At 48.0% G+C, this 144,179-nt stretch overlaps 1 long non-coding RNA gene across 1 annotated transcript; it reads right to left on the bottom strand.

Moving 5' to 3' along the window:
• Nucleotides 1–24,541: 24,541 nt before the first annotated feature.
• Nucleotides 24,542–140,854, bottom strand: LOC140430050 (uncharacterized). Its single transcript, XR_011949299.1, has 3 exons — nt 140,613–140,854; nt 90,142–90,262; nt 24,542–24,654 (listed from the first exon to the last, which is right to left on the bottom strand). It is a non-coding gene; the product is annotated as an uncharacterized lncRNA (long non-coding RNA).
• Nucleotides 140,855–144,179: the final 3,325 nt, after the last annotated feature.

Genomic DNA, 144,179 nt, shown 5'->3' with positions numbered 1-144,179 from the left:
GAACACGTCCACTTGTCTGCAAGCATGACCCAGACCTTCTTGTCGCTTGCCATTTCAATTCACCTTCTTGCCCTCTTGCCCACACTTTTGACCTTGGCCTATTGCAATGTGCCAGTGAAGCCCAACGCAAACTGAAGGAACAGCACCTCATCTTCCGATTAGGCACTTTATAACCTTCTGGACTTAACAGCTAGTTCAACAACTTCAGACCATGAACTTTTGCTTCCATTTTGATCTTTTTTTAAATACCACTTTTCCCCAACCCACCCCCTCCCACAGGGCTATCTGTAACTTGTTGTTATGTTTTGCTTTTGCAAAGCGTTAACCCTTGTTCTGCTATCTTACCTTTATGCCACTATTAACACCTACTTCAGTCTTTAACATTATCATTAGCACTTTCTCTGTCTTGCATCCATGACATAATTGTCAAATGTTTCCTGACCTTCTATTTTGCTCCACCTGTTCCACCCCCTCTTCAACAGTATAAATCCACAGGGGCAGCATGGTGGCGCAGTGGTTAGCACTGCTGCATCACAGCGCCGAGGACCCAGTTTCGATCCGGTTCACTGTCCATGTGGGTTTTGCACATTAGACATAGACATAGAATTTACAGTGCAGAAGGATGCCATTCGGCTCATCGAGTCTTCACCGACCCTTGGAAAGAGCACCCTACTTAAGCCCACACTTGCACCCTATCCCCATAACCTAGTAACCCCACCCAACCTTTTTGACACTAAGGCAATTTAGCTTGGCCAATCCACCTAACCTGCACATCTTTGGACTGTGGGAGGAAACCGGAGGAAACCCATGCAGACACGGGGAGAACATGCAGACTCCGCACAGACCGTGACCCAAGCCGGGAATCGAACCTGGGACCCTGGAGCTGTGAAGCAACGGTGCTAACCACTGTGCTACCGTGCTAACCTTAATTCTCCCCGTGTCTGCATGGGTCTCACCCCCACAACGCAAAAATAATGTGCAGGGTAGGTGGATTGGCCATGCTAAATTCCCCTGAATTGGAAAAAAAGAATTGGGTAGTCTAAATATATTTTAAAAAACAGTATTAATCCATTACATTTCTACCTCTTTTCAGTTCTGAAGAAGTCATATGGATGTGAAACATTAACTCTGTTTCTCCCTCCACAGATGCTGTTAAGCCTGCTGCGTTCTCCCAGCATTTTCCCTTTTTATTTTATCTCTGTTTTCAGCACAGGGATTTAAATTTTTAATTGAGCCGAAACTTTTCACAGTAACTTCATTGAAGCCTACTTGGGACAATAAGTGGTTATTATTATTATTATTAAAATGGATTAATAATGATTAATCTTTCTATAAATCCCTCTAGAATGTTTTCTTGTTCATGAACAAAGGGGTGGATTCTCCGCACCACGAGAAATCGCGTGTGGCAACAGGGCGGAGAATCCGTTTCCGTGTATGAAATCAGGGGCGAAATTCTCCGGAAACAGTGCGATGTCCGCCGACTGGCGCCCAAAACGGTGCAAATCAGTCGGGCATCGCGCCGCCCCAAAGGTGCGGAATGCTCCGCATCTTTGGGGGCCGAGCCCCAACCTTGAGGGGCTAGGCCGGCGCCGGACGAATTTCCGCCCCGCCAGCTGGCGGAAAAGGCCTTTGGTGCCCTGCCAGCTGGCGCGGAAATGACATCTCCGGGCCGCGCATGCGCGGGAGCGTCAGCGGCCGCTGACGGCATTCCCGCGCATGCGCAGTGGAGGGAGTCTCTTCCGCCTCCGCCATGGTGGACACCGTGGCGAAGGCGGAAGGGAAAGAGTGCCCCCACGGCACAGGCCCGCCCGCAGATCGGTGGGCCCCGATCGCGGGCCAGGCCACCGTGGGGGCACCCCCCAGGGCCAGATCACCCCGCGCCCCCCCCAGGACCCCGGAGCCCGCCCGCGCTGCCTTGTCCCGCCGGTAAGGTAGGTGGTTTAATCTACGCCGGCGGGACAGGCATTTTAGCGGCGGGACTTCGGCGCATCCGGGCCGGAGAATCGCGGGGGGGGGGGCCCGCCAACCGGCGCGGCGCGATTCCCGCCCCCGCCGAATATCCGGTGGTGGAGAATTCGGCAACCGGCGGAGGCGGGATTCACGCCCGCCCCCGGCGATTCTCCGACCCGGCGGGTGGTCGGAGAATCTCGCCCCAGGTCTGGTGCCGGTTTCGCTATTCTCCGCCCCTGAAAATGGGCATACTCGTGGAGTACGCTGCGCCGATTATCCACCGCCTCAGGCCATTGCCTGAGGCCCACCCCACTATTCCCTGTCTCCGACCGGCCGAATTCCCAACGCTGTGGATCTAACATGGTCCTGCTGTTCAGGAACCTCACATGGTGGCTGCGGACTCAGTCCGGGGCCGCCACAGTTTGGGGAGGGCCGATCAGAGGCAGGGGCGCTTCATTCGGGACTGGGGGCTATGCAGGTGGTCTGTGTCGGGCGAGCGGCTGATGCGGGGCACTATTTCGGCAGTCCAGGTCCGCGGGCTGAGTCCGCCATGGAGCACGGCGCGGCCGCTGGAGGCTGCCGCCGTGTGCATGCGCAGCCTCTGACCCGGACGTGCGGAGGGCCGGATCGGCAGCTACAGCTGCAAGCTCTATGACAGCTGCCTGCTAGCCCCCTGTAAGATGATGAATCTGTGGCCTTTTGACGCCAGTTCTCCTGGCATAAAAGACCACAGTTTTCACAACGGCATGGTCCCCAAAACGGAGAATCCAACCCAAGGGCTTTGGCATATACAGCCTGCTGGTGGAGATTGTATCGATATCCTAGCTTTGATAGAAGTTTGGTCCCTGGGCAACAAGTGTTTTCTCTTTACAGATGCCTTCTTACCTGGCTACACTTTCCATCAACGACATTGCCCAAAGTAACATGGCAGCAATATGGTCCCCATTGTCAAGCAACTTCTTGATCTTTCCTTCTACTCCTTTGACACCTTTTCCTGTTTGAAGTACCACATTATCTTACATCCTCACAACTCTTAAAATCTTTGCCATTTACATCCCAATTTAATTTCACTTAGTAACTCCCCATCCTCATTGGTGTCAACATTCACCTCGACTCTCTTAGCTTCTTTTTTTCCGGCTTCATCGCTTTTTCCGACTTCATCGCTTTCCTGTCTTCCCTGAGCCTTGTTATCTACATTATGTTTTCCATAAGCTTTCATGTCTATATTCTTGGCCATCCTCTGAATTTTGTCATCTCTCATGGTCTTTCTTCATCCAAAGTATCAATCACTGAGAAGGCAGTTTCCGATCACTCCGTTATCTCTGTTATCACGCTCACTCTCCTATCCTCCTCAAATCTCACTTTTCTCAATATTTCACATGAAACAATTCTCTGTAGACATCTCAGACACTCTTAGCTTTCCATCCCTGACAAATCCCCTCCTGCCAATGACCCCTTGAACCACTCTCTCACTTACCCTTCAACATCTTTGTTCTCATCATGTCAAGCAATTGTCTCTCATGCCTACAGCAGCATCTTTAATACCTGACATCAGACAATCCCAAACACAAGCGCAATTGATGTTCAATTATTTTAGTCATCAAAGGCCAGATCTGGCTTGACAAGATCAAACTTTATTGTTCTTCTTTCTCTTCAGCCAAAACACCCTTTTATTTCTTCAAGGATCAAAAATGTTTCCCCCACTATCAACTGTCTCCTTTAATGCTTACCTCAAACAGCATGTGCAAAGTGATCATGGATTTCTTTGCCTCCAAAATGGAGGCCATTCATGCAGCTGCATTTGCCATTTCTGCCCTGTCCTCCCATCATTAGCCCTCTGCCTCTTACAAATCTAACATCAAGCTTAACATAGGAGCAACATCCTTTTTGACTTCTTGCCCATCCCTCCCTTACCCTCGCCAAGCTCATCTTATTCAAGACACACACCTCCTTCTCCTTTGATCCTCTCCCAATTCAACTCCTAACTGCACAACTCTCCTTCTGGTCAACATGTTAGCTAATATTATCAATGGTTCTGTTTCCTCGGGTATCATTTACCCCTCTCCTGAAAAGTACCATTATCATGCCCTTGTCAATAAACCTACTCTGAACCCGTTCATTCTTTTCAACTACCGCCTAATTTCTCACATTCCTTTCCTCTCTAAGGCCCCATGTCTCCCAAAACTTTCTGTTCCCATCTTCTCACCCACCTAAAAGCACCAAAAATCCTTAACCAAAGTCATGAACAGCATTTTCTGTGACCGTGTTGCATAATCCCTCCTTGCATGGGGAATTGAATATAAAATGGAGAGATTATGCTTCATTTATGTGGGGCATTGGTGAGACCATGGGCTGGATTCTCCAATTTGAAGACAAAGAGCTGACTCCAGCGTGGGAATAGTGGCGTTTTACGTACAAAAAAGCTGCACCGATCCTCTGTCAGGTGGGGGGCTAGCAGGCACGCAGCATAAAGCCCCCCCGGCTTTACCTACGGATGCGGCTGGAGAATTTCCGGGTCCCTGGCCACGCATGCGCACAGCGGCTGCCTGCAGCGAAGAGTGCGCTGTACGCGGTCGGGAACTCGGCCCATTGGGAGCGGAGGATCAGGTGATGTCCTGAGGCCGTCCCGATGCCGTGCGGCATACTCGAGTATGCCGTATTCGAGGGGGTGGGACATCGCAAAAGCGGCGCCGCCCCCGATTTTGGCGCAAATGGGCATTCTCTGGCCAATCGTTGGACGCGATTTCAGCAATCGGAGAATCATGCCTCATATATGGAGTACTGTGTACAGTATTGGTCTCCTTATTTGAGGAAAGATGTAAATACATTGTAAGCAGTTCAGCGAGGGTTTACGAGACTGATACCTGGATTGGGTGGGGTTTTTTATGACAAAAGGCTCGACAGGCCAGCTTGTATCCGCTGGAGTGTCTGACGAGTAGGATACAACTTGATTGAAAAATATAGGGTGGGATTCTCTGCGAACCGGCGGGGTGGGCCTCTCTGGTGCCGAGGAGTGGCATGAACCACTCCGGCGTCGGGCTGCCCCGAAGGTGCGGAATCCTCCACACCTTCAGGGGCTAGGCTGGCGCCGGAATGTTTGGCGGTGCGCTAGCCGGCACGGAAGGGCTTGGCGCCACGCCAACCGGCGCAGAAGGGCCTCCTTCTTTTTTGCCTCAGATAGTGAAACATAGAGAGGAAACATATGAACAAGGAGCAGGTGTTAGTCCATTCAGCCCCTTGAACTTGTTCTGCCATTTAATAAGGTCATGGCCAATTTGATGCTAGTAAAAGCTGATATTCTACTCTCACACGCCTTTTCACGCCAACTGACGTATGGCGTGGGCAGTGTAATATTCTGGTCAATTGGCTTATTAACAAGCTCAATTGCCTCTCAAACTTTTTTTAAGCGCCTTGCAGGTTGTCGATTCCGTCTCCTGCCCACCTATTGTATTATGGAAAAGTGGCGTGTTGATGCCTGGTTCATGACCTGATGCCATCATGATAGATATCACGTGGAGCCATCCCGATTTGCAAATGTAACATCACAGCCATTGTTGCATTTCTACCTATCTGAAGTGAGAAATGCATTTTCAACCCTGGCATCTATAGTTTCAACTTCATCATCACATCTGGGTTCCATCAAGCATTATACTTAGCTCTTTTTTCTTCCTTATCGACTTGCTATAGTTCACTCCACAGGCATGGTACACAGCTTCCACATGTGCATCAATAGTACCCATTGCTACCTCTACCACTTTCTTCAATCTCTGGACTGCTTCATTGTCATCAAATTGATGGTCTGTCATCCTGGATGAGTCACAACTTCCTCCAGTTCAATGTCAGATTGACCAACATCACCATTGCTGGACCTTTCCATAAATTGGCATGTCAAAGCAGCATCAAACATTTGTTGGGATTCAAGGGGGCAGGATTCTCCCAGCCCTGGGCCGGGCCGGAGAATCCCTGTGACTGGGCCACGCCGGCCCGACACCAGCACGTGATTCTCCGCAGAGCAGAGAATCGGCGCCATTGGCGCCAGCGTGGTTGGCGCGGCGCCGGTCGTGGGCCGCTCTACGCAGCCGGCTCGCCTATTCTCCGGCCCGGATGGGCCGAGCGGTCGTAAGAAAAAAGCCGAGACCTGCCGGCGCTGTTCTAACCTGCTCTGAGCCGGCCGGACCTCGGCATTGAAGGGTCGGGTGGCAGCCTGTGGGGGGGGGGGGGGGGGGGGGCGGGGGGGGGGGGGGGGGGGGGGCGGGGGGGGTCCGACCACGGGGGGCCTCTAATGTGGCCTGGCCCATGATTGGGGCCCATAGATCGGCGGGCCGGCCTCTCTGGCTCCTAAGCGTCGGCCTCTGTAGTCCTGCGCCACGTTGCGTCGGGGCCGGCGCGTTGAAGGAGGCCACTGCGCATGTACGCGTTGGCGCCGGTGCCATTACGAATGTGCACGTTGGCGCTGGCGCCACTGGGCATGCGCGGATCCCGCGGTGCACATGTTCGCGGTGCGAACCGCTCCAGCGTCGTGCTGGCCTCCTATAGGGGCGAGAATTAGTCCTGGCAGCGGCCCGTTCAAGTCGTCGTAAAACGCGACGGCATGTACGATGGCATGGACACTCTGCCGCGGGATGTCTGAACCTTCACATTTAGAGAATTCCAAATAGTTTAAATTGCCAATTTGAAGAGAAAATGGCAGCAAAATAAAATGTTATACTTCCCTGATTTGGCTGCAATTTGGTGCTGTATTCTAATAATGTATAAGGTCCTGCATTTAAACAATTGCCAGATCATTTGACCATGGAGGCCAAGACAGCTCAACGTGACCATAAATTCCTCTATTGATTAGTCTGAAATGGATTTGCAAACTAATTTACAAAATAGATAAAATTAAAGCTCGTAAATTTTTTAAGTGGTCTTCAGGTGCCAAAAGGGCGTTCAAATCATGAATGATTTTTCTAGTTCTAACCAAGGGTCCTGCAACCAATTTTAATATCTCAAATATAGCACTGATTAAGATCTGTATTTAGTACCATTTTTGGATGCACTAAATTTACTTAGTTGATACAGTTCTCCTCTCTACATTAGAACATCGCAGGGTTAATTCCCACAACCTGACTTTAATAATATAATAATAATCACTTATTGTCTCAAGTAGGCTTCAACGAAGTTACTGTGAAAAGCCCCTAGCCGCCACATTCCGGCACCTGTTCGGGGAGGCTGGTACAGGAATTGAACCCACGCTGCTGGCCTTGTTCTGCATTACAAGCCAGCTGTTTAGCCCACTGCGCTAAACCAGCCCCTAATGAGTAACCTAGGTTGACGTTCCAGTGCAATGCTAAGTCAGTACTTCATAGAATCATAGAATTTACAGTTAAGAAGGAAGCCATTCGGCCCATTGAGTCTGCACTGGCCCTTAGAAAGAGCACCGCACTTATTACAGTAGGTATAAACCTTTGCATGAGCTGTTTAATTGAAACCTATCTGCCCATGGTACTATTTGATGAAAAACAGGGCGTTGTACGAGGGAAAAATATACTAACATTTGCTTACGTAACAATACTCACTGCGTTTCAAAAGTATTTCATTGTGTGAAGTACTTGAAGATGTTTAATAAGACAGGACATACACATGCTTCTGTCCTTTGTTGACTTTGCCATGACGGAATTTTTAGTGCATTTCAAACTGACATTGAAACTGCCATTGGTTTACGTGTCAGTTTGAAATGCTCCTGAAGAGTGTCGTGAGAGACGTTACGGAAGGACTGTATCAAAAGCAATATTTTAGCTTTGTCTATACACAGTAGGGTGAGGTTTGGGTAAACAGAGAGCAGAAAACTGTGGTGGATAGAGAGGGGAATGCTAAACACACCCTGAAGGTCAGACATAGCTCGCAACAAAGAAGATAGCCATGATTTTAAGTAACACTAATATTTTTCACCCAGAAAAATATATAAATATTTGCTGCATTTTTGAAAGAAAAGCTAATTATTATATAAATACAATAAGCTAGTATGTGCGATATTATATTTCTAATGCTACTATACATTATGTAAATTGCAAAAGATTTTGAAGATTTACATAGGCTGTTTGCCAGGTTCATTCTATTGTTATATTATTATTATATAATGCTAATTATTATGTGTATCGTCGACTTCCTTCACCTGTGTTTATTTTTACTGTGGGAAGAAAAAGTGTGTTCTATTGTTTATGAAATGTATACCAGAAGCAATGTTTTATAATATGTCACTCTCATTCTTCCCAGTTTTTGATCTAATTACACTCCATGGTAAATCTATTTCTGATGCCGAACACCTCGGGTAGTGGACAAGCACATCTTGGTTTAGTCATAATTTGGAATGAAAACTGTTACGTGCCCATTTTTCAGCAGTACCAACATGTCAAATGCTACAACTAGCAATGGAATTACTATCCTGATTGCAATTTTTAATGTTGGAAGGTGTATCAATACCTCATCACCTTTATTTTTCTTATTATTTACTTGTCACAGCATTTGCATTGAACTAAAATAGTCTAGTTCCCAATCATTTCAAACCATACAATTAGTATTGATAGATTGTGTATTTTATTAGAGGTGCATAACACATAATAATAGGAATTCATCTGGCAAACAACCTATATACATCTTCAAAATCTTCAAAATATTTTGCAAGTTGCGTTATATATAGTAGCATTTACCAATAGTAGAACTATTACATAGCACATACTAGTTTATTGTGTTTACATAGTAGCATATATTCCAGAAAATTCTCCTGGAATTTTGCTAACTGCAATATGTAATAATTCCTAAAATGTACCCATGGTGGATATTTTTCACTAACAAGTATGCTTTGTCACTGTGCAGCCATTACAGCCGTCCCTGGCTCTCGCTGCCATGAGAGATTCGAAAGCTAAGTTTTTATTTCTTTGGATTTAGTATACAAAATAAAGAAAATGATTGGTGACTTAGGTGTTCTTAATTTAAATACATGTTTTGCTACTGAGGTTTATAATTTCACCAGAATTTTCAAATTAAATTGCAGCATTATGTTCCTCATTTGTGACCCATTTCATTTCATTTCCCTGAGCAGATTTGTTCCAGGCTGATATATTTCCGAATATTGGGATCTATTTTCTGCTTTCATCCTCGGCTGTACCAACATTGATTTTACCTTTTGAAGTCTGCAATAGTATTTCTGTTGCACAATTACAAATAATACATTTATTTCAAGAATATAGTTTGTAAATGCTGTAATTTATATATTATCATATTTCCTACATTTAGAACAGTGACTGCACATCTAAAGTACTTCACTGGCTGCAAAACACTTTAGGAAATCCTGAGTCCTGTAGTCATGAAAGGGCTACAAAATGCACATCTCTCTTTATCATTTACAACATTACAATATTATAGCTATTCACATTGTCATTTTATATAATGAATGATTTCTAATGGTCCAAAAGATTTAGCAATTTACATCTGAATAAAAAGTAGAAAATACTGAAAATCCAGTCATTCCAAAAGGCTGTTTAATATCCTGATATCAGACCAGAGATCTGTAGGTCCATATTTCTGGTGTCATTGCTGAGTTGTGCTCAACAGCAACCTCCGCTCCTGTGTCCAGTGAGGTATGCAGGATTGGGGGAGGGGTATCTTAGGCTAGGATTTCTTAATTGAATCATGTCTTTGGGTGTCCTTTTCAATTGCGCTGTATCTTACATACAATTACAGAACAGGAAGACTGTAGGGGTATAGAAGGTACAGGGGTGAAGTAAAAATGGAAATTAGGAAAGCAAAGAGAGGATACAAAAAAATATTGGCAGCTAAAATCAAAGAAAATCCTAAAATGTTTTACCAATATCAAGAGCAAGAGAATAACTGAGGAAAAGGTAGAGCCAATCAGAGATCTACATGGTAATTTGTGGGTTGATTCAGAAGACATGTGCACAGTTCTCAATTAGTACTTTGTCTCCGTCTTCACTAAGGAGAGAGATGATGCAGACATCCTAATTAAAGAAAACGAGTGTGAAATATGAGATTATCATAGATTATCATAGATTTTACAGTGTAGAAGGAGGCCATTCGGCCCATCGAGTCTGCACCGGCTCTTGGAAAGAGCACCCTACCCAAGGTCAACACCTCCACCCTATCCCCATAACTCAGTAACCCCACCCAACACTAAGGGCAATTTTGGACACTATGGACAATTTATCATGGCCAATCCACCTAACCTGCACATTTTTGGACTGTGGGAGGAAACCGGAGCACACGGAGGAAACCCACGTACACACGGGGAGGACGTGCAGACTCCGCACAGACAGTGACCCAAGCCGGAATCGAACCTAGGACCCTGGAGCTGTGAAGCAATTGTGCTATCCACAATGGTACCGTGCTGCCCATAAGCATGCAATATCATAATGAGAGAAAAAGGACTGGAGGGACTGGTATTCTTGAAGATGAATACATACATGTGGCCAGCACAGTAGCACAGTGGTTAGCACAGTTGCTTTACAGCTCCAGGGTCCCAGGTTCGATTCTCGCTTGGGTCACTGTCTGTGTGGAGTCTGCATGTTCTCCCCGTGTGTGCATGGGTTTCCTCAGGGTGCTCCGGTTTCCTCCCACAGTCCAAAGGTTTGCAAGTTAGGTGGATTGGCCATGATAAATTGCCCTTAGTGTCCAAAAAGGTTAGGTGGGGTTACTGGGTTGCGGGGATAGTGTGGAGGCGGTGGCTTGAGTAGGGTGCTCTTTCCAAGGGCCAGTGCAGACTCGATGGGCCGAATGGCCTCCTTCTGCACTGTAAATTCTATGATTTTATGACCACCAAGGCCAGATGGATTGTATCTCAGGCTGTTGAACAATGCCAGGGAGGAAATAACAGATGCTCTGAGAATCATTTTGCAATTCTCACGAGATACAGGTGAGGTCCTAGAGAATTGAAGGTCTGTGAACATTGTAAAAATGGGAAAAGATTACTCCCGACTAGTGGATTAAGGTGGATCGCACAGGTCGAGAAGAAACATCGACTTCAGACCCAAGAAGGTTGAAGATTTTAGACTGAAGCTTGCCAGTTTTTAAACTTTGAGAAGTGGAAAGATGGGGCAGGAAGGACCAAGAGGGAGGGGATGTATGGAATGATGATGAGAGGGGGTATGAATGGGAAAGGGGCAAGGAAGGGGGAGCAGAAAGATATAAGTATCCTGTGATTCCCACCTGAGGAATTTGCATGTGCTGTATATGGGGCCTTTGGATTTCCATGTATTGAGACTTGCATCTCTGTATAATGACCATACATTAGGGGCTGGCTTAGCACAGGGTTAAAGAGATGGCTTTTAAAGCATACCAAGGCAGGCCAGCAGCACGGTTCAAATCCCATACCAGCCTCCCCGAACAGACGCCGGAATGTGGCGACTAGGGGCTTTTCACTGTCATTTCTTCATTTGAAACCTACTTGTGACAATAAGCGATTTTCATTTCATTTCATTTCATTTTTTTTCCATTTCATTCCAGTTACTGGTTTTGACCTATGTACCTCACCCCAAACTCCAAAAGGTCGATGTCTGTGGCTTAAATGGGAAAGATAGATATTAACAAAAAATTTGTTGATTTCAATGTAACCTTTGCTCATTATATTCCAATAAAATATGTTACTCAGTCAGAATTGACCTTATATTTAACAATGTTTTCACACAACTGTGTGCAAAGAATACCTGGGATACTAATGCACACAATTAAACCACAGAGCATCTGCTGCCATGAAGTAGACTACCAATTTAATTTTGCATACAAATGGCCATTTCAGAAATGCAACCTATTTATTAAATACAAACATTTTGATGGTTAATGTACTGGAGTCTCAAAGGATAATGATGCATTTGTTTTACAGTCCTTGGTTCCTGGTCCATATACGTGGCTCATTCTTACCTGCAAACATTGTTTCTGTTTTGCTTAACTTCGCTCAATATAAATTGATGGCTTCAATCTTTTTCAATGTGGTGTAAATAAAAAAAAGTCTGTACTAGACTAGAAGAGTAACAATAGGAACATATGACAATGCCACCCGTGTTGAGATAAAGCTACCTTGAACCACCTTCAAAGGAAATTTGCCCTCAAGGCAAATGAGTCCTTGAAAAATCCGACAGGAAAGGTTGTCAAGTCACCAACCAACTGGTATTTTCCTTTGAATAATCCACAGTTTTTAATGGCAATAAAAGTTCTTTGCAACACACCCAGAGAATCAAACCTGACAGCTTGCTTTCTGCTAAGGTTGAAAAATAGGTGAGAAAAAAAACCAGGGTTGAATTTCCTGAGCATTTCTCCCACTCCACTGCCCGAACTTCAGTGGAGGTTTGGCAGAATCTCCATTACAGTGGAGGAGAAAGAGAGGTCCCAAGGAAAATCCAACATTTTTATTTTTCTCTCTCTCCTAAATCAACAGGGCAGAGTATTGATTTGGGCATAATCAATGGCCTGGGCACAAAATGTGTCCAAATAGCTCTGAGTTTGAGAAGTGTTACCCTTTTCTCAGGTTTCTGCTCTTTGCATATCACTAACCATAAAATCAGCTGTGAACCAATTGGACAATGGTTCAAAACATCATTTGAAAACAAAGGGCAAAATCTGGACAAGGGCCAAAACGTGCGTTGGAATGGTACTGGAATGGCAATGTGTGATTAACCAACATCCGTTCCTTATGGTGCAGACAGAGCTCGGATGTGGTGTTGATTGATACACTTTCCATTCTTTTGTCAGACAAGATGGTGCATCATCCTCTTTATCCAGAGATTGGTTGGATTATCAAATTCACTGCTACTTGGAGTAATTGAGGTGACCACAATAGACACATATAAGGGACGAAAGATAAACACATGAGCGGGACAGTAATGGAAGTGTGTATTGGTAGAGTCACTTGAAGAGGGATGGGAGAAAGCTCATGTGGAGCAGAAAGACCACAAGGATCCTGTTGGGCCGAATGGACTGGTTCTGTAAATTGTATGTAACTATTTATATATTTTTCAATAATTACAGGCAACAGCACCTAACTGGCATGACTGCATGTCAACATTCTAATGGAAGAAACGGTGCTCTTGGAACAGGCACATCTGGGTCTGTGGCCAGTGATGGGCCTGAAACCATTGGAAGATATGCAGCTGGATTCTCCTTTCCTGAGGCTAATGTTGACACTTGGGCAGGATTCGTGGACTTCCACCACAGCAAAACTGGCGACATATCTGGACCGATTCAGCGACTGTTAAGGGGTTAGCACCGGAGCCCCATAGAGCACAATCGATTCCAATGACAAAAGGTATGGGATTTGCCGGATTTGCGATTGACACTCAGGAGGCTGACAAGCTGCAGCCACATATACACACACTCTCCACACACACCATCCCAGCCAACAAGATGGCAGCAAGACGCATGGCCTTACGTTTTGTGGACGCCGAGCTCGAGACACGACTGGACGCCATGGAGGAGAGGCGGGCCACCCTGTAACCCGGCCCCAGGAAAGAGGCATTCAGCAGCCGCCATTTTCTGTGCCTGGGTGAAGGTGGCACAGGCGGTAAACGGCGTGATCAAGACCGTCTGGACTGGCCAGCAGTGCAGGAAGAAATTGCATGACCTCCTCGGAGAAGCCAGGGTGAATACGCAGCACTGTGCCCCTGGCACCAACCCCTGTCCCACACAGCCATAAACCACCCCCCCCCCGACCCACTTGGAGGGCAGCGAAACCCTATCGTACACCGCATGCTGGCAGCCATATCAGCTGCCATGGCCGGGGCCCTGGCCACTGAACACTGCATGAATCGGATCATCTAACACTGCATTTTCTGTTCCCCCTCGAGGAGAAGACCATCCATAACTACTGGGAGTGGCAGAAAACTATGGGGGGCCGCCGGACCTGTGGCCGCTGGAAGTGGTTGGAGGGCCTGAGAAAAGGGAAAGCACCGGGGTGAAGATCGGCTGTGGGCGAGCAAGTGAGACCCAGCTTAGTTGCGGTTCCCTGTGCCACGTGTGTCAACCGCCCCCCCCTCCCCACCCTCACCCCCCCCATCACCCTCCCCCCGGCCCATGGTCTAATCATGCATCTTGTCTTGTGTCTTGCAGGAGCTGCTGGTAATGGGGCGGGTCCATCTGGTGTCCCCCGCCCCCAGCTACAGCCAGTGCCACAGCCAGAACCCCCTCGTGTGCCATGCAGCGATGACTCCTGAGGGGGCGGATGGTCGGAGGCGGGCTGACCCCAGGGACTGGCTGCTGTCCAAATGGGTTTGGGGCTTCTGGAATGCACAGTCCCATCGACAGTGGAGATGCAGTCACAGAGCAGGGTCTACATGGGGAGTTGTCGGCGAGCATCCAGCACCTGCAGCTGGAGGGGTCCAACCGCGAATTCTGCACCTGCATCAATACTTAGTCTGAGAACTGGGGAATCCAGCCCAATATGTTTTTTAGCTTTGGGAGATAATTTCATTGCTGGGTGGAGCTAAATGGTTCAGGGAGAGATTTTGAGAAAGCTTTTGAAGAGGACTGATCTGGTTACTGCAGAGTCCACAAGTAAATGCAGTTTTCGTTCCCATTAGGATTGTTTAAAAAGAGTAATAATATTTAAAAGCAGAGACGTCTTGTCTGAAGACAAGGAAGAGGCTGAAACAACGCAGGTAAAGCAACTATTTGAAGATATTCAGCCAGAGTCTGCAGTGGTTCTAACCGAAGCCCAAATCTGTTCTGCAAAGCAAGTGTTACTCTATCTCCTGCTGATTTTAAGCTGGATTGAGAGCTGTAGGTTTCTTTTCCTGTTGTTAATGGGACATTGAGTAGGGGTAAGTTGTTCTATTCAGGTGCAAAGTTAAAGGGCTGGATTCTCCGCAGCCCCGCACCGAAATCGCGTTCGGCGCAGGGGCGGAGAATGGCCGTTTACGAGGAAATCGTGACCTGCGTCACTGAGCTTGGTAATCGCTCAATGGCGATATACGCAGCACAGCTGGGGGGGCATTGACAGAGCCCCCCCCCCCCCGATTCTCTGCGCAAAACTGGGCGAATTCCCGACGGTGTGTTTCTAACCATGTATCGGCCATCGGGAACCTCAGGTGGCGGCTGTGGACTCTGGTGGGGGGATCGATCACCGGGGCGGGGGGGGGCATCATGGACGACCAGGGGAGCGATCGGACGGCACGATCTCGGGGGGCCTACATTTTGGATGATGGTCCGCGGTCCATGACCGCCATGCAGCGGCCACCGCCGCTCGCATGCGCGGACTCCCGACCGGAGGTGTGGGGCCCCATATCCGTGGCCAGAGCTGCGAGGAGCACTCCAGGGCCTTGCCAACCCCCTGCAGGTAGGAGAATCGCTCAGGATTTTCTTAAGGAAAGTCAAGAGTGAAACGCCAGAAGTTTTACGCTGGCGTGGGGGTCATAGCCCCATTTGTGGAAAATCCAGTCCACATATTGTATTCATGAAAAAGTTTTGTTTTAAAATACCAAAGCCCAATTTTGTCATGCAATCACCCCTGGAGCAAATCATTCTTGCCCCAGTCTTACAAATAAACCAAAATATTGGGGTTTTGGTTCAGCATCCTAGCCACTGTTGTGGTCTGGTCCAGGATTGTAATACTATCTCCAACTGCCATCAAATTAGCTAAACTAAAACTTAAAAGCTTCCCTACCTTACAAGGCTCCAGTTGTTCAGCAATCACTGCTGGTTTATTTACTGTTCACACCATAGCCCTCTTTAAACACAATAGAATCACAGTTGGAATTGAAACCAACCCCTTACATATAAATATCTTTGTCCAGCATGAACCTACCTGCAGATTTTATGCTTTCAGGCACAGAAATATTAAATTAAACCCACTTACAACTATGCCTTATTTCTAAAGTTTACCAATACAAATATAAATCCCTTAAAATTACCTATATATTCCAAACAGGAGTTGCAATTCATCAGGCTAATAACTGACTACATTGAAATTTCTGACACTCACCATTCCAATTTGAGCCTAAATGCTTTATCACCCCCTCGTGCTAAGCCTATATCAGAATGCCAGAATGCGTATAAATATTACTCGAGACTTTACTGCGAGTAACCAGTTTTCACAGAAAGCAGTTGGTGCAAGTTGAGGAAAACCAATCTCCGGTGATTTTAGCATATTTCAGGAGCAAATTGGGAGCATATTTTCAAGCTGCATTTGCCTCATCCATTGCCATTTTTCCCTTAGTTATGAAACAAATGTGCTTAGATTCATCAAGTCTTACTCAACCGCTTAAAATGTAAAAGCATAAACTACAATTAATTTCAATGTGCTCCATCTTGTGGCTTAGCAGCAAAAATATAAAGGTTGCTTGAATACCTATGTCAAGGCATATAATGATAGGAATATCAGCATATTGTATTAAATTTGTCTTTTTTTTTATGTGGCTGAGATGCACCATATACACATTGGATGATGGGCACATTCCAGCAGTATAGTGATAACTGATCCTCTCCCTAAAATAGGGCCTTGGTGGATAACTTGGGCACTATTCTCTGGAATATTTTACCCATTGTATTAAGTCTGTCTCTGCCCTAACCCTGCTGCTGAAATCCTCATCTTTGGTTTTATTACTTTCAGCCCTGGCTACTTCATTGCTTTCCTGGCCAGTCTCCCATTCATCTGTGCACAAGACCTAGGGAGCAATTGACCTCAACATTTACTTGGTTAAACAGCATTTATTATTGTTCACAAAATAAAACATAACAAATATCTTGCGATCATAGATTTATATAATTCTATGCCATTAGACTGCTGTGCCTAGTCTATCAAAGGTGCCATATCTGAAAATTTTATCTTAGAGGTGTTGCTTTAAAGGCATCTCAATGTGCCACATGTCTGTGGGGAGCAATTAAAAAATAATTCTGTCATGGGCTGTTGGCATCATTGGCAAGGCTAGCATTTGTGACCATCCTGAATTTCCCTTGAACTGTGTGGCTTGCTAGACCATTTCAGAGAGCAGTTAAGAGTCAACCACATTACTGTGGGACTGGAATCACATTTAGACCAGACCAGGTAAGGACAGCAAGTTTCCTACCCTAAAGGCCATTCGTGAACCAGATGGGTTTTTAAAGCAATCGATGATAGTTGATGTGTTTAGCAGTAAAAGTGGAGTAATAAGCTTTGTCTCCCAGAAATCACCGACATTTCACTGTCTTCTCTGAATAGAGCTAAGAAACTGAAGTTCCTGTCGACTGCCGCAATGTGGCAAATCTCTGCCAATCTGGCAGAGGTGTAAGATACTATGTCGCTAGTTACAGAAATGTTTAACATTGAGAGAATGAAATGACATCTTATTCAGAAAGCTCAGTGACTCCACAGGAGAAGCAGAGAGTGAAATGTGGATGGCATCTATCATCCCCTCAATTCTGGGGAGTCCCACAATGATAGAGTGGATCGTTCCTGCTGTTGTTATGGAGCCATCCAAAAATCTCTAAAAGTTGTATTTGCGACCTAACACAAGTAGGCTGATGTTACATAAGTCCCTGGTTGCAGCTGAGACGGGTCCTGTGACATAAAAGTTGATAATTTATATTAACTTTTACAGCTATGGACAATCGTTCTTTAACTTGGTTTGCGTTGCTTAACATTATGCAAAAGGTGCATGGCTCTCCAATACTCCCTCTGTGAAGACAGCATTCTTTACCTCATGAGATTGGCAGGGTCAATAAGGGGCTTTTCACAGAAACTTCATTGCAGTGTTAATGTAAGCCTATTTGTGACAATAAAGATTATTGATTTTATTTTTTATTTTACATTAATTTTTGTTGATAATAGTGAGTTGACATCATCCTTCTTTGATGGTGACTCACACGTCTTGTTCACTTCTGTTCACCTTTTCTATCAAGATAGCGAAAAATGGGAAACTCCATCCAGAAACATGCATTGCATAATGCTGTGCAGTGGGCTCAATTCTCTAGTTGTCGGGATTAACTTTTCCCGCTGGCAGCACATCCCTGCCAGCGTGTTTCACGGTAGCGTGGGGTGATTTCAATGGGAAATCCCATTGGCGAGCGGCGGAAGGATAGAATTCCGGCCCCAGCAAACGGCGCGCCGCCGGAAACATGTGGCTGGGGGACCGGAGGATCACCACCAGTACGTTGGTCAAAAATATGCTAGTTACTGGTAACTTCAAATCTCAGCTCAGGCACTCCATTGAGCTTAAACATTTCTCAAAACGTGCAAGCAGATTTGAGAAATGGGCAAAAAGTCTCCTGACAGTAAGCAAATACATATGGTTCACTTGTGCTGAAAGGGTCTGTTCTTGAGAAGGCTATGCTTCATTTATCTGTGTGTAAGTTATACCAATAGAAATGATACCTAATGGGTGTGAAAATGACAAGGAAATCAGACACCTCTCTTATGCGTAGATTTAGATGTGTGCGCCTGTAAATGGTGGATGTAGTTGATGGCCCCCCATTCCAGAAAGGAAATGAGGTCAGAAAGATAAAAGGGCAAAATCTGGGTACAATAAGTCCCACTAAAAATCCCACCTTCAAGAAAATATCTTGCTGCCGCTTGTTTTTCCCACCCCACTGTCCCTCCCATACCCCTGAAATGCTTTATATATCTCTTGCAGATGCTAGTTGACCTGATGTATTTTTCCAGCATCATCTATTTTTATTTTAGCTTGATGATAGAATTTCATAAACAGTCATGGTATTAATGCGAGCTTAGTTCTGATAGCTTATAGCATTGCTGGCATTAAATCCTAATGAAAAAGTTTGGATTCCGATTACATTGGTCAGAGTGCCTGGCTTCAGTGCAGGTTTTCCACGCCTATGTAATGCATAGTCTAGGAGATTTCTGCAGTGGTCACCACAGAAAGCAGAACATATTAGATTCCCAAGCATCAAAAAAATCCTTACCAACAAATGCGCCAGAGAAATAATAATCCACATCTGTTTGAGAAGGTCTGTATGTACAGTTATTCTCAAAGTAAATATGTCACGGATATTAATTTGCAGGCTGTGCGAATGTTCCATTCAAAATTATGATAGTTGCAAATATTGGGCAAGGACAGAAACAAGGCTGCTGGTGATGGAATATGTTTGTCAAATTCACTGGCATTCTTAATGTGTCATGGGCATTTAAACTTCCTTCATTTATTTCCTTAACAATATTTGCATATTGTTGAAGACCTGCTACTGTGGGCATTCCTAAAACACATGGACTACAGCAGTTCACAAAGGCAACACACCACCAGCTCCTCAAGGGAAATTAGGGATGGGCAACAGATTCTGGCCTGGCCAATAATGCCCACATCGCACAAACAACTTAAAAAACCCTAGAATGTCACCCAAAGTAAGTTTAAAATTCTCAGTTTGATGATTCATCAACAACTGTTGCCAGCATCTCCTCCGGCTAATAGCCATGCGTACTTAACACCAAGGTTGCTCCATTTCGCCTGAACCAGAATGGATGGAAATAGCATGTGAAATATATACTTTAGAACTAATGAGTGTCATTAAATGTAATATTAATGATTCAATAAACAATACTGGATTATTGATGGTCGAGTCAGATCCCAGTCTTTGCCCCATTTCCCAGATTTTGCTTTCATCCAGTGGGCTCTCGACTACTTTGAAAGAGAATCCACTCCATCTGCTTCCACATCATCTTTACCATTCTGCCATCTCCCCCTGCTTATTAGCGGTTCTGTTCCTTTATTCACTACTCTGAGCCAGCTATCCATTCCCTAGCACCTTCCTGTTAAATGCAGGCCCCATCAATGTCTGAGAATCCAAACACTACTTTCAGTTGAAATGATGACAGAAGTTTACATTCGGAGGTCAACCTGACTGAATGTAAAATAATGTCAAATGATGTGCTTCCCGATGTCATTGCGCACACGTGCAATTTTGAGGTGGATGGGCGCAGACAATAAAAGGGGGCAATTAAGGCCGTTATCAAGGCAATGGTAAGTGATTTTAGGCTGCCTGTGCAATTTTCAGCTTGTTGCATGAGCAAAATGGACGGTGGAAAACATATTTTTTATCAATTCCTCATCCAAGGGTGGGATAAAAGGCTCCCAGACAATCAGCACTTTCACTGTCGTTGCGAATTTGTCACACTGTGACTACAGAGTTTCCCCACAGTTTCTTTTGATTTCAGTAGGATTTCAAACATTTCAGGACCTCCACTTCCTTGGAAGGTTTCCCCAACGATTGCAGCACAGTGCTTCCTGATTTTCAAACTACTGGTCATCTACACTTCACCTAATGGGGATAGTATACTCAGCTTGTGGGCCCTCCTCTTAAGAGGAAGGGAGGTGCAGGACGGACATGAGGTCAGGTGACCACGGGCAGTGCCCAAGGGAGAGACCATGCCCCAGGGAGAGACCGTTGAGAGGAGAGGCACAGGCTCAGTTGGTGCAGGGCCAGCAGGGAGGTCAAGGAGGGACGGTCCATCACAGATGTTATTCCCCAGTAGCTAGAGTCTACATTCACTTCTCCAACTACCGCCAGATAGCCGAGATCCAGTGCTGCAGAAGGGACACAGTGACAGCAATATGCCATATGTTTGGACTGGAAATCGACTCCAACTGCGTAGGCAGTCGTCCCATGGCAATGGATTTGAAGGTCACAGTGGCCCTCAACTTCAAATCCACCAGTTCTTTCCAGGACTCTGGGGGATCTGTGCGGTGTGTCGGATTTCAGCTGCATGTCACTGACGCTATTTTCAAACAAATCCGCACATTTATTTACTAGGCCAACCTGGCTGAGAGAGTCAGAGACTTTGCAGCAATTTCTGGGTTTTCCCCATATCCAGGATGCCATAAATTGTACTCATGTGGCCATCAAGGCACCAGCAGGTGAGCCAGGGGGCGCGATTCTCCGAAATGGAGACAAAGTACTGACGCCGGAGTGAACACCGGAGTGTTTCACTCCGGCGTCGGACCCCGCTCCCAGCCCCCTATTCTCCTGCCCCCGGGGGGCTAGGAGCGGCGTCGCGTATTTTACGTGCACTGGGCCTTGGCGCCGCATTAAAAGTGTCAATGACGCGGCCGGCGTCACGTAAATGACGTCACCCGCGCATGTGTCGTTGCCGTCCTCCCCAAGGCGGCGGAGGAAAAGAGGTCCTCCTTTAGAGACCGGCCCGCCGATCGGTGAGCACCAATCGCGGGCCAGACTCCATCGGAGGCCCCCCCCCGGTGCAGGACCCCCCCCTCCCCTCCCCCCACAGGCCGCCCCCCCAGTGTCCCCGCGCAGCTCCCACCGGCAGCGACCAGGTGTGGACGGCGCCAGCGGGAACCTGTCGTGTTTGGGCAGCCACTAGGCCCATCCGGGCCGGAGAATCGCTGCTCGCTTTTTGCAAACGGCGAGCGGCGATTCTCCGAGCAGCCAGGCGTGATTCTCACGGCGCTGGTTTGGGGGGATGGGAGAATCGCGTGCGGGTGTTGGGACGGCGTGGTGGGACATGTGCGGCGCCCCGGCGATTCTCCCACCCGGCGTGGGGGTGGGTTGGGGGGGGGGGGGGGGGGGGGGGGGAGAATTCCGCCCAGGAGCTTTTGTAAACCAAAAGAGCTTACGCTTAATGACTGTGCAGATCATCTGTTACCACAGGACTCAGATTCTCCATGTTTGTGCCCGTTAACCTGGCAGCTCACGTGTGTTTATATCTTGTGATAGTCACAGGTACCAAGTCTATTCGTGGCTCCAACAAGATTGGATGGATGGCTTCTGGCTGACAACAGCCATCCCTTGAAAAGGTGGCTCATGACTCCACTCCAGCATCCAAGAACAAAGTAGAGGAGAGATATAACCGGAGTCATGCCTCCACAAAGGCGATGTTGGAGAGGGTTGTTCAAGATCCAATTTAGATGCCTGGACCAATCAAGGAGAACATTGCAGTATCCTCCAGAGCACTTCTCACTTATAGTCATTGCATGTTATGCTCTGTGATGCAACCATCAATTCACATGAGACGATCAGTAGAAGTGAACAGTAGTTTTAATAAGCTCGATGTGTGCCTGCCTGTGACTGCTCTGTACCTACAGGCCGCAGATCTATATACCACCCCAGAGGGGGCGGAGCCACAGGCAGCGCCCACAAGGGCATCAACATAATACAATACAATACAGTGGTGAATTGTGAATTGGCTCTGGGAAAGGGGGTTGCCCAGTGGAGGCTGAGGAAAGTGAAGCAGCTCCACAGGCCAGTATACGTTTAGGTTGTTGTAAATGAATAAACAAAGAACATACAAATTTGCCAAACAGAACACACATTTCAAAATAATGAACGCAAATAATGTCAGCTGTGACAAGCTCCTGGTGTGCTCAAGGTGCCTTCACATTATGTGTGGGTGCTGGGGCAGCATGGTGGCGCAGTGGTTAGCAATGCTGCCTCACAGCGCCGGGGTCCCAGGTCGATTCTGGCTCTGGGTCACTGTCTGTGTGGCATTTGCACACTCTCCACGTGTTTGCGTGCGTTTTGCCCCCATAACCCAAAGATGTGCAGAGTAGGTGGATTGGCCACGCTAAATTGCCCCTGAATTGGAAAAAATTAATTGGGTACTCTAAATTTATTTTTAAAAACTTATGTGTGGATGCTGCGTCTCAGTGCGCCCCTTTCAATCCCTTCTCTCTGGCAGCACATTGGAGGCAGCTTGCTGACGTTTTTATCCTGGTGGCCATGATGGCCTTGTGCTGGTCCTCTGACCCACGGAGCCTGAGCGGGCTCTGGCTGGGAGGGAGCATCCATCCCCATGGCGGGGTCACCCCTTAGTTGACATGGCCTCTGGGAGGACAGAGAAGCTGGTACCCCTCATCCAGAGCATTGTGAGAGCAGCCCACAGAGATGGCAGGCTCCTCGTCCACCAGTGTCAGGTACATTTGGACCTCCCTACTCATCACTGGTGGACAGATACCGAGCAGAGAAATTAGGTGGCACACCAGTGCCAGCTTGTGCTGGGGCAGTGCCCTGCTCTCTCCGGCGGCTATACTTACCGTTGCGCCCCCGGGGGATCCCCTCGACTGGTTCACATCTTTAAATAGCAGTTGTATGAATATTCAGTGAGAGGGGATCATGTGGCAGACGGGCTTGCCAATTATATGTAAATATATTAAAATATAATACAATGAGTTTCTTACACTTTGTGGATGGGATCTTCGTTAAATCATTAGCAAGGGGCGTGTAAAATCGGGAAATATGATCTCGCCAGTGAGAGTCGCATTTCCCGACTATCGCGATATTTTGTGCCCACACTGCTGTTCTCGCTGCTGGCTAATGCGGGCACAAAATCGCCCCCGATATGTTTCAATCAAGTCGCATCTTAATCTTACCAAGAAACAATGTGGCGCTGATACAGGTACAATGTCTTCATCAGAGCTAAATGGGGGGTCCTCAGGGTCGCCGGTGTCTCCTGTGGAAGATGCATCTCCAGGAGGAAGGCAATGGAATTTTCCATCTGGGAGACTTGTTCTCCCGCAGGAGATGAATCGCAACTTATTTGTGCTCGCGCCATTTTGAGCAGACGACCCAATAGTGACGTCCGGCAGCTGTGCCCCCCCCCCCCCCCGCGCTATGCAATTCAGCTCCCCTAACCCCTGGGATTTTTTGGATCACATCCCCTCCCCCGCAGTATGAGGGTGACCTAGCCCTCCCACCCCCCTCCCCACCAGAGACCCCCATGAGAGAGACCCCCACCAACGACCCCCGAATTATAAAACGACAGCAGAGACTCCCAATTACAGAGACCCCACCAGAGACCCCCCACCAATTACAGACACCCGCACCTGGAAGCCCCCATAAGAGAGGTACCTGTCTGGAAGCCCCCCCCCCCCATAAGAGCGACCCCTGCCTGGAAGCTAGGGTGCAGTCCAGACAGAGACAGTGAAAACGTTCATTGCTTTAAAACTCACCTGGACAATACACGTTCTGGCTCAAGCAGAGAAAGCAGCACCTGTAAATTCCTGGAAAGAGAAAAACAGTCAGTTGGGTTTATACTCCCGCATATCTTTGATCTGCAAGCCTTTCATTCATATGTATGTGAAATTGCTTTCATTAAGCTGTGATTGACAGCTTAGACACACACACACACACACACACACAGCTGGTCTGAATTGTTTAATTCATCTCCCTTCATGCTTGAGTGACTTTCAAGCAGTCAGTTATGAAACTAATCGCAATGTTTAAAGAAATCTAGCTATGATTGACAGCTCCTAGACCTCATCAAAGACAGTTAAGTTCTCTCACTTCTTCTTTTTCTCTGCAGAAAATACTTATGTTTGGTGAGGATTGGAAATGTTGCCACCTATTCTTTGGTGCTTCGCAGCATGATGGCTTCGCTGGGGATATTCGGCCAGCTGCAATTCGTGGGCCACATTGCTCGCATGCCCGACACAAGACTCCCAAAATAAGTGCTCTACTCCGAGCTCCGTAATGGCGAGCGATCACTAGGGGTCTCTAAATAAATGCAACATCCCCATTGACACATGGGAATCACTTGCTTTAGAATGCACAAACTGGAGAAAAAGCACCTGCGAAGGCACCAATCACCTCGAGCGTTGTAGGGTGGAGCATGCGGAGACCAAGCATTAAACAGTGGAAGGAGGGAACAGAGCTTCCCACTCACCTCATCAAATACCACCTGTGAAACTTGTGGCAGTGTCTGCGGATCCAGGATTCGACTTCTCAGCCACTGCAGAACCCACCTCCCCAGAGTGGTAGCAAGTCATCCTTGACGCTGTGGGTCTGTCCAAGAAGAAAAAGGAGGAACCTGACCAACTTTTCTTTTTTATTATTTCCCCAACGTCACATTGTCACGGTGTCTCTTAAACAAGTCTAATTTCTGTTACTACACTTCGTCCTAACACCTCATACTTTAGGCTGGATTCTCCCCCCCGTGTTTCTCTGCAGCAGGAAGGACGGTGTTCGCTGGTGGTGGGATTCTCTGTTCCCGCTCTTGTCAATGGGATTTTCCATTGAAGTCACCCCACGCCGCTGACAAACCCACAGGCCAGCGGGAACAGAGAATCCCAACGAGCAGAGAATTCCGGCCTATTCACCATTTAACAGTCTCTTGTTATCCTTTGAGTAATTTAAAGGTCATTCTCCTCTTTGTAATGTTTTCCAGTTCTGATGAGGGGACCATACCCAAAATATTAACTCGTTTACTTTCTCCAATGATGCTTTTCTGAGCATTTCCAGCATTTTCTGCTTATGTTTCTGGGTAGTTAGTGCTTATAGTCTTTACCCTGCAGTTAGCTTTTGCAGCAAAGGTTGCAGTGGAAGATAACTCAATGGCTAAATATTGGAACTTGTTGCTCTCATTTTATCCATGTACAGAACCAACATTCTGCACTCCAAGGACACCGAAAAGCATCCTACCCAACTCTGGTCAGGTAGCCAGATTTTCCCATCCTGAATCAAGACAGAATGGAGGCATGATGGCAACAAAATGGCGCCGATGACCTTCTGCCTCGACCTGCAGCTCTCATAATTTCCCCAAGGATGGAGAGGATGGAGGGAGAACAGGAGCGGGCAGGAAAGTGAACTTTCCCACCTCGTTAATTAGGCTGATTGAGATCATTAGATACCTCACCTTCTGACTTCCTGAGATTTTGAATGGGGTGAAGGTGGGGGTGGGGGGGTTGGCAACCGTGCACAGCTCTCTGAAGCTAACTGGCTCAATCCTGGTGGGAAAAGGGGCAGCAGCACACAGTTTTATTTGATGGCAAAGAAGTGGGATTTTGGACAATGAGCAGCAATGAAATTTTAATAACTGACTTTTTGCTACCCCATCTCAGGTTCTAGTGCTCCATTTGCCCTGACCATTTTGATCATGAAGATCCTCTCATTTTTTAAAAGACCATACACAGACTACGAATACAACGATGGCTGCTAATTCACATCAGTATGTGCCCCAATTCCCTGGTATCCTACCTCCATTTTCCAGACTACCATTCCTGCACCGACCCCCCCACCCAGCCCCAGCACTAGCTAGGCAGCAGTCCTGCTATCCGTCAGGCTGGCAATAGTAGCGGGAACACAAGGTGGGATTGGCCCTCCAACTGATTCCTGCCTCGAATGGGAAATCCAGTCCTAGGCCACCTACATGTGGCCTAATCCTTATTTCAAGGCCTAATGCTAATTTGGCAGCAATGGGTAGGGTAGGTTTCCTTGCACAGAAAGTTTCAGAACACACTGAGAATTTTCTCCTGCCTCCTGGAACGTATCTGAGGACCACTATCTGAAATGAGCTTCTTCAGCATTAAGGATGCAGCAAGTTATGATCTGGAAGGGAGATGGAAGCAAATTCACTGTTAACTTCCTAGGGAATTAGATAATTACTTGAAAAGGGAAATAGCTAAAGAGCTGTGGATGGGATTAATTCAGTTCATTGAAAGAGCTGGCATAGAGATAATCGGCCGAATGGCTTTATTCTGTACCACATGTTCCTATGAGTTTATTGTCAACATCCAGAAATACTTACCAGACACATCCATGATGATGATAACAATAGCAATCCAGTCAAACATTTTTATTATTAATGATAAAATTCACAGTGAAATTCAAACTTGATGCACAATTATGGAGCTCCTGTCAGTCTTCTAATACTCAGTGCTCACACTACCTGGGGAGACCATTATTGTGGAGACATGTGGGATATGTCACTGAACCTGATCACTTCTGTATGAATGTTGAGAGGCTCTGGAGTCCATTTTAAATGCAAAAATGTTGATTTTCGCAATGTTTTCCAAGAGAAAATGTAAGAAATGCAATGTTTTCAAAATGATGCAAACTAACCATTTTGAAACACTTCACTTAAGTTTTAAACAGCCTTGCACATGATCAGATGGGAAAAGAATAGCACCCCAAGAAGAAGTCTGATCCCCGATGTGCCAATGTGAGCCCTCACCTTTCAACCGACTCCTAGCACACCCTTCTTTCACATTCTTCCCCTTGTCTTCATCAGGTCACTCCCCCCACCCCTCACCTAGAACTTCAGCCCCAGTTGAACTTCGGTCCTTTGTTGTGGTGGCTGCAGGAGTCCCGCAGCACAGTGCAATCCAGATAGGCACTGGTGTGTGGCACCAAGTGGGAGAAGGAGGCCCCTGTGTCCCCAACCCCAGGCACTGTATGGATCCGACTAGGTGATACAGGAGAGTCCATGGGTCCAGCAGCACAGTGTTGTCCATGAAGACAAGTTAGGCATGGAGATGGAGGTCAGGAGCTGGGTTGCCCTGGCAGAGTGGGGGACAGCACATCAAGACCAGCGCAGCACCATGCAAAAGGTTTTGTTGCACTCGCCTCAAAAGTCTCTTGTGAACTCAGGCCCTTAAATATGAGAATAAGCATTTTAGCAAAATGAAGTTATGGGGGAGTTACGTGATTTGAGCATGGGAACAGCTCTGTATTCGCAAGCTCTGGCTTTGTTTATCTTTTAATCCGTCTTTTCACCCTTATGCACATTTCTTTTTTGTCTATTTTTGGTTTACATAGGTTGCACTATGTCCCCAGAATTGCTGATTGGTGTTTCTGCATGATAGAGCTGAGTTAGATGTTTAAATCCTCACCTGTTCATGGCAGCTAGAAAGAGTTAGGATGGGGCCCTGCCTTTAATGGCACAGTTTGCTTTGAGCGGCTCCCGCCCTAACATCAACGGATGATGGCTGCCTACGAAGATGCTATTCTGGCTGGAGATTTCGGCTTTGAGGTACAGGTTGTCAAGATCTGATTTAATTTAATAAAGAGTTATGAGGCATTTCTACGGAGGCAATGGTGGAGCATGACAAGGCCCTTGCAATAGAGAGAGAGCACTCCCCCTGGTGGGAGCCTGCCTCTGCAGAGTCGAGTTCCTGCTGCATGGCCTGTTGTCCATCCTGAAGGAGTCGGAGTGAAAGAGGGGGAACAGGAGAGGAGTGCTGCTGAACCCGGTCCCCGAGGTGAGGCTGTGGAGAAGTTCCCAGCTGAGATCGAGAATGAGGTGCCATGTTTCGGGAATCTCGATCTGAAAGCTGGGCAAATTAAATTAGGTAGAGCATGTCTAATCCTGTCTTCAAGGCCTGGGGTAGGCATGGCCTTCCAACCATTGGTCCTGTGATGTCTGGCTTCCGATGTTGGTTGTGAGGGGTTAGAGGTAGCAGAGCAGATCGAATCATCCCCCTCGGCCGGAGCCTAGGTTGTTGACCGCTTGGGTTCCAGTCAGACGGCACGGTGGAAGTAACGATGCTTTGTTCGTCAAAATCCTTGAGAGATCCTGATGATCCTGCTTCATCCTGATTTCAGCTTTCTTTGTGCGTCATTGAAGAAGTTCTGAGAACTGTCTCTCATTTCTGTATCTCGGTTGTTATCATGGACTTTGCTGCCTGTTGATCCTGTTGTTGTCTACTTTATATGTTGTCAATTTTTTCCATTCACAGGCAAGTGAACAATGTGGGTGTGATGGCCGGGACCATTGATTATCCTGATTTAACAAGTTCACATCATGTTAAGATGATTACTGGATACAGGATTTGTGCACAGCCTTTATTCTTTATCCTCAATATACTTGGGCCTTAAATGGCCTGACAATCCTTGTGGTGGGAGGAGGGGGTTGCTTTTTGTGTTTGCCTCCCCCGGCCTTGCTTAGAAGGAAGATGAACAGAGCTGGAGTGGGGTGAGAGGTGCTGGGTGGAAGTTGGTACGGTCAGGTTGTCCTCGCTGTGATCGAAGAAGGTTCCCCCAGTTAGAGCTAACCAGTTTTGTTTTTTTCCTTTTAATTCTGATTCAGGGCATCTGTGCTTTAGGGTGCGATTCAATGGACTTGAAACTAAGTCTGGTTTTGGGCATGTTTGGCGGGGTGATTCACATTGGTGAGATTGCGGCCTGAATTCACCCGCACCTAGTCCCAGAAATGACCCCACACGTGAATCCTGACATACCTGGCTCCCTTGCCATCTGATTTGCTCAACTGGTGCCTCAGCTGCTCGCTGCTCATAAGGGGGAGCTACTTTTCAACGCTCCCTCACCACTCATTCCCAGTCAACAACAGCACGCAGACCTGCTCCTCACTTTTGCGATGCCGTCCTGGTCAGGCTTCTTGTCGCCACCGATGAGTGGCAGGACGCCCTGTTCCCCCGAGGGGGTTGGAGAACCAGCAGCAGGGTCAGCAATGCTGCCTAGGTGGCAGTGGAAGCAGCAGTGAGTGCGGGCAGCATGACCAGGAGGACCGCAGTCCAATGTAGGAAGAAGATGAACGACCTCCACCGAGCTGCAAGAGCAAATTACCACCTCTCTCCTGGCATCAGTTCCACGTGCCACTGCTCAATTTCCCAACCCCCCCCCCCCCAATCGACACTCCCAATCCACTGGCTGACTCCTCGCACCCTCCCCACATCCGATCTTCAAGCTTGTTCCTCAGAACCCCCTGGCACCCACCAGCCCAACCACTTCATGTCTAGGTGTAGTGCCCACACGTGCCATTTCATTTGCTTAGACCCCTTTGACCCATCAAACTTGCCACTCACACTGCCCTCTCTATGTCCCTTCAGGATAAGATAACCCATAATAAGAGGGAAAAGGCGAAGAAGGGTGGAGTAGTCCCAGAGATCTGAGTCCTCACGTCCTATGAGGAACAGGCCCCGGAGATCATGAGGTTGCCCAAGGAGAGGGCAGTGACCCTCAGAGAGGTTGGCCTTCTGAAGAGAGATGAGGATACAGTTGACCTGTCTGAAGTGAAGTTAATGTCTGACAAAAGTATCTTTCTGTCTCACTGATCACATGTCCATTGTCTTGCAGGATCAGCATCTGCTGAGGCTGGGCCATCCGGAGTCGTCCCTCCCTTCTGCCACCCAAGAGAACACCTCGGAGCAGAGCTCTGAGGAGCACACTGGCGAAGTCCTGCAGTTATCACTCGCACCCTCCACCATGGCAGAGACTCACACCTCAGTGGGTGACATTGGCGGACAGACTTCGGGGCACTGTCTAGTGAGCATCACACGGCAGCTGATGCACATCAGGTGGAGGCAGGAACATGCATGGGAGAGGTAGAAGGTCTGCGGAATTCCAGGTTCAGCTGGGTCCCAGCCAGATGTCGAGCCTCTGGACAAGGTTCGCTCAGAGCTGATGCAGATGATAGGCCAGAGCGTGAAATCCAGGAGGGGGTGTCAGCAATTGCAAGGCCAATTGAGGAGTCCCAAAGCCTTCAGGTGCATGAGTTGATGCCGGTGATCCTTAGCACCCAGGCAAACACTGTTAGGATGGCGACCGCAGTGGAAAACCTGGAGCCCTGCCTTGAGTGGCATGGTTCAGTCTGTGATGACTATGGCTGAGGGTCTCGCCATCATGTCCCAGTCAATGAGGGACTCATCCCAGACACAGCTGGACATTGCCGAGGCACTGATGATCATCGCTGAGGGCGTTGGCACCATGCTGCAGATAATTGGGAGCCTCCAGGACTGGCAGAACCAGATGACACAGATGCTTCTGGAGCTCACTCCAGCTGCCCTCCATCCCATGGAATCACCCAGGGCCCTACAGGCACCGTCAGGGAGGAGGAAGCGCTGGAGCTCAATGCTGGGCCTGCCACCAAGGAGACTACAGGTGGTCTCCAATTCTTCTGATTTCAACCCCCCCCCCCCCCCCCCCCCCCGCCCCTACTCCTGACACCAATGCATCTCAAGGGCAGCGGGCAGAACAGGGTGACATCAGTAAGTCTCCGGGGCCCTCCAGCTCCATGCCCTCCAGAGGATGATTGCGCCTTTGAGGGGACATGGAGAGGGGTGTGTTCTGGGAAAGAGGGTGGGGGTTGTTGACCTGGCAGGAATAGCCTTGTCCTAGGAGAATCTGGAGATGACGAGGGCCTTCCTGGTCCCCCTGGCATATTGGACACTCGCCGCAGACTGTCCTCCATTCTGCGGCTCCTCCTCTGGGTCGTCCTCCAGCCACTCGTGGTCTGCCTCCTCCTTCTCCTCCTCCTCAGATGAGGGCTCATGTCCCTCCGCTTCCTCCTCCAGCATGTCATTGATGTGCCAGATTGTGGAGGTACAGCAGGAGGCCCTGTGGGGGGTGCACTGCAGGGCACTGGCAGAGTGGCCAAGCATCGAAACCGAATCACTGCTCAACGGCAGCATGGGTAGCAACATGGGGTGCAATATAACGGTCTGCACCTCAGTTTCAGGCCTACGCACCAGCATCATCAGCCATGTCCTCAGCGTCTGCCACGAGCCAACCTGTCATCCTGGGGTGGTCCTCGAAGACACCCGGATCTCTGAATCTCCCAGGATGTAGCTCTCATGCACGCTCCTTGTGAAACAGATACACATATGCATGATCCTCAGGTGGTGGTCGCACATGATCTGAACTCCTTCCTATTAATATAGGGCACTCACTGATGCCCCGATGCTCGCCGGGCGACATGAGTGCCACTGATTGCCAGCTGGACCTGGTGTATCCTGGCGATGACGGGGAATCCGGCAGTCTGGGCATTTTAGTGGGCCTGGTCAAGGTTGAAGGTGATATAGTCTGGTGCCTGAGCATACAGAGCATCTGTCACCTCTCGATGGCATATGTGTCCCACTGACCCCTTGTTGAGATACAATTTTCTGCAGCATATGCTATCCATCAGCTCATGGAAGGACCAACGACACCTGTGCACCTTGGGCGTTGCTGGCGTCCCCTTCTGGCCCCCCCCTTAGCCTGATGGAAATTTGGTCCTCAGAGTGTGTGGCAACCCCCTGCACATGAGGTACTGCCTCCAGCCAGAGTTGGAGTTGCGGTCTTCGGCGGAGTTTGTCTGCGAAGGCAGCCTCTGAGAGATCCAAACCAGCAAATATTGTTTTGTCTCTGGAAGGAATTGGAAAAGGAGAGAGACCGACCATCAGTCAGCGCTTCCATCTCGGGACCCTCAAATTCCCCAAGCTGCCCCCATCCTCACCATGGTTGTCATGCTTTTCTCAGAGTGTCATCCAGAGAGCCAGTTATGCTGACAAACCTGGCTCTGCGCACTCTCACCCAACTACATCAGGAACCCCAGGACCCCAGACCTCTGCCGGAACATTCGGGAGGTTGTGCTCAGCTGCCCTCTGCTCATTCAGACATTTACTCTTTGTCCGCGAGAGGATCTTCAGTAGTGAAGAACTGCGCTTTTGTGTTTGATTGTTGGCAGCTGCCTCTATGGTGCTGACGCTCCTAAAGTTCAGGCAAAGTGTTCAGGCATCAAAGGTTGCTGGACATCCAGTTCACTAATCTTCCTCTCAGACATGGCACCTGTGTCTTCGAGGAAGCACTTGAGAATTCGGGAGTGTGAAGTGCTCTCACAACTAACAAGGTTAAATCCTCATATGAAAAAGCCTTCAGCTGTGAAGCTAAAGGCTGCTCACAGTCAAGGGGATGAAATTGACTTTCATAAGAGAAGCTGCAGCAGGGCTCTGTCCTGGGAGTGTTTGGTGGGACAGACAGGCTGCAGATGTGATTGTCCCTGTTATGGATCTCCACAATATTTAAAGATGGCTTGATGGCCTCACAGATGCAAAACCCCTCACCCATGTGACCCAGAGGTGACCCCGACCTGGACCCCTCCAGGCCCTGAACCACCCCAACACCGTGGGCACTGTTAGCTAGCACCCTGTCAGTTCCCCGGCACCCTGGCAGTGCCACCTGGGTGCCTAGGTGACACTGCAAGGATACTTGGGTGCCAGGGGAGTGTTCTAGACCACCCAGGGGCTCTTATGGCCTCAGAGTACCCCCAAGGTACTATCACGCCTGGTTGTTGCTTGTGGCAACCAGTCCTATTCGGCGCCCGGTTGAGGCCTCGCAGGCACGGCTGTAACTCCAGCGAGGGTGTGATACAGATCGAGCCGGGCGTAGTGATTCGGGTGACTCACGACCGGCCCAGCACGAAGCCTGATTTGAAGCTCTCCCAGGATTCACCCGTCCTGGGCAATGAGGTGGCTGAATCATTGACCCGATCTTGCATGCTCCCAATGGGGTTTGGGTGTCTGTTCCTTTTCATTCCACTTGGTGGAATATAAAGTTGCATACTGTGGCAGTCTGGCCGTCTTAATGGGATTACAGTTAACTAAAATCTAGCCAGAAACAGGCAACCTTCTCTTTATAAAAGAAGTACATCCTTTTTACAATAGGATTTTAATTGACACATCAGCTTCAAAATAAATAAGTGAGTTGGTATATTTTGTGTGGAGAATAAGGAGGCAAAACCCATTGGTAAACAAATGTCTAAGTAGAGTAGAGGAATAGAGGTACCTGGGGGTAAAAATGCACAGATCACTAAATGTAGGAGGTTAATAACGTCATAAAAAAGCAATTCAAGCACCAGCGCTCATTTCTAGAGTCATAGAATTCAAACAGCTGAGAAGTTATGCTAGATTGTATAGAAAGTTGGTTGGACCATCCTTGGTGCACAATGAATAATTCTGGTTTTGAACATATGAATAAGGAGTAGGCTATTCAACCCCTCGGACCTGCTCTACCATTTAAACAGATCATGGAGAGTAACCTCAAATCTGCACTCCACCTATTCCCGATAACCCATCATCCTCTTGCTCACCAAGAATCTACCCACCTCTGCCTTAAAAATATTCAAAGACACTGCTTCCACTTCCTTTTCAGGAAGAGAGTTCCAAAGACTCACGGACTTCTGAGTGCAAATATTTTGCCTCATCTCCGTTTTAAATGGGCAATCCCTTATTATTAAATAGTGACCTCTAGGTCCAGATTCTTCCGCAAGAGGAAACCTCCTGTCCACATCGGCCCTGTCAAGAACCCTCAGGATGTTGTCTGTTTCAATCAAGCCACCTCTTTGCTTTTGTAAACTCTTGCAGATACAAGCCTAGAACTTTTAGCCTGTTTTCATAAGACAACCCATATTATATGAGGGATATAAAGACATTGGTGAAGACATCAAACAGTTTCATTAGAATCACACCAGGAGCCGGATCTTCATCTTTCAATGGAGGTGTGAATCAGGTGGCAAAACGCTGATCTTAGTTTTTCTTGCTGGAGAAACAATTTTCCTCTGCCCTTCCTGATCCCACCCCATTTTCATAAAACCTTTCCACAGGTCAGGAAAGTCTTGGGTTCAAAACGGCCAAATATCTCTTCCGAGATCAGGGTCCAATTATGGGGACCTCAGGAGATAGCATGACGAGAGTGTGCTGGGAGCTGAGAAGGAGCATAAGGCAGGAACATCCAATACTCCTCAATGTTCTCAGTGACACCAGGTACCAGGGACCACCTTGCAGCCAACCCCGTGGCATTGAGATCCTTCTCCTCCATACGGTTCAGGAGATACAGTTGTCTATCCCCTGTATGGGTTCTGCTTTGCTCATTTTTATTGTGTGTCACCTTGTCTTGGAAGAAAGAGGGAAGAATGGCAGTGCCTATGCTGAATTCTCTGGTTGCCCAGCCGCATGTTTCTTGGCGGCGCGCCATTGACTGGCGTCGTGATTTTGTTTTCTCCCCCTTGTCAATGGAATCTCCCATTGAAGCCACCCGACACAGCCGGAAAACATGTGGGCAGTGGTGCACTGCTGACAGGAAAAGTGAATCGCAATGGATGGAGAATACCAGCCACTGTGTTTGTGTGATGTGCCTGGCATAGTTGAATAGTTAGAGGTATGCGGGGGGAGTGAGAGCTGGTAACACTGGTATGTGTGTGAGGGTGAAGTGGCATTTCTGAATATTAGACATGAGTCTTGAATGCCTGTAAAGAGATTGGTTTGACCATCAACATCAGGAAGGCCAATATCATGGTCTAGGATGTTGCCATACTGTCATCTATCTGCATTGACAATGTGAAACTCTGGGCCGTTGATAGCTTCACATATCGAAGCTCCACAACCATCAGCAATCTGTCACTTGATACTGAAATCAACACATACTTCACAAGAGCTGCAGCTGTTCAGCGAGATTCTCCGACCCCTTGCTAGGTCAGAGAATCCCCGGGGGCGGCGGCGTGAATCCCGCCCCCCGCTCTGACACCGGCTGCCAAATTCTCAGAGGAGATTTTCAGGCTGGGGTGGGGATCACGCCGCGCCGGTCGGGGCCCGTTGGCTGCGCCCCCCCCCCCAGCAATTCTCCGGGCCTCGATGGGCTAAGTGGCCACCCGTTTTTGGCTGGTCCCGCAACTTTTGGGCGGCCCGATGCCGGAGTGGTTCGCGCCGCTCTTGACGCCGGTACGGGCCGTCCACCAATTGCAGGAGAATCCCGCTCAATTTATGTCCAAGTTGAGTAAGAGAGGGTGGGATTCACCGCAAATGGCGCGATGTCCGCCGACCGGCGCCAAAAACGGCGCGAACCAGTCTGGCATCGTGCCGCCCCAAAGGTGCGGAATTCTCCGCATCTTGAGGGGCCTAGCCCTAACCTTGAGGGGCTAGGCCCGCGCCAGACTGATTTCCGCCCTGCCAGCTGGTGGGAAAGACCTTTGGTGCCCCGCCAGGTGGCGCAAAGCTGACTTTGCCGGGAGGCATATGCGCGGGAGCATCAGCGGCGGATCACGGCATCCCCGCGCATGCGCAGTGGAGGGGGTCTCTTCCGCCTCCACCATAGTGGAGACCATGGCGAAGGCGGAAGGGAAAGAGTGCCCCCGCACCATAGGCCCGCCCGCGGATCGGTGGGCCCCAATCGCGGGCCAGGCCAACGTGTGGGCCCCCCCCCGGGGCCAGATCGGCCCGCCCCCCCCCCGGACCCCGGAGCCTGTCCACGCCGCCAAGAGAGATGGTTTGATTCTCGCCGGCGGGACAGGCATTCCAGCAGTGGGACTTCGGCCCATCCGGGCCGGAGAATCGCCGGGGGGGGGGGGGGCCCATTAACCGGCACGGCGTGATTCCCGCCCCCGCCGAATATCCGGTGCCGGAGAATTCGGCAACCGGCGGGGGCGGGATTCATGCCAGCCCCCGGCGATTCTCCGACCCGGCGGGGGGTCGGGGAATCACACCCAGAGTGTAGCACAACAGCTGCCTGACTGAGAATAGCAAACTGAGTCTACCAAGCCTGTGTCCTCAGCATATGTCCTTTACAGGCCTGGGCAACATATGCTATGCCGGAGAAAAGGTTGGGCATGTTTTAATTATTACCCTTGTTCAACAATACAGATGTCAGAAAATTAAATTCCAGAGGAACAAAAATTCAAAAGGCAATTTAATACAAATCTGGGGGCCAATGATCATGTTGTATTAAGCTTGCATGGGGATTTTCCATTATAAATTTGGACACAGGAATTTAAAATCGAAAAGTTTTTTTTAAATTTAGAGTTCCCAATTCATTTTTTCCAATGAAGGGGCAATTTAGCGTGGCCAAACCATCTAACCTGCACATCTTTGGGTTGTGGGGTGAAACCCACGCAAACAAGGGGAGAATGTGCAGAATAAAAATGTTGACAGAAAAGCTCTGACAAAACATGAAAATTGAAAGGAAGTGTTCCTGGATTCAAGAGACTTTTGGACATATTTTACACAGAAATGGGGCATAAAATATTAGAGACTCGCTTTTCATTTTGTGGATTTAGTTCCAAATAAATCCATATTACTTTACTACAAGAATAGGTTACAAGAAAGCTGAGGATCGTAATAAGGCTCATATAACAAACTTCCTCTTTACTTGTGTAATGATTTTCTAAATGACACTGGCAGACATTTTTAAAAACTGGCACATACATGCTGGTATCTGCTTAGTGACATAGCCACAGGGCCTTAGAGCTACTGGAAGCATTGCTCCAGGCCTACTTATGGAACTGTAGGAGACCCTCGCACTGTGCAGCTCCCGATTCTCAGTACAAAATTTAAACATGACAATACAGGTCTCACCACCCAGTTGGAGAACCCGCAGGACACATACGCTGCCTTTGTTGGGGAAGGCCTGACAGGATTATGTTCCCTTCAAGGAATCTAACTAGCCAATGCCGGACCTCCAGTGTGTAGCCACCTGGGTTGGCCACTTCCCGACTTAAAATGGAGATCCGCAAAGGCTGCAGGGAAATTCAGCCAACACAGGCAAAAAATGAGCAAGTGCAGAAATCCTGTGTATTGGAACTTGCAAAAACCCAGACAGCACTGAAACCAGCAGCCATCTGCATATTAATGAGCGATCCCCGGGCACAATTGAAACACTTAAGGTGAATAAGGCCAAGCCAGACTCCTCGGCGCCAGCAGGAGCCAAGACAAAGGAAGGCCAACGGACACTCAGGAACCGCCCAGCGATCAGGGAACCGCTCCAGTATTGGAGAAATCGATCCAAGTGACCGGAACGCAGTCCAATCACTTGGAACTAGGTACGGGATCCGCCCCGAATGGCGGGAAGCCCCTGGGGACTATAAAGTAGAGTCCCCAAGTTCAAATTGTCCTCCTTGGCAGGGTCACTCAACAACGTGAATCAACCCCTGAGAGTGAACTGCCCAAGCTGCCGCACCAACCAAGTAAGTCTCCAGTCAACGCTCGCTACGAGATAGACGCTCCTAGCTACAAGTCCATACCAGCTTTTGAATCCTGTGGACTCAGGACCTGAACGAAAGGCCATTTGTTCCACTGACCTGGTGGGCCAATTCCGAAGCTAAGTATAGGCCTTTTAGTGATAGAAATAGTCCAGAAAGTAGAGTTATATGCATAAGTAGTGACTTACTGTATATAATTAATGTGTTTTGATTTGAATCTTACTAATTGGTGTGTTGAGTTATTGATCAGTACTTGAACTTGAACCTCGTGGCGGTATCATAAAGATACCTGGCGACTCTAGAGCAAAGGTTAAACAATCAGAGCAAATTACAAATTAAGAGCCAACCAAAAGTTAGCAACATGTGTCCCCCAACAGACATCTGAAGCTGGTAAATCGGAAAGAAAATGTTCGTCCACTGCATGGGAGGGTGAAGATATCCCTGGGCAGGCACTGTCGCTGTACGAGCTGGAGCTGCTAGAGGAGGAGGAGGAAGCTGCAGCAGCAGAGCGTGCCCCAGAGAAACAGGAGGCAGCCGCTGAGGATGGGGAGCCAGCCGCCCAACAGGCAGAGGAGGAGGTGCAAAGGAGGTGCTGCATGAGGCCTCTCGTGTACTGTCATTTAAGGACCTGACGGACCGGGCATGCCGCCGAAGACACCGGTTGAACAGGGGGACAGTGCGAAATATCTGCCAGATCATGGCGAACTTGGCACCGTGGGGGAATGGGGGAGGGCACTGGCTCCCGGTGGCTGAAAAGGTGACGGTTGCCCTGAACTTCTACACCACGGGGGCCTTCCAGGCGCCGAGTGAGGGCCTGTCCATAACCTCACAGAGCTAGGTGCACAGGTTCATCTGCGCCATCACTGAGACCCTAAATCGGCACAATACATCCATTTCAATGTGGACCGAGCCTACCAGGATGCCCAAGTAGCGGGGTTGGCCGCCATCGCTGATCTGCCCTGGGTCCAGGTGTGCTAGACAGAATGCATGTCACCCTACGGGTACCTGCAGATGACAGGCCAATCTACATAAAATGAAAGGGGTTCCATTCGATTAACATGCAGCTGGTGTGTAACCATCAGATGCGCATCATGCACGTCTGTGCCCGATACGGGGACACTGTACATGATGCCTTCATCCTGGCACACTCAACAATTCCCGACCTCTTGAAGGTGCACCCCCGGCTGGGGGGCTGGCTCCTGGGTGATAGGGGTTACCTGCTGCAGTCCTGGCTGCTGACACCTATCCAGAGGGCAGAGGCTGGCGTGGAGACCCACTACAACAACGCCCATACCTCGACCAGGGGCGTGATTGAGCAGAGCTTCGGCATCCTGAAGATGCGGTCCAAGTGCCTGGACCGCTCTGGAGGGGCCCTCCAATATGGCGCTGGGAGGGTCACCCGGATCGTGGCGGCTTACTACAACCTGGACAACATCGCCAGGCCTCGCCTGATGAGGAGGATGCAGTGGAGGGTGAGGATGGGCAGGACATGGGACCCAGGCAGGCACGGGAGACCGCACAATGTGTGCGGCAGGGCCAACGCGCCCTGATTGCCTCCAGGTTCATCGACTGGGGGGGCACCAGGTGCACGGACACCACATCCCACACCCTCACCCTACCCACCCCGCCCCTTTCCTGGACTGTCCTCTCTGGCATCCGCCACCCCCCCCCCCCCCCCCCCCCCCCCACCCCCACACCTCCCGCTCTACCTCCCCCGGCTTGGAACTCCCTCCGTGATTCCTATCTGCCTCATTATGGGGTGCAAGCCCTGGGTTGGCAGTAACAGCGGGTCTGGTTCATGGGATGAAGGTTTTGCGGGGGTTTTGTGTGGTGAGGGCGGTGTGGTGTGGGGGTGTGAGGGTAGTGTTGGGGTTGGTTGACTCTCCTGTCACGGGGAGCCACAACTCTGCAGGTTCTCATTTCCTTGCCCGACACCAATCTACAACCTGGCAACTTTCCTCGGCCCCGCTGACCATGTCCAGCTCCCTCTGCTCTGCGTCAGTGAGGGGCCGCAGGTCCGACGGCCCCCCTTCAGTGCTTTTCCGCTCCCGCTGGTTATGGGCCGTCTTCTCCTGAAGGGGCTATGGGAAACAGAAAATGCACAGCATTAGACATCCAATGCAAGCAGCCCAGGGGATGGGTAGCTGGTGTCTTCCATGGCCAAGGCACCCGGCCGTAGCAGGCAGTATGGGTGCCGGCATGTGTTGCAGGGTGGGGGTTTGGTCACCCTCAATGTGGGCGGGGGAGGGTAGCGGATGTCTTGGACGGGGGATGGTGCCAAGGGCACAGTGCTGTCTACTCACCCTGGTCGCACTGAGGAGATCGTGCAGTTTCCTCCGTCATTGCTGACCGGTCCGGATGGTGTTGCTCGAGGCGCTCGCAGCCTCTGCCACCTGCGCCCAGGCACGGCAAACGGCCTCCTTCCCGGGCTTGGGTACAGGCACGCCTGCCTCTCCTCCACGGCATCCAGCAGGGTCTCCGGCTCGGTGTCCGTGAACCTTGGTGTAGCTCGCCTCGCTGCCATCTTGTGTGGGGAGTGAAGTGTGTCTATGTGGCTGCTGCTTGTCAGCCTTCGGAGTGTCAATCGTGGATCTGGCACTGTTTCTCATTGGAATCAATTGTGTTCCGCGTGGAGCTGTGTCAGCTCCTCAACGGTCACTGAATCAGTCCAGTGCGACGCCGGTTTTGCTATCGTAGAAGTCTGTGAATCCTGCCCCAGCGTCCGCACTATGGCCCGATTCTCCGGCCTCGTTATGCTCTCGCTTGAGCGAAATGAGGCCGGTGAATAGCGGGAGAAGTCAAAAACGAGAATCACGTCAGGTGCCAAACAGTTTGCGATGCAACCGGCCCTCTCCCATCAGCGAAATCGCGATCTCGCTGTAACGCGACGAGAAACCAATTATCAGCACTTCAAACCTACTTTCATACAATTAATGGGAGCGATCCCATATCCAATGGCCTCCCGTCATTCATCAGCCTTCCCAGCAAGTGGTCATGCTGCCGCCGATTAGTACTCCTTTTGAAAAACGTTAACCTGGCAAAGGGCTTCTGTGGGGAGTTGGGGTGGTGAGTAGCCATCTTTGTTCACAGGCGAAGAGCCAGGGGGCGCTGGGCTTGCCAACCCAGTGCTTGGCGGGGTGTGGGGGACCCTCGCTGGAGTGGGGGTGCCACCCTCTGGAGGTATGGGCTGTCGTGGGAAGGTGGATGGGGAGGGAGAGGCATTGAGGGGGCAACTGCGCCCAGCATCAACATGCCAAAAAAGCAGGATGAATTGAAAGGGGTTGAAGGGACGGTTGGGGGTTGCACGGGTAGTTGGGGTGAGGTGGATGCATGCGTGATGGCAGAAAGGCCTTGGTGGGCGGGGGGTGGGTGGGGGGGGGGGGGTGGGCGGGCGTGGGAGGGCATTGGTGTCAACTCACCTGTGCTGTCAGGTGTAGGTCGTTGACCTTCTTAGTACTGGAGGCCAGTTCTCCTGGTCATGCTCCCAGAGCTTACAGCTGCCACCACCTTGTCCCAGGCAGCACTGGCTACCGTGTGGCCCTCTCTCTGGGATATCCCTCCTGGCCTCAACCGCATCTCGGAACCTCGCCAGGTCCGCACAGCTGAATGTTGGGGCCAGTCTTCTTGGCGCCGTGGTTGACTGGCTGTGGCTGTGCAAGTGTTGTTTAAGTGCTGCTCAGCATTGTTAGCGGGGGCTGGTGAGTGTGGTCCCAGTGAATCGGCTGGCGAGCCTTCATTTGCGGCAAGAAGCCGTGGGGCCTCGTTAAGTGGACCAATTGACGTTGAATGGCGTTGCCGGCCTCGACGAATAAAGTAATGGCATGATGGGAAAACTGATCAATGGTAAGACTAGCCAAAATATTTGATACAATGTAAGAAATGCTGCCCTAACCATTCCAGACCCCTGTAAGAATAATAAGGCCGACTCTGCATAACTTGAAGTATGAATAAGATCAGAGAAGGTCAAGCCATTCCAAAATACCGGACCTCGGCAACTCCTGATAAGACTAACTCGTCATAACCCAGGGCCGTAGGAATAAGACAAGATAAGGTCAGGAAGAAATAAGTCTCCTCCGACCTCTCAATGTTCCCTCCAAGGACAAGATAATGGTATGAGTGATGCGACAAAGAGCCCAATAAGGTCAGCAGATATTGCTTCCGTTTCTACTTCCGATCGAATTCCTGACTAAGCTGTAGTCACGCAATCGTGATGATGTATAAATACTGAGCCGATTCTCTGTGAAAGCGCGGAGTTGAGAAGGAATCAGCAAGTTTCACTAACTGCTCTCTGACCTCAAGTTTCAGCCATTACTGCATGCAGTCATTTTGTAAATAAGCCTTGTTATTTTGTCTCAACGAGCGTTATTGAATCTTTCTACTACAGAAGCAGGAAAATATTGACGACAACAGCGGCAGTTCCCGCTCGCCACCACACTGAGAAACCTTTTCGGAGAATCGCGCAATGAGTTTCAGGAACGGAGAATCCCGCCAAAGAACGTTTCAGTTTATAAAGAAAATTCTGCAAGTTCCTGATTTAAAATACACTACAGCTGCAATTCCCCCCCAGACCCCTCTCTGGAATCGTTGAATGATATAAAGTTTCAACTTTTCTGAAAATGTTTCTTCCAAGATTTGTTTTCCATCCCTTTGTGCAAAGTTGCCTTCACTGGTAGCAGCTGCCAGTTTTTTTTTAAATAGAGGATTTAGACACAGTCACATATGAAGATAGTCATTGATTGAAAAAATATCCTGCTGGCTCAAATGCTTCACCGGTGCAAGTATATACATATCTTCTTCCAGCTAGGATCTTACAGGAGCACAACTCTTACCTCCATCTAAGCCAAGAGCTGAATGATTATTGTCTTTGCTTCATAAAGGAGGTGCTCACAGAACTCTGCCACCTCTTGGAACTAGATCCATACCTTAGAACTGTGGAAGGGTGGCACCGCCAGTGGGTGTGAATTTGAACGTATCCCTGAATTTCTGTGCATTAGCATCTCAGGAGTCTGGCACAGCAAATTTATTAAAAGGGATTCTCTTTTGAAATAACACTTTCAAATTACTTGAACAGTGCTGCAAAAGGTTATGAAATATTAAATCATACTGAATGCTTCTTAATGGTAATTGGCATGGTTACCATTCGACTTTTAATTCCAGATTTTTATTGAATTCAAATTTCGGCAAAACCCATGGTGGGTTTCGAACCCGGGTCCCCAGAGCCTCGCCCTGGGTCTCTGCATTAGTAGTCCAGTGACAATACCACTACTCCACTGCCTTCCCTCTGCAAACTCTGAAGGCTTGTTGGGTGGATGTGAAGGCTGGGTATTTGTCGACCAGCTGGGGAACTGTTGACAGTCCCTCTTTTACAGACCGCGCTTTTTGTGAGGGCCACGAAGAATCCAGCACGAGTTGAAGGATATAAAGAAATAACATTTATTTACAATAACATATATATACAACAGCAGCAGCAACCCCCTTGCTGCTCACTCCTCTATAGATGGTTCCAAACTGGCCAGCTTTATTTATGCACGGAATCTGCTAATGATTTCTCTGCCCCACCTCATTGGGAAAGCTCATACTCCCAAAGGATTGTGGGACTGCCATTAGTCCCCAGCCAGTGGTAGGCAGGCAGATTATAACATCCCTCCCCCCCCAAAGTCCAAGGAATCCACCGAAGACCCTGGGGAAGGAGGGTGTCAGACTCATTTTGCCGCAGGCCGGACAGCATTTGCATGAGGCGCTGGATCGGGCGGCGTGTAGTGAGATGGAGAACGGCGCTTCCGTGATGAATGGCGTAACGGTTGAATATCCACGGCCAGTGGGCCTGAGGACTTCCCCTCTGAGGTGTCCTGTGTCTCCATCTCAGAGTCGGAGTCCGCTGCCTCCGTCATCTCGGCGTCTCTATCTCCACGTGGTTCTGCAACGACCTGCACAGGCTTTGAGTGCGGCACCAGAGGAAGATTGTGAGGAATACTTTCCACTATGTCTGGTCTCTGTGGTTGTAGAAATGAGCTCCGGGGGCGGGGAATCTTTGGAAGGGATAGTCTTCTGGACCGAACGTGGTCTACATGTTTGCGCTAGAGATGACCCTGGGCTTGCACCTGGTAAGAGACAGGGCCCGTTCGGCGAATGATAACGCCAGGCACTCACTGGGCACCACCAGCAAAATTTGAACGAACACTGGGTCACCGGGCGCAAACTGCCGAATCGGCCGATGCCGAGAAAAGCCATATCCCTGGCGTTTTTGAGTGCGGCATACTTTTGCACCAATGTCGGGGAAAACCATGCTAAGGCGGGTGCGAAGTCTCCGGCCCATTAGGAGTTCTGGAGGAGCTACCCCAGTCACCGCATGGGGGGTGGTCCTATATGAAAACAAAAAATGAGCCAGTCTCGTGTCCATAGATCCGGAAGACTGCTTCTTTAGGCCTCGTTTGAATGTCTGCACTGCGCGCTCCGCCAACCCATTGGAAGCTGGGTGGTATGGAGCGGTGTAGATATGGTGTATGCCGTTCATCTTCATGAACCTCGCAAACTCCTCACTTGTGAATGGAGTGCCGTTGTCCGTGACCAGCACCTCGGGGAGGCCATGCGTACTGAAAGACAAACGCATCTTCTCGATTGTGCGCAGGACGTTGTGCCTCCCATCTTATGCACCTCTAACCATTTAGACTGGGTATCGATTCACAGAATGAACATGGATCCTTGAAAAGGGGCGGCGAAATCCGCATGCAAGCGCACCCAAGGCCGCCTTGGCCATTCCCAGTGATGTAGGGGCACAGCCGGCAGAAACTTTTGATGCTCCTGGCAAATGGAGCAGCTTTGGGCCACCTTCTCAATGTCGGTGTCGAGGCCTGGTCACCAGACATAACTCCGGGTCAACATTTTCATTGTGGTCACACCCGGATGCCCATTGTGCAAGTCCCTTAGTATCAGCTCCTGTCCTTTTTCCGGGACAATCACATGTGTCCCCCACAAGAGGATGCCGTCTTCCACGCTGAATTCTGACAGCTTGGAGGAAAATGCCCACAACCCGCCTGGGAGATGTCTATGCTGCCCACCATACAGGACTATGTGCAAAACCTTTGACAGGACTGGCTCCGTCTGGGTCCACTCACGGATCTGTGATGCCATGTCAGGCAAGGAGTCCATAAAATTTAGGGTTGCAATCACCTCACCAGTCGTGGGGGTCGACATGGGGCTGGTCGATAAAGGCAATCGGCTCAGTGCGTCGGCATTTGCTATCTGGGTTCCTGGTTTGTGCTCCAGAGAACACTCTCAGGCAGCGAGCAGCAAAGCCCAGCGCTGGATCCGTGTGGAAGCATTGGGCGGTATTGTTTATCCTCTTGGAAAAGTCCCAGCAGAGGCTTATGATCAGTCATAGTGAAGTGGCGGCCATACACATACTGGTGGAACATTTCACCGCAAAGACCACCGCCAGGCCCTCCTTCTCGAACTGCGTGTACTTCTTTTCCGCTGTAGTCAATGTGCGGGAGGCGAAAGCTATCGGCCGCTCGGCCCCGTTTTCCATCTTGTGGGACAGGACGGCCCCAATACCATACAGGGATGCATCACACGTGATGAGCAAAGGCTTTCCAGGATCATAGTGGGTTAGTAACCCAGACGACGACAATTGTTGTTTTACCCGCTGGAAAGCGGTTTCTTACGGCTGACCCTAAACCCAGGTGTGATTCTTCTTCAGCAGAAGGTACAACGGGGCCAGCGTAGTTGCCAGATTGGGGAGGAACTTCCCGTAATAGTTTACGAGGCCAAGAAAAGAACAAAGATGCGAAGCGTCAGTCGGGGCGGGGGACTGTTGAATCGCGCGCACCTTCTCTGCGACGGGGTGCAAACCTTCATGGTCCACCCGATAACCCAGGTAGATTACTTCCTTCGCCTGAAAGACACACTTTGTGCGACGTAAACGGACTCCAGCCTCTGAAAAGCGTCTAAGGACAGCCTCCAAATTTTCCAAATGTTCCTGCTCCGACGTCCCTGTAATCAAAACGTCATCTAAGTAGAAAGCGACACGCGGTAAACCTCTCAAGATACCCTCCATGACGTGCTGAAAAATAGCGCAGGCAGAGGATACCCCAAAGGGCAACCGTGTATATTCATACAGGCACCAGTGCGTATTGATAGTTACATATGGCCGGGAGGCAGGGTCCAGCTCCAACTGTAGGTAGGCATGACTCATATCTAATTTTGTGAACGAGTGTCTGCCTGCAAGCTTCGCGTAGAGATCCTCTATGCGAGGCATTGGATATCGGTCGAGCCGGGAAGCCGTATTCACTGTAAGTCTATAGTCGCCGCACAAGCGAACTGTGGCATCTGGCTTCATTACATGTACAATTGGTGCTGCCCAGTCAGCGAAACAGACGGGCCTGATAATACCCAAGGTCTCCAAATGAGTGAGCTCCCCTTCTACCTTCTCAAACAAGGCGTAAGGCACCGCGCCCGTAATTAGCGCGGCGTGGGTCCTGGTTCGACTTGGATACGGGCTACGGCCCCTTTTATTTTCCCCAAACCAGGCTGGAATACATCTGGGTACCATCTTAGCACTTCAGTCAACCCTCCAGAACCTGTTTGGAGGATGTGCTGCCACTGCAGCCGCAAATGGCGCAACCAGTCCCGATCCAACAGACTGGGCCCGAGGCTGCGCACCACGATAAGTGAGAAAAGCCCCTCCCGGCGTCCATAAACAACAGGGATCATCGTGGTTCCTGCAATATCCAATGGTTCCCCCGTGTAGGTGTCCAACTTGGCCTGTGGGTCAGTTAATGTAAAGGTCTGTATACCCTGCTTGATGTGGTCGAATGTCCTCTGGGCGATCATGGAGACCGCAGCAGCAGTGTCCAACTCCATCTCAAGCGGGTGAGCACTGACCCATACTGTCACCTTAATGGGAGCCACACGGGGAGCTGCCACACAATGCAGCTGCAGGCAGTCATCCTCCGTCTCCACATTCACGGGAGTAGTCGCCGCAGGTTCATCCAAATAGAAGGTATGGCCCCTGGGCTGGCCCCAGTTTCGGTCGGAACATCAACACCTCTGGCGCCCCCAGGGGCAGCGTCCGCAACGGAGTCGGCGCCCACAAGTCCGACACGGACATGGCTCCTCAGCCATTGTTTCTGGAGAAGGCTCCCTTTGGGGAGGAATGTCCAACAGCCACTGGCGTCGATCCAGACGATGCCTCGCCCAAGGTACCACAAGGGTGCAGGGATACGCTTTTGAACGAAAGGGGTTGCGCCCCAAGGCGTGCACCTCCATTCCCTGTAGCTCCTGCACTCCCCGTTCTGTGCTCTCTCGGGACAATACTATTTGAATGGCCTGTTGAAAAGTCAATGTTGGCTCAGCTAACAACTTTCTCTGGGTGGCCGCATTGTTAATATCACAAAACAAACGGTCGCGTAACATTTCTGACCAGGTCTCACCATAGTCACAGTACTCCGCAATCCTGCGTAGCCTGGATAGAAACTCTGCAAAGGATTCTCCTGGGGTCCTCTCAACGGTATTAAACCGGTAGCGCTGGACTATCGTGGACGGGGTTGGGTTAAAGTGTTGCCCCACTATATTCACAAGTTCATCAAACGCTTTGGTGTCCGGCGCAGCTGGGTATGTAAGGCTCCTAATCACCACAAACGTATGCGGGCCGCAGGCGGTGAGCAAAATGACCACCTGCCGCTCATTTTTGGTGATGTTGTTTGCCCGGAAATAGTAATGCATCCATTGTGCGTACTGATTCCAACTTTCCAGGGCAGCATCAAAAACATCCAAACGTCCATACAGAGGCATCGTGGAACAGAAAAGCAACTTCCAACCTGTATCCAACAAAAATCCAGGGAGGTGGCTTCAGCAGAGTAGACAGCTATCCACTTTAACCCTCGTCGCCAGTTTTGTGAGGGCCACGAAGAATCCAGCACGAGTTGAAGGATAGAAAGAAATAACATTTATTTAGAATAACATATATATACAACAGCAGCAGCAACTCCCTAGCTGCTCACTCCTCTCTGGCTGGTTCCAAACTGGCCAGCTTTATTTATGCAGGGAATCTGCTGATGATTTCTCTGCCCAACTCATTGGGGAAGCTCATACTCCCAAAGGATTGTGGGATTGCCATTAGTTCCCAGCCAGTGGTAAGCAGGCAGGTTATAACAGCGCTCTTTCAGTGAAGGCTTTAACTGGGCAACGGCAGGCTTTCCTCAGCATCAAAGACCCTCGGGCCAACATTCCTGTCTGCTGAGAGCTGCAGGCTAATCAGAGGCTGGCAGCTCTAATGAGAGGGTGGGGATTGAGAGGGAGGGGTGTTGGCAGCAAGGCCAGGCACCCTGCTTCCTGATGCTGGGTCCCTTGCTCTGAGTGCCTTCTCCTGCTGCTGGGGTCAATCAAACTCAAAGTAAAGTTCTGAAGAATCATAGAATTTACAGTACAGGAGGCTATTCGGCCCATCGAGTCTGCACCGGCCCTTGGAAAGAGCACCCCACTTAAGCCCACACCTCCAACCCATCCCCGTAACCCAGTAACCCTACTTAACCTTTTTGGATACTATGGGCAATTTATGATGGCCAATCCATCTAACCTGCACATCTTTGGACTGTGGGAGGAAACCAGAGCACCCGGAGGAAACCCACACACATACGGGGAGAACGTGCAGACTCCGCACAGACAGTGGCCCAAGCCGGGAATCGAACCTGGGACCGTGGAGCTGTGAAGCAATTGTGCTACCCACTGTGCTACCGTGCCGTCCTAGAAGAGCCAAACAGACTCAAAACATTAACTCTGTTCTCTCCCTACAGATGCTGCCCAGCCCTGCTGAGGTTTTTCCGAATTTCTGTTTACGATCCCAGCATCCACAATATTTTGCTTATTTCAAGAAAGTAAGCATCACTAGAGTTGATGAATTGTCTCACAAATTATAAAGAGAATAGCTGTGTAAAAGGTGGTTACTGTTGTACTTTAGCATTGGTCTCCACTTTCCACTCAGAACTACCTTCAGCACGTGAAGTCCCTTTGATACGCAAGTTTTTTTACGTCTTTTATAATGGGGCCAATTTCACTTCCTGGCTCAGAATCCCAACATTATGATGACCTCCAGATCCCGACTGCAAGCTGATGTGGAACTGTGGACAATTTTGTTCAGCAAAGTGTTTAATTGTCCAGGAGTCGCATTCGCTGCCAGTTAATGGCAGTGGACGAGGGAAGGTGGTGGGACCAAGTCAGATGCAGACCTGATTCAAAGGAGAAGCTGCAGCCACTGGGAAGATGGTCGTTCACCTACAAACTGGAGGCACAACTCGAGCAGAGGGCAGTGAGCAGGGAGGACCACATACCACCAATAGACAGTAGGTTCATAAACCTCCTCAAAGGGAATGGATGGATTAACATCTCAGGTGCAGATCTCATCAGTTGTACCAGTAACAAAAATCTTCCAATTTTATAACGCCTTTAATGTAGAGAAAACTCCCAGGCAGAGGCATGAGGAAAATAAAACACTAAGACAAAAGAGAGGATGACCATAAAAGGTTCTGCTGAACTTTAAATGCTGGACAGTCTTTTCTTTTTATCAGTTGCTCAGAGACTTGCAAATGTGGTACCAGTATTTTCTGTATTTCTTCCTGTCTGTATTGAATCTTATGGTTCCAGTACCTTGGGAAGTTGCTGTTGCTCAGAATACTGTTGTCAACACTGTGAGGGGCATTTTCCATTCTTGTCTCATCAACGATGTTTTCACCTCTGCCACATTGTTACAGATGAGTCCCCCTCTGTCACCATCTCCTCCTCCATGTCATGGTCCTGACCGTGTGTCGCATCTGACCCATTAAAATAAAATTCAAATCCCTGAACGAACCGATCGCAAGTCAATTAATGGTTGTAAGTGGCCGTTTAAGAAATTTGGGCAAGTTTCCTCTTGCAGCTCTCATCATGTGGATTCTGAAATCTGAGCACGTTAGTTTTGCTTCAGGAAATTGACACACTGACCCAGGGGGGAGGTGATCTTCAGCAACTGCCCCCCTTTCCTGAACCGACCCTCACCAACAATCCAAAACACCTAAGGACTGAGACAGAATTAAAGAAGTCCAAATAATGACTGTTGAACTACCAGCACTCATGAAATATTTCAGCATTATTACTGGGTCTGAAATGGGGGCGAAAAAAGTGAAGTAAGTTGGAACCAATAATTTGCCAAAATGTTGCGAAGTTATGGCTCTATTGGGCAAAAAGTAAAGCTGCGGCATCTATCCAATCCAACTTTCTTGGATCAGAAGTAATAATGTTCACGCCATAATGAGACTATTGCAAATGAGAATTAGTATGAGTAGACATCAAAAATTACCACTAAAAGAAATTAACTGGCAGAATTGTGAAAATCTCAATCACATCCTTTAATAAATTGCCTTGTATCAATACCAATTTATTCCAAAAATTTAACGATTTCTCACTGAACTGTAATATGAAGATTGAAGATATTAATCTCAGTAGTCCATCGTACTGAAGGAAATCATCCATGACATTGCTAAGTCAACCCATTTACACCGATATTGTTTGAAACTATGATATAACTCCTAGGAATGTAAAGAACCATTTGTTTAACTAACGACATACATGCTCATGTTTTGAACTGTTTCTGGAGAAATATTTAAACATTTACTCCCCACTCCCTTGCTGTGATAATTGATTTATATTTGTTTTTGAACAGAAGACTTAATATGCTTAGCCAAGTATGTTCTCTGTGGTTTTCTCGATTAATCATAAACCAGTCAAACATATTTCTGTCAAAATACTCCAAAGGTATCGTAACCTAGCCTGCAGCTAGAAGTCATGAACTCATCAAACTGTCATTAAATATTCGCCTCCACGCAGTTGATTGGAAACTGACTAAGAAATATAAATTAATGTAATGTAAATTAACTATTTATACACATATCAAAATACCAGTCTAACTTGCATTATATTATATTTAACAGTTTGATAGCATTCAAAAAGAAAGCAGCTTGAGTGAGCATTGAATGATCATTAAATGAAAGAAATGGAGATGTATTAGTTACATTTGAACCATAGAGGTTATGGTGAAATGCCACTTAGATGTTCCTAGTATGACAAGGCAACATGATTTTACTGAATGTGCAGCCAAAAATTTGAAAGGCTTCATTGCAGGCAAAGCACTGTCATTTCCCTACAATTTCACAATGCAATGCAAATTTCACAGAAGTCTTTTGTTACCCACATGTTAAGAAATCGTGTAGTTACTTGTTGTGTTATGCTGCTTCATGTAGCATAAGCTGCTTCCTTGATGTATGCTTTGGCAAAGGAAGCTCCAGACTATGAAATTAGTTCAACGTTTTTATTGAACGATTAGCACAGTTCTTAAATGAGTTTGATTCGCTGCTAATCTAACTGTAGTAACTCAGTCTATCTTTACCAGCTTGCTCTAAGCCACGTGCTGGGTGTGATGCTGTTGATCAACCCTGATGTACTCTCTAGATGTCCGTCTGTGGAAAGAGGCAGAGCATGTGTGCCCTGTCCTTTTATATGGGTTGTGAAGTGCCCCCTTGTGGTAATGCCACCTCTGGTGTCCTGATTACTCATTGGTTGTGTCCTGTTATAATGACCCATTGGCTGTATGTCTGCATGTCATGACATCTCTGGTGCTCCCTCTAGTGGTTACTTAGTTGTAGTGTATTTACATTAACCCCTTGTGTATATACAGTGATGCATATCACCACAGTTACTGACACCCCTTCGGGCAAGGATTGTGATTGTAATCCTGCACCATTCAGTTTTAATTTTTTTAACAAAGTAAAACAACAACAATGCAGAGTAAGGCACAGCTCAGGGTTCCAGTAAGAACTCAAAATCTGTCTACTGTCTCCAGGGAGTCTGCAGTAAAACTGAAAATTCAATGGTAATGGATGCCAGTGTGAAAAAGTTTGGAAGTTTAACATGGTATTGGACCTGTTGTGGCATCCACCGGTGACACATAATTGGAGAATTTAAAACTATAAAGTGTAACAATTTTAAGTATACTTGTTGTGTTATGTAATTTGGAATAACACAAACTACCACTTGATGCAGTTTTGAGTAAAAGATGCTCCAGACTTTGAAGTGAGTTCAATGTGTTTTATTGAACTATTAGCACAGTTCTCAATGAGTTTGACTCTCTGCTAATCTAAATGTAGTAACTCAGTCTAACTGAACCAGCCTTGCTCTAAGCCACGTGCTGGGGTGTGATGCTGAGGATACACCCTGTTTCTGCTTGAATGTCCGCCAGTTGGCACTGAGATTGCCGGAGGTCCTGAGCTGGTGAGGAGCCTGAATCTTTTCCATTGTGCCGGTATACATTCGCTAGTCGTCACGGATCTTGCTGAGTTGAACTAACTAGATTGAACAGACTCCAGGGGCGAAATTCTCCTACCCGCCCCGCCACATTTCTGCCCCGACCGGCCGGCGGGAGTCTCCGTAACACCGGCCGGTCAATGGGGTTTCCTATTGTGGGGCAGCCCCACGCCGTCGGGAAACCCCCGGGCGCCGGCAAAACGGAGACTCCCGCTGGCGGAGAATGACGCCCCTGGTATCATGTTGTGTTATGTAATTTGGTATAACACAAGCTGCCACTTGATGCAGTTTTGAGTAAAAGATGCTCCAGACTTTGAAGTGAGTTCAATGTGTTTTATTGAACTATTAGCACAGTTCTCAATGAGTTTGACTCTCTGCCAATCTAAATGTAGTAACTCAGTCTAACTGAACCAGCTAAGCCACGTGCTGGGGTGTGATGTTGAGGATACACCCTGTCTCACTCAGTAGATGTTGGTCTGTGGAAAGAGGCGGGGTGTGAGTGCCTCATCCTTTTTATAGTGAGATACCACCCCTGAGTGTCCTGACTTACTCATTGGTCGTGTCCTAATCTATGTATTCATTAGCTGCCTGTTTGCATATCATGACAATACTTTGTAACTTATTTGTAGAAAAGTCTGTATTATACCCCTGGCAATGCTGAAAGTTTGACTTTCTGTACTTCTGAACGAGTCCAATGGTCGTTTGACTGACTGGCTGTTCCTTCTTCACATTCCCTATGATACAAAATACAGAGGAGTTTGTATAGCTGTGCATTATGACAATTGCCCTTGGACAAATAGCAAGTGAAATACTTTGAGAAATCCCTGGAAGCTGATCATACTGAGGCTTCCCCAGTCCGTACAAACGTCCTGCTGATACTTCATCTCCTCCCTCATTATCGCCCGGGCCGAACTTGTTCCTCAGCCCTGCTGGCTCCTTGTTTTCAGTCTTGGTTCCTAGCTCCCAGCTGCAGTTCAGTAGTTGTATGTCATTTTCGTCTTGTGGGAAAAGAGGGCTTGGTTAAAGGAAAGTGAGTCAAAGTTACGATCAAAAAGCTGGCTTAAAGAAATACTCTGAATGCTGCAAGAAATGGGGCCAGCTGACTGTGTTTGGGAAGGAGAGTTGCAGAGAAGAAGTTTATTGAAGACTTTGCCATCAATGATAAATTGGAAAGAGCGGGCGCACAAAGCAGGCCAAAGTTGAAAGACCACGAGATTAGGCCCAGAAAAGGTTGCTGATGTAGGATGGAATGAAGCTGTGGAGAGATATTTTTATAAGGACGACAAACTTGAAATCATTGCACTAAGAAATGAGCAATATGTCAGGGCAAGATGAGCGAAACTGTCTATGCTTAGAATGGAGGCAGAGCAATTTGGTATGATTTCAAATTAATGTAGATTGGACATTGGGAAACAAATGAGAACAAAGTACGGTTTTGGTGGCAATGAAGACGATTTAGGCCAGAAGGCAGGGAGGCTACGCAGTTTGAAGCTCAGTTCAATGTCACACAGGAAACTGGGGTTGTGTCCTGTTGAGGTGGACCTAGATAATCACCCAGAAATGGGGTGCGATATAAGGCTAAGCACAGAGTTTCCTCCAGGACACAAACAGAAAGGTCTCGAGTCTTCCCATTGTTGATCAGGAGAATGTTGCAGCTGACTCATGACCTGACGTAGCGGTGGCTGTAAATCAGCAACAATGCCAATCATGGAGTCAATAATGTTGCTGAGAGGCTAAACTGCATTACATCAGCATGTGTATAAAGGCTGATTCTGTGGCCTAAATGTTATTTCCTGGGTTGGCAGTATAGTGTTGGGAGATTTCCTGGCCTAGCAATTCCGATCTGGGAGAAATTGCTCCAAAAGTTCCAGGTGGTGGAGTTCCCTCAGAGTCAGACTGAGTAACTCTGAAATGATGGTGGAGGCTGCGGGTGCAGAGGTGGGCTGACCAGAAGGCCTGCCTTAATGGTCCCACACAAAAAACCTTCTAGCCCTCACTTCCCTCAACCTCCACACTCCCATACCCCATCCATGACAATCTATACCACCTCATAATGAAACCTTCATGTTTATGTCAACAGAGTCAAAAAGGAACACTAATTTTTTTAAATCTACATATTTTTTAACATTTAAAGCCCAGCAGAGTTAAATCCCGGTAGCGCACCCAATCCCGCCGGTTTCCCGATGGCGTGGGATGGCTACAATAAGAAACCCCATTGGCTGGCTGCTGGAACGGAGGATAGTGCTGTCAGCAGGGACATGCTGCACCGGAAAACGGGGCTGGCAGGACGGAGAATCCCGTCCATAATGTTTCACTGTGAATAAATCTATCCCAAGTAAAGACTGGCTTTGCATTCTTAGCAACTGACTATCAGGAATGTAACAGTGCTACCTTTCATCAAAGGATTCCCTCTCAAAACATATAATCCATAAAATTCCCAGGTATGGAGACAGTATATGTCAATAATTATCAAGCAAAATGGTTTGAAACAGGTTCATGTGTGCTGAGCTTCCACTCCAGAACTGTTGACTCTTCCAGTGGCAAAGCGCATGCAGATGACAAAGCTCGGAAGGAATAATGTCATCTGTTGTAACTTCTGTGACTTCTGCCTTTCCATTCTCCCTTGTAAATGTGTGCAACTAAAGGCCAAGTCTGCAGCACCTGCTCATTGAGACAGATGCAGTATGTTAAAGGGGCAGAATGAACTGAGATTACTTATGGAGATATCTGTGATTCAGTGTAGATATTAATAGCGCACTGTTGTACTCATTGATACTTACGCTTCTTTCTGCATGACTATTGTTTCCCTCCAATGTATATGCACATTGCTGGTGGGACTCTTACTCTTCAACTTGCACACCAGCATTATGGAAAGTTACTGAACCCAGGGTTTCGACAGATGCGTCTCCTAGAATGGTGACTAAAGCAAGTTCCACCCCCTCTGCACCTACAACACCTTCCTGCAAACTCAGGAATTTAAGATACGCTAACTCCAACCCTAAATGAAAATAGCTGTTGGACTGAGGAAGCAGTGTTTTGGCATGTTCAAAAGATTTGACTTAAACAAAAGGCTGTACTAAAAGTTGTTAAGAGCTCAGTAAGATTATGAAGTATATTTTAGCGACAGAATTAAGGGGGTGGCACTGCAAATGACCCTGTGTATCGAAATATGGATTGTTTATTGCCAGGTTTTCCACTTAAACATCTCAGTGGCCCAGAAGCCTCCTAAATTCCTCAGACATGACGAGAGGAAGCAGCAACGTTTCCTTTGTTAGAATGTATATGTAGAGGAGCCTGATATGCAGAGCTGGCAGTCAGAGTGTAATGATAATTAAGACATCCTTGAAACTGTTTACAAGACATACATTATCTATTAGTAGAAAGTACCTTCTGGAAAATACTCTCCAAAATAAAATTTTTTTGTAATTGCTTAAAGAGCGCACACATACAGGGCAAGGTTTTTACTTTCCAACCTACTCACAGCAGGGGAGCCTGGCAGTATCTAGTGAACCTGAACATTTCAGCAATATGTTTGTCAGTGGCTTCTTAATACAGCTACTTAATTTGCATCTGACTTCCATATTTCCCAACCAATTAGAACTGACATGCATGATGACAATACGTATCAGTCTATTTCAGCTCAACTATTTAAAGGGGTCCTGTGAGGATTAGACTTGAAAGATTATAAAGGTCTTTGGACAAAGCCAGAATCTGGAAATTTGGAGACACATTTATCAAGGCAGCACAATGCTTTAGAGATGTGATGGTTCCCTGGACGATGCTGCCCTCAGGGGAAACCAGTTCCCTGCGGAGGAAGAAGCCTGCCTCAGAAAACAAGAAGGTGGATTTGGAAATGACTGAGGAGGCCAACAGTGGGAGTGTGGTAATCATGCTCCTGGATACTGTGCCAGAAGAACAGAAGATGAGTGGTATGGCACGTTCAAGTATATCCTGGAGTGGGTCTCACCCCAAACATCCCCCCGTACCCCCTTACTCTGTTTTCCCAAGCCGAGAAATGCACATCATTCCCTATATCCAACATGCCTGGCAGAGGCATCCATCCCTATCTGTCCAGGCACTTATGGACATCCCCATCTGACCATTCACCATTGACACTCACCCTCAATTTATAGCAATGTGACACCTATCCTTCATGGCAACCCTCCGTAAATGTCCTACCATCCTCTTAACACATTTCATTTCTCACACTCTGGTGCCTTCTTTCCATCCTTATAGAGAGCATAAAACACAGTCACCGTCTAGATATCTCCAATTTGACAAAGGTAGAGGAGGAGCTAATGAAGACAGGCTGAATCTTGGCATGCTTGGCCATCAGAGAAACAGAGATGGGGCTATTCCAGCTACCTGGTAACATAATTAAATATCCCAGGGTACAGGGTGTATGTAGGAATCTACTTTGTAGTTTAAGTGTAGTCTTTGTATACACTTCAAAACTCAGTAGAATTTAAGTTACACTTCTCAGATGCGAAATAAAAATCTTTTAATGCGTCTATTGATTATAATTGAGAGACTAAGATCTCCTTGCGGTTACAAATCAAATGTTCTCAAAAAGCCCTTGCCAGCAAAAGACTTTAAGAGAAATAATTGGCTTAACAGTTTACAACAAATTTAACTTTAAAAATAGAGTAATGGTTCTTTGCTTAAAGCAAAACAGCTTGCGCGAGCTTCAAGAGTTAGAATGGAAATATGAAAATACGAAATAAAGATAGTGAGTAGTTAGCTGAAAGGTATAGAGTGATCCTGGATAGAAAATGGCTTCCTGAACCTCTATCTTTAAGGAAAATGTTATCAGTCTGACTCCATCTGTCCCTACCCCTGCAATGTGCTGATTTGCTTGGATGGGTTTCAAATGCATTTGGTTGGATGGTTAGTTGTCAATCATCAATGTGCAACATATATTCGGATATGTTGCATTTGTAGATGTCTGTGTGTTGGAATGTGATATAGCCTTTTAATCAATTCTAGTTTTCACTGGTTTATTTCTGACTGTGCTATTATCTGTATTCTGAACAATGGTGTGTTCATGTAGTCATGGCGACCTTGGGTATGGTTGCATAGCTTTTGCTATTAGAACAATGGTCAGTTTATGATATCAGTAAAATGTTGCATAAGCTTTAGTTAGCTTTTGAATGTTTCAGATTCTGTGCTTTGCCACTGCAAATTCTGCAAGCTGGGTGTTTTTGTAATGATGAAATCCATTTTAAAATGGATTTTGAACTGGGCTTTAATATTTACATTAAAATGGCTAAATCAATTACCCCTTTACCTATCAGAAATAGCCAGTTCCCTTCGGTGTAAGATACTTGACTTGATGTTAACAGATCCTGAAAGTTGAAAATATCAACATATGAACAAAGAGCTGCTCCACCAGTTAATAAGAACATGGTTGATCTGACAGTAACCTCAAATCTGCACTCCACCTATCCCTGATCCATGTCTGCCTTAAAAATATTCAAAGACTCTGGTTCCACAAGCTTTTCAAGAAGAAAGTTCCAAAGACTCACGACCATCTGAGTTAAAATAAATTCCCTCCTCTTTATTTTAGATGGGTGACCCTTTATTTTTAAACAGTGACCCCTAGTTCTAGATTCTCTCACAAGAGGAACCATCCTGTCACATCCACCCTGTCAATACTCATCAGGATAGTAAATGTTTTAATTGATGGGCAAGTGATGACTTAGCAGTTTCCTGACAGTCCTAATTCATTTATTTTCATCTCCCACAATCCTTCAAGTGCCTCTCACCATCACCTTGCATACTCAGAATGTCAGTTTGAACAGAATTGATAAAAACCTGACTTTGGTCATTGAACACCTCATCAAAGTGTAAGGAGATAATGGTGGCTCAGGAGATGAAAGATGGTGAAAGGGAAATGGAAGTGGGGACTCTGCTCAATGTGCTTCTACCTCTAATCCCTTGCCACCCTTCCTTCACCCCCATTCAGGGCTACACATATTGCCACCGATCAGAATTGCCCATGTCTGCCCTCACAATGCAGGTTGGGTATTGATTGAAGAATCCATCAAGGCCTTCAAAACCCTGAGGAAATCATCCAAGAGCATTAGAGCAGTCAGAGCAGGGATCTGAGCAGCATGCAACTGTGTTGAAGCCACAAAGGTAGCAACACATAGGAGTTATTCAATGGGGAAGATGTTTGTCTGCTGCTCTGGCAAAATGGCCTTTCTGCCTTGTGAAGAGTGGTAAGACAAGAGTAAAGGATGAGCAATGGGTGTGGGAATGGCTTTGCTAATTGTGGGACGGCTTTCTGCTAGGGGTTTGGGGTGGCCAGTGGGTTTAGAATTTGCTTGCAGTGGCTGCATTGCCCTAGTCTAAGTGAACTATTCCTGAATTAGGCCAACCCTATCTTAGGCAGCTTTCCATATGATGGCCAGTGTCATAGCCATATCATGCTGCTAATATTGCTACTATTCCCTTGAAGAGACAGAATGCTCAGCACCTTCCTATTCCTGCAGCTCCAGTCCTCGCTGCTGTAAACCATTATCATTCTGGATACTCCACCTGCTGCAGACTGAAGGGGGCCACTAGGTCTGTCAAACCACCGACAGTGCATCTTCAGCATTCTGATTGCTTGCTTCTTCACAGCTCAGGTGGGCAGGTAGCTTCTATTTACATTGCTCTGCATCCACATCTGGGTTACTCACAGGCTTTATTCCTTCTCTCCGAGGATTAATTCACTAATGCTGCTTTGAGATGTGATGGTCTCCGGAAGGCTTCACTGAAGCAGGAGATACATTTATCACAGCTTTTGTAAATCTTGCACAAATGTGTAAGACGATCTTTATTTAGTTGCTGATGTGTTGGCTATTGATGGGCCCTGTTTCCCAACCATTGACACCACCCCTCTCTCTGACAACTGTCTTGAGGCTGAACTAGTCCATTCACAACCTTGGTGTCATATTTCATCCCAGATAAACTTCCGACTACATTCCTGCACCATCCTAAATACAACCCATTTTCACCTCCACATCACCTGGCGCCTCATCCATGTTTTTGTTACCTCCCTCGATATTTCCAACTCCTTGATGGTTTCCCATATACGACCCTCCATAGAAATTAGGTCATTCAAAACTCTGCTTCCTCTATCCTAACTCACATCAAGGGCAGGACTCTCTGGCCGCATCCGGCCGGTGACCGGAGATTCCCTCCCAAGGTCAACGGAGTTCTCCATCGTACGCGGCTCGCCTGTGGCGTTCTTGCGCGGTCGGGGCGGTAGAATCCAGCCAAAAATCTCATTCACACATTAACACTGTACATTGGCTTCCAGTTAAGCAATGCCTTGATTTTAAAATTCTCATCCTTATTTCCAAATTTCTTCATGGCCTCACCCCTCAATGGGCTAAATTTGACATTGCAAAGCAGGATGATGTTGTGTCACAAATCTGGGGCTCGATTTGCCGCCAGCGGGATGCTCAGTTTTGCCGACAGCCTGGGGGTTTCCCGATGGCGTGGGGCATGGGAAACCCCATTGACCAGCAGGCATAACGGAGCATCCCGCCGGCGTGCTGAAGCAGAAATGTGGCGTGGCGGAGAATCCAGCCCCCGATATCTCCACGCAGCCCATAATAACATGGTGAGAGTGTGGACTCTGAAATCTGTCGCCCACGCACCATTTTGACATTGATAATTAAGGGCCATTTAAGCTAATTAGCAATCCAAACGACTGCACTAAAGGGTTCCTGATGCATTAATAAGGTGTTTGCATGTGAAATACAGCCGGTCAGAAGCTTAATGTTGTTTTCAGGGTCTCACAAAATGGTGGATATAAATGCTGGAGGTCTGACTTTAGCAGGAGAGGCTGATGATATTCCTTTTGAGAAACTTTGCTGTTTATAAACCTGTATTCAGAATTAGGGCTGTCCCTCAGTGAAATGTCCAGAAACTTGTTGATCCTGTCATCGTTCATCATTGCACCATTTGTGTTGAGAAACAGTGTCCCCTACCAACATTGTGTATTCTTCGGAAAATACTTGCTCTATTGAGAAGGTGAGGATGAGGAGAAAAAAGGCTAGCTGTCTCAGGGCAGGTGCAGAATGAGGCACAGGAAGGTGGGCAAGCTACTGAGGAATGAGGGGCTGCAGAGAGAATGCAGCAGCAGGCACTCAGGCATAGGCAGAGGCCCTACCCGACCAACCACATTTGGGGTGTAAATGTTGAATCTTCAGATGACAAAGCGACAGTATCTCCGCGGACTTCACCTTTTGAGTGCTACAGTCACATCCCTATGTGAAATGCTTGTGCCTGAGATAGCCTCCAATTGTGTGGGTGGCCACCTGATGATTGTGGCATTAAAAATGACAGTCGCGTTGAACCTCTACACCTCGGGATTATTTCAGGCTGCCTGTGGAGATCTGAATGGGATCAGCCAGACTGCATATTGGTATTCACATATCTCTGTAAACTCTTCCAGGCCCAAAACCCTCCGTGATATCTGTGGTCCTCAAATTCTGGAACCTTGAGCACCCCCAATGTTCATATCTCCACCATTGGTGGTCATTTTTTCAGCTGCCAAGGCCCTGTGCTCTGGACCTCCTTACCTAAACCTCTGTACCTCTCTTTCCTCCCTTATGACAACCATTAAAACCTGCCTCTTTGATTCTGTTTTAGTCATCGGCCCTAACATCTCCTTATGTGCCTGGGTGTCATATTTTATTTTATTCCCAGGACGATTCACAGCATCTTGGGACATTTTATTATTTCCATATAAATGTAAGTTGTTGTTTTACATTTTTGCCAAGACGATGAACTTATGGATTTTGCTTTTGTTGTTCATTGGTAGTACCAAGACAAACTATAGCAGGATCCAATGTAGAATAAAGATTTGTGTTGTACTTCTCCTAAACAACGTGCTTTAATATCTGCCACACAACAACCTTGGGCGCAATTCTCCCATCAGGAGACTAAGTGCCGACGTCGGAGTGAAAACCGGAGTGTTTCACTCCGGTGTCGGAGGCCGTTCCCAGCCCCCTATTCTCCCGCCCCCTGGGGGCTAGGAGCGGCACCGCGTCATTTCCGCGCGCCGGGCCTTGGCGCCGTGTAAAAGCGGCGGCGTGTAAATGACACGGTCAGCGCCGCGTAAATGACGTCATCTGCGCATGCGCAGGTTGACCGGCGCCAACCCGCGCATGCGCGGTTGCTGTCCTCCCCGCGGCCGCCCCGCAAGAAGATGTCGGATGGATCTTGCGGGGCGGGCGGAGGAAAGGATGTCCTCCTTCAGAGAGGCCGGCCCACCGATCGGTGGGAACCGATCGCGGGCCAGACCCCTTTTAAGTCCCCTCACCACCCCCCCCCACAGGCCGCCCCCCCCAACTTCCCGCACTGTTCCCGCCGGCAGCGACCAGGTGTGGACGGCGCCGGCGGGAAGCCGTCGTGTTGGGCAGGCCGCTAGGCCCACCCGGGCTGGAGAATCGCCGCTCGCCCGTTACAAACAGCGAGCAGCGATTCTCCGAGCGGCCAGCCGTGATTCTCGCCACGCCAGTTTGGGGGTGGGTGGGAGAATCGCGTGCGGGTGCCGGTGCGGCATGGCGGGACTCGCACAGTGCCCCGGCGATTCTCCCACCCGGCAAGGGGGGGAGGGGGGAGAATTCCACCCCTTAACTACATTGTTTCTGACATATTTCCGAGGACATTTGCCGAGTTCTTCTAAATTGGTTATTCTGAGCAAATATTTTAATAATAATAATGTTTATTAGTGTCACAAGTAGGCTTACATTAACACTGTAATGACGTTACTGTGAAATCCGCCTAGCCGCCGCATTATGGCACCTGTTTAGGTACACTGAGGGAGAATTCAAAGGCCCAATTCACCTAACAAGCACGTCTTCCGGGACTTGTGGGAGGAAACCGGAGAACCTGGACGAAACCCACGCAGACACGGGGGGGGAACATGCAGACTCCGCACAGACAGCGACCCAAGCTGGGAGTCGAACCCTGGTCCCTGGTGCTGTGAAGCCTCAGTACTAACCACTGTGCGACTGTGCCACATTTGCCGTAGCCTTTTGCAATATTGAAACTTTACACTTCCAATTCCAATTCCAATTGGAGAGATCATGGTGGAATGTTGCAAAAATGGTGGGTGAGGAAGCTGACGACTGGCTCACTGACCTGACTGGGATATATCTGCCTCCGTTCTCACTGGCATTACTGATGTTTGTTCCTTTCTTGCGGCACAGCAGGAAGCTCATTGTTGGGGTGAAGAATGGATTTGAATCTAGTAAACAGGCTGGTAGTTCCAGCAGTGGCAGGAGCAGTGATAGAAGTCCCCCACCCTCCCCGCCCCATCAGAACCTGAGCGGCCAATTCAAGTCAATATCTATCTTACTATCTTACAAATGTGAGGTAATGCATTTTGGAAGGGCTAATGCAGGTAGGGAATATACAGTGAATGGTAGAACCCTCAAGAGTATTGAAAGTCAAAGAGATCTAGGAGTACAGGTCCACAGGTCATTGAAAGGGGCAACACAGGTGGAGAAGGTAGTCAAGAAGGCATACGGCATGCTTGCCTTCATTGGCCGGGGCACTGAGTATAAGAATTGGCAAGTCATGTTGCAGCTGTATAGAACCTTAGTTAGGCCACACTTGGAGTATAGTGTTCAATTCTGGTCGCCACACTACCAGAAGGATGTGGAGGCTTTAGAGAGGGTGCAGAAGAGATTTACCAGAATGTTGCCTGGTATGGAGGGCATAAGCTATGAGGAGCGATTGAATAAACTCGGTTTGTTCTCACTGGAACGAAGGAGGTTGAGGGGCGACCTGATAGATGTATACAAAATTATGAGGGGCATAGACAGAGTGGATAGTCAGAGGCTTTTCCCCAGGGTAGAGGGGTCAATTACTAGGGGGCATAGGTTTAAGGTGAGAGGGGCAAGGTTTAGAGTAGATGTACGAGGCAAGTTTTTTACGCAGAGGGTAGTGGGTGCCTGGAACTCACTACCGGAGGAGGTAGTGGAAGCAGGGACGATAGGGACATTTAAGGGGCATCTTGACAAATATATGAATAGGATGGGAATAGAAGGATACGGACCCAGGAAGTGCAGAAGATTGTAGTTTAGTCGGGCAGTATGGTCGGCACGGGCTTGGAGGGCCGAAGGGCCTGTTCCTGTGCTGTACATTTCTTTGTTCTTTGTTCTTTGTACCAGTGAATGCCCCTGGGTCAGAGCTAGGATGCGCTCAATTCAGCAGCAAATTTTAGATTTTACATGATTAATATATTATATGCGAATTGTTCTGTTAGCAACATTTCAAACAGCAGAGCTGAACTATTCAGCACGTGCAACAGTATTATTTTACAGCACACTCCACCTCGGTGCTTTTGTTCTCCTGTGAAGTTTGTTGCCTTCTTAAGTGCATGGGTTTGCTTAGGACATGGGTTATGCTTTTGTGATGAATTAACAACTATCACAAATATGTTTCAAACATTTATAAACTAACCATATCAGTAGCTTTTTTTCCAAGGCATCAAGATCAAATTATACGCACTTTATTCACCCTCGCAGCACCAGCAATTGCCAAATAATCAAAGTCTTGCATCACAGAATGTCAGTCAGTTCAGTTTATGGCAATAAACCTTTTCAAAAAACATTAGGCTAAGGCGAAGAATAAAGGTACAGGACATCCTTGTTTGTTTGGTGCACCATTAACAACTGTGGCTATAAATAAGTATAATTATTTGCATAGTGTTTCTGTGTTAATGAAATCTCTCTAAACTGTGGATTATGACCGGTGTTAATTTCCTAGTCTGGTTATCAAGGACATTCACATGCTGGAGGAAGCCGCCTACAGTAGAATATTCTTTTGAAATTAATTTCTGCCTTTTCCAAGGCCTATTACATTAATCATTTATTTTTTCTAATTGTTTAGCAGTATTTCTTTGGCAAGCAGCACAGTACCAAACAGTGAGTATACTTTGCACTATTCTCACAGATGTTACATAAAGTAACTCAAGAATAATAATAATCTTTATTATTGTCACAAGTAGGCTTACATTAACACTGCAATGAAATTACTGTGAAAATCCCCTTGTCGCCACACTACAGCGCCTGTTCGGGTACACAGAGGGGGAATTCAGAATGTCCAATTCATCTAATGAGCACGTCTATTGGGACGTGTGGTAGGAAACCAGAGCACCCGGAGGAAACCCACGCAGACATGGGGAGAACGTGCAGACTCTACAGGAAGAGAATCCCTTCAGCGTAGAAGGAGACTATTCAACCCATCGAGTCTGCACCGACCCGCCGAAAGAGTATCCTACTCCCCGACCCTATCCCCGTAACCCCGCCTAACCTGCACACATTTGGTCACTAAGGGGCAATTTAGCGTGGCCAATCCTCCTAACTTGCACATCTTTATACTTTGGGAGGAAACCGGAGCACCCAGAGGAAACCCACGCTGACACGGGGAGAAAGTGCAAATTCCACAGAGACAGTCACCCAAGGTCGGAATCAAACTCGATTTCTCTCCCCAGTTTAGCTAATCTCTGTTAATTCCACTGCCCTGCGATGAACCATCCCAGTTTGCTTAGTTCCTTCATTTACTGCCATGAAGGATTAGGATTTTAAAATGTCATCAGTAATCCCCACTGTTGGATGAAGACACTGCCATTTTCTTTCCGCTACTTAAGCCACAATTTTAACTTAACCCACTCAGGTAAGAACAGGGCAGGTCTGGGCTGGTACCTGACATTATAACCTGCTTGATGTTACACTCTGTGGATTCTACCACAATCCATACAATCCTCACTGAGCAGCTTAAGTTTAAAAATGGGGCTTTAGTGTGAAAGGTGAAAGTGCTGAACATATTGACCAAATACCTGTTTGATACATGTGTGGGCAGCAAGTTAATTGATGATGAAACTAACCCCTACGCAAACCTGGGAAGAGGAGCATGAAGAAACATTGATGGGAAAAGTAACCGCTTGTTGTGCCATTGCTCTGGTGCATTTCAGTTGCAGATATTCTTGCAACATATGGCACAGTTCAGAGACTACAGTTGGAATCGTACCCTCCCACCAGCGGTAAGTTTTGTGGTGGATGCGGCTGGACAATATGGTGCAACTCAAAAATTCAGTTTTCCGATGGCGGGAAATAGTGGTGGGAGCTTACAGTTCCGAATGTCATGGCCGGATAATGGCACTGGGGTGGGTGTAAGCAAACAGCCTTGCTTGGCCAACACTAAACCCACAACCAATATCTCTAAAAACACAGATGATCTGCTGTTTCCTGTTTAGTTATTTTGTTTACTGTTTTCTTTCTTTTATTCATAGTACAGCTCTTAAAACTTGCAATCTTCTGTCTTTACCTTTCAGTAACACGTTCTATCAGTCTTGTCTGCTGATGATCTCTTCTTGCAATTTGGGATGCGTTTGGGAAGTGAGAGTGGATGTTTTTTTCCCTCAGCTGTAATTCTTTACTGTTGTTCATGGTTGTGAACACGCTGACACCAACAATGCTGCTGTTAGCTGGGAAAGTTGGTTATTCTGGAGACGTTGCTTATTCTGGCTTTGTTGTGACACGACTCCATGTCAAACATGCTGCTACTTGATGCCTGCGGTATTTCCATCTTTTTCTCATTGCAATCCACCGAGCAATTGTACAAATCCCTGTCTGTTTAATTATCATTAGTTTGGTGTGTTAGGGTACTTTAATTAGATCGGAGTATAAATAATTGGGCGTTATTCTCCGAGCCCCGTGCCGGGCCGGAGAATCGCCGCAACCGCGCCCCGACGCCGGCGCGCGATTCTCCGAGGTGCGGAGAATCGGCGCCATTTTTGCCAACACGTTTGACGCGCCGCCGGCTACTGGAATCAGCGGGGCTGCCGATTCTCCGGCCCGGATGGTCCGAGCAGCCGGGCAGAAACGGCAGAGTCCCGCCGGCGCCGTTCACCCCTGGTCGCTGCAGGTGGGAACTCTGCGCGAAGGGTCGGGGGGCGTCCTGTGGGGCGGGGAAAAGCGCTCCTTCACCGGGGGGGGGGGCCTCCAATGGAGTCTGGTCCGCGATCGGGGCCCACCGATCGGCGGGCGGCCTCTCCTCCCACCAGGGTGATCTTAACTCGCCAAAATTCTCCCAAGTATCAACACACACCAAACTAATAATAATTAAATGAAAAGGAATTTGTACGATTGCTTGGTGAATTGCCATGATCATTATCAACAAAATTTTTTCAACAGAATTTTTGGTGTGCGGTGTTTGGTCCGTCATTATTTGCTGACTAGGCAGTACAATTTGACAAAAGGATTCATGCTTGTGTGTGGATTGAGTGCAGTCCGAAGGATTTTTTAAATCCATTCATGAAATGTGAGCATAGCTAGCAATGCCAGCATTTATTGCCCGTTGCTGATTTCCTTTGAGAAGGTGGTGGTGAATGGCCCTGTTGAACCACATAGTCTCAGTGGTGTAGGGGCAGTCACAGTGCTGTCAGATACGGAGATCCAGAACTTTGATCCATTGGCAATAAAGAAACAGCAATCTAATTTCAAGCTAAGATGGCTTGGGGAAGGTTTTGCAATTAATTGTGTTCCCATATACCTGCTGCCCTTGAGATTCTAGGTCATAAACGTTGCGAGTCTATAAGATGCTATCAAAGAAGCTTTGGCAATTACATCTTGTAAGAGGTAGACACTGCAGCCACAGAACACCAGCAATGAAGGATGTGAGTATTTAAGGTGCTGGACAAGCACCTGCAGTCATGTAGACTGCTTTTTTACCGGAATTGTCCCTGAGTTGGGATGAGGCCCTTCTGTGGCCATTTAAGGCCTTGATTAACCTTCAGGTGGGTAGATCATCTTCAACTTTTCTCATCCCAGATTTAATTGGAGGGGATTGGAAGGCAAAGACACCTTAACATGCAGAGACTTTGTTGTTCTTTTTTCTCTCTGGGACTGGGTGGGAGGGGACGGTATACCTTTGGGGGTGGGGGGGGGGGGGCAGGGTGGGGGGGGGGGGGGAGAGCCACCCGCGCTAGCTAACTAAGGTCGTCTAGTGAATGGAGGCGAGGTGAGAGGAGAGCTGCAGACATTGGAGCCTGGTTAGCAGGTTTCAATGGGCCTACGAGGCGAACAAGGGGGGGGGGAAGGGATCAATACTGGAAGACATTTTTTCGCGAGGAAGTGTAGAGGGGGATTCTCGGAGGGGGGGAAAGGGGTTTGATGTTAATAATGGATAGGGGGGCAGCTCGGTGGCACAGTGGGTAGCACCACTGCCTCACAGCGCCGATGTCCCAGGTTCGATCCCAGCTCTGGGTCACTGTCCGTGTGGAGTTTGCACATTCTCCCCGTGTCTGCGTGGATTTCATCCCCACAGCCCAAAGATGTGCAGGGTAGGTGGATTGGCCACGCTAAATTGCCCCTTAATTTGAAAAAAAATGAATTAGGCATTCTAAATTTATTTTTAAAAAATAATGGATAGGGGCAGTTCAGGCTCATGGGGCAGGGCCCGGTGGTATGATGATGGTGGATAAGAAGAGTGGGGGGGGTTGAGAGACCCCCAGTTAGGATAGTCACGTGGAACGTGAGGGGGTTAGGAGGTCCAGTCACAAGGTCAAGGGTGATTACGCATCTTAAAAGTTTGAAAGCCGATGTAGCAATGCTGCAGGAGACTCACTTGAGGGTGAAGGACCAGGTGAGACTTAAAAAGGGCTGGGTTAGTCAGGTGTTTCACTCTGGATTTGACGGAAGGGCTCGAGGGGTAGCGGTAATGGTCAGCAAAAGAGTATGGTGCCAGATGGAGAATGTGGTTGCAGATCAGGAGGGTAGGTATGTGATTGTGACAGGGGCACTGGAGGGGAGGTTAGTGGCGCTGTTAAGTGTATATGGTCCCAATTGGGATGATGTGGGATTCGCGAAGAAGGCGTTTGGGACCATCCCCGACTTGGACACAAATGAACTGATAGTGGGGGGTCTGTGACAAAATTGAAAAAGTAATTGAGGAATATGTAGGTTTCAACTGTACGGGTGAGGTGTCAAAGGCAGTTGTCTGGGAGGCTCTTAAGGCAGTGGTAAGGGGTGAGGTGACCTTGTTTAAGGCCAGGGTGGACAAAGAGGAGAGGTTGGAGTGGCAGAGGGTAATAGATGAGATGTTGGATGTAGATAGGAGTTATGCAGAAGATGGGGACCCAGCGAAGTTGGAAAAGCTGAAGGAACTCCAGGTGAGCTTAGACCAACTATCTACCAGGAAGGCGGTGCGCCAACTCAGGCAAGCAAGGGATGAAGATTACGAGCATGGAGAAAGGCGTATGTTAGCTGGTCAGCTTCGGAGGGAGGCTGCGGCAAGGGAAATTGTCCAAGTGCAGGACAGGGCAGGGAAGTTGGTGGTGGCTCCAGATCTGATTAACAAGGTCTTTGAGGAATTCTATGAGATGTTGTACAGGTCAGAGCGACCTGGGGGAGGCGCAGGAATTTCTAGATGGGCTGGAGTGCCCGAGGTTAGGGGAGGGGGACATTAGAAGGAGTGATAGTGGAGCAGGAGATAAAAGATGCGATTGGGAAGATGCAGTCGGGGAAGGTGGCAGGGCCGGATGGGTTTCCGGTGAAATATTATGAAAAATTCAGGGATAAGCTGGTACCGCTGATGGTGGGGATGGTTGAGGAGGCGATTGGGAAGGGGGTGTTACCACAAACTTTGGGGCAGGCACGATTTCTAGTTGCTTAAAAAAGATAAGGATCCGCGGAGTGTGGGTCGTATAGGCCCATATCACTTTTAAACATGGACGCAAAAGTATTAGGCGAAGGTACTGGCAGATAGGCTGGAGGAGTGCCTCCCGAAGGTGATAGGTGAAGATCAGATGGGGTTCATGAGAGGGAGACAGCTCTTTTCAAACGTTAGAAGGGTGGTTATGGCACCGGCGGAGGGGAAGGAAACAGAGGTGGTTGTGGCATTGGATGCTGAGAAGGCATTTGACCAGGTAGAATGGGGAGACTTGATGGCAGTTCTGGAGCGGTTTGGGATTGGACTAAGGTTTGTGGACTGGGTAAAGCTATGATATAAGGAGCCGAGGACGAGTGTCCGCACAAATAACATCAGTTCGAGATACTTTTCTCTTCACCGTGGGACTGGGCAGGGATGTCCAATGTCCCCCCCTGCGGTTTGCACTCGCGATTGAGCCGTTGGTCATCGCATTAAGAAGTTCGGGGGTATGGAGAGGGATAGTGTGGGGGGAGGGTACTGAGCATAGGGTGTCCTTACATGTCGATGACTTATTGTTAAACATGTCAGAACCGAGTGTGTCAATAGGGGAAATATTGGAGCTTCTTCGGGTGTTTGGGTCTTTCTCGGGGTACAAATTAAATCTAGACACGAGAGAGTATTTTGTGGTGTCTCGGCTGGGGGTGGGGGCAGGGGTGGGGGGGGGGGGGGGGGGCTGCCATTCCGTAGGGTATCTTTAGATACCTGGGGGTGCAGGTTGCCCGGGAGTGGAGGGGGGGGGGGTTCCGCAGGCACAACATTTCTAGTTTGGTGGGGAGAGTGAAAGCTGATCTGGCAAGATGGAATGGTCTCCCTCTGTCACTGGTGGGTCGGGTACAGGTGATTAAAATGAACGTGTTACCACGATTTCTGTTTATTTTCCAATGCCTGCCGATTTTACTACCAAAGGCATTTTTCGAGAGATTGAAGGAATGATTACCTCGTTCATATGGAGAGGGAAGGTGGCCAGAATTAGAAAGGTGCTGCTACAGAGGGGAAGGCAGGCAGGGGGTTTGGGCTTCCGAACCTGATGTATTATTACTGGGCGGCGAATGTGGAGAAGGTACGGAGCTGGGTCAAAGGGGTTGATTCCCAGTGGGTCAGAATGGAGGAGAGTTTGTGCAAGGGATCGGAATTGAAGGCGCTAGCAATAGCGCCGCTCCCGATGGCCCTGGGGAAATACTCAGGGAGTCCGGTAATAATAGCTTCATTGAGAATTTGGAGGCAGTTTCGCCAACACTTTGGGTTGGGGGCAGGGTCAAGGGAAATGCCGATTTGGGGGAACCACAGATTTGAGCCAGGGAAGTGGGACGGAAATTTTCGGAAATGGGAGGAGAAGGGGATTAAGACACTAAAAGATTTCTTTCTTAGGGGTCGGTTTGCAGGATTGAAGGAGCTGGGAGCGAAGTATGGGCTGCAGCAGGGGGAAATGTTTAGATACATACAGGTTCGAGATTTTGCCGGAAAGGAGATACAGAGCTTCCCGGTGGAGCTGGCCTCCACATTGCTGGAGGAGGTGCTGATGACAGGGGGCTGAAGAAGGGAGTAGTGTCGACGGTTTACGGAACTATTTTGGAAGAGGAGAAGGCACCACTGGAAAGGATCAAAGCAAAGTGGGAGGAAGAGTTGGGAGAGGATATGGAGGAGGGGGTCTGGTGTGAGGTGCTCCGGCGAATGAACGCCTCCACCTCGTGTGCGCGGTTGGGGCTGATACAGCTGAAGGTGTTACATAGAGCACACCTCACAAGGGCGAGGTGAGCCGATTCTTTGAAGGGGTAGAAGATGTATGTGAACGTTGCGGGGGGGTGCCCGCAAATCAAGTTCATATGTTTCGGTCCTGTCCAAAGCTGGAGGATTACTGGAAGGAGGTTTTCTGGGTAATCTCTAAAGTGGTGCACCTGAAACTGGACCCAGGCCCTCAGGAAGCCATATTCGGGGTGTCAGACCAGCCGGGGTTGGAAACGGGTGCGTAGGCAGATGCTGTGGCCTTCGTCTCATTGATTGCCCGAAGGTGGATCCTGATGGGATGGAGAGCAACCTCTCCACCCTATGCCCTGGCATTGGGGGGGGGGGGGGGGGGGGGGGGGGGGGGGACTTGCTGGAATTCTTGACTCTTGAGAAGGTTAAGTTTGAACTGAGGGGAAGGATGGAGGGATTCTACAATTCATGGGCATTATTCATTATGCACTTTCAAGAACTGGATAACATTGAACATTAGTTGTGGGGGGGGGGCGGGGGGGTTGGGTTGATTGGGGGGACTGTATGTGTTAATGGTGACTATGGGTGATTCCTGATTCCCTTTTGTTATTTGTTTATGTTAACATGCGGGCTAAAGTTTGGGGTTTGGTGGGAGGTTGGGATCGTTGTTATTGATATGGGGATTGACACTATATTCGTTACAGATTATTGTTTATTGTTGGTGGGTGCAAATTTCGGAGAAAATGTGAAAAAGAAGGAGAATAAAAACATTTTTAAAAAACCATGCAGAGACTCAACAATGGTTGGTGTCCTTTAAGCATTGTCCCAATACCCTTTACTGCAGGGGAGAAGTTGAGAGATCTACAAGCACGACCAACCTCAGTAAATCCAGCTGAGTCCTAATAATTCTCTGTGAGCACTAATTCATCCCAATGGGACTTTATAGCCTTAAAGTGATAGGCCAAACTTAAACATCCAGGTTAGCAGCCTGTCAGGAAAATGACGATCTCTTTGGAGGCCTCCTGCCATAAGAAAATAGAGTATCCTCCTCTTTCACTGACACTATACACGCGCAATGTAATCCTGGACAGACAATTTCCATTTCACCACAACGTATTGTTAGGCATCAATCAGGCAGTAGCAGGACAAAAATAATCTCATTTTGTCCACTAATGTCTTGAGCCCTGCCTGTTCTGATTGTTGCCAATCGTACAGCACTTAAAGCAATCATTATTTAGTAATATTGGATACCTGAATTGAGTTCCAGCTGAAAATGGGAACTGGCAGGTTACGAGATGGAAACTGACAATTTTGTTTATTTCATTTTTGTCTTACTACCCCCCAATTTATGCCAGAAGTGCAACGATAGTGAGAGGAAAATTGCTCTTTATAATTTCTTGCTGTTTACATCTGCTATTTACAACCTTTATTCCGTGATAAGGCTATCCAGTCCACACCCTGTTAGGTCTCCTGTCCTGCCAAACAATGGAATAATCTATAAACAGTGTGATTAACCCCAGCAGTTCACCTTTCTATTTAAATGACGTCTGACGGTGAAAATAAGACATAGGAGCAGAATTAGGCCATTCGGCCCATCAAGTGTGGCGCGGGAACCAAGAAGAAGGAAAAAGAATCTGCTCCGCCATTCAATCATGGCTGATACGTTTCCCATCCCCATTCTCCTGCCTTCTCCCCATAACTCCTGATCCCCTTATCAATCAAGAACCTATCTAACTCTGTCTTAAAGACACTCAGTTACTTGGCCTCCACAGCCTTTTGCGGCAAAGATTTCCAGAGATTCACCACCCTCTGGCTAAAGAAATTCCTCCTCATCTCTGTTTTAAAAGATCGTCCCTTCAGTCTGAGGTTGTGCCCCTGGGTTCTAGTTTCTCCTACTAGTGGAAACATCCTCTCCACATCCAGTCCACCTAGGCCTCTCAGTATTCTGTAAGTTTCAATGAGATCCTTTCTCATTCTTCTACAATCCAGCGAGTACAGGGTCCTCAACTGCTCCTCATATTACAAGTCCTTCATTCTGGGAATCATTCTTGTGAATCTCCTCTGGATCCTTTCCAAGGCCAGCACATCCTTCCTTAGATATGGGACCCAAAACTGCTCGCAATATTCCAAATGGGGTCAGACCAGAGCCTTCTACAGACTCAACAGTACATCCGTACTCTTGTATTCTAGCCTTCTCGACATGAGTGCTAACATTGCATTTGCCTTCCTAACTGCCAAATGGATCGGGCCTCCCACTAATGTATAGCAGAACCATTCATTTTTCATCTGCTGTGCACCAGAAAAGCTGACTGACACCATGTATATGGGTTTTGCATAAGTTAGTCAAAATAGGAGCGGTAACTTAATTTAAATATCCATATTTTCTGTTTGTGATTGAGGTGATTTGCTTCAGTACCTGTGTTGAATGGTACATTAGTTGACCAACTTTCAGCTTGGTGTTTACTTAGATTTACATAGAATGCACTTCACAGAAACAAGCCATTCAGCGCAACTGGTCCATGGCAGTGTTTATGCTCCATATCAACTTCCTCCTACCCTCTTCATCTAACCTTACCAACATAACCGGCTATTCCTTTTTTGCTCCTGTTTATCCCCTTAAATGCACATACAGCCAGGTAAATTTTAATATTCAATTATAACAAACATTTTGATGATGACAAGTACTGGTTTTTGCATATATACAAACCTTTCTGAGGTTCCTGCTACCCTGTTTGCTGATCAAGTGTAGACATTAAAGTTATTCTGTCATAATTTCACTTTGAAGCATTTGAATAGAAAAGACAGCATCTGTGGAGGTAATGGCATCTCTCCGATGGGCCCGATTTAACCACTGCATTAGGCGCAAAACAGTTTGCTATCTAACTGGCCTGCTCCTGATGCAAGTTCCTGATCTCATCCAAATATGGTGAGCATATCATTAGGATTTGGATTTGAATTTGATGTATTGTCACATGTACCGAGGCACAGTGAAAAGTATTGTACATTAACCCCAAATTGCATTAATTTCTCATTAGCGAGATTGAAGTCGAATGTAACGGCCTCCCAGGAATTAACCGGCTCCCCAGCGAGAAATCACGGGGGCATCGTTTGGTTCTCCTTTTTCAATATGTGAAGCTGGCACAATGGCTGCTGAGGGGAGCTGAGGAGGTGAGTAGCCATTTCCATTTTCTGTCATGCAGCTCAAGAGCTGCTGCCCCAGTGCTTGAGAGTGGGGGGGGGGGGGGAAGGGGGGGGGCAGAGAGGGAGAATGTGGGGTCCCCCTCGGTGCGGTGGGGGGTCAGGCACAGCCAGGTGGCTGAAGCATTCCAGGTCACCCCTGGGCCAGGTGGAGGGGGGGTGGGGGGGGTTGGGGGGGGGGGGGGTTGGGGGTGATGGGCTTTTCATCTGTGAGGTCTTCAAGCTGTCTTTAAATATTGTGGATACCTATAGCAGTGACAACTACAGCTGCTGCCTGCCTGTCCTACCAAACACTTCCAGGATGGAGCCCTGTTCTTGGTTATATGCTGAATGTCACTTTAAATAGTGCCGTAAAGTTCCTCTCATAGAAATTTACAAACTTCTGACAGAATTAGACATGGTAGATTCAGAAAGAATGTTCCCTTTGGTGGGGGAGTCCAGAACTAGGGGTCATAGATTGAGGTTAAGAGGTAAAACTTTTAGGACTGAGGTGAGGAGAAATTTCTTCACCCAGAGAGTGGTGAATCTGTCGGGTTCACTACCACAGAAAGTAGTTGAGGCCAAACGCTGTGTAATTTCAAGAAGGAATTAGATATAGCTCTTGAGGCTAAAGGATCAAGCGATATGGGGGGAAGGCGGGATCAAGGTATTGAACTTGATGATTAGCCATGATCATGATGAATGGCGGGGCAGGCTTGAAGGGCCTAATGGCCTACTCCTGCTTCCATTTTATTATTAACTCCCTTTGGCTGTGAGCAGCCTCTAGCTTCACAGCTGAATGTTATTGCTAATATAGAATTGGCCTTGTTAGTTGAGTGAGAGCACTTCATAACTCTCAAGTGGTGCTGAAGGTTGTGTTTGCTCCTTCTGGTAGCAGCAAATGCCTAAAGGCTGTGTGATTATTTGCTGCCTGTTTAATGCCAAGGGCTGTGTGTTTGCTTCCTGGCACCCCTTTGCTTTTTCAACCTGGAGTAGGAAAAGAAGGATTTAAAATGGCCCACTGCCAGTGCTGGAGAAAGGGGGCTCTTCTGGTGTGCTCTACATTGGTGTGATTTTTCCCTGCTGGGGAGTATACTGTTGGGATCTGCAAAAGGGAGAGAGAGAGAGGCGGATTGATTCAAATGAGCAACTTGATGAAGGTGTTGAAGATATGCTTTTGCAGCTTGCTGGTGCCATTATTGTACTGTTGACTGTTTAATGTTTACTACCTGGAGGGTATGTGTTTGTTTACTGCTTCCCCTTTGCTTTTGAGGATGGGAGTAATGAAAGAGAGGATGTAAGGTGACCTGCTGCCAATGGCGGAGAAGGGAAGAGGGCTCTTTCCCTCTTCTGGCATGCACTGCCTCAATGTGATTTTCCCTTGCTGGGGATTCTACTGCTGGGAGCTATAGGAGGGATAGTGAGAGGCAGATTGATTCAAATGAACTACCTGATCACTGGATGTCGAAGTTATTTTACTGCATCTTGAATGCTAGCGGTAAGGCCTGCCCCCCAGTTGGGGGAGAATTCCGGCCTAGGAATCCTGCAGCGAGTAACTAACCTCCTGACCTTCATCTACAAGGCACAAGCCAGGAGTGTGATGGAATACTCTCCACGGGCGGGATTCTCCGACCGCCCCCCACCCCCCGGCCGGGTCCGAGAAACCCCAGGGGGCGGCGTGAATCCTGCCCTGCCGCTCCGATGCCGGCTGCTGTATTCTCCGGCGCCGGTTTTCGGGCAGCCCCCCCGGCAATTCACCAGGCCCCGATGGGCCGAGATGCCATCATTTCCTGGTCAGTCCCGTCGGCGCGAAATGGACATGGTCCATCAAGACGGGACCTGGCTTGGAGGCCGGCTAGGTGAGTCTTCGAGGAGGGCGTGGGGGGATCCGGCCCCGGGGGGGGGGGGGGGGGGGGGCACGTTAGCCTGGCCCGTGATCGGGGCCCACCAATCTGCGGGCAGGCCTGTGCCGTGGGGGCACTCCTTTCTTCCGCGCCGGCCATGATGGAGTCCTACAGAGGCCGGCGCGGAAGGAAGGAGTGCTGTGTGCCGTGGGGGCTCTCCTTCCATCAGCGCCGGCCTCCCGAGGGCTGCGCCATGGCCGCGCGGAGAAGAACCCCCCTGCGCAGGAACATGCTGGCCAGTCTGCGCATGCGCGGAACCACGCTGGTGCTTCTGCCCATGCGCCAACTCGCGCTGGCCCTTCGCCGCCGGTTGGCGCGGCACCAACCCCTCCGGAGATTTCCGCACCTTCCAGTCGGCTCAACGCCGGAGTGGTTTGCGCCGCTCTTGGCGCCGGCGTCGGGCCATCCGGCCAGTCACGGGAGAATCCCGCCCCACTTGTCCAGATTAGTGCAGCTCCAACAACACTCCAGAAGCTCGACACCAACCAGGACAAAGCAGCCCATTTGATTGGCACCTTTTCCAGCTACATTCTCTCCTTTCACCACCAACACACAGCAGCAGAATGTGTACCATCTACAAGATGTACTGTCAGAAATCACCAAGGTTCCTTCGGCAACACCTTCCAAACCCATGACCACTACCATCTAAAAAGTAAAGGACATATGGGAATACCACCACCAGGAGGTTTCTCTCCAAGTCACACACTATCATGACTTGGAACTATATTGCCATTCCTTCATTGTCACTGGGGAATATCCAGGAACTCCCTCCCTAACAGCACTGTGGGTGTACCTACACCACAAGTATTGCAGCAGTTTAAGAAGACAGACCCCGACCACCTTGAGGGCAGTTAGGGATGGGCAATAAATACTGGCCTAGCCAGTGACATCCACATCCCATTAATTCATTATTTTAAAGTGGCTGCAGATGGGACCTCTGTCCCTCACTCGGGAGGAAGTCTCAACTTCGATAGCTGCCGGCAAATCTGATTGGTTGGCAGCTCTCGCTTAACAGTGATGAAGTGGAAGGACAGGAGAATGTCATTGCCTATGTCCAGGCATCGGAGGCCCAGGTAAGTTCAAGGGGTCAGAGGGCGGAGAGGGTCAGTAAGGTTTGTGGAGTGTGAACGAGGCGACTGGGGAAGAGATGGGAGGGGAGAAGAGGGAGGTCCCTGAGTCAATGAGACCTCAAGGTGGGGGGGGCGGGGGGGCACCTAACTCCAGAAAAGGGCTTCTGATGGAGTAACCCCCATTGTTATAGCCCTGGATGGGACTCATCCAGCTGGGGACGATTGTCCCATGCAGGGTTAAACACACACCACTTCCCTGCCCGGGATTCCTTTTCCAATTATCTCCACAGATTTTCATTCCTACCGCCAGCTGAAAAATTGAGACTGGGTGGAAACTGTCCCTTATTGGGTACTTAAAGGTCTCAATTTGGATAAGGGCAAGGTTCTCTTCTGAGGCCTTGCTTAACCCAGTGTGAAATCGTTGTGTGGTCGGGGCGGGCAGGAACCCGGAGTAAATCCCGTCTGTTCAATTTCATGCCCACCCGCTTCACAGTTTCAAGCTCTCATATCCAGCTGGGGCCAGCTTCAAATCCATTGGGAAACGGTTCTAGGCAATTATGACCTCACAACTACTCGCTGTTCTAAACTTGCCCAGATGAGTGGGCATCATAAGGAGATGTCCTTCATTGGCACCATGGGACGTATTATAGCAGTAGCCTCTGGATTCATGTCAGGGACACTTCTGTGTCAGAATGCAGCCCCACATAAATGGCAAGTAGCTTCAGCTTCTGAAAGCATTAAGATCACAGTGACTACTGAAACGGTGACCCCTGGCACTGATACACATCGATCATGATACAGTTTCTGGGCCTTTGTATTCCCTGCAGCTTGTCAGTTGGCTGTGTAACCATCCATCAATGCTACTCATTTAATCAGAGGGTTACTTTGTAGTATGTGTCACCCATATCCAACATAACCACTGCAGCTCATAGTGCAATCATAGTATAACTAGACAAAAAGTATAAACTATAAATAAAAATGAGTTAAAGACTACAACACACCAAATTTTGATTTTGATGATTAAAATTGGTGGAAAGAATTGCATAAGAGGAACAGATACCTTCTAATTTTCTGCCCATTTAATTTTACAGAGAAAATTTGATGGGCGTTTTTATGCATATATGGTTACACCAGCCAGATTTCTCTCTCTGATTATACCCAAACAATCCTTTATACCAGAGCAATAAGAGGAAAATCAACCCCTATAAATTAACTGAGTGGTATTGTTGGCATTTATGATATCTGAACATTGTCACTGACCTGCGGATTTTGTAATGCAAACCCATTAAAAGAAATTCAATACAGCGTTTCTTTCAAATCTGGAGGGTCTCTTATTACCACTTTGTGCATTTCTTTCTGTGGGGGTGCTAAATAAGGTCCCTTCAGTTTCCAACGTGTCTAGCCTACTCATGGGTGTTTGGAACCAAGTTACTGCTCAATGGTAATCCAATCCATGAATCTGACAGTGTGGATAATACTATTGATTAACTAGTGAGCTGAGCTCATCAATGAATCTTGCCACTTGGGGTAGGGAAATCTCCCACTCAGTTGCAGATGATTGAGTAAGCAAACCTGCCAAAAGATTGGTTGATTCCAGTCAGGGGCGGATCTACTATGGAACTAATGAAGCTTAAGCTTCAGGGCCTCTAATCCCGGAGGGGCCCCAGAAGCGACTTTAGTCCACAATGCTGAAAAAATTTGGGTCTACTGTATGAGAAGGGGTTTAAAAAAAATAATAATATTAATAATATAGTGTAATTCAATACAAAATAATAGTTAAAATAAAAATTAAAAGGTTATTAAAGTATCATGTAGGCTAGCCGTAAACAAAAAAACGTTCAAATTAAGGATGTTTCATTCTAAATATATTTAATATAAAATAATTATAAATAATTTAAAACACTATTAACATTTATGACAGAAGTACAAACAGTATGTGACATGTCATAACAAAAAAGGGGAGCCGTTGAAAAGGCAATCACAAAGCTAACGTGAATTTTCAACGTGATAGCACTCGTGATAGCGATATAGACAAGAATTGTTTTCAATAAAGTGTTCATAAGGATACAATATTTTAATTACCCCTACTCAAAACTAAATGTTATATTGAGAAAAGTAAGGTAAGTAATAAAGGTGAAATAGTGTTAGATTAGCCTAAGCCTATTGTTTTCATGAAGAGGTGAACGGAAGGTAGGCTACGACCGCATAGCCTAGGCTAATACTACATTACAAGTATTTATGAAAAAGTAATAAAAGGGTGATTTTGTGTTAAATTACAGGTGTTTATTATGAAAAGTGTTGAAATAATGGTAAAATTGTGTTATATTACCTTAGCCTATGAGTTTTGGTGGCCTAGTCTTGCCTAACTTAGTCTCGCCTAGCGTAGGCTAGCTTGAACATAGCCTAGTTTAGCCTATTTAGCTTATTTATTATAAATCTTAAAAAATGGCACTTTACTTTCTGTGAAGGGGTTTTTTAAAAAATCCTCTCAGAAAGTAGACCTAATTTTTTTCCCTTTCAAAGCATGCGACAATAGACGCACGACTCAAATTGATTAATTTTTTGTTGTATATATTTCAACAATCCCAAAGTTTGAGAGTCAGTAGCACAGATGTTGTAAAGGTGGGGTGTTGTAAAGTTGGCTGTTCTGCAGTGGCGAATGTAATTTTTTTCCCTTTTTAACAGAGGTCAAGACCCTAGAGGAATAACAATGAGTTCACGAAAGTACTTAAGTGGATACCAAAAACGCAAACTCAATGAAAAGCGATCTGATGAAATTTCTAAATGTCAAAAGCACAACTATTTTGCAGTGTCAAGTTTGTCAACACCTACAGTTGAAACAAGCCAAGCAAACACCATTGAAGCCAGTGATAGTGCACAAACCGTAGGAGCTCTTTCTAGTAATATTCAACCCACTGTTGACGCTTTTGATACAGATGACGATCACAGTGGTCAACATGAAAGTACTGTGGAACAAATTAAGTGGTTTCACAGGTCGGCGCAACATCGAGGGCCGAAGGGCCTGTACTGCGCTGTAATGTTCTATGTTCTATAAGCAGAGCCTGAGCAGAAACATGAACCAGGAAGCAAATTCAGTGATTTCAAAGAGTACAGTGACATCGAAAACTAGCCCATAACAGTTGATAATGATTTCATACAGAATTATTTAATGCAAAACATAGGTTTTTTTCAAAATAAAAAAACAGATGACGTATATACCGAATCAAGCAGGCTTTACAAGGAGCAAAACAGAAGTTTCTCAAACAAATATTTTGAAAAAAGATTGAAAAATGGCCAGACTGTGATGAGATCCTGGTTAGTTCACTCAAAGAGCAAAGGCTGTATATACTGTTTTGTTTGCAAACTCTTTTCTAAATGCCAAACGTCACTTACAACAGGTGGGTTTTCTGACTGGATGAATGTACTCAGAACACTGGAGAATCATGAAGACAGCATGGAACATATGGGGCGAAATTCTCCGGAAACGGCGCGATGTCCGCCGACTGGCGCCCAAAATGGCGCCAATCAGACGGGCATCGCGCCGCCCCAAAGGTGCGGAATGCTCCGCATCTTTGGGGGCCGAGCCCCAACATTGAGGGGCTAGGCCGACGCCGGAGGAATTTCCGCCCCGCCAGCAGGCGGAAAAGGCCTTTGGTGCCCCGCCAGCTGGCGCGGAAATGACATATCGGGGCGGCGCATGCGAGGGAGCGTCAGCGGCCGCTGACAGTTTCCCGCGCATGCGCAGTGGAGGGAGTCTCTTCTGCCTCCGCCATGGTGGAGACCGTGGCGGAGGCGGAAGGGAAAGAGTGCCCCCACGCCACAGGCACGCCCGCGGATCGGTGGGCCCCGATCGCGGGCCATGCCACCGTGGAGGCACCCTCTGGGGCCAGATCACCCCGCGCCCCCCCCCCCCCCAGGACCCCGGAGCCCGCCCACGCCGCCTTGTCCCGCCGGTAAGGTAGGTGGTTCAATTTACGCTGGCGGGACAGGCATTTTATCGGCGGGACTTCGACCCATCCGGGCCGGAGAATCGAGTGGGGGGGCCCGCCAACCGGCGCGGCGCGATTCCCGCCCCCGCCGAATCTCCGGTGCCGGAGACTTCGGCAACCGGCGGGGGCGGGATTCACACCAGCCCCCGGCGATTCTCCGACCCGGCGGGGGGTCGGAGAATGTCGCCCAAGAGGGCAATGTGTTGGATAACAAGAAAGTCAAATAAAAATATTGTGGATCAGCAACTTGAAGAACAGATGAGAAGAACCATACAGTACTATTTTGAAGTACTGAAAAGAGTTGTAGCTGTTATAAAGTTTTTAAGTGAAAGAGGTTTGGCATTTAGAGGTCATGAGGAGAAGTTGGGCTCACCAAATAATGGAAACTTCATGGAGGCCATTGAAGTTATTGCAGAGTTCGACCCATTTTTACATGAACATCTCGAGAAATGTAAAAATGAAAAAGTAAATGCTACTTACCTATCCAAATCCGTGCATGAAGAATTGATAGAAATCATGGGAAAACATGTGCAAGATGAAATTATGAATCAAATCAACAACCTAGACACCAAATACTACTCTATTATTGTTGACTCTATGCCTGACCTGACACATGTTGACCAGCTGATAATTGTGGTTCGATATTGCAATAATGGAAAACCCTGGGCGAGATTCTCCGACCCCCCGCCAGGTCGGAGAATCACCGGGGGCTGGCGTGAATCCTGCCCCCGCCGGTTGCCGAATCCTCCGGCACCGGATATTCGGCGGGAGCGGGATTCGCGCCGGTTGGCGGGCCCCCCCCGCGTGATTCTCCGGCCCGGATGGGCCGAAGTCCCGCTGCTAAAATGCCTGTCCCGCCGGCGTCGATTAAACCACCTACCTTACCGGCGGGACAAGACGGCGCAGGCGGGCTCTGGGGTCCTGGCGGAACAAGGGGGCACGGGGCGATCTGGTCCCGGGGGGTGCCCCCACGGTGGCCTGGCCCACGATCGGGGCCCACCGATCCGCGGGCGGGCCTGTGCCGTGGAGGCACTGTTTTCCTTCCTCCTTTGCCACGGTCTCCACCATGGCAGAGGCGGAAGAGACTCCCTCCACTGCGCATGCGCGGGAATGACGTCAGCGGCCGCTAATGCTCCCGCGCATGCGCCGCCCGGAGATGTCATTTCCGCGCCAGCTGTCGGGGCACCAAAGGCCTTTTCCGCCAGCTGGCGGGGTGGAAATTCGTCCGGCGCGGGCCGAGCCCCTTAAGGTTGGGGCTCGGCCCCCAAAGATGCGGAGCATTCCGCACATTTGGGGCAGCCCGATGCCCGACTGATTTGCGCCATTTTGGGCGCCAGTCGGCGGACATTGCGCCGATACCAGAGAATTTCGCCCCCTGTGAGAGATTTTTACCGATAGAAAACCATTCATCCACGACCTTGTTCAACAAAATACAACAAGTCCTGGGTGAACATAAGCTTTCACTTGAAAATATCCGTGGTCAGTCCTATGATAATGCATCTAACATGAAGGGCTCGGAGAAAGGGCTGTAAGCACTCTTTAAAAACATTAACAGGTACGCAGACTATGTACCATGTGCAGCCCATTCACTTAACCTTGTTGGAGAAAAGGCAGCGTCTACTGTACCTGAAGTTGTTGCCTATTTTGGCATTTTGCAGGAGCTGTATGTTTTCTTTTCTGGATCTCCACGAAGATGGGGGATTTTAAACATACAGGGCAATCTACATTTTTCTCTAAAGAGCTTAAGTGTAACTAGATGGTCTGCACACTATGAAGCAGTCTGGATATATGGGTATTTTACAAACTCTCAACATCTTTTTGAAGACTCAGAAGAGAAGCCTGTATGTAAACGAAATGCAAAGAATTTATACCACAAGTTGGTAAAGTTGGAATATGTTATTTTAACAGTCGTTTGGGGAGAAGTGATGGAGCGTTTCAACAAAACAAGTAAGAAACTCCAAACCCTGGTTTTGATGTATTTGAAGGTTACCTTCTGCTATCATCTTTACTTTCGTTTGTTAAAGAACTCAGAGGAAATTCAGCCGATAGAATTGCACACTATGAATCAGAAGCAAAAGGTTTGTATCAAGATATCACCTCAAGTTATTCTGATGCTTTCAAACACATTGTTACAAGGAAATTTTCAGATGGAACAAGTGGTATTGCTTCTTTGAGAGGAGCTGACAAATTTAGGATAGAAGTTCTATATCAACTCAATGATTGCTTGATAATCCTGTTATGCAAGAGGATTGATCCACATGAGCAGATTGTGAAAAGGTTCAAGTTCCTCCCAGAATTGGTGAACAATTCTGAAATTGATGAGGACAGTATTAAACTTAAAATATCATATTACAAAAATGATATTGACCACAAATTAGTAAACGGGTGTTATCAGTTCAAAGACTATTTGCACCTTAGGAAATCCCAAACACAGAAGAAAACACGCCATCTAAAATGCAATGCGCAGAGGTTCTTCAGCTTATTTGTGAGCAACACCTAATTGAAGTGTTCCCCAATATTATTACTGCGCTTAAGCTGTACTTGACAATGCCTATCACGAACTGTGAAGCAGAAAGGAATTTTTCAAAGCTATCCTTTATAAAGAACAAATTTTGGTCTACCATGACTGAAGAGCGCTTAAATTCTTCATGCATATTGTCTCTAGAAAATGACATTGCAAGGAAGCTCTCATATGACAAAACTGTACGTGAATATGTTGCTAGAAAAAACAGAAAAAAGAGTATTTTGTAAAATGTGCTTCATGTAGTATGTATTCTCATAGGCATCTAAAATAAAAGATTATGTTGACTGTAGTCTTTTCTATTCTTTTTTTCATCATTCTATGATGCATCATGCATGTATATAACATTTCCCTAATTTTCATCCCCCCATAACTCGAAAACTATAAGGCATAGGACATTTTTATTCACACCAGTGACTTTGACATGTGAAATAATCCAATACAGCAATTTTAATCAAAATCTGAGATGTAGAGGTTAAATTTTTTTATTTTTAATTGTGGTGATCTGTCGTGGAACAACCCCATTGAAGAAGATAACAGTGGTTACCCAGACCTCGTTGCTGGTTGCGAAGGGGCTCCCATAACAGTTCAAGCTTCAGGGCCCTAAAAATGTAGGTCCGCCACTGATTCCAGTTGAAGAGGCAGTAGGAAGCTTGCTAGTGTTCTGTGTTGGTGAGCCGCATGCCTTCAATTGGCTTTCTATGCTTATGTAAATTAACTCTTTACAAGTGGAGAGTGAGCTTTCCATATCAGGAAAAGAAGCCCCAGGGTGAAAATGGCCAACACTGATGGAGGCCTGGTGAAGGATGTGGTCTGGACCATGAAGTAGTAGCAATTTGGTTGAAGCAGAAGAGGACAAGGCTAAGAGTAATCAGTGGGAACCAGCACCCATCCTCTCCCAAATCATATACTAGGTGGATTTCTGGGTGTTTGTGGGGAGGGGGAGTTAAGCGTGGCGCAGTCAGGTCAATCTTTGGAGGTGGTTGTTTTCACTTGTTCCATGCAAATGAAGTGCTCTCTGCTTAACTCTGTTAACTCTGGCAGGATCAGCATTGAAGCGCACAGGCAGGTATACTTCCACTATAACTGCTGGAATCATGTACCGAGAAATTTTGGAGCACAATCGTTACGTCACTACCAAATGGTGGCAACATTCTTCTCCTTGCCCATATAGGCTTTTAGTAATTTATTGTCCCTTACAAGTCAGGACCTGAAACTCCATGACTGATCGTTTTCTTAGTTAGGTCAAAACTAGGGTACAATTCATTTAGTTTCCTTCCTGAATTATTGTTTCAGGAAATAGGCCAATAGATCATCGAAGTATGAGGTAAGAAAGTACTACATAAGGATTCAAGCTAAAGTCCATTGCTGTAACTGGTTAAGATATGTTGCAAAAGTAGACTGTGGAACTTTTCTATATTGTATGATGTATTGGTTTATTTCCTAAAACAATAATTCAGAAATGGTTAAACTTAGCAAGTTCCTTTACAGCTGCAGGGTGCAGGTTCATTGTCAATATACTTTCATGGTGCTGCTGTAAAATACGTAATTAAATTTGACCATTTCTTATTATGTCTTCAAAGTTTTCACACTGACCCACAAGGGTCATTTTGTTTATATATGCCATTTTTCAAAGTATAGGCTGTACAAATGTCTGCTGGTATGGTTGTACATACTGGAATAGAAGTGCTGTACACATATGGGAACCTTAATTTTTATATGTTCAGAGACAGATTGCAGATACTCAGGTGTAAAAGTTGCTATTACAATTCCAATCTATAAAAAATGGACTATCTCCATCCTCACATAAAGCATATATGTTCATTAGATATTCTTATTCTAGATTTCATCATTTCTAAGTTCATAGATATGTCAAAGAATCATTTTTTGAAACCCAGAGAACATTCCCTTTTCCCCCTCTCTCTGTACCCTCCCTCCCAACTAATTACTGATCCTGGGTTTCTGTCACAATTCTGGGAAAGTAAGACATTTCCTGGGTGGGATTCTCCATCAGTTCACGCCGGAATTGTGAAACAAGATGGCACTGGCTATGCTGGAGCGCGCCCATAGGGCTGATGGGTAGGCTGGAGCCAGAGCGCACCTAGGGGGGTGGCCCGGGGGGACACCCATATGACCCGTGGCCCTAGGTTCACAGTGGGCAGTCAGCGGCATGCGCAGCTGCATGGCTGCCTTTCCGCTGCGATTGGATGGAGAATCGGTTTTGACGCAGAAATCACGGCGGGCGCTGATTTCACATCAAATCGCAATTCTCCGTTGCCTCGACAGCAGCATCAATGCATTCCAGAATGCACGTACAGTAAACACCGTTGGCATATCATTAGCGGGCCCAACCTGGTATACTCCAGGACCCTTGCGATTCTCCGCCTCCAATGGGCCAAATTCCCAACGGTGAGTTTCACTTGTTCTTTTAGAAATCGTGAAACAGGCGCCGTGGCTGCTGAGGAGAAGAGACAGGGTATGCAGTGTCCAACATGCCATAGTTTTCTGACTGTTGTGCTGCTGGCAGGGGGGCTTCTGCCAGAGCCAGGGCAAGTAGCCGGGGGGGGGGGGGGGGGGTGGGCGCGGGCGGGCGGGAGGTGGGCTCTGGGGTCGGGGGGACGGAACACCATTTTTGCAGTGGAAAGGCAGCCATGCATCTGCACAAGCCGCTGACTTCCCACTGTGAACCTAGGGCCATGGGTCATAAAGGTGTCCCCCCAGGCCACCCCCTAGGTGCCCTCTGGCCCCAACCGACCCATCAGCCTTATGGGCGCGCTCCAGGACAACCAGTGCTATTTTGTTGGCTGGGATGGTGTGTGTTGGGATTGAAGTGCGTATTTGAGGCTGCAGCTTGTCGGCCTCCTGAATGTCAATCGCGAATCTGGTGAATCCAGCACAATTTCTCATTTGAATCGACTGTGTTCCACATGGTGCTGGTGCTAGCCCCTCAACACTCGCTGAATCGGTTCAGGTGCCGCACCAGTTTTGCTGTCGTGGTAGTCCATGAATCCTGCCCTGGCATCATAGTCTCAGGATCAGAGAATCCCGCGGCCTAGCTTAGACCTTAGCCTTTCCATTGTAGAAACATGTGTGTCGTGTTATTCACCCTGGGGTAACACGGACTGCAACTGGATACAGTTGTACTGTAAAGTAGACACCAAACTTAGACGTTAGTTCAATACGTTTTATTGAACTTCTGGAGCAGTGCACACAGCTTGTTGTGGGTTGACTCTCTACTAACCTAAGTGTGCTAACTATAACTAACTAGACCAGACTAGCTCTGAGTCACGTGTAGAAGGTGCTAACTGATATATACACCCTGATTGTCACTACAGTTGTCACCAGTGGAAAGAGGCAGAGTGCTAATGCCTCGTGTGTTTTATAGTGGGAAACCCCCCTCTAGTGTTCTGCCTGGTGATTGGTTGTGTTCTGTCCTGTGTGTTGATTGGCTGTACTGGATGTCTGTCACTGCCTGTCTGTATCTCATTATGTGCATGAGTGCCTATCATGACAATGTGCACAGGCAGTTTCCTACTGTGGCGACAGAGTCAGAAAGGTTTTTATTGTAGAAGAAATATTCTGATCCTGAATTTCCCTTGCATGCTGATGGATCTAGTTTTTAAATCATGGGCAAAATTCTCCCGAAACAGCGCGATGTCCGCCGACTGGCGCCCAAAACGGCGCCAATCAGACGGGCATCGCGCCGCCCCAAAGGTGCGGAATGCTCCGCAACTTTGGGGGTCGAGCCCCAACATTGAGGGGCTAGGCCGGCGCCGGAGGGATTTACGGCCCGCCAGATGGCGGAAACGGCCTTTGTTGCCCCGCCAGCTGGCGCGGAAATGACATGTCGGGGTGGTGCATGCGCGGGAGCGTCAGCGGCCGCTGAAAGTTTCCCGCGCATGCGCAGTGGAGAGAGTCTCTTCCGCCTCCGCTATGGTGGAGACCGTGGCGGAGGCGGAAGGGAAAGAGTGCCCCCACGCCACAGGCCCGCCCGCGGATCGGTGGGCCCCGATCACGGGCCAGGCCACCGTGGGGGCACCCCCCGTGGTCAGATCGCCCCGCGCCCCCCCCCCCCCCAGGACCTCGGAGCCCGCCCACGCCGCCTTGTCCCGCCGTTCAAAAGTTGGTTTAATCCACGCCGGCGGGACATGCAATTTATCAGCGGGACTTCGGCCCATCCGGGCCGGAGAATCCAGCGGGGGGGCCCGCCAACCGGCGCGGCCCGATTCCCGCCCCCGCCGAATATCCGGTACCGGAGACTTCGGCAACCGGCGGGGGCGGGATTCACGGCAGCCCCCGGCGATTCTCCAGCCCGGCGGGGGGTCGGAGAATGACGCCCCATATTTGTGCAACACAATGTAATCCAAGAGGAAAATAATTGCTTGTCAGGTTTTGAAAGCTTTGGCTCATTGTAGCCTCTTGCAATGCAAGCTCACTGGAATCCCAGCTAAGGCTGCCATTGCTGGTGTAAATCCCCAATTCATATTATGGTGAAGCCAAAATGAAACGGCCTTCCATAATTGGATTATTTACTTCAGCATATCCTTTGAGTACCAAGATAGTTATATATTTTATACAAAACTCCACATTTGCACATTTGTTTTCCTGAAGTTGTCCGTCAACAAAATGTCATGCATATGATTTAATCTCATGTGACGTTGACCAGCATGTGAAATACACAGTATTATCTTACTTGATCGTGTACATATGCCGATTGGAATTGATGTAATCTTGCACAAGAGCATGGCAATACAAAAAGAGACTCAGTGATATGGTCCTGGGTACTTCATCATTTTATCTGTAAGTTTTGTACCTGGCAGGCATCTCAATATTTTTATTTTGCTTTATCTTTCGTAAATGATTTTCCCTGATTCACTTACCTTCCCACAGTATTATTCACTGGCCAAGAGGTTAGAAAGGTAAGGGCAATACGGTGGTGCAGTGGATCAGCCCTGCTGCCTCACGGCGGCGAAGTCCCAAGTTCGATCCCGGCTCTGGGTCACTGTCCGTGTGGAGTTTGCACATTCTCCCCATGTTTGCGTGGGTTTCGCCCCCACAACCCAAAGATGTGCAGGCTAGGTGGATTGGCCACGCTAAATTGTCCCTGAATAGGAAAAAATGAATTGGGTACTCTAAGTTTATTTGAAAAAAAAGAAAGGTGGGGAGCTATTTACTTCTGACTGTGCATGGGTGGTAGTGAAATTAAAATTGAGAAAACAAATGCAGACTTATCACTGAAATTATTCCTGTTCCAAATTTCAGGTCGAACCTGATTTAGATGTCCAACACTCCCACCAGGTAGAAAATGAGTGCTATTAGATTATGATAATAAGAATCAACTGCACGTTATCAGTTTCCAAAACCATTTCCGAGTCAATCAACACTGCCACTACTTAACCTGTTCAAAGTAGCACAGGTCAGACGAGGGCTATTTTCAGCCCAACTTCCTGGGACTCTTATTTACTCTCATTTCAAATGTTGTAAGGACTTGGGGGACATTTTATTGCTGACTTATTGTGGTTTTGGCTAACTTTAAACTTCTTGCAAGGGCAAGAAAATAGAAGGAAGCATGCTCGCAGGAATCCTTACTTTCCAGAGCGATTTTGTAGGCCTAGGACAAGCTACAGTTCTGTAGTGCGTAGAGGAGCAGTCCATGAGGAGGCATTCATTCTGTTGGCAGTTTGGCACAAACCCATGCCTTCTCCGCCATAAAGAATGCAACCAACTGCCACAACTAACGAAACATTGCTCAGTGCCGTAATTGGCCCTGCAGCCCTGAGATTCTTTGCACCTCCTTCCTTCCAGACTGCAACATAGGGGAATCATTGACATCAATCAGTCAGCTCAACCTTGCATTACTGTGTGACGGATGTCAAGGTTGCAAAAACCTTCATCACTTCCATGGAAGCATGAAAACAGCAGATTAGAGTTCTGCAGTTCACACAGGGGCGGGATTCTCTGATCCTGAGGCTAAGTGTTGACGCCGTCGGAAACGCAGTCTCGTTTCTCGACGGCGCCAACATGACCTCAGGATCAGCAATTCTGGCCCCTACAGGGGGCCACCAGCACGGCACTGGAGCAGTTCACGCCGCTCCAGCTGCTGATCCTGGCGTCAACTGGGGTCCGCGCATGCGCAGTGGCACTGGTGCCAACGCGTGCATGCGCAGTGGCTCCCTTCTCTGCGCCAGCCCCGACGCAACATGGCGTAGGGCTAAAGGGGCTGGCGCGGAAGAAAGGAGGCCCCCAGCCCGAGAGGCTGGCCCGCCGATCGGTGGGCCCCGATCGCGGACCAGACCACAACGGAGGCCCCCCCTCAAGGTCGACCCCCCCTCCCTCCCCCACAGGCCACCCCCGGACCCTTCCATGCTGAGGTCCCGCTGGCTGAGAGCAGGTGTGAATGGCGCTGTCAGGACTCGGGTTTTTTGCGACGGCCGCTCGGCCCATCCCGGGCCAAGAATCGGCGGGGGGGGGGGGGGAGAGGCCACTAGCGGCACCGGGACATGCCGCCGATTCTCCGCTCTGTGGTGAATTGCGTCTAGGCATCAGGGCGGCGTGGCCCGATTCGCGCCGGTCGCGGGGATTCTCCAGCCCGGCCCCGGGCTGAGGGTAACCCACCCAGGGATACTTACTGCATCCATCTTGCCCTGCTGGCTCTTTCACATGATCCCACTGCAGTCATGAACCTTAAGGGCTTCCACTCCATTAATTTACGTCACGATCATGAAGCTCTGTGGCAACTTTTTTGGCAGCCATTGTGATGCTTTTATTTTGCAGTTCTCCTTATATCCTCCCACTCTTTCTTCCTGCACAACAAGCTGGCTGTTTGATAACAAGGGCTAATCCCTGGCCACTTGGATCACAGCTGCTCATAGGAACTCACGCTTGAAGATAAAAAATGGCTCAACATAGAGTCCTCATCAAAAAGACCATTGTAATTCTCAAGCAATAAGCCTGGATAATCCAGTGGCTTCTTCTAATATAATCCAAAAAGTATATGATAATGATTAGCTGTATGTTATAGTGGAAATAACACATGAAGCCACCGTGACATCAGGACCATCAACATGATAAAAGAGAAAACACTGGCAACAAAGAGAATTGCAAGGAAGCAGGAGGACTCCAACAATTACTGGCAGACTGTGTTCCTTAGCCAAGCTCATGGAAGAGACCTTTAGCTGAACCAACCTTTTCCCCCTGCATTCACTTAGAAACTGGATCCAGCTGAGACTAACATTGATATTATGTCCACTAATGTTGGAGGGCCACCATTTGTCAAAGGAAATTTTCTGCACACCACACCGACAATTCAAAAAGGATTATTATTTTTACTGGGTTATGCAAATGCATGTGGACTAATTATCACCATTCTACAAGCTCCTGATACATTTCCCAAGTGTGTTCTTACCTATTTTAGTGCTTCTTCGAAAGAGACCCCGAGTGGTTGGAGGTGGGAAGTTAAACTGCATCTTCCGATGCATTCTCCTGCTCAATCTGTGAGGTTGCAAGGTTGGGAACATCTCCTGGGCCTAAGGGAGAAGGGGCACAAAGAGCAGGATGTAATATCAAGGGTAAAGAGTAGCAGACAATGGCAGTTCAATGTACCAGCAGGTTGCCATTCTAAGTGTATGACAATGCATCTATGAGTAAACAAGGGGCTTCCCATATTGCGTTCAGGCTGGAGAGGAGGTCGGGGATTGTTTCAGGGGCCTCAGAGATCAGGGCCCCATTTAAAAATGGAGTCCCGATCTCTCGCTACAATGGGGAGTTCTGGAGAGCAGAGCTCACCACTGTACAAAACAGTGCTATGTGCGGCCGCACATTCCCCATTCAGGTCCCTTATTCAATGCGAGCCGCATTGATTAGCCATGTGTTTCTCAACATTGCGAGTGCCGGGAAACACACAGCTAAATGTTAGTGAACTTTGTTCCCGTTTGGGAGAGTCACGTCCAATGATTCTATGAAGAATGGCACTGAGATGCCTTTGTTTCAGGATTTATTGGAGAAAATGTTACTTGCAGAGAATGTGCACAATGATGACAAGGCTGCGGGAGAACTTATTTTACAGTTGCTGAGCTAGGTTAATGTGAGATTAGCCTCAGGGTCTTCTTAACTTCACTTCTAACCCACAGCTAAAAGGCCTCATGCTCTGTACGACTGAGAATTTTACCTTTGCTTTCTATGAACTTCCATTAGCTCAATCATTCAAATTTGGTACCATTTGGTGAAAGTTCCTCAGGTCTGAACAAAAAGTTTCCGTGCCTCCAGGCAAGGAAAACATAATCATCAAATGGATAAACCGGAATATCAGAATCATGTAAAGAGTAAAATCTTTACAACACTAACTACATTCCAAAAAATATGTCATTGACTGTAAAGCATTTTGGGATGTACTGAGGTGGTGTAAGGCACCATATCGATGTAGGTCAGTCTATCTGCCTTGCTTTCTTGAAGAGTACGTGCTAACTATTGAATTTTGGGGGACTCTTGAGGTGACAATAAGGAGAGAGATAAGAGAATCCATTGCTTGAACAGTCCTACAATCTGTGTTTACCATGCCAAACACTGATCTAATAATGGATGCTGGTGCAAGGATCTCCTCTACTCCACCAGTTTTGGATGCAAACTTGCGATCTTACTCCAGACTGCCAACATCAGTAGAATATATGTACACATACTATTAAGTTACCATGAATCTGATATGTGAGCTTTCTTTAACAGGAAGTAAAATGAAATAATTTTCCATCAATACAAAAGCCTCCGTGGTTGACCATTCCCAAGGTGTAACTCAGTCCATCGCATTAACCTTGGTCAAGTTTGGTTCCACCAAAGTTACCACGAAGAGAGGAAAAAACCTTGAGGAAATTCCTGCCACTGCTTTTGCTGCTGTGGTTCACCAAGAGTGACCATATGGCACAAGACAACTTTTGGCAAACGATCAATACAATCATTTTTGGTTCCATGTAAATACATGTTGCAATGGTGGGAAACACTGCACTTTTTGCTCTTTGTGCTAGACACAGTGAATTCTATTTTCTACAAAGATAAATGCTTGAAATGTATTGCAGCTCTTTCAATATCTGCAAACAGAAAAGGCAGGTTAATGTTTTTGCAAAGGCACTTCCTTTTAGAACACTATACACCCAAAATGTTAACATGTCAATCCTTTCGAGATCCTCATGGATCCTAATGTACTTCCACCATTTTCTGTTTTCATTGCATATTCTTTATTAACGTTTTGCATGGCAAATGTCTTCAGGAGGCCTGAGGCATGGAGAGGAACACCTTATACCGAGAATATCGACTGCCCCGAATCATTCAGCACCTGGTAATATGGAAAGGCTGTGTGAGATGAGACACACTGAATGAAAAGATAAACTAGAGAAAGTGGGGTATGTGCTCCGTTGAGCTCAGATGGTTAATTGGAGATTGCATTGAGGTGTTCAAAATTTTGAATGATTTGGATAGAATAAGTAGGGAGAAACTGTTTTGAGTGGCAGAAGCATTGGTAACAAGAGGCTACAGATCTAAGGTACTTGGTGAAAAAAATCAGAGGGATGAAGCATTTGAAAACATCCAAGGCTCTGGGAATTGTGTGAGAGATTGGGACTGACTGGACTGCTCTGCAGAGGCTAGCATGGACTCGATGGACAGAATAGCCTCCTTCTGAGCTGCAATGCCTCGATGCAGAGAATTTATTGAGCATTTTTAATGACCTTAGGACATCTTAATCATCATTAAAGCTAATTAAATACTTCTGAAATACCATCACAATTGTAATGTAGCACTGTAGCCAATTCAGAGAATTTTGGTTGTTGACAGGTGCACGCCACATCAGAAAGACACTCAGCAGAAATCTAAACATCATCAACCTTATCCTTCTTGCTGAGTGGGATTCTCCAATAGTGGGGCTATGACCCCATGCCCGCGAAAAAACGCGCGCAAATCACTCTGGACTTACGTGGAGAAAGTCCAGGGTGATTCTCCGATTTGCAGGGGGCTAGTAGGACCCCAGAGTAGTGCTCGCAGCTCTGGCTGTCGATACAAGGCCCTGCACTTCCGGTCGGGGGTCCGCGCATGTGCACGGCGGCGGCCTACATCGGCCGCCCTGCACAACATGGTCAACCCACACCGCGTACCGGCGCCTAAAACATAGGCCCCCAGATCACGCGCGCCCGCGGACCGACGGCCCCCGATCGGTAGCCTGGCCGTCCTGGAGACCCCCATGAATGATCCTCCCACCCCCCACCAGAGTTCCCGACGGGTAGAACCATGAGAGATCCACGCCATCGGAATCTCGGCCAGCTGCACTCGGTGAATCACCGCGGGGGCCTCTGTCAATGGCCCTCGACCGCCGCCGCGTCAACCGCGCGCGCATGATTGGCGGCGATTCTCCGAGGACAGAGAATCGCGGGAGCGGTGTCGGAACGGATCTCAGGTTTGACGCCCATTCTCATCCCAGGATTCTTTCTTCCCGCCCCTTGTCAATGGGATTTCCCATTGAAGCCACCCCACGCCATCGGGAAATCCATGGGCGGGGGTATCCTGTCAGCGGACAAAGAGATTCCCAATGGCTTGAGAATTCTGGCCTGTATCTCTACCTCCAAACAGCATTTTTTGAGAGTGAATTTCCCACTCAAAATGCAGGAGCTTGTAATTCCCCTCTTCTGCTGTTTTTTTTCTACTGGTTCTTAAGGTTCACTTTATTTAAGTCTGAAGGAGCAACACTGTGCTGCTGATACAGTGCAAAATGCAGATAATGAACAGGGGGCGGTGTGGGGCTTTCTGCTTTATGAACTGAAAGAAGCTGGTCCTATGCTACGAATAGAGTTCTGATAGTTGATACCTGCAGCAGGTAGGTGGTAGGATACACTGAGTGGTAGAATAGTTACTGCTCACTAATTGCTCAATACAATTAAACAATATTCGAAGGTTAGGAAATAAGGCAAATATTTTGGAAAATTCCATAGCATTGCCAATTATTTAATCAATGTAACGCATGTATGTAAACTATATTTTAAATAATTAAAATGTCAGATTCCAGTCTAAAAGTCTTGTAATCTAAGCATTTGGAATGCTATGGCTTCCTCATAATAGAAACCATTCATCTTGCATGTTGACTTGGCACATAATCTACATATTTGTTAATTTAATTATTTTTTAAAATTTACAGAGCAGTAACCTTTCCACCTCCACTTTTTTTACTCAGCTCACATTTCAGCGCATAAAGTAGCCTAATGTACAACGAAGCACTTATAACTGACAAATAAAATGCCTTGATGCGCTTGATTTGTAGTGGGTGCACAGCAGGAGCCAGCCTCGGACTGCTGCACGTTAGTATTTTGTCTAGCTGCAGTGTGCGCATTCTGCCAAGAAACAACATGTTTTCACTGCAGCGATGATCATCAAGTTACCAGTACTGGGATGAGAAACAACCTGTCATTCCCATCTGCATTAAATATATAACAAAGGGAGGCTATGTTCAAATGAAATTTACCATAAACCTGGGCACAGTGAAGAATTTTAATTGATCTTCTTGTGGCTTGGTAGCTATTATCATTTCATGATTTGGACTGATCATAATGGCAGAAGCATATGAGAATGCCTGTTAACCTCTTGACCCCAGCAGTTTAGTTTATGTCACAAGGGTAGCAAATGCAGAGCAGAAGGCTGTCAAAGCTGGAAGAGTGTGAAAGTGGAATTCTGGGATGTAACAGAAAGCAGAAGATGTCCTAAGGGAGCAATTCTTCTCTCTGAAGAGTCCTGTGAACTGCTTTTTAGTATCAGGTGCATCATCTTGAGAATGCATCTTGAGTTCCAAGTGGAATCAGTTTAATGCTGGTCTCACATAAAAGCAGTAAAGCCAGGTGGTCAGCAAATATACGAGTGCGCTGTGTGGAACTAAAGAGGTCTGCATGTTTATAGGGGCTCAAATTTGGTTAAGTTTAACTTGCTGTTTGGCATTCTTCCAGACTCCTTGTTGATGTGTCAATAATGTAGTAATATTATATTAACTCCTTTAGGTCCCATATTATATTAATCATCATCTATGCTGCATGGACAGTGGTGTTGCTTGTTTTAAGGATTGTAGATAGAAGAATTGTGTTGTTCTGATTTTCAACAACACATACAACACCCCCCCCCCCCGCCCCCCCCCCCCTCACCTCCTAACAACAAAAAAATGTTTTATGCTGAGAACTAGATTCCCCAGATAGTTTTGAGAGCACAAATCTGTTTGCTATTATCTAGCATCCCGGAGAATGATATTTAATAAAATTATTTACAGGATATCGCACCAGAGGTGGGAGGTCACAAGAATTCTTACAGGTGTGAAGGGCCCATAACTTATGTGTGTCATAATGCTTAAGTGAATTATGAGAAATCTTCTCAACAACAGAGGGAACACGCTCAATACACTGCCAATAGCGTGTGAGTCCTAACCACTTCACTATAACTGTGCTCAAGCACTTTCTGGAATGTAGCTGGTCCAGCACACTGTTCCGTGAGAATATATTTTAGATACTGAGCAGTAATATTATCAACACCATGGAACAAAATACTGAACATTACAAAAATAGGTGAAAAAAATGAAACCTTCAGCTGGAATTTCACCACATACATAATTGTTTAACTGAACGAAAACTGCGCTTACCCCTTGTGTCCAAATTTCCCCCAGCCATTGTTGTTTTTTTATCCATATGTGGCACATCCCATGCCAGGTGCATTCTGTTTTCAAAATGCGGTGTGGCCAATGAGGCAAACATGTCAACCATACATAAATATGTACAATGAAATGCCTGAGAACATTACATTTTAGCAAAAGAACTTCAAATTCAAATTTCAAGAAAATGCACTGCCACATTTTCTACCTTTCTTGACATGTTGTCAAAAAATAACATGATTGGCAGAGGGAAGGATGTTTAATATTTTTGTTTATTAAAATGACATCCAACTGTCCCAGTCAAAACTCTGCTTCCTTTTTTTTCAGATTCTGTCTCGAGTGATACAGTATTGCATTTTCATTGTTTTAGGTGATGTATTAGATTTACCAAATCTATTCATATGGATCTTAGCCAGGATGTTATTGAAATGATGAAATGAAAATCACTTATTGTCACAAGTAGGCTTCAAATGAAGTTACTGTGAAAAGCCCCGAGTCGCCACATTCCGGCGCCTGTTTGGGGAGGCGGGTACGGGAATTGAACCGTGCTGCTGACCTGCCTTGGTCTGCTTTCAAAGCCAGCGATTTAGCCCAGTGCTGAACAGCCTCTGAGACAAGACCATAAGACTATAAGATATAAGAGCAGAAGTAGGCCATTCGGCCCATTAAGTCTGCTCCACCATTCAATGAGATCATGACTGGCCTGAAATGATAATCCTCAACGCCACTTTCCTGCCTTTTCCTCTTAAACCTTGATTCCTTTACTGATTAAAAATCTGTCTATCTCAGCTTTGAACATACCTAACAACCTAACCGCCACAGCCCTCTCGATAAAGAATTCCACAGATTCACTACCCTTTGAAAGGAGAAAAGCTTCCTCATCTCTGTCTTAAATGGGCGACCTCTTACTCTGAGATTATGCCCCTAGTCCTAGACTCTCCCACAAGGGGAAACATCCTCTCAGCACCTAACCTTTCAAGCCCCTTGAGAATCCGAGACATCTCAATAAGGGCGCCTCTCATTCTTCTAAACTCCAATGAGTACAATGCAAGCCTACTCAACCTCTCCTCATAAGAAAATCCCTCCGTACTTTGGATCAACAGAGTAAACCTTCTCTGCACTGCCTCAAGTCCCTGTATATCTTTCCTAAGATAAGAGGACCAAAATTATTCACCATGTTCCAGGTGGGGTCTAACTAGTGCCTTGTAGTTTTAGGAAGAGTTCCCTATTTTTATGCTCCATTCCTTTTGAAATGAAGGCTAACATTCTATTTGCTTTCACCTGTGGATGTGATATATCAGGACTTCCAGAAGACATTTGACAAGGTGCTGCATGAAAGACTGACCCAGAAAGTGAGATTGCAGGGGATTGGGTGTAGAGTACTACGTTGGATTGAGGATTGGCTGATTAACAGAAAGCAGAGGGTTGTGATAAATGGGTCCTTATTTATGGTTAGCAGTTTCAAATTCCTAGGGGCGCACATCTCCAAAAATCTGTCCTGGTCCACCCACGTCGACGCTACCACCAAGAAAGCACAACAGCACCAATACTTCCTCAGGAAACTAAGGAAATTCGGCATGTCCACATTAACCCTTACCAACTTTTACAGATGCACCATAGAAAGCATCCTATCAGGCTGCATCACAGCCTGGTATGGCAGCTGCTCGGCCCAGGACCGCAAGAAACTTCAGAGAGTCGTGAACACCGCCCAGTCCATCACACGAACCTGCCTCCCATCCATTGACTCTATCTACACCTCTCGTTGCCTGGGGAAAGCGGGCAGCAAAATCAAAGATCCCTCCCACCCGGCTTACTCACTCTTCCAACTTCTTCCATCGGTCAGGAGATACAGAAGTCTGAGAACACGCACGAACAGACTCAAAAACAGCTTCTTCCCCACTGTCACCAGACTCCTAAATGACCCTCTTATGGACTGACCTCATTAACACTACACCCTGTATGCTTCATCCGATGCCAGTGCTTATGTAGTTACATTGTATATGTTGTGTTGCCCTATTATGTATTTTCTTGTCTTCCCTTTTCTTCCCATGCATTTACTGATCTGTTGAGCTGCTCGCAGAAAAATACTTTTCACTGTACCTTGGTACACGTGACAATAAACAAATCCAATCCAATCCAATCCTTCTCTGCCTGATGAACTGTAACTATTAGGGTGCCGCAGGGGTCAGTCCTCAGACCTCAATTGTTTACAATCTATATAAATGATCTGCAAGCAGGGGCAGAGTGTAACATAGCAAAATTAGCGGATGATACTAAAATAAATTGGAAAGCAGGCAGTGAAGAGGAGATAAGAAATTTAAAGATGGATTTAGAAAGGCTAGGAGAATGGCCTAAAATTTCTCAGATGGAGTTTAATGTGGATAAGTGTGAAGTTATCCATTCTGGCTGAAAAAAATAGAAAGGCAAATTATTATCTAAATGGAAAGTAGATTCAAAATGCACCTGGGGAGAAGGATCTGGGTGTCTTTGTTCATAAATCGCAGAAAGTCGGTATGCAGGTACAGCATGTAATTAAAAACTCAAATGGAATTGTAGCGTTTATTGCAATAGGACTGAAGTATAAAAATAGAGAAGTGTTGTTGCAATTGTGTGGGGTGTTGGTGAGACCATATTTGAAGTATTGCGCCAGTTTTGGTCTCCTTAATTGAGGAAGGATGTGGTGGCATTGGAGGCAGTTCAGAGAAGGTTCACCAAATTGATTCCAATTATGAAACTGTTGTCGTATGAGGAGAGATTAAAATGTTTGGACTTATATTCGCTGGAGTTAGGAAGAATGAGAGAAGATCTGGGGCGAAATTCTCCCCCAACGGCGCGATGTCCGCCGACTGGTGCCAAAACCGGTGCCAATCAGACGGGCATCGCGCCGGCCCAAAGGTGCGGAATGCTCCGCATCTTTGGGGGCCGAGCCCCAACATTGAGGGGCTAGGCCGGCGCCGGAGGGATTTCCGCCCCGCCAGCTGGCGGAAATGGCGTTTGTTGCCCCGCCAGCTGGCGGAAATGGCGTTTGGTGCCCCGCCAGCTGGCACAGAAATGCGGCGCATGCGCGGGAGCGTCAGCGGCCGCCGACAGTTTCCCGCACATGCGCAGTGGGGAGAGTCTCTTCCGCCTCCGCCATGGTGGAGGCCGTGGCGGAGGCGGAAGGGAAAGAGTGCCCCCACGGCACAGGCCCGCCCGCGGATCGGTGGGCCCCGATCGCAGGCCAGGCCACCGTGGGGGCACCCCCCGGGGTCAGATCGCCCCGCACCCCCCCCAGGACCCCGGAGCCCGCCCAAGCCGCCTGGTCCCGCCGGTAAATACCAGCTTTGATTTACGCCGGCAGGACAGGCAATTTCTGGGCGGGACTTCGGCCCATCCGGGCCGGAGAATTGAGCGGGGGGTCCCGCCAACCGGCGCGGCCCGATTCCCGCCCCCGCCCAAACTCCAGTACCGGAGACTTCGGCGGGGGCGGGATTCACGGCGGCCAACGGCCATTCTCCGACCCGGCGGGGGGTCGGAGAATGACGCCCCAGATTGAGGTATATAAAATACTAAAAAGGATTGATAAAGTAAACATAGACCAAATGTTCCCCCGTGTGGGGCAATCTAGAATGAGAGGTCACAGATATAGGTTGAGAGGAGGTAGACTTAAAATTGAGATGAGGAGGAACTATTTCTCGCAGAGGGTGGTGAATTTATGGAATTCTCTGCTCCATAGTGCTGTGGGGCGTCATTCTCCGACCCCCCGCCGGGTCGGAGAATGGCCGTTGGCCGCCGTAAATCCCGCCCCCGCCTCCGCCGAAGTCCCCGCTCCCGGAGATTGGGCGGGGGCGGGAATCGGGCATCGCCGGTTGGCGGGACCCCCCGCTGGATTCTCCAGCCCGGATGGGCCGAAGTCCCGCCCAGAAATTGCCTGTCCCGCCGACGTAAATCAAACCTGGTATTTACCGGCGGGACCAGGCGGCGTGGGCGGGCTCCGGGGTCCTGGGGGGGGGGGGGGTGCACGGGGCGATCTGGTGCCCCCACGGTGGCCTGGCCCGCGATCGGGGCCCACCGATCCGCGGGCGGACCTGTGCAATGGGGGCACTCTTTCCCTTCCGCCTCCGCTACGGCCTCCACCATGGCGGAGGAGGAAGAGACTCTCCCCACTGCGCATGCGCGGGAAACTGACAGCGGCCGCTGACGCTCCCGCGCATGCGCCGCATTTCCGCGCCAGCTGGCGGAGCAACAAACGCCATTTCCGCCAGCTGGCGGGGCGGAAATCCCTCCGGCGTCGGCCTAGCCCCTCAATGTTGGGGCTAGGCCGCCAAAGATGCGGAGCATTCCGCACCTTTGGGCCGGCGCGATGCCCGTCTGATTGGCGCCGGCTTTGACGCCAGTCGGCGGACATCCCGCCGTTGGGGGAGAATTTCGCCCGTGGAGTCAGAATCATTAAATGGTTTCAAGGAGAAAGATTTATTTCGGATAACAAAATAGGTTAAAGGGATATGGGGACCAGATAGGGAGGTGGATTTGAGACCAGGAAGAGATCAGCCATGAACTGATTGAATGGAGGAGCTGTCTCAAAGGGCTGAATTGCCTACCTATGCTCCTAATCCCTATGTTCCTCTAACCTGCTGAACTTGCTCACTAGCTCTTTGTGATTTATGCACGAGGACCTTGAAATTCCTCTGAGCGGCAGCTTTCTTCATGTAAATAATATTCAGCTCCTTTATTCTTGCTACCAAAGTGCGTAACTTCACATTTACCTACATTATATTGCATCAGCCAAGTTTTTGACTACTCACCAAACACGTTTATATCCCTCTGTAGATTCTATGGAACATTCTCACCACTTGCCTTTCCACCTATCATTGTGTCAACCGCAAACCTCGAGTAAGCAAGTACTTCTCTGTTTGGACTTTGTTTTATTTTAATATCTTTTTTCTGTAGTAGTGTGTTTCTTCTGTCCTTTTAATCTGATTACAATAATAACCTCAATCTTGGTTCTATTTGCAAGTTTATTTTGAAATGCATCTTTTGCTTGATTTTGCATTTCGCTTCTCATGAAGGTGCTGACACAAGCATGAAAAGCCTGCACATATGGGTATTTTCATGTATGAACCCAAGTATCTGGAGGCTTCCGTACTGTGCAAGATAACATTGCTGGGCCCAATCTTAATCAGATCCATTGTCTGTACATACATACTTTCAGTGGTCATCGCTAAGTCATGATCAGGTCCTGGAACATTGTTTGATGTTTTTCCCTTCGCCCCCTCACAATTGCTTTTTTTAAGATGGGATTTTTACTCTGTAGCCCATTATGGAGCCTGAATTTACAGATCTCACAGGAAATAAAAGATTCAGCAGTTCCAGCATTAATGTCTTGGACAGAAGATGGACAGAAGATGGCGTAAAGTACAACTTAGTGAACAGCACTATAGACTATTAGTACCCATTCAATGGAGTCATATTGGAAATTTTCAGGTGCAGTGACAAAGGTTTTTCATTCATTCATTTTCATTAAATGGAAAGTAATGGCCAGATGAGACCCCCATTATTATGACCCCAGTTGTTGTTATAACTAGACGGAAAGATCCCAGAATGGGACCCTGGCTAAAAAAGACCATGGGCGGAATTAACCATAGCCCGATGCCGAAATCAGGATCGGCAATCGGGCGGCGAATGGCTTCCGACGCCGGATTCAAGGCAAGCGGCAGTTTGACGCCGGTTCACGATGCTCTGCCCCCTCCAAGTCGGTGTCATCGGGTTGTGTGCAGCGCAGTTGCAACGCCATTGGCCAGCCCATCTGCGATGTTCTGCCCCCGATGGGCCGGGTTCTCGATTGCGCGGGCCACGTGTGGTCCCAGTGCTCGGGAAGCCAATGTGCCAGCCGCGGACAGTATCCAGCGTTGCCACACTTGTCCAGGATCCATGCTGCTGGCTGGAGGGCTTTTGCAAGGGCTGGGGGGAGTAGTGGAGGGTGGACATGGGGTGGGCTGTGGGGTTGGGATGGCCGGGGTAGGGTTCCAGAACAGCCAGCACAACCAGTGCAGGCCGTCAGCCCTGCGCAAGTGCGGCCTTGGACCCGGCAATTTTCCGGCTGTTTTCCACGTAATTCATGGGTGTTTCATGCAGCGCCGGTGCTAGCCCCTCACCGCTACCAGAATCGGTGAGGGGTTCGCACTGATTTTCTCGTCATGAACCACCCGTGGATTCTCCGTTAGAGCCGACACTTAGCCAGTGGATCAGAGAATTCTGTCCCGTAACTTTTACTTTTTTCAATAAAACATGAAGGAGCAGTCACAGGTCCACTAATTAGTTTTATCAGCAAGAAAAAAATATTTATTAAACATGAAAAAATTGGATTATAATACAAAATTCCTTTCCTCTTCATCTTAGTTTAACAAATACACACAGAGTTCAAGATTGACATGGATTACCAAGTACCTCTTAAGATACAATGGTCTCATTAACATAAGAAGTCCCATAAGCACACAAGATGATTATGGTCAAATACACGCTTTCCGCTCTTAACCCACATTAGTGTTTTCTCTTTACAATCCCCCAACTCAACATCACATGCGAGTTTCCAAACTCCATTCCCAAAAACACGCTTTTAAATCTTCTATCAAAATAATGCTTTCCCTTAGCGGTTTGCATTCCAAAATCCAGTCTAGGTTTTCCAAATGACACCTTTAAACAAAGCTTCCACTTCACCGTTAGCAATGAATCCAATCCAGGATTTTACACCAACCAGTCCATGATTTCTTGATTGCTATAAACGCATCTCACAATTACTTTAACTCTCGATTCCCAGGCTCCAGTAAAATGGCATTAGATGCTTAATTTACATCTGAACTCTGCTGTTCACTTTAAATCTGGTTACTGCAATTATTTCTTTAACTCAAAACACTTTGTTTACTATTCCTTGAATTCTTCTGAACATTGCCTTGATTTCTATTCACTTAATTTCAGTTGCCTTAATGCATTCTTTCTGTCTCAATTCCCTGGTTATCTGGTTTGCAACTGGTTCCTTACGAAGCCTGCATCTTTGCAACTCTATTGGCCTGTCCAGCTTCTCCTGGAAGAGTTGAGAGAGGTTCATTCCTCGGCGTCCTGTCCCCAACTGCAATATATCCAGTTAAAACTAAGAACAAAGAAAATCTCTTCCCTCTGGAAAGTGGCCCCTGTTGCTAAGCAATAACTTACTTCTTCACACCATAACCTCTCTAAGCACAATAGAGAAAACATTGGAACTTAACCAACCCCCTCATACACAAACACCTTTCTCCAGCATGAATCTTACTATTGGTTTTTCCCTCCAGGCCCAGAAACATTAAATTAAACCCACTTAAAACTATATCTTATTTCTAATACTTGCCATTACAAATATAAATCCCTTAAAACAACTTTTATTTCCCTGTTACCCACCTATTCATAATTGTAAATTAACTCCTTTAGTTTTGGCTTGATAGGTTGACGAAGAGCATGTATAATGATAGGCAAGTGGTGGTTCGAGATATGGCTGTCACGAAGTGACCAGACATCATGCTACCAGGCATGCTATTCTACTATATTTGAGAAGCAAGTTGTGGAATGGCAAACCAGGCAAATTGCTCATACCTATTACACACATCAACAACACTTACAGCAACATACTATCCTGACCTCACAGGTTCCAATTCCTGTCTCCACATTTATTATAGCAACCAATGAATGTAGCCATCCACTTAAACGGCCCTTAAAAGTCTCAAATGTGCTGTGAAACTATTTATCAGTATTTTGCCCACGTGGATCGACAATTTGGGAAGACTTTTATTCAAACTGACACGTACACATGGGGAGGCCTGTAGCTGGTTGGGAACACGTTTGTTCTGTCAGCTGGTTTTGCTGTGGCTGTTTAACTCAGCCAAGGCATTAGCATCTTATTTCTCCATTTCCCAACCAGTCAGAGAGGGCAGGAGTTTGTCTAAAAGGAAAAATTGCTCATTAAAGGAATCCCAGACAGGGTCAGAAAGCTGAAATATACATTCATTCCTAAACTTTCGGCAATAGAAAGAAACCTGGGAAGGCTGCAGCTGGGTCTCAGAGCCTTACATGAAGGTGTTGCTGCAGAACCTGAGGGACTGGCATTAGGTAATGTTTGCCAAGGATGGGAGGAACAGGCCAGCCTCTCCAGTCAAGCATGTATGATGGAAGTAACCGAGGAAGATAGCATTGGAAGTACAATCCCTTGGACCTGAACACAGTTCACCAAGAAGTTCAAGTATCTATAAAGGGCAGGAAAGATGAGTGACGCTACACTTCTGCGTGCCAAGCCCCACACTCTGACTTTCTCTGCAGTTTCCTGCACAATGCTCCTCAGACCAAAGCAGCTCCACTCATTCCTCTCTCTCTCCAGGCCACCCCATCTGATCAGTCAACTCTCACACTCACCCTCATCCAGCGCCAACCCAAACCCATGCTCCACGAATATTGTCCTTCTCTCCTCTCCACGCAATCCATTTCTCACATCCACAATTCTGCTTTCTCACTTCACAGAAGAGAATGCAGAACTCCAGAGAGATGCCAGAGAAAAGGGGGTGGGGGATCTGGGGGGGTGGAAATGACCCATCCATGATAACTATCTAGATGGCCACTGACAACACTTGCCTCTCTGGACCATAGTAATGGAGATTTTATTCCCGGAGACTGCAAATGACAGCTACATCATGTTATAAAAGCCAAGCCTTGTGCTCAGACATGTCAAGCGGGCTGATCCTCCTCTGTTTGTAGACCCAGTATTGGCACTTTGCCTCCTTCAAGCATCCCCTCTGTCCTGTAGAGACATATGTGGCTGAGAAGATGCCAGCTGGTGCTCCTGCTAATGCTGCTTCTGCTGTTCCTGGTGCTGTTGGTAGTGGCTGCTGCTGCTTCTCTTTCTTCTCATCAGTAGTTTAAGCTAGACCTACATAAACTGCTCCCGTGGCTCAGCGAAGGCGATGAGCAGGCAAGTGCAGATCAAAATGAGTAGTCTACAACAGGTCTACAGGAAGTTGTAAAACATTGATGAAGCAGAAACAGCACAGTCACAGAAGAAGTGGTATGGGTGGCAGCTCTCACTGAGGCATGAATGCAGTCACTGCATTCAATATCACAAGTTGAAGGTTTCCCAGCCTGTCAGTTTCACTCAAGCACCCCCCACTGTGCTCTCACCTGGCAAGTTTCACACGGCTCGGGAAACCCATACGCTACTTGTTAAAGTCGGAATCCCAGGTTAAATCCTGAGTTAATTGGTGATTTACATGTTGAAATGACTTATCCCAAAGCTCCACTGGGACTCATCACTCTTCTGTAAGTCTGTCCAGGTTAACACTGGAAGTGGCACGATCATGTTGAGTTCCCAACCCGTGCCACTTTCAGGACATTACCATCTTCCCATCACATACTCTCAAACCTGCCTCCCCTTAACAGTTAAAATTCATCCTATTTTCTGAAGAGGCCACATCCCTGTATATGTTCCTATCACCCTATGGTGACACAGTGGCACAGTGGTTAGTATTGCCTTACAGCAGCAGGGACCCGGGTTCAATTCTGTCCTTGGGTGGTTGTCTGCGTTGAGTTTGCATGTTCTCCCGTGACTGCGTGGGTTTCCTCGGGGTGCTCGTTTCCTCCTACCATCCAATGATGTTAGGTAAATTGGTCATGCTAAATTTCCCCTTACGGTCCAAAGATGTTGGGTTAGGTGGGATTCAGAGTTACGGGGACAGGGTAGGGGAATGGGCCTAGGTAGGGTGCTCTTTCAGAGGGTCAGTGCAGACACGAGGGGTAAAATTAGCTTCTTCTGCACTGTAGGAATTCTGTGGTACTATACCAGAGATCTTTTAAAGTCAACTCTGAAACCAAAATCAAAATTAGTCTAAACACTCATCCATAATAATAAGTCTAAATATTGAGGTGTGCTAGAAAACACTATACAACATCAAAATTACAAATCATTGACTAATTTCAGCAAAGTTGGAACACTTATTCCAAAATGTAATATTCACAAAATTTGCCAACACAATCTTCTCATCAATTCTCTTAATAAAAATATATGTTGGCAAGAATGCAATTTTGTTCCTGCCTTTTGCAGCATATTTATATTCAACTGCAAGTAATAATTAGCAGAGTTGCAATCACAAAGACATTTTTAAAATTTAGAGTACCCAATAATTTTTTTTCCAATTTAGGGGCAATTTAGCATGGCCAATTTACCTACCAGGCAAGTTTTTGGGTTGTGGGGGCGAGACCCATGCAGATACAGGGAGAATGTGCAAACTCCACACGGACAGTGACTTGGGGCCGGGATCGTACCCGGGTCCTCAGTGCCGTGTGGCAGCAGTGCTACCCACTGCATCACTGTGCCGCCCTACAGTCACAAAGACATGAAAGGATACTATCTTCTATGCACCATTTCATCAGAGTGCTTACAGCAAACAGAATGAACAGTGAGAATTTCTGAGACTAATAACTGTGTACCTTTTTGCCTTTTAAAAACTTTCATACATACTTTTATACACTTTTTCCCAATATACTTTTTTTCTAAAGCATTCGGTGCAATTTTTGCCCCAAATTCATTCTCTGCAATAACGGTCAAAATATATCCTGAAATGTTAAAGAATGGGCCGGAATTTTTCTGGTGGCATGGGATGGCTTCAATGGGAAATCCCATTGACAAACAGCGGGAGTATAAAATCCTGCCACCAGTAAGCCACGTGCCTCCGAGAAACACACGCCTGGGGAACTGAAGAATCCAGCCCATTATTTTTCGAAGTGTGCTTAGAAGCCTAATAAAATGTATTGAACCGGCTACGGAACTGGTTAAGTAACATGCTTGAAGGGTCTGTTACAATTGGTGCACCATCATGTTTCCCAGTCCACACATGTCTCACTCAAACCTAATGGGTCAGGAATGTATTTCCTGGTACCCACAGTACTGTAATGACTCTCCTGCATTATTGGTTGCTGAATCCTAAGGCCTGCTCAGCATTAATTTTTTTTGACATTGTACAATGGGGGCCTGAAGTACCTGTGGCAACCGTGATGCACTAAATTCATTATGTCCTTATTTGTTTATGCAAATGAGAAGCCCACCCTCCTGCCTTCCCTCCACAATTGCATCGGACGCTGAGAACCCATTTGCTAGGTTAAATCCAGAGCGCCTGCAATAAAATCGACCTTTTGCCTACAGTTGGCCATCTCCTTCCAAGTGAGCCAAGCATTTTAACCACTTTTTTTCCTTTTATTGCCTTTTTTAACTTGTGTAAATACTCTATAAGAAGTGTGTGTGTGGGGGGGGGGGGGGATCTAATTGAAGTGTTTAAGGTGATTCTTCTGATAGAGAATCCACAACAAGAGGTGTAACTTTAAAACCAGAGCTAAACTATTCATATGTAATATCACAAAGTATTTCTTCACACAAAGAGTAGTCGAAATTCAGAAGTATCTCCCCACACCACCAAAATGTTCTTGGGGCTAGGTCAAATGAAAAATGCAAACTGATCTTGATAGATTTCTGGTGGACAAGCGTTACGGGACCATGATAAGTAGATGACGTTAAAATACAGTTCAACCAGAATCGCATTGGAAAAACATTTCTAGTCCCTCCCACCACAGGAATCGTCCCAGGCAGGACGGAAAATTTGACTGACTATTTAAATGTCCGTTGACCTCGGGTGGGAAATTCCCATCTCAGGCGAACAAAACTGGAAAACCCCACTCGTTGAAGGAGGAACAGGTTCAAGAGCTGAATGGCCAATCTTCTTACATCCCGCCCCCACTGATGAAACTGGATTATGGAATCACTTCTATGTTTAAAAACATTCTACAGTCAATGTACCAAGAATAAAATATTCCCAATTCCCCTTGGACAAACAGAAACATAGATATTTGTAGTCTACAGTTTGAATATTTAATCATGGGAATTATTATATTAAAAAGTGGCATTTAAGCTTGTCTGAAAATGACAATTTCACAAAATATATCATTGGATTTAGATGTTATTTGGATTTGTTCATGCTGGTGATGGGGGCAAACTGCCCCTGCAATGAAGTATTTTTATTCAACATTCTACATTTACAAATACTTTGGATGCCTATTCTGACAAGCTAGCTATCGTTATTTCAAGTCAACATTAACAGGAGAATAATAAATAACAAATTAACAGCAAAACTCAAATGAAGTTTGATTTCATAATCAAGGAAACAGACCAAAGGAAAGTTGAGCAGCTAAAAGCTTATAATCACACATCTTAATGTGCCTGTTTGATGCATATTTCTTCATGATAAGTGACGAAACACTTGGCTGTCAGGCCCCAGTACTATGTCAAAATCACTAACTGCTGTGAATGTCTGACAGACCAATATTATAAACCATGTGTTTTGATTTGGTTACAGTGTGATACTGGGTAGCTATTCTTCATATGTGTATAGTGTAGTTGCTGTCAGAGAGGCCCGCATACAGGTCTGATGTGGATTTAGACAGACAAGACAAAGATATAAAATGGCAATTATTCAAAGGAACTGTTAAACAACATACATAAAATTGTCCTGAGAATGGGATATTTTCTTGGACATGTTGCTGACATTTGTTTCCTGTTCTGGTGCCCCAGATGAAGATGAAAATCTGCTTCAAAATAGATGCACACCCAATTACATATATTTCATGCACAGAGGCGTAGGCAGAAAACACCTTGAGCTGGATCTTCCTACCCCCAAGGAGGCTTGGAGGCGGGGTGTGAGGCAGGGAGAAAGGGGGACCACATCATTGGAACAGCTACCCAATGCAGTCCTATCAGTGGGGATTCTTTGCAGGGTCAGCCTGGGAAGCAGATGGGCTTCCCAAATCACAAAGGCAGCCAGCCAACATTCATATATAAAGCCCCAGTTGGGGGTGATTTTGAGGGCTCAGCAGCATTTAGCTGGAAGTGGAGCAGGCCCCACCACGTGTCGAGACCACCAGCTTAATGGAGCCTGTCTCCTGCTGACCGACTGGGGGAGAGGCATTGGATGCCATGCCCCAAAGAGGGGGCTGTGAATACACAAGGCAGCCTTGCAGACCCTGTCATAATATACACCCATGTACATCATGAGGTTAAAAACAGGCAGTGACAGACACCCAGGTTAGCCAATCAACATACAGGAAAGAACACAATCAATCAACAGACAGAACACCAGAGGGGAGCTTCCAACTATAAAACACATGAGGCATCAGCACTCCGTCTTTCCACTGGTGACAACTGTAGTGACAGTCAGGGTGTACAAATCATTCAACACCTTCTACACGTGGATCAGAGCGAGCCTGTTCTAGTAAGTTAGGGTTAGTACACTTAGAGCAGTAGAGTGTCAACCCACAACCAGCTGTGTGCATTGTTACAGAAGTTCGATAAATCATATTGAACCAACGCCTATGCTTGGTGTATGCTTTACCGTTCATCTGCATCCTGTTGCAGTCTGTGTTACCCCAGGGTGAATAACACAACAGACCCAAAGGTGCATCTGGAGGAATTCCTTTTGAGCCAGGGGTCCTAGCAACACATTATGCATTTAATTTTACCCTCCAAGGGAGCCTCTATGTTAGGACCCCTCATTATTGCCTACCAGTCTCAGCAGTGCCCACTTCTCCAGATAGAACTGCTGAGGCTCTGGGTTTTCTGGCCCCTGATTGGACTGGCACCATCAGGAGCACAACCACCATCCTTAATAGGATGGCAAGTGCAGCGGCGGCTAATTAGGAGGCCACCTCCGGAGATATCATGGAGCTAGGCTCACTGCCAGCAAATGTTGACTCAGGATACCCATTATGCCTGAATTAGGAACCAAAAGCTGTGTAAAAGCCCTGCTTATAGCAGTAGCACTCATTTGAACCTGAAGTTTACCTCTAAGCTAGCTTTTAAAAACAAATGAAATGGAACAAGATAAACCAAGGCGAGGTGCGTAAGGATTTGGTCATTTATGAGACCACACTGACAGCGGGTAAACATACTGCCAGCGGGAACTTTACTACAGACAGAATTTAGAATTGGAATAATATGGGACATTGCACCAGAATTTCCAATGCGGTCCTAATGAGGAAGGCTTCTCACTGGAGATGTGGATTTCCAACTTAGTCCCTACATTTATTGCACTGATAGGAAAATAAAATGTTCACCCTTTCTTTGAAAGGTGTGTATATATACGGTAGCACGGTAGCATTGTGGATAGCACAATTGCTTCACAGCTCCAGGGTCCCAGGTTCGATTCCGGCTTGGGTCACTGTCTGTGCGGAGTCTGCACATCCTCCCTGTGAGTGCATGGGTTTCCTCCGGGTGCTCCGGTTTCCTCCCACAGTCCAAAGATGTGCAGGTTAGGTGGATTGGCCATGATAAATTGCCCTTAGTGTCCAAAATTGCCCTTAGTGTTGGGTGGGGTTACTGGGTTATGGGGATAGGGTGGAGGTGTTGACCTTGGGTAGGGTGCTCTTTCCAAGAGCCGGTGCAGACTCGATGGGCCGAATGGCCTCCTTCTGCACTGTAAATTCTATGATAATCTATGATATACAAAGAAAAGGTTACATTTGTATTAACCTTTTCATACCCTCAGGACTTTCCAAAGTGTTTTGCAGCCAGTCAAATTATTTTGTTGTGTAAACACGATTGTAACGCAGGAAAGGCCTTTGTCAATTCATGCACAGCAAGGTCCCACAAACATGAATGTGACAATGACTGTGTGATCTGCTTTTAGATTGAGCAATAAATATTGGTCAGTAAATTGGGGAGAACTCCCCTGCTTTTCTTTGAATGGTGTTATGGGATCCTTTAGGATCTGCCACCTGACTTTGCAGACAGGGGGGGCTGGTTTAGCACAGGGGTTGGTTTAGCAAGGGGTTGGTTTAGCACAGGGCTAAATAGCTGGCTTTTAAAGCAGACCAAGGCATGCCAGCAGCGCGGTTCAATTCCAGTACCAGCCTTCCCGAACAGGCGCCAGCATGTGGCGACTCGGGGCTTTTCACAGTAACTTCATTTGAAGCCTACTTGTGACAATAAGCAATTTTCATTTCATTTTCGTTTCAGTGTCTCGATTTAAGGTCTCATCCAAAAGGTGGCACAATGCTTCAAGCAGGAGCTGGGCTTGCTTCACTCAGGGCTGTATGGCATTTGCTGGTAGATTTTTTAAAACATATATTTTAATCAAGGTATTTTAATCAAGGTATTTTAATCAAGGCTCAACCTGCATCGCAGTATCACAATTGCTGCTGTCCAAAAGTCAAAATGGAAGACAATTTGACTCATACATTCACACAATTTTAATCAGACATAGTTGTTTGAGTTTACAGAAGTGAAATCAAATGGGACGTAATATCAGTAGGTGATTTGGTTAAAATTGAACCATTACTTTAGACATTCTATTCAACATGTAGTATTAAAAGGAAAAGGGGAAATGACTGAATTTCCATGGTCCTTCCGAATTTTCATAAAAAGAAACATATTTTCAGATACTGGTGTCCCTTTGTCCACCTTAGTCTTGCCAGAAGCGCAAGCCAAACCCAGTCTTGGGACATACCATTGGTGCAGCGGTTCCTTTGCAGTGACTTCATCAGGGGTGCTCACCATGGTCCACAATATCCTGAATGAATTCAATCCCCCATTCCGATGTCATTGTTAGAGTAATTATGCACAAAGTGCAGTTCTCCTGACTAAATGGTGGTTCTAACACAGAATCTATGGGGCTAGCACCAAAAAACTTAAAATAAATGTGCAGATAATTCTCTTTATAATATTTAAGATCAATGGGAAATTTAGATCAGCAAAATCTGTCCAAGGTTACTCCTATGCAATGGCCTGTAACTTCCTGCAACATTTACGACTTAGGTCGCTGGTGCGCCGCTCATGTGTGACATGACGACCCGTAGATTCAGGCATTGAGACCAAACTTGATAAGCCGAATGACTTTTTTCTACGCTGCAGTGATTCTATAAAAACTAATCAAAGAAAATCAGGGGCGAGATTCTCCGATCCCCCGCCGGGTCGGAGAATCGTCGGGGGCTGGCGTGAATCCCGTCCCCGCTGGTTGCCGAAGTCTCCGGCATGGGATATTCGGCGGGGGTGGGAATCGCGCCGCGCCGGTTGGCGGCCCCCCCGTGTGATTCTCCGGCTCGGATGGGCCGAAGTCCCGCCGCTAAAATGCCTGTCCCGCCGGCGTAGATTAAACCACCTACCTTACCGGCGGGGCAAGGCGGCGCGGGCGGGCTCCGGGGTCCTGGGGGGGGCGCGGGGCGATCTGGCCCCGGGGGGGGTGCCCCCATGGTGGCCTGGCCCGAGATCGGGGCCCACCGATCCGCGGACGGACCTGTGCCGTGGGGGCACTCTTTCCCTCCCGCCTCCGCCACGGTCTCCACCATGGCGGAGCAGAAGAGACTCCCTCCAATGTGCATGCGTGGGAATGCCGTCAGCGGCCGCTAACGCTCCCACGCATGCGCCGCCCGGAGACGTCATTTCCGCGCCAGCTGGCGGGGCACCAAAGGCAATTTCCGCCAGCTGGCGGGGCGGAAATTCGTCCGGCGCCAGCCTAGCCCCTTAAGGTTGGGGCTCGGCCCCCAAAGATGCGGAGCATTCCGTACCTTTGGGGCGGCGCGATGTCCGACTGATTTGCGCCGTTTTGGGCGCCAGTCGGCGGACATCGCGCCGTTTCCGGAGAATTTCGCCCCAGATGTTACAAGGACAGTGACAACAAAAAGCCCTTTTAAATCTTATGACCGTAATCTAAATTAAATCACACAAACATTTTTAAGCATGCCACACGTAAAATTATACAACAATATAATACAGGTTTAAATAGTTTCACTGGTTTAAAACGAATAACCAAGCCTATGTTCACTTATAAATAATCACCTTTAATCATAAAAAAATTAATTAAAAATTACTATAAAATAATTAGCAGAAGTAGGAATGCTTGTTTAAAAGAAAGAGCATAACAAACGGTTTAAAAAATCTACATATCTTTAAAATACCTGTTAATAAAGTTACCTGTTGTTTTCAATCTAAATCTGCTGTCTAAATGCCTGCCCTGAATAGGCATTCCCAAACTGGCTGCATCATAAGGGGGCAGGGCTGCACTCCTCCTGTGCCACACTGGAACCTGCGCAGACCAGGGCGCTGGAGACCCCAGCCTGCCGCAGAGAAAGGAAGCCCAGTTTTGGGCACATTTGCCATGCGTCTCACGATGATCTCGTTGGCGAAATCACGACCTGTATTTAATGGCACTTAGAGCCAGAAATATGCCCCCATGAGATTCTCGACATTACTGACTCCCTCGCCGTCTGATTCGCCCAACTTGTACTTCAGTAGCTAGCCGCTAACAAGTGGGGGCTGCTTTTAAACGCTCCCTCACCACACACTGCCAGTCGACACAAGAGCATGGCAGCGCACAGACCTGCTCCTCGCTTTGGGGATGCCGACCTCATGAGGCTTCTCAATGTTTTGGATGAGAGGCAGGGCACTCTGTCCCCCAGGGAGATCCGAGGACCAGCAGCAGGGTCAGCAATGCCACCTGGGAGGCAGTGGCAGCAGCTGTCAGTGCGGGCAGCATGACTAGGTGGACCAGCATCCAATATTGAAAGAAGACCAACAGCCACCAACAAGCTGCAAGAGTAAGTTACCACCCCTCTCCTGGCATTAGTTTCATCTGCCACCCCTCAAAATCCCAAACCAGCCCCCTCCCCCAAGGCGAATGGCTGGCACCTTTCACTCTCTTCACATCTGATCTTCAAGCTTGTTCCTCAGACCCCCTGTCACCCACCAGCACAACCCCTTCATATTCACACATGCCACTTGCTATAGATCCCCCCCGAACCAACAAGCGTGCGGCTCGCAATACCCTCTCTCTGTCCCCGCAGGAGAAAACAGCACATAAAAAACAGGAAAGCGCCAAGAAGGGGGGAGATTCAAGTCCTCACCACATATGGGACCTGGAATTTGCAGGGTGGCCCAAGGAGAGAGCAGTCACCGACAGCGAGGTTGACCTGCGCCAGAGAGGTGAAGACCCACTGACCCTTTACCCAGATGACATGTATCAAGTGAGTTCATGTTAGACAAAATTACCCTTCCCTCTCACTGTCCGCAAGCCCTTTGTCTTGCAGGATCACCATCTGATGAGGCTGGGCTATACGGAGTACTACTCCCGTTGCCACCCATGAGAACATGTAGGAGGAGAGTTCCAAGGAGACCACCAGTGAGGTGTAACACCTGTCACCCGCAGCTTCCACAAACGGCCGACTTTAGTGCACAAGGTTAGGAGCACAGTCTGGTGAGGACCACACAGTTGCTGATGCACATCAGGTCGAGGCAGGAACATCCAAGGGAAACAGCAGTTGGAGGTTATCTAGATCCCAGATGCCAAGCTTCTGGACAAGGTTCTCCCAGAGCTGATGCAGATCACAGGACACAGCCGTGAGATTCGGGGGGGGGGGGGGTGGGGGGGGGGTGACCAGCGACTGCAAGGCTGATTGGAGGATCCCCAAAGGCTACAGGCACAGGACATGGTGCTGACAATGTGTGGCACTGAGGACAACACTGATAGGGTGACTCCGCAGTAGAAAACCTGGAGCACGACGTCCGCATCTTAAGTGGTGGTGTCCAAGGCATGGTTAAGTCTGTGACAACCTTATGAGGGGAGCAAAATGTGGGGAATTGGTGATTGGCGGGGAGCAGGCGAATGGGGAGGACGGAAGGGAAATCGGGGGAGGGTGCTGAGCTGACGGACACAGCCTCATCCTAGGAGAATCTGGTGATGTTGAGGGCTTCCCTGGCCCTCCTGGTGTGTTGGATCCTTGCTGCCGCCTGTCCTCCGCCCTCCAGCTCCTCCTTGGGCTCGTCCTCCAGCCTCTCCTGGACTGACTCATCCTCCTCAGATGAGGCTGCACGTCCTTCCACTTCCTCTTGCTCCTTCTTATCCTCCAGCATGTCGCCCCACGGCTGTTCCAGATTGTGGAGTGCTCAGCAGACCACCACCAGGCCCTGTGGGAGGTGCACTGCAAGGCACCACCAGAGCACGCAGGGTATCCGAACCGCATCTTGAGCAGCCTGAGACATCGTCCAACAACAACACGGTGGAAACATGGGCCTCATTGTACCGGGTCTCCGCCTTGGTGTCAGGCCCCTGCACTGCCGTCATCAACCATGACCTCAGTGAGTATCCCTTGTCCCCTGGGAGCCAACCCATCTTCCTGGGGTGGTCCTCGAAGACACTGGGGATCTCTACATACCCCAGGATGCAGCTGCCATGCAAGTTCGCAGGGCAGCTGGCACACACATGCATGATTCGGAGGCGGTGGTCACACTTTCTGAACATTAAGGGAGTGAAACCCCTTCCTGTTAATATAGGGCACTGCCTGCGGCCCTGGTATTCACAGGAAGACATGCATGCCATCAGTCACCTCCAGGATCTGGGACATCCCAGCTGTGGCAAGAAATCCTGCATTCCAGGCATCTAAATCAAAGGTGATGTAGTCTAATGCCAGGCATACAGCGCATCTGTCATCTCCCTGTGGGCACCTGTGGACTGAAGATTCAGATATGCCACACAGGTCCCCGCTTGAGTCTTGGAATGACCCAGTGGCACTGACATTTAGGGCTGCAGTGACCTTTACGACCACCAGGAGCAAGTTGTCCTCCTCCATGGGGTGTCATCTCTACTAGGATGTGGCACAGGTACAGCACTGTCTCTCTGCTGAGTTGCAGTCTTCTGCAGCATATGATGTCCATCATCTCATCGAATGGCCAAGGACACCTGTACACGTTGGGTGGTCGCTGGTCCCTCCTCAGCCTGTTGGGCGGCTTGGTGTTCAGGGTGTGTGGCGGCCCCCTGCACATGGGGTGCTGCCTCCAGTCTGCGTAGCCACTGCTGCCTTCTACAGCGTCTGCCTGCCTCGGCTGCCACACGCAACATTGTGACAAGCTCTGTGAGATCAACTCCAGACCAACAATCAGTTAGGGCTTCCATCCCGGGACCCTCAACTCTCCGAAGGCTCCCCCCCCCCGCCCCCATCCTTACCATGATTGTCCCGCCTTCTCTCATGAGTACCATCCAGTAAGCCGGGTGTGTTAGTAAACCTTACTCTGCACACTCACCTCCGGCCGTATCAGGAGCCCTTAGACTCAAGACCTCTGCCGGGAAAGTTAGGGGGATGTGCTCAGCTGCACTTCGCTCATCCAGACACTTATCCTTTGGTCACGGAGGATCCTCAGCACTGCAGCCCTGTTCTTTGGTGTTTGATTGTTGACAGCTGCCTCTATGATGCTAACCCTTCTAGAGTACAGGCACATGGTTCAGGCATCAAAGTTTGCTGGACCTGCAATGCACTAATCATGCTCTGACACATGGCATGTGTGCCCTCAAGGAGGCACTTGAGAGCTGAGGAGCGTGAAGTGTTCTCACAAATAACAAAGCTAATTCCTCATTAGCAATCGCCTTCAGCTGTGAGTCTAGAGGCTGCTCACAGTCAAAGGGAGTGAAACTGAATTTCAGAATAGAAGCTACTGCAGGGCTCTGTCCTGAAAGTGTTTGGTAAGACAGACAGTCCACCGCTGTAGTTGCCCCTGTTATGGGTCTCCACAATATTTCACAGTGGCTTAAGGGGCTCACAGATGCAAAGCCCTGACCAAGCTCAGCTTTCTTGAGGGGTCCCCAACAATGCCCCCGCACCCCCCCCCCCCCCCCCCCCCCCCCCATTCCCCATCCCCCACCCCCAGCAGCAGTTCCGGTGCTCTTGAGCTGCATGCTGGAAAATGGAAATGGCTTCCCATCACTAACCATTACGTCAGCTTCCCGTTTTGGAAAAGGAATACAAAATAATGCCCGTATGACTTCCCGCTGGGGCTTTGGGTAATTCCCAGGAGGCCGCTGCATTTGACTTCAATCTCGTTAATGAGATTGAAATGAATGCAAATGAGGGGTAATGATATTATCGCCTTTTTGGGGTCTGTTCCGGAACTCGCGAATGGAAGCAAGCTGGGTGAATCGCAAAATGGTTCGTGTCCGGCCTGACTCTCGATTTCGTCCTCTCGCACTACTCACCCGGCACACACAATCTGCGCCAGGCGCAACGCGATCGCTGAATCGCACCCTAGAACCTGCTTGTCATTATGTTTGGCCCTCTGAGGAGACACTTTCAATCACTTTGTTGGTGCTTTGAGGATATCTTTGCACTCTTCAGCACTCCCTAAGATCATTTGTATCATTGACAAGACTAAGGTGAAGAAAGAATGTCCACCAGGAACCATGGTGACCGTGTTAAGTGAAAGGTTACAGAGTTCTGTGTTAAACAGCCAGCAGGAATAATTTTTCCCATCTGCCCCATACTCTTGAGGACATCCCATAAGCAAAACATACTTCAAACATTGAATTCTGACTGCTGTGTCCAGCAGCTGAGATTCATTTCAAAATTATTCCCGTTTTCTTTAAGTAGTTTCATACTTGGTATTCCTAATGCTCCTATCCAGTTGGCAGAATCATATGTCCAATGTTAGATCTGTCATAATGCAAAAAAAAAGAAATAAACAAGGCATTGTAGTTGGATTTAACTTCTCTGTTTCAGGCAGGTCCGTTTATTGAAAATATTTTATCTAAATTCCAAGAGCATTAAAGGTAAACTCAGATTTCTGGTTGCGTTAATTGGAGGTAAGATTGACAGGTTGCTGGAATGGAATGTTCTATGTATTTTTCATCCTGCCTTGATTAAGCAGCTCCTTGACAGCTCCAATAGTTACTCCACTGCTGAGTGTCACGTTTGAAGGAGAAAGAACTTTCAGATGCAAAGGGTTCAAGTTAACAGGGATCTTTGGCTCCACAATCCACGGATGATCATTTCAATGGAAGAATAATCAGTTTAGTATTTTTCACTAGACAAACAAATCATGCACAGAGTACCTGGGGAATTTGGGTTGTGTTACATCTGATTGTCATTCCCCAGACTTTCTGGCAAAATGTTGCAGAAAAATACATCACGTCGAGTTTCACTGCAAGATCAAACCAACAATGCAAGTGAATCAAAAGTTAATCAGTTCAATGAGACCAGGGCAAAAGATGAGTATACCTACTGAAGTAATGGCAAGGCACTTGTATCTTAGTCATACCAGCCCATGCCATGTCGAAGCACATGCCATTAAAAAGAATGGTTGCATGTTCTCCTAATGGCTCAGTTGATATGGGTCTAGTGTACAAACCACTTTGGAGGCCACAGTGCAAGAAAAAAAGAACCGATAAATTCAGTCAGCGTGGATAGCCTGTGTGGTAGCGCGACCCCTTAAGGGATCCTGGTCCATGTGACCGGCTTGAGGCCCATCGTGCGTGAGCATGCGAACCCCGAGCAATGGGGGAAAGAGCACTGGGTCCTGAGAACAATCCATTCAGTGACCTCTGTGCCTGTATAAAGTTATCCTTTTCCTTGTTCTCAATAACCCCCATTTGGTTATACAAAAAGCCTCTGAAGCATTGTCACGAACCACCACAGACATGCAAAAACTAAGGCATACCATATTGCAGAGGTAGTGGTAGGCTGGAGGATTGAGAAACTTTAAAACACCACAGAGGGTTACTAAAAAAGTAATAAACATAGCAAATGTAAATTATGAAAGATATATATTTTTAAAATAAATTTAGAGTACTCAATTCATTTTTCCAATTAATGGCAATTTAGCCTAACCAATCCACCTAGCCTGCACATCTTTGGGTTATGGAGGTGAAACCCACGCAAACACGGGGAGAATGTGCAAACTCCACATGGACAGTGACCCAGAGCCGGGATCGAACCTGGGACCTCGGCGCCGTGAAGCGGCAGGGCTAACCCACTACACCATCGTGTTGTCCTGAATTATGAAAGAAATATAGCACAAAATATAAAAACAGATAGCAAAAGATTTGATAACTATATAAAAAATAAGAGGGTAGTTAAAGTCACCATTAGTCCCTTAGAGGACGAGACTGGGAGTTAATAATGGGGAACACAGAAATGGCAGAGACACTAAATCAATATTTTGCCTTTGTTTTCATGGTGGAGAACACTAAAACCATCCCAATAGTGACAGGAAATGTAGAGTTTATTGAAAAGGAGGAAATTTTAAAAATCGGCATCTCGAGGGACGAAGTACTGAGCAAGCTTGGGATTAAAGGCACGCAAATCCCCAGGGCCTGATGACCTACATCCTAGGGTCTAAAGAAAGTGGCAGCAGAGGTAGTGGAGGCATTGGTTATATTTTAAAATTCCCCGGATTCTGGAAAGGTTCCAGTTGATTGGAAAAAGGCTAATGTGAAACCCCTGTTCAAAAAGGGGGAAAAGGCAGAAGGCAGCAAGTTAGTTTAATGGTCTTGGGAAACTGCTGGAATCCATTGTTAGGGAAGTAGCAACAGGCCATTTGGAAAGTCAAAATGTAATCCATCAGAGTTGGCATGGTTTTAGAAAGGGTTAATCGTTTTTGACTCATTTGCTGGATTTCTTTGAAGATGGAACAAGCAAAGTGGATAATGGGGGGTCCTGTAGATGTAGTGTATCTGGACTTCCTGCCAGTATTCTATCAGGTGCCGCACAAAAGGTTAATACACAAAGTAAGAACCCACGAGATTGGGGTAATATATTAGCTTGGACAGAGGATTGGTTAACAGAAAGCAGAGAATGGGGATAAATAGGTGTTTTTCTGGTTGGCAAGCTGCAACTAGTGGTGTGCCACAGGGTTTAGTCCTTGGGTCCCAACTATTTACAACCTATATTAATGACTTGAATGCAGGGATGGAATATACTATAACCAAATTTGCAGACAACACTAAAATAGGTGGGATAGTACGTTGCAATGAGGAAATAAGTAGCAGAATTCTCTGTACCTGTGACTAAGTATTGACGCCAGGACAGGAATCGTGGACTTCTGCAGAAACGACCGTTCAGGGACAGCACCATGTGGAAAACAGTAAATTCCAATGGGAAAAGGTGAGGAATTCACCAAATTTGTGATTGACACTCAGGAGGCTGACAAGTTGCAGTCGCATATACACATTTCAATCCCCACACACCATCCCAGCCAGCAAAATGGCAGCGAGGAGAGCATCAACCCGTTTCACGGTCGCTGAGCTTGAGACCCTGTTATACGCCATGGAGGGGTGGCGGGTGACCCTACCCCAGCATGTAAAGGAGGCTTCCAGCTACTGCCATTCGCCGTGCCTGGGCGCAGGTGGCAGAGGATGTCAGTGCCACTAGCAACGGTGTCCGGATGGGACGGCAGTGCAGGAAGAAACTCCACAAACTCCTCAGGGCCCTGACCACCAGCCACCCACTCCCTGAGCTCCCCCCACACCCAAACACAGCACCTCCACCCTCCCCAATACACTCCCACCACCCCCACTCCTCCCTGGCCCGCAGTCTAATCAGGCGCCTTGTCTTGCAGGACCTGCAGATGATGGGGCAGCCCTTTCTGGTGTCCCCCGTCCCCAGCCAGTGCCACAGCCAGAACCCCAGCTGCTGACTAGCAATGATGACACCGACACTGATGTGTCCCAGGACACCCCGGAGCTGGAGTCCGAGGATGACACTGATTTCCAGTCACAGTTGCCTCCAACACCCTTCACCATCCCAGAGACACTCACCTCAGTTAGGCACTTTAGCGAAAAGGGATGCTGTGCACCACTATCTGGTGCACAGCATACACATGCTCCGATAGAGCAGGTGAAGGTAGGAACAGCCGAGGGGGTGGGGGGGTGGACGGTCGGAGGGCAGGCTGATCCGAGGAACTAGCTGCCGTCCAGACGGGTTTCGAGCTTCTGGAACAGACAGTCCCATAGATCGTAGAGATGCAGTCGCAGAGCCAGGGACTACATCAGGGATTGTCAGCGAGCATCCAGTACCAGCAGGAGCAGGTGGAGGAGTCCAAATGCTACAGGAGCAGGAGGTGGTGCTGGTCATGCGTACCACCCAGGTCAACACTGCATGGGTGGCGTCTGCGTTGGGGGCCTTGGGGGGCGACGGTTTTGGCTATGCATCAGCATATCTAAGGCCTGGGGACTCTGTGCAGTGCAGTGCAGGTGGTGGCTGAGGGCCAGGACAGGGCTGCCCTCTCACAGGCCCGGGGCCTACCTGCCCAGCGACGGCGTGCCCCGCAACAGCCCGAGGACTGGGGCCTAGCCGCCCAATGATCGCCCACCCCACAACAGCCCGAGCACCAGGATCTACCCACCCAGCGATGGCCCGCCCCGCAACGGCCCAAGGCCCGGGGCTTACCCACCCAGTGACAGCCCAAGGACCCACCAAAAACTCCATGACTTACCTGCTCCAGGTGAACTGCTGCATCCTTTCCCAGATATAGGCCTGACTAGGCCCACACCGAAGTCTGACCACGTGACTGCTCCCTCCAGACTCCGACCACGTGACCTGACCCTACCATGTGGTTTTTAGCCTGAACATCACCCTGAAGTACCACCACCACCAAGGCCAATCTCGGCATGACTAGACTGCAGAGGCGTGAGGCCTCGCCAGTGAAGCGGGAATGCCCGAGCCAACCCCGAAGCTACAGGTACCCCCCTGACCACACCGGAAGGTGAACCCGATCTCACAGCCCCACGATACCAGACCAATCCACATACAACCCCCTCCAGTGCACCTGCCACCGCCACCATCATCCACGGCCCCTCCAACATAACCACCTACCTTTCGCAAATCCAGCCCTCCCATCCAGCCGACCCAGGAAGCGGGGAAAATGCGCCAGTCTGAAGGTGAGGCTTAAATTACGTGGCTTCAAGATTCCTCTCCCCAGCACACTCCTGGTGAACGTTCAAGCGATTGAGAACAAGCTGGATGACCTCAACACTAGACGTACTCCGAGAGGGTAGTAAGAAACTGTTGTGTGCTCTGCTTCACCGAGACAGGGCTTACTCCAGCCACATCAGACTGCGCCATCCAACTCAAAACCCAAAGGCTTCTCGATCCACTGGATGGATCGCACAATGGCCCCAGGCAAGTTGAAGGGCGGGAGTGTTTGCCTCCTCATCGACTCCCCCTGGTGCTCGGATGTGGTGTCCCTAGCGTGCCACTGCTTCACAGACCTAGAATACCTGACCGTGAAGTGTCGCCCCTTCTACCTCCCACGTGGATTCACCTCTGTACTCATCACAGCAGCCTCCATCCCACCCCAGGCTGAAGTGAAGAAAGCACTTGACGAACTACACTCCATCAACAACCAAGAAACAAATCACCCCGAAGCCCTGACAATCGTGGCTGGAGACTTCAACCAGGCCAACCTCATGAAGGTTCTACCCAAACTCCATCAACATATCTCCTGCCCCTCCAGAGCTGCAAACACCTGGGCCACTGCTACATGAGCATCAAAGGGCACCTCCATTCCCCGACCACACTTTGGCAAATCCGACCACAAGCAGCAACCGGCTTACAAACAGCAACTCAAGCGTGCTAATCTGGTCAAGAAAACCGTGCAGTGCTGGTCTGAGGCATCAGAGGACACACTCTGCGATTGCTTGGAGTCTGTGGACTGGTCCATATTCAAGTCCACGACAGCTAACCTAGACAAGTACGCAACCATCGTCACAGACTTTATCAGTAAGTGTGTTGAGAACTGTGTACCAAAGAAGACAATACGGGTGTTCCCCAATCGGAAACCATGGCTCAACCAAAAGGTCCACTCCCTGCTAAAGTTACGGATGGAGGCGTTCAAGTCTGACAACGTTGACCTATACAAGAAATCCAAGTACAACGTATATAAAGCCGTCAGGGATGCCAAAACAATACTGGACCAAACTAGAGTCCCAGGCCAATGACACAACCCCAAGACGTTTATGGCAGGGCCTACACAAGATCACAGGCTATAAAGCAAGGCCAGGCGGAATATCTGGGACTGGAGCATCCCTCCCCGATGAACTGAAAAAGTTCTATGCCCGCTTTGAACAGTCAGCCAATACCTCAGTGCCACTCGCCCCAACAGCCTTAGACACACCCATACCCACTATTACAGCCTCAGAGGTAAGAGCTGCCTTCTTGAAAGTGAATCTGCGGAAAGCGATGGGCCCCGTCGGAGTCCCTGGGTGAGCACTCAGAGCCTGCGCTGACCAGCTGGGGAGTGTATTCACAGACATCTTCAACACCTCACTCCTTCGCTCCGAGGTCCCGACCTGCTTCAAGAAGACCACTAACATAACACCAGTACCAAAGAAGAACAAGGTAGCCTGCCTCAACGACTACTGACTGGTGGCCCTGACGTCTGTTATCATGAAATCCTTCGAGCGGCTAGTCGACGGATCAAAGCCATCCTCCCAGATGGTCTCGATCCATTGCAGTTTGCCTACTGTGGCAACCAATCCACAGCATATGCTATCTCTCTGGACCTACAATCAACTCTTGAACATCTCGACAACAATGACACTACGTCAGACTGCTATTCATAAACTACAGCTCCGCCTTCAACACCATTATCCCAACAAGACTAACAACCAAACTCTGCAACCTTGGACTTGACCCCTCCCTGTGCAGCTGGATCCTTGACTTCCTCACCAACAGACTGCAATCTGTCAGGATAGGTAACAACACCTCCTCCATAATAGTCCTCAACACTGGGGCCCCGCAAGGATGTCTGCTCAGTCCTCTACTATACTCCTTATACACACACAACTGTGTGGCAAGATTCAACTCCAACTCAGTCTATAAGTTTACAGATGATACGACGGTGGTGGGTCGTACCTCAAAAAACAACGAATCAGACTACGGAAGGGAGATAGATCACTTGGTTGCCTGGTGTACTGAAAACAACCTCTCTCAAAATGTTGGAAAGACCAAGGAACTAATCATCGACTTCTAGAAGCGTAGCATGACAACATTTGTTGTCTGCGTCTGCATCAATGGCTCCGAAGTAGAGATGGTCGATAGCTTTAGGTTCCTGGGGGTCACCATCACCAACAGTCTGTCCTGGTCCACTCATGTTGATGCAATAGTCACGAAAGCCCAACAAGGTCTCTACATCCCACGGAAGCTAAAGAAATTCTGCATGTCTGTATCGACTCTCACAAACCTTGACAGATGTGCCATAGAGAGCATCCTATCCAGCTGCATCACAGCCTGGTGTGGCAACTGCTCGGCCCAAAATCGCAAGAAACTGTAGAGTGTGGTGAACTCAGCCCATCGCATCACACAAGCTTGCCATCCTCCCATTGATTCTGTATACACCTCCCGCTGCCTCAAAAAGGCAGGTAGCATTTTCAGAGACCCCCCCACACCCAGGCATTGCCTTCGTCCAGACCCTTCCATCACACAGAAGATACAGAAGTCTGAAGACCCACACATCCAGACTTAGGAACAGCTTCTTCCCCACAGCTACAAGACTCCTCAACGACTCCCCCTCAGACTGATCTTTTCCCTGTAAGAACACTATTCACGATGCCCTATGCTACCTTTGTTTGGCCCTTGTTCTGCACTGTAACCAATTATTATTTGTTGATGTACCATTGTCAATGTACTCCATCGATTATTCTTTTGTGCACCATGTACGTACTGTGTATGTTCCCTTGGCCGCAGAAAAATACTTTTCACTGTACTTCAGTACATGTGACAATAAATATCAATCAATCAATCAATCAATATGCAATCAAATTGCAACTGCGCGCCTGGGTCCGCCCAGAAGACGCCCGACAAAGGCGACCCAGGTCAAAGGGCAGGAATCACAGCAAGCCGCCTCCACTGCTAATATACCATCTGGGGATCCACCTAGGCGTAGTGTTAGGGCCTGTAAGGCCAGAAAGTAGACACCAGTTAAGTTGGCGTGGGTGCAGGCCACAGTGTAGCAATAGGGGCTAGGGCACATATATGTTGGGGGGGGGGAAGAGTGGGGGACTGGGCATGGGTTGGGGGCACCCATACGGCCAATGTTGCCCAGCAGAACCAGGGGCCAAGGTGTGTGGTCAGTGGGGTGCGCCGCAAGATTGCTGCCGAGCAGGCTGTGGCAATGGCGGTCCGAGCCTGGACTCCGCCCCAGTCTCATGGACAGTCACATTACTCAAGCCATTAGTAGTGGCTTGAAGGGTGATGGGGAATGGGCAGGAAGGTGGAGATGACGCTGAGAGGAGATCATCCATGATCATATTGAATGGCTTGAGTAATTGGGATGCACTTAGTGATTGGAATGCACTTACCTCGCTTTGATGTGGTTAATGTTTGTAAACACTGGGCTTTCAGCACTTAAGAGTCACTCATCCATTAAGGAAGATGAATTAATCAAGGTTTCAACTGTTTTGTGGAAACTCTCAATCACAGCCCACTGTCAGAAATGAATGAATGGTTGCAGCTAATAGATCTGAGGGTTTTTTAAACACAGGTCACAGCTGTTCTCCTTCCATGAATGAACACATACCAGGTAAGTGGTATAGCTATAGTTTTTTCCCTGCCCGTGTCTGGAAGCTAGAGAGCAATCTCTTTTCTGGGGAGGGGACAGGGAACAAAAGTGGGGAGGGGTCTGTGGAGCGGCCCCTTTAGTCAGGGGGTCCTTTTATTTAGGGGACTTCGAGGGGGTTACTTTAATTAGGGGGTCCCTGTGCAGGGTTCCTTTAGTTAGGGGGGTCTCTGTGGGGGTCCCTCGAGTTCGGGTGCCTCTTCAGCTAGGGTGTCCCGGAGAGGTCTCCTTATTCATGGGGTCCCTGAGTGGTGTGTCCTTATTAAGGGGGCCCCTGGAGAGGTGTCTCCCTATTAAGGGGGTCCCTGGAGGAGGTCGCCCTATAATGGGGATCCGTGGGGGAGTCTCCTTATTAAGGGGGTCGCTGGGGAGCAGCATTCGACTGAATGTGTCAGCAAGACACCCTAATTCAAGTGCCAGGCACTTAAACATTCACTTCTTCACCATTGACGCGTGATGGCAGCAGTGTGTACCTTCTACAAGATGCACTGCAGTAACTCGACAAGGCTCCTTCAGCATCTTCCAAACATGTGGGGCGAAATTCTCCGTTATCGGCGCAAAGTCCGCCGATCGGCGCAAAGTCCGCCGATCGGCGCAAAAAACGGCGCAAATCTGACTTGCGTCACGTCGGAAAAATGGGTCGAAAGTCTCCGGCCTGAAATGGGCTAGCAGCGACATAACGCGATCCGCGCTTGCGCACGTGGTTCACGCCGTGCGGCGTCATACGCGCTGCACGGCGTGACGGCTCATAAGGCCGCGCTGCTCCCCACCACCCGACCGGAACACCCGACCGGAACACCCGACTGGATGGCTGGCCGCCGCGCAGCACCGAGGTTCGAGTCACGGGATGTGGAGGCGCTCCTGGACGCAGTGGAGCAGAGGAGGGACGCCCTCTATCCCGGGCACGGCCGCAGAGTTGCCCCACGCCACAGCCAGCGTCTGTGGAGGGAAGTGGCAGAGGCCGTCACCGCTGTGGCCCTGACACCACGGACAGGCACCCAGTGCCACAAGAAGGTGAACGACCTCATCAGGGCAGGCAGGGTGAGCCTCCCCCATATCCCCCCTCCCCCATATCCCCCCTCCCCATATACCCCCACCCCCATATCCCCTCCTCCCCCATATCCCCCCTCCCCCATATCCCCCATATCCCCCCTCCCCCATATCCCCCCTCCCCCATATCCCCCCTCCCCATATCCCCCATATCCCCCCTCCCCATATCCCCCCACCCCCATATCCCCACCTTCCCCATATCCCCCCTCCCCCATATCCCCCCTCCCCCATATTCCCCCTCCCCCATATCCCCCATATCCCCAAGTGAATCCAGCCCTAACCTTAACCTCTGCAATGCACGCGCAACCGATGGCGTGCATTCATATACCTGCCTAACAGTGTTGCCTTTTACCCCTGCCACCCCCCCACCCACACCCCCACCCCCACAGGAGAAGCGCGCACACAACAATAGGGAGCATGTGCGGACTGGAGGAGGCCCCGCTGATGAGAGGCCACTGACCGAACACGAGGAAAGGGCCCTGGAACTGGCTGGTGGACCTGAGGACCGGGAGGTTGCTGATGCAGAGGTCGGGGGCGTACTAGCAAGTGAGCCACTGACAGCCCGTCCCCATATCCCCCCTCCCCCATATCACCTGATCACTGCCTACGTGTCTAACCATGCATGTTCCATTGTGTATCGCAGGCCCAAACGTCCAGGCACCCATCCCCGCAGATGCAGACCGCCCGCAGGATGCTCCTCGGAGGCCACGGGAGACGGAGAGACCCGGACCCTCCAGCATGCGACGCCCGCAGGATGCCCCTCGGAGGCCACGGGAGACAGCGAGACCCGGACCCTCCAGCATGTGACGCCCGCAGGATGCCCCTCGGAGGCCACGGGAGACAGAGACCCGGACCCTCCAGCATGCGACGCCCGCAGGATGCCCCTCGCACACCACGGGAGACGGAGAGACCTGGAGCAACAGGGAGACGACACCCCCGTCACGTGCGGGAGCGACCACCCAGCGATGAGGGGGGCAGCCACAGGCCCCCGTCACATCCGAGCCAGGACACCACTACCCAGGACACCACTACCCGGGACACCACTACCCGGGACAGCACTACCCGGGACAGCACTACCCGGGACAGCACTACCCGGGACAGCACTGCCCAGGCCACCCCTACCCGGGACAGCACTACCCAGGAAGACGAAATACCGGACAGTGACTCAGAGTGGATGGGTGGAGACGAACCCCCACCCCAAAGTGCCATGGACTCAGAGTGGGACGAAGAGCACGACACAACGCCACTGCTGTCACCAACACCCTCCACCATCGCAGAAACACTCACCTCGGTTGGGCACTTTAGTGATGAGGCGTCTGGTACACTCACTGGTGCGCACAACACAGCCGTCCCGGTACAGCAGATGGAGGTAGGAGCAGCAGAGGGGCCGGGCGGTCGGAGGGCAGCCCAGCCCAAGCGAACATCTGCCGCCCAGATGGATCCCGGGTTCCTGGAGTTTCCACACCCACACATAGATCCAATGCAACCACCGACCCGGAGACGAGCGAAGAGGGTGACGGCCGGCTTGCGGCGGCTGCAGTCGCAGGTGGAGGAGTCCACCCGCGTCCAGGAGCTGGAAGTGGTGCCGGTCATGCGTGCCACCCAGGCCGACACCGCACGGGTGGCGTCCGCGGTGGAGGCAATGGGTGCGACGGTGTCAGACATGGGGAACGGTTTGCGAGGCCTGGGGCTTTCCGTGCAGGCGGCGTCTGTGGCCCAGGACATGGCTGCCCTCTCACAGGAGGCCATGAGCCAGTGCCAGCGCCAGATGGCAGAGGCGCTCAACGCCATAGCCCAGTCTCAGCAGGCCATGGCCCAGTCTCAGCAGGCAATGGCCCAGTCTCTGCAGGCCATCGCTGAGGGCATTGGCGCCAGTGGCCATGTGCGAGCCGGCGTCGCACTGTCACAGACAGGGTTTGCCAACCCCCTGGGCTCTATGGCTGCAAACCTGCAAACCCCTGTCGATACCAGCACGGGCCTCCAGGACTGGCAGCGCCAGATGTCGGGGGGGCGTCGGATGGCCAGTCCATTCGCATCCCCCACCCATGTAGAGGCCTGGGGGCCATCGGGCACCCCGAGGGAGGAGGAGGTGGTGTGGTCCGTCCCGGCTCCCCCTGTAGGGGAGGTCCCGGTACACCGCGACACCTCGGACTCGCTGGGGGGTCGGAGAATGACGCCCCAGACCTCTCCCACATAGAAAGGCAAAGGCAGCAGATGCATGGGAACAGAACCACCAGCAAGTATCCCTCCAATCCCCAGACATTCCACGGCAAGCAGCGAACATTGTCAATGTTATTTATGTGGTTGTTTGATAGACTTAATTGATGTCAACAATGATCTGATCAATTTGTTCGTGGGAACAGTGATTTTGCTTGAATTCCAGCCACTGCTTGCTGTAATGCTGCTATCCTCTCTTTCGTGAGAAATTAAAACATTTCCAGACTGCGAGAGAATATCGCTTACATAAGAACTGCATAAGTGCAGTGAGTTCCCTATGTGACGCTCATATAACATTTATGGGACTATGTGGAATTCAGTCATCATTTAGTCATTGCATACTTTCAAACATAGAAGGAAAATAATTCAGTGTAATGTCAGACATAATGTTGTGAGCATTTAATAGCATGAAAAACACATCCTCTTATCTCTACAATTGAGTATATATAAATTTTATGTACCACACCTACACTATCAATCACTCCAGATCAGTCTGCTTCAAATGTTCAGAGGTCCTCACATTTGCTAAGGAAATTAAAAACAGTTACAAATGTTGTATATTTCAAATCTAGGTTCTATTGAATATAGATTTACTGCATCACTAACACAGCATCTTTATTTGACTGATTGTTTTTCTTTTGTTTCCAGCTTCCTTTACCTCAACAAAGAACAACAAAGAACAAAGAAATGTACAGCACAGGAACAGGCCCTTCAGCCCTCCAAGCCCGTGCCGACCATGCTGCCCGACTAAACTACAATCTTCTACACTTCCTGGGTCCGTATCCTTCTATTCCCATCCTATTCATATATTTGTCAAGATGCCCCTTAAATGTCCCTATCGTCCCTGCTTCCACTACCTCCTCCGGTAGCGAGTTCCAGGCACCCACTACCCTCTGCGTAAAAAACTTGCCTCGTACATCTACTCTAAACCTTGCCCCTCTCACCTTAAACCTATGCCCCCTAGTAATTGACCCCTCTACCCTGGGGAAAAGCCTCTGACTATCCACTCTGTCTATGCCCCTCATAATTTTGTATACCTCTATCAGGTCTCCCCTCAACCTCCTTCGTTCCAGTGAGAACAAACCGAGTTTATTCAATCGCTCCTCATAGCTAATGCCCTCCATACCAGGCAACATTCTGGTAAATCTCTTCTGCACCCTCTCTAAAGCCTCCACATCCTTCTGGTAGTGTTGCGACAAGAATTGAACACTATACTCCAAGTGTGGCCTAACTAAGGTTCTATACAGCTGCAACATGACTTGCCAATTCTTATACTCAATGCCCCGGCCAATGAAGGCCAGCATGCCGTATGCCTTCTTGACTACCTTCTCCACCTGTGTTGCCCCTTTCAATGACCTGTGGACCTGTACTCCTAGATCTCTTTGACTTTCAATACTCTTGAGGGTTCTACCATTCACTGTATATTCCCTACCTGCATTAGACCTTCCAAAATGCATTACCTCACATTTGTCCGGATTAAACTCCATCTGCCATCTCTCCGCCCAAGTCTCCAGACAATCTAAATCCTGCTGTATCCTCCGACAGTCCTCATCGCTATCCGCAATTCCACCAACCTTTGTGTCGTCTGCAAACTTACTAATCAGACCAGTTACATTTTCCTCCAAATCATTTATATATACTACAAAGAGCAAAGGTCCCAGCACTGATCCCTGTGGAACACCACTGGTCACAGCCCTCCAATTAGAAAAGCATCCCTCCATTGCTACTCTCTGCCTTCTATGGCCTAGCCAGTTCTGTATCCACCTTGCCAGCTCACCCCTGATCCCGTGTGACTTCACCTTTTGTACTAGTCTACCATGAGGGACCTTGTCAAAGGCCTTACTGAAGTCCATATAGACAACATCTACTGCCCTACCTGCATCAATCATCTTAGTGACCTCCTCGAAAAACTCTATCAAGTTAGTGAGACACGACCTCCCCTTCACAAAACCGTGCTGCCTTTCACTAATACGTCCATTTGCTTCCAAATGGGAGTAGATCCTGTCTCGAAGAATTCTCTCCAGTAATTTCCCTACCACTGAAGTAAGGCTCACCGGCCTGTAGTTCCCGGGATTATCCTTGCTACCCTTCTTAAACAGAGGAACAACATTGGCTATTCTCCAGTCCTCCGGGACATCCCCTGAAGACAGCGAGGATCCAAAGATTTCTGTCAAGGCCTCAGCAATTTCCTCTCCAGCCTCCTTCAGTATTCTGGGGTAGATCCCATCAGGCCCTGGGGACTTATCTACCTTAATATTTTTTAAGACACCCAACACCTCGTTTTTTTGGATCACAATGTGACCCAGGCTATCTACACCCCCTTCTCCAGACTCAACATCTACCAATTCCTTCTCTTTGGTGAATACTGATGCAAAGTATTCATTTAGTACCTCGCCCATTTCCTCTGGCTCCACACATAGATTCCCTTGCCTATCCTTCAGTGGGCCAACCCTTTCCCTGGCTACCCGCTTGCTTTTTATGCACGTGTAAAAAGCCTTGGGATTTTCCTTAACCCTATTTGCCAATGACTTTTCGTGACCCCTTCTAGCCCTCCTGACTCCTTGCTTAAGTTCCTTCCTACTTTCCTTATATTCCACGCAGGCTTCGTCTGTTCCCAGCCTTTTAGCCCTGACAAATGCCTCCTTTTTCTTTTTGACGAGGCCTACAATATCACTCGTCATCCAAGGTTCCCGAAAATTGCCGTATTTATCTTTCTTCCTCACAGGAACATGCCGGTCCTGTATTCCTTTCAACTGCCACTTAAAAGCCTCCCACATGTCAGATGTTGATTTGCCCTCAAACATCCGTTTGATGACCATACCAACATTCTTCCAGACCTTAAGCTCTGGGGCAGGATACTCAAGTCCCCCAGCCGCGTGTTTCTCGGTGCTGCGCCGTCTGCTGGCAGCGGGATTCTCTCTTCCCGTAGCTTGTCATTGAAGCCACCCAAGCTGCCTGGAAACCCACAGGATGTGCAGCGATCGGCAAAAGAGAATCCCAATGGTTGGAGAATTCCAGCCCTGATATTCTCCCCTTAAACATTTTCATCGCAGCACCCTGTGTACAATGTTCCCTAAAGTCAACCATTTTACCCGCCACCTGGCCCTCAACGGCCACACCTGCAAGGTGTCGCCGGGGCACCGTTTAGTACTGGTCCACACAAACGTGGACCATGCATAATGGCACCATGGAGGGTCTTTCAGGCCATTGGAGATTGTGGCCGGGAACAGGGCAGGGTAGTACCCTGGCACTCCCCCTGACACCTGGCCACCTTGTCACTGCCAGTCTGGCACTCTGGCAGTGCCACACTGGCATGCCACCCTGGTACAGCCCAGGTATCCAGGTGGTACAGACGGGGTGCCAGATTGGCAGTGCCAGGGTGCCCGGGTGCCAAGTTGGCACTGCCAGAGGTTGGGCCCAGGGGAACCTTACCAATTGGGGGATGAGGGTGGTTCCCAGGTGCCGATACAAGCTTTGCAGTGTGAGGGGGGTCTATAAAGCGGGGGGGGGGCCTGAAATGTGAGGGAAGATCAGGACTGTCGATCAAAATGGCACCCCAATCTGCGAACATCCATTCTTGCTGCAGAGGTCAGCAGTAACTGGTGAGGTCAGCTCATCAGAAAGAAATCATTTTGCGGGCATCCTCGGCATGGAGAAACTCCCCGAGGCCAAATAAAACAGTGAAATGCCGTTGAATATCGGGACGATTTTCGGTGCTGCAGCCTCCGAGAAACACCCCGCCAAACGTGCCCAAAAGCAGACTTTAACTTGTCCGCTGAATCCTGTCATGGATACGGGATTTGTTTATAGGTTTCTTTTTATGATAGATTAACCATGTGATATTTAAAAGATTTGAGTGGTGTTTCAAGAATGGGAATTTCTTTAACATAGTGAAGACCGTATTAAATTTTAGAAACGTATTTTATTTTAACATGGCTTCTGATGGTCTGCCCATGGTGGATATTGGATGAGTTGGTGTGGAGGGAATAAAGGCAAAAGGAGGCAGTTGGATTGGCATGAGGTGGCATGGGTTGATTGACATGAGTTGGCATCAGTTAGCACAGATGGTATAAGGGCCATTTGGGGAGGGCTGGGAGTCTGGAGGTTGAGGGCGTGTATCTCGGTGGAAAACGTTGTCTCATAAGCTTGCTGGCAAAATTGCTTTTAATATATTTTGTGTCAAAATACAATTGCTCCAAAGTCCTAGAGAACAGAGACGGGCCTTTTCACCAGCCTGCTTCAGCACTCAACCAACCCCATGGTCGTTAATGCTCCGCTTTCGGGGTGGTAGACCCAACTCCATCCATTCAACACCAGGAGTGAAGATCACGCCATTTGTCGACCTTTATACCAAAGCACGTGAGGTGAGTTGGGATATTGTACCCCTTTGTCTATAACCATTTTAAAGACTTTACAACGCCAAATGAATGTTATTTTTGTCTGCTGGTAATTTATCAAGGCAGTACTTTCAATGGGGAATGGTTATATAGACACAGGGGTACATATATCCCAATTCACCTCACGTGCTTTGGTATAAAGGTCGACATTCCCATTTTGTTAGCGAAAATCTGGGCCCTTGTCTATTAACATCTCTCTGTGATAGACCTGTTCCTCAAGTGTAAGACCTGTTCCTCCAGTGTGTAGCTGAATGTTAAATCAAAAAGATCTGGGTGTTGACCTTCGAGTGACCTTGCCACTGATACATCCAATGGCAGAAAAACAAAACTAAACAGAATAAAATAGCCTGTAAACTAGCAGCATGTCCAGCTCTTGCCTTATTGAGTTTGTGATGTCACCTGAAACCTTGAAAAAGGTATTGCTTTGTAATTATATCCAAGTCACCTTGCATAGAAAGTTTGGAAATGACCTACACATAAAAATACATTTGCTTATCAAAATCAAAGGGGATAAAGGCAAAATCAAAATCAAACCAAGACACCTACCATGTGGTGCCTTGCAAAGCTGGCCCTGCCTTTTTGGCTACATGCAGGCCGAAGCGATCTATAAATTTTTCTAATCTTTGTTCCTGGGATATAAGTGACACAAAGCAATTTTTATGGCCCCTCCTTCATTGTCTTAAAGGGATTAAGTCAATTGTGTATGAGGAAAAATATATAAAACACGTTTCATATATCTGCTGTGTTATTTTAAACCAATAGCGTAGAATAAAAATAATGGGCAAAATTTCTGTTTCCGGATCCTGATTAAATGAATGTCAGGAACCTGAAAATGCTGCCTGCAGAACCCCGGCTGAGATTTTGGAGGAGGCAGCCAATTAAGTGGATGTCGGGAGCTCTGCACAATTAAGGGCACGTCTGGAGAGCCAGGGCCAATAGGAGACCATCCAGCATTGAAGGACTGGCAGACCCTGACAGTCAGAGGCCGGTGCTCCTGAGGTATGTAGGAAAGTGTGAGGGGCTTCGATTCATCGTCGCTAGCAACAAGTGGGGATATAAGAATGGCCAAAATGATTAGGACTGTCAGACATGAAAAAGTCCCCCACTGCTGTTGTTGCAACCATTCATTATCCTGGCACCTTCGCCATTGACAGTACTGCCTTCATAAATTACCAGCAGATAAAAATAACATTCATTTGGAGTTGTAAGGTCTTCAAAATGGTTATATAGTGTTGTTGAAAACTCACCACAATTCTTAGAAGTCCCCCTATACCAAAAAGAGCCGACATTCTAAATGGTGATCAGGGATTCTCACTCCCTGACTCCGATGCAGGCTTCAGTGAGTGCTATTCAGGTCAAACTATGTTTTCAAGTTATCCCCTGGTATAACCTTCACCGAAGATTTCATCTACTTACCACTTAGTAGCATCGATCCTGGGTCCCGCATTGATCAGTAAGTAAAGTAGACTTTGGAATAACCACTATTTCAGGTTAAATTAAGTTATTTTATTATTATATTTTTTCTTTCTTTTAAAAGCTGCAGTTACTGTCTTTACAGAAAGGTAAAAAGATCTTGCTTCTGGATTAACATAGGATTTACAGTGCAGAAGGAGGCCATTCGGCCCATCAAGACTGCACGGCTCTTGGAAAGAGCACCCTACCCAAGGTCAACACCTCCACCCGATCCCCATAACCCAGTAACCCCACCCAACACTAAGGGCAATTTTGGACACTAAGGGCAATTTATCATGGCTAATCCACCTAACCTGCACATCTTTGGACTGCGGGAGGAAACCGGAGCACCCGGAGGAAACCCACGCACACACGGGGAGGATGTGCAGACTCCGCACAGACAGTGACCCAAGCCGGAATCGAACCTGGGACCCTGGAGCTGTGAAGCAATTGTGCTATCCACAATGCTACCGTGCTGCCCTGATCCTTCTGGTTAGTTGAAGGGACTTTCAGGCCCAACTTTTTTTTAAAAATGTTTTTATTCTCCATTTTCACATTTTCCTTCAAAATTCACACCCCACCCACAAACAGTAAATGGTAACAAATACAAAATCAATCCCCTTAACAATACCAACAATCCCATCCTCCCACCACCCCAAACAACGGCCCACCTGTCAATATATGCATCCAATAAAACAAACCCTCCCACGGTGGCAACAAAAAACAAAGGAGAAAAAGGAGTCCGGGACCGCCCATGGTCACCATTGACCTATATAATCCCCTCCCCCCCACCCCCCTACACTCAACGCCATCAAACCTCTGAAAGAGTACCATACATGATACCCAAGAGTTGTACAACCCCCCCCCCCCCGCCCCCTCAGTCTCCAACTCCTCCCGTCCACTGCCTCTTGTAAAACTCCTCCCCAACCTCGGTTCCTTCCCCCCAACTTTCCACCCCGGCTAGACCACTCGGACCCTGTTCTGCCAGGCTCCGATGGCCGCAGCCCCTCCCCCCATCTCACTCCCGTTCACTGGCCAGCTTAAACCGGCCAGCGTGGAGGACCCCGCCCGGGTCCCTTTCCCACTTGCCCGGCCCTAGGAAAGCCCAAAGATCCCCTTTTAGCACACAAACCCCGCATATCCACCTACACCCCAAAGAGCCCTCATTTCGAGTGAAAGTCCCATCACTTCCCTTGTTCAAATATATACAACATTGGCTCCTTTAGCCCCTACACTCGCACGCAGTGAAACAAAAAAAAAGAAGAAAATACAGTCAGTCATGAGGGCACATCGGCACATGGCCATTTCTCAATTTCTCAGTTCTGCCACAGTCCTTCTGCCTTCACAAACTCCTCCGCTGCCTCCGCCGTTCCAAAATAAAAGTCCCTGAGCTTGTAAGTCACCCTCAGCTTCGCTGGATATACAATGCCGCACTGCACCTTGCTAATGTACAGTGCCCTCTTCACCCGGTTGAAGGCAGCCCGCCTCCTCGCCAGCTCCACTGTAAAGTCCTGGTATACACGTATACCAGCTCCAGCCCACTGCACCACCCGCTTCTGCTTGGCCCAGCTCAGGACCATCTCCTTCACACTGTACCTACGGAAGCACAGAGTCACTACCCTTGGTGGCTCACTCGCCTTTGGTACAGGCCTCCACGACCGATGAGCCCGATCCAGTTCATATCGGGAGGGATCCTCCCCCTCCCCGAATAGTTTCGCCAGCATCGCGGCAAAATACTCAATCGGCCTCGGTCCTTCAACTTCTTCGGGCAGCCCCACAATCCTCAAATTCTGTCGCCTGGATCTGTTTTCCAGGTCTTCCATTTTTCCTCGTAGATCCTTGTTAATGTCCATCACCTTCCGCATCTCCTTCCCCATCGAGGCAAGTTGATCACCGTGCTGCAATAATGTCTCCTCCACTTCCTTCAGCGCCTCCCCTTGCTCTCGCACCTCCGCCACTCCACTCACCACCGCCGTCATCACCGGGGAAATCTCCTCCTCCACCAGCGCACTCAAAACCTCAGCCACTGCACCAGAAGCGGGTGGTGCAGTGGGCTGGAGCTGGTATACGTGTATACCAGGACTTCCCCATTGTCTCCATGTATCTTGTAAACTGCCTTTCGAATTCCGCAGCCATCACCTTTGTTATTTCTCCAGCCGTAAGCAATGCGGCCTCCACTGGTGCTCCAGCCTCCATTTTCCTTGGTGACCCCGCGGTGACCTTTCCACTCCCCGACGGACCTTCAGCTGTTTTCTTTACGGATGATTTTTTGCTTACCCTCGACATTTTTCTTCACTGTGCCTTTACTGTTTATTCCTGCCTTTGCCACCTCCGTGGACCCTGGGACCGGGCTTAAAGCCCCGAAAATGCCGTTCCCGAATGGGAGCCCTCCACTGTGCGGCTGCCTCCCACCCGCTGTCACCGGAAGTCCCCCTTCAGGCCCAACTTGACGATCAATCTTTTTAAAATCTGTTCTTCTTGAGATGTATTCGCTGATGAGCTCGGTTGCTGTGTCCTATCCTTGTCCGAGCTGTGAGAACTGGCTCTGCTGTCTGTCTCTGAGCTGACTCTGAGCTGACTCTGCCTACTCTTTAAATTCTAGTCTTCCTTAGATGTATTAGCTGTTTTAGCTCGGCTGCTATGCCCTGTCCCTTTCCCATAGCCGAGCTGACTGTAATCTGACTCTGAGCTGCTTGTTCCTTCTCTCTCTCTCTCCCTCTGAGTTCTGGTTCTGCTTGCTGTTCCCTTTCTTCGGGTTTATATATTTTTCTAACAGTTATCTAGTTTTTATGACTTTATTGTAAAGTAACTCTTGATTTTCTTTGATTGTAAAAAGTATCTTTGATCTAAACATTCTAATCCAACTAAGTACTCATTTTGACTCAACCTCAGCTCTCAGGTCTCGGATTACATTGTTTCCTTTGTGATGTTCAAAATGCTTTGACTTCAAGAGGTGTGAATTTTGGTTTGGTTCCTGTCATTTCTATAGTTTTATTTTCCAATTGTGTCCTCAGCTCATAATTTTGACTTTGATTTTGGCTTTGAATTATGTTTCTCGTAGACTGATAGTCTCCAGTTTTCTTTAATTTACCTGGTATTAGCAAATTTTCACACCTAGAATTATCACCAAAGTCAACTGAACCTCATCCTTCCTTTTCCAGATGCTTACTAAGATAGTTACTCTCAATGAAGGTGTGAGCCATTGTTTTTGGCTTCATTCAAAATCCTGTTTGTCTTGTTTGCTAAGCCTGCTTGACCAAGGATATCTGCATTTTACAATCCTGCTCTTTGCAGTTGCTGTTAACCCTTTGTGGGATCTTGCCCTGTATTCTCTCATGTTTCTCTCAGACCAGATATTGCCAGACTTCCATGTTTCAAATGACACATCTTTCCATATTTTCAATAACACCCTGTCTTGATATTTGAAACATTACTATATCATTTCAGCAATTATCCCCCCATCTAATTGTACTGACTAACATTTATCCCCGATCTTTCTCATTTGTATGCACATGTTTTGTGATTTTAAATTGTGCACCAAAATCAATTTGTGAATGTATCCATATCACAGACCAGTGTCTTTTTTCGTTTTTTCCTCAAGTCAAATTACCGTGAACCATAGCTGCAGCCGCTCAGGAAGGTAACACAATAGCTATATCCGTGTGTTCCACTACCTCCAAAGCATTTTACTTCCTTGGGTAGCAGCACCGTAGAAGCTTCCTCATGTCCCTTAGAAACAGCACCCAACTCAGTCCATCAGTAACCAAAAAAGTATTTTGTCCATCACTGGCTGTTAAGTGTCCCATCTTTCTGTCATCCAAATTGCTTTCCGTTTCTCATTGGAATGGTAAATTATGATATCATGTACCACCCACTGATTCCCTTGCTTCATTAATTTAAAAGGTTCAATTGATCCTGCTTCTATCCCTGACTTCCCCATCTTAATGTCTAACATTGTCCTGAACCATGTATGTCTGCCAGCCCCTGCTCTACATGAGAGAATATCTTTCTGACAAACGTCCTTCAAATCCCTTTCGTCTGTTATCATTTCTCTTACAACATTTGCAATACAATATGCCGACAATATTTGCAAAACCACATCGAACTATCACTTCTCTTTTTCCAAATAAATTCTCCCTATTGTTAAATACACAGTAAAAAAAATAAAATTAAGTCTTATCTTAACACATTACTCATCACCTAACCACACAAATAGACTGTGTTTAAAACTTTACATAATTGCAACTGTTGTCACAATTTCAATACTAAAAATAAAGTACAATATCGACACATCCCTTCGTGGCTTTGGGACCAATAGTCATTATATACTAAATATGGCGTGTTAACAACATCAATATTATTTGTGATGTTCTATGTTTTGCTAGTGACATTCTTGTGATTGGCGGGCACTAGGACCCTGCGGAGCTATGCAGTGTCAATTTCAACGCATCAGTTTCAATGTAATTTCCTGCAAGCAGCTGACTGCTGCCCAGTACAAACCCTTTATCTGTTTATTCTGAGACCAATTTAGTTCTGAACATACTGATTTACCACCTCATAATACTGATCACATTTCTACCTGCCATTTATAACTTCTAATTGATGCGAAACTCGGTTTTGCAAAATACAACATTTTTAAAAAATACAAACATCAAAGGAAATTCACAAATCCTTATTAGACATACATACACTCATTCATCCACTCAGATCTTGGCTCTCCACTTTATAAGGTTTCACAAGCCCTTATTAAACACACACACACATTTATCCACTGAGATCTTGGACCTCTACTTTGTAGGGTTTTAGTTACTCTTAACAAAAATCGAGACCCCTCCATGCTGATAAGTCTTACTTATGCAGGAGTTTTTTGCCTCTGTTAATTTCTTCCACTCTTGTTTCATTGCTTCAACTCACTTGACCATGTTTCAGAGCAAGAGGATTATTCTAATTGCCATTTTTCAGAATTCTAAGTTCTGTTCCTGGTTGTCACTTTCAGTTGCAATCTGAAATTAAGGATACGTACCATTTCTGGGCCCCATCCATGGCTAACTAAGGCACTATCTTCCTGTTTTAGTTAAGGGTCGATTGGTTATTGGTCTCTAAAGATTCTAGGCATCCCTACTTCTCGAGGATTTCTCCTCACAATCTGCCTTACTCTGAGGATGATTTATATTTTGGCCTCTTTTTACCAGTAATGGATACAAGATTCTTAGTGCTGTCACCAAGATGTCTTGCACACTTTTTCTCAGGGTCAGCATCTTCTAATCTGCTGATTTCACACCCAACCTGAATTTTATGTCCCCCTCGATCCACAGAATATCCTTACAAAAGTCAATCACACATGACTTTCCAGACTAAACTCGGCAGGTAAAGTCTGACTCACACATAGACTAGAAACTTCTAATATTCTAGCCTTTGTGCCGGTTAGAAACTTCTAATATTCCAACCGTTTCTCGGGAACTATAAACTTCTAATATTCTAGCCCCCACTCTAGCCCCCATTCTGCTCAACTAGAAACTTCTAATATTCTAGGCCTCCACGCTGGATGCCATGGAGAAAGCAAAACAACCGGCTGGACGTAATTAATACGGTGTTAACACGACGGATGCCATGTAGCAAATAAAGCAACCCGCTAGGTGTAATTAATAGGGTTTTAATTTAAACATTGGGCGCCATGTTTGCTAAGTCTGCTTGACTAAGGATATCTGCATTTTACAATCCTCCTCTTTGCAGCTGCTGTTAACCCTTTGTGGGATCTTGCCCTGTATTCTCTCATGTTTCTCTCAGACCAGATATTGCCAGACTTCCATGTTTCAAATGACACATCTTTCCATATTTTCAATAACAATAGACATAGGGGTACACAGACATAGGAATACATTTCCTGTCCCGCCCAACACCGGAATTGTCATGGGTGGGACAGGCACGATGACAGACAATTGAAAGGTCCGTTAACCTCGGGCGGGAATGCTGGTCCTGTCCATAATGTCTGCATGAGTAGAAAGGTAGAGTCTGAGAAAACTTTAGGCCTGGTATTTGATCGTGACTCAAAACAAGCCAAGAACATTCATTATCTTAAAATCTAAATGTAAAAATATCGACAACATTTTGAGCACAGGGTAGTCAGGGAGACTCTGCTGGAGGGTTCAAAATGGCAGGCAGGATCTGGATCCCAAAATCTGCGTTTCCGAAATGAAAGGATTTTTGAAAGGGGATGGGGCATAAAGTGCAGAAGTGGCATTTGCTAATCAGCTGGGCAGCAAAAGTCAGGAAAAAACAGGAAGTTGCTATTTTGACTGTCAGAAGGTGCAGAAATTGCTGTGTATGGTCCACAGCTTGGTACTGGAGACATGAACAACTCTGAAGGCCTGAGGTAAAGAATTCTGAGCCTTATATCGGGCTGTGTGAGGTTTCAGATTCAAAGTTGAATTTGCCTCTGAGTTGGACATTGCTGTATGACCACAGGAATGAAGAGGATTGGTGGCTGAAAAAGAGTAAGGACTCATCCATGTGGACCTCTCAATGGAGGAGACATTCATGCAGATCGCGTGTGTACCTTCTCAGGTCAGTAAAATAGTGTATTTCAAACTTTTTCTTCGGGGGCCCATTTTTACCAAGTGGCCGACCTTCACGACCCCACATCGCCTGACTTCACAATGCACACCACCTAAACTTTGCGATCCACCATTTTTGCTTACCTTTAATGCAACAGGTGAGCTTGTTTAGTCCTCACCATCTCACTTGCTTTGTCATTCAGTGTTATATTTCTGTATGGATTGTTCATCTGAGGTCCTGAAGCACTGCTTTGTCCTGCCGTGGGCTCTTCTGCAAAGCTCTCTCCAGTAGATTCAGTTGTGAGATCTGGGCCTGCTTTTGTCTGGCCTTCCTTTCCTTAGTCCAAGAAGATCCATCTTCAGTTCTTCACACAGTCCGGTTGCTTGCTTGCTGGCAGCTACAAACAGAGGAAGCTCTCCTCAGTAATTTCACTTCCAGAGTACGTGATGTCAGTGTAATGGATGCGTGACCTGCTCTCTGCCGCCCCTTCTGGCAGGAAGACTAATCAATGTTTTTTAAAAATCTGCTCCTGGAACAGCGCGCTGGTGTACGGAGGAGGCGGTCTGCCCTGCTGCGTTAAATGCCTGCACACTGCAACATCCGGCTGAGGGGGCATGGACAGAGAATGGAGTAATCCATCATGGTGATGAGCTCAACCTTGTCTTGGGAATTTGACTGCGAGCTTTAACCATGAGAGACTGGCCAATCTCATGTAGAGCCAGATGCAGCATCAATCCCAGTGGATGCAAGAGCAGAGTTACTCTTGCAAAGAATCAAGGCTCACACATTAGCCTGGAGTAATCCATTCAGAGTATGAGCACTGTCCTCCTTGGAATGCATGAGAAGATGTGACCCCACAACAGGAAGTTCTTCCTGATGACACAATACATGTTGGAGTGGATGACTGATGCACCTCAACTGCCCACTCCATCTAACCTTCCAGAAAGCCAACCCAGGACTGAGGAGGCTGCAGAAAATAATATCCCCAATGGGTCCCTGCATGAGGAGGTTAGCCATAGGGCTTCTCAGTAATTCACAGAGAGAGAGATGAGCAGACTGGCTCCACCTATTCTGAGGCAACACGGGGGATGTTCGCGTTCGATAGACACCACGGGCGTCATTCTCCGCCGCCGGGAGTCTCCGTTTTGCCGGCGCCTGGGGGTTTCCCGACGGCGTGGGGCTGCCCCACAATGGGAAACCCCATTGACCGGCCGGTGTTACGGAGACTCCCGCCGGCCGGTCGGGGCTGAAATGTGGCGGGGCGGGTAGGAGAATTTCGCCCTACGTCGTTTCAATCGTATGTGGTGTTTTATGTCACATTGTTAAGTAAAACTTTTTCATTTTCTGTTGATACATTATATAAAGCAAAGGATGGATGTATTTGCCTTAAGTTGCTGAATGGGCATGCAATAACCGGATAAACATACAACTGCATGATCTTACCAGTGCCACTGAAGATCACAGCCAGAAGTCCATCCCTCAGTCACCTGACAGCTGGGAAGGGTGAAACCATGCATGTCCGTCATAGCTGTTCAATATCCGTGTGCTGGAACTTTCTTCTCAAGGAGTTTGGGGAGGGGATGGGGAAGTGGGTACGTTCATGGGTTAGGTGTTTTGTGCTTGATTATGTGCATTCTAGTATTATGGTGTGATCTGGATCTGAATAGTGTCTGGAAGTCACACATGCCTGCGACGAAAGTGGCCGCAATTCTCTGACCTTTGCGATTCACTTTTCCCGCTAGCAGCGTAACCCCACCCGTGGGTTTCCCGGCGGCATTGGGTGGGTTCAATGGGAAATCCCATTGACAAGCAGCGGGAGTAGAGAATCCCACTGGCAGTGAACGACATGCCACTGGGAAACACGCGGCTGGGAGCCAAAGAATACAGCCCAGTGTGTTGATGTCACAGTTAGGGATGAGGCGCAATGTTTCAATATGATCGTCTTTCATTTTTCTAAATTCCAACCTGTTCATACCTTTCTTCATTTGATAAGCCCTTCATTCTAAAAGGCTTTGTACAGCTGCACGAATTTGGGGCAGCACGGTAGCATTGTGGATAGCACAATTGCTTCACAGCTCCAGGGTCCCAGGTTCGATTCCCGGCTTGGGTCACTGTCTGTGCGGAGTCTGCACATTCTCCCCGTGTGTGCGTGGGTTTCCTCCGGGTGCTCCGGTTTCCTCCCACAGTCCAAAGATGTGCGGGTTAGGTGGATTGGCCATGCTAAATTGCCCATAGTGTCCAAAATTGCCCTTAGTGTTGGGTGGGGTTACTGGGTTATGGGGATTAGGTGGGGTTATTGGGTTATGGGGAGAGGGTGGAGGTGTGGACCTTGGGTAGGGTGCTCTTTCCAAGAGCCGGTGCAGACTCGATGGGTCGAATGGCCTCCTTCTGCACTGTAAATTCTATGTAATCTATGTAATCTATGTAAGCTGCAGTAAAATCTCCCTACTTCTATCTGCTGTTCCATTTGCAATAAATGCCAACTTTAGACACCAGAATGGAAGACTCTGGCCCTGATTACTATCTAGTGAATGCTGATGAAAATTGGACATGTGGAATTAGCAAGAACAGGACCAGAATTAACTGTCACATCAGGACCAAACATTCTGTTGACCCTTGTGGTTTGAAGCAGCAATGTAAAGAATGTCCACTTGGATAAGGCAGTAGAGTGTGACCAGCACCTTTGCGACTGTACTGAATCATGTTTTCAAGAAAAGCAGGGAGAAGCTTAGAAAGTAGACTGTCTTGTTTCCTTTCAAGGAAATTGGGGGAGGAATTCATGTGCGTTGCACCAGTTTTACAAGTGAACAACGTAGGCTGTTCCTGCTGACTCTCCATTCGGATAAGCAGATGTTAAATTCTTGGCTTGTTAATTGTGACTTTTTTTATCATAGAATTTACAGTGCAGAAGGAGGCCATTTGGCCCATCGAGTCTGCATCGGCTCTTGGAAAGAGCACCCTACCCAACCGCACACCTCCACCCTATCCCCATAACCCACTAACGCCACCCACCACTAAGGGCATTTTTGGACACTAAGGGCAATTTATCATGGCCAACCCATCTAACCTGCACATCTTTGGACTGTGGGAGGAAACCGGAGCACCCGGAGGAATCCCACGCACACACGGGGAGAACGCGCAGACTCCGCACAGACAGTGACCCAAGCGGGAATCGAACTTGGGACCCTGGAGCTGTGAAGCAATAGTGCTAACCACCATGCTACCTGTCAATCCACACAAAGCCCTGATTTTCTTACACACAACCAAGGCAATGCTGTTCCAGCCCAGGGTAATCCAAAATTACAGAGAGGGCTTCAAAGAGACACTAGGCCCCTTGATTTAATAAGCCATTGACCCAATGCTTGTTTCAGGCATAGGCCCTGGACATAAATATTTTGCCTCCACGTATTCCAACTCATAGTTTGTGCCTTCAGTCTGCTATATTGGAGGCTCAGTACGCTGTTAAGCAGCCAAAAAATGCATGGTCACATTTCTAGGCAACCATTACTAATCTGTTGAATGTTTTAAAAATATGTACTGTGTTTCTTTCATAAACCATCTGCAAAAATAATTTTCGATGCATGTTTAAAGTTCAGTTCGCGAATTAAACTTAATACATTAACTATGCCTTTAATTTATATAGCTTGTAACTAGTCTTTTTTCCCCAAGTGACAGTAAAATAATATTTCAGCTGTCGAAGCAAGAATGCA

The sequence above is a fragment of the Scyliorhinus torazame genome, chromosome 9, assembly GCF_047496885.1.
Source record: "Scyliorhinus torazame isolate Kashiwa2021f chromosome 9, sScyTor2.1, whole genome shotgun sequence".
Classification (NCBI taxonomy): Eukaryota; Metazoa; Chordata; class Chondrichthyes; order Carcharhiniformes; family Scyliorhinidae; genus Scyliorhinus; species Scyliorhinus torazame.
Note: the sequence above shows the minus strand (reverse complement) of the source record. Positions and strands in the feature narration are given on the sequence as shown.